We start from the raw sequence: 144,179 nt of genomic DNA on the forward strand, positions 1-144,179 counted from the left end.
CGTCTTTCGATTCGCGGTCACCTTTCTTGACAGGTAAGCAGTAGCATCGGGCAGGGCAGAAGGCACGGCACCTTTCGTCAATCGTGGGTGAGAACGTGGGAGGCTAACAACGTTGCCTTCTATCATATATTTATGATCCCGTTCGATACACTCTTGGTAAAAATGCCGCTCACACACAAAGGAGTGTGGCTGCAACCTCTTGTCGGCACGATGAAGAGCAAGCTCCCACCTTTTGAACAGTTCGGGATCCCGCGGTGCCGAAAACAGCGAGACTTTCAGTCCTTTTCTCGATAACTTGTAGCCGGATTTGCAGAAGGGTGCGAAACAAGTTGTGTCCTTTTTGGTCTGCATTCCGATCACAAAAAGCGCAGTGCCTGCTCCGCTACGGCGCTTGCATGTGGACGATGACAGACAGCAAACAGACGAGAAAACAGGTAGCTAGTGTCGTCTGTTTGTTGTTTCAATGCCAGACCACAAAAGCCTCAGTTTCAGCTACTATTTTGACTGATAACGCAAGTAATAAGTAATGTTTTTAAGCAAAAATGAGGTTAACAAAACGCGCGATGCGATTGCGACAAGTAGCAGACGTTCCGCCGGTGAGCACCGGGCGGAGAACAGCAGCTCCAGTTTCATCGTCATGAAGCGGAGGAACGCTTAACTACGCTTTGTGCCCTGTTGGTCGGCACACCTACCCATCTAACCACCGTACGTGGAGCGTAGCTACGGCGCGCCGAAGAGCCGACATGCTACCCCGTCTCTCGCTCTCGTACGACATGACCGACCACCGACCGTGAAGGGCAGGCTCTGGGGCCCGGCTACCTCAAGCTCCCTCCGAATGAAGTTTTTACACACACACACACACACACACACACACACACACACACACACACACACACACACACACACACACACACACACACACACACACACACACACACACACACACACACACACACACACACACACACACACACACACACACACACACACACACACACACACACACACACACACACACACACACACACACACACACACACACACGTGTGCTGTGCGATGTCAGTGCACGTTAAAGAACCCCAGGTGGTCGAAATTTCCGGAGTCCTCTACTACGGCGTCTCTCATAGCCTGAGTTGCTTTGGGACGTTAAACCCCACAAACCAACCAACCAACCAACACACACACACACACACACACACACACACACACACACACACACACACACACACACACACACACACACACACACACACACACACACACACACACACACACACACACACACGGCGAAAAGGCGAAACCTGGCGCAGTATTGCTTTCGCAATAAAACGAAATTCCGAGGGCACTGCAGAATCTGCTTGCAGAAATCACACTGGTTTGCTGCTGCACATGGTGCAATGCGCACCACTTGTCGAACACAACCAGGATTCTGTTGAATGCATCGATTTTCACTGCTGTTCTATAATTGGTAGCGCGAAATGAAAGGCCCAATATCGGTCACCCTAATATCACCCTCACGATAGACAAGGAGAATTATCATAATTAAAAATAATAATTGGTTCACAGGAAAAGAAAGGCGCTGAATCTGTCACACCTGTTTTTGTGGACACCTGTACCGCGCCTCAAGCGACGGAAGGAAGGTTGATAGTGTAAGTGGATAGAGAGAAAAAGGAGCCGTAGTGAAGGGCTACGGAGATTTATTGAATGCCCTTTATTGAATGGGAAGGCTCATAGCCATGGATGGGGATAAATGGGAGTAGACAATCTTCATTGTATAGGTCATCACTCAAATCACATTGCTCTAATCAGGCCACTAAGCGAGCCATACTTCGCAAATATATCTGTGTTAGCAAGAGTTTCTACAAGGGAACGGTAGTTCAGGCGGTAGGGTTTGATCTCGGAGCGTCCAGCAGAAAATCAGGGCAATCCCAGAGTAGATGAGACATGCCGCCGTGAGTTAGAATCGTACAGTGGGGGCACGTAATCATTTTCTCTGTATACTGACGCCAGCGGGCCATAATACACGGCGTGTAAGCCGCATGGGCAATGAGCTTGTTCAAAAAGACTTCTTGACTTCGGCTGAGGTGGGTTTTTCTCGAAAACGGTGGGTCTGGTGTGGCAACCTGCGCGCGATGCTGACTGAGGCTACGAAGACTGGTCCGAGTATAGTGCATAAGGGCAAGAGAAGGGGTGAGTTGCCCGCCCAAGGTCGAGTAAGGATCAATCAAGGAGGGTGGGGAAGTAAACGTGGATATCCCACATGCCAAGGCAGTCCCGGCGTGTGCCGTCGCATTGCCCCTTATTCGTCCGAGTGACCTGGGTTCCAGTGAATAGCGACAGTTCTGGTCGCGAGTTGGTGGCGTTTAAGGAGACGCTGTATGGCCGTAGCTGTTGCATCTTGCGAACCCGGAGTAGCGACTTCCTTGTAAGCTTCATAAGGATCAGTAAGAATACGCATTGAAGCTGTTCCGGCGCAAGGCACTCCTGACAAGGCTCCCCAAATTGCGAGAAATTCAGCATGAAGAGGGGTACCTTGAGGTAGGTGGCAGGCATAAGCGCCTGAAAGGGAAGGGTTGTCAACACATATCCAGCCCACAGATGCAAATTCGCATCTAATCGATGCGTCAGTGTATATGTCAGTCATATCAGGGATTCACTCTTGTCGGTGATGGGCAGCGAGGAGCTCCCTGGGAATGACAAAATCGCTGTTTATAGGTCGGCGATGGAGGTGTATGACTACTGGCATCTCCCAAGGGGGAAGAGATGCATATAGGGCTGGTGTTTGTCGTTACGCTGTTCATCTCAGCCCAGCAGGCGACGCCTTTAGACAGTGTTCTCTAGGCGTATTCGATGACGCGTCTGTGACTCGGTAACGATGGTAGTGAGCGGTGGAAGAGCGGCCATTGGAGTTTGCTTAGGTAGACCGGTAATAGTGCGTAGTGTTGCGCGATGAAGGCGTTCGACCTTAGAGAAGTCAGTGTTCCACAGTTGGAGGACGGGTGTGCCATAGCGGATTTTTCCGACCGCCGCTGCTCGGGCCATCGCACGGCAGGCATGTTGTCGTGCCGGTTGGACAGGAGACGAATAGTGTGCAGCAGTGCTGGCCAAAGGCATTGTAGCTGATGCACCAATTACTGGGGAGTGTTGCAGCTTGAGATGGGCAGGCCAAGAATGCGGATTTGCCCATTTGAGGAGGTGATGGTGTTGCCTCCGATGTGAAGATGGATCTGCATACTGGGGTTGGTTTTATGTTTTCTGTCGATACTAATCAATTCTGTTTTATGTGGTGCGAGTTCGAGGCCAATTTTGATTAGTGTATTAGTGTATGTTCAGTCTGCATGGAATATTTGTCTTGTAGTGTCACACCAACGCTTGGTAATTGTCGACGATGACAAAGACGACGAGTGTATGTCGGAAGGCGCGTGCTAGAAAAAGAAGACGGCAGACAAAAGACGAAGACGCAAGAGACTGACGCGCTAGTTAGACGGTCGACCTGAACACCGACCTGAGCTTCAACGCACCCTTACATTTGGTGGAGGCTGCTCTTCGTTCCCTCCTCTCACGCTGGAGCTTCGCAGCCGCACCCTCGCTCCGCCATCCGCCATGCCTGAGGCAACAAGCCAGACCGCCACTCCACACTCGACTGATCCCACCGCTTCCCCTACCATCCTGTGCTCTGGTGGGCTTCGCCAGCGTGACCCCAGCTTTTTCAATGGCGCCGACGACCAAGATGTAGACGATTGGCTATCCTCCTACGAACGCGTAAGCGCCTACAACAAGTGGGACGACACCACGAAGTTAGCCAACGTCCTCTTTTACCTGACCGATGTAGCAAATTTATGGTTCCGCAACCACGAACCCGACCTACCCACCTGGTCGGCCTTCAAAACGAGCTTTTCCGAGGTGTTCGGCCGCCCCGCTGTGCGCAAACTGCGCGCCGAACAACGCCTCGAAGCCCGCGCTCAGAATCCCGATGAAACGTTCACCAGCTACATAGAGGACATTGTGGATCTTTGTAGGCGTGTTGATCCTTGCATGTCCGAAGCTGACAAGATCACCAAAATCGTGAAGGGAATCTCCGACGATGCATTTCACATGTTGACGGCCAGAAACCCCCAAACCGTCGTCGAAGTGGTTCAGCTCTGTCAGAGTTACGACGTCCTCAAAAGGCAACGAGCTTCTACCCGGCGTTCTCTCGTGAACGATCGGTTATTCGTACCTCCGACAGCATGCGGCCTCACTTCTGAACCACCTTCCCTCCTTCCCGAGATCAAGGCCTTTATACGGGAGGAAGTGGCTCGCCAACTATCGCTCCTCCCTGCTTCTGCCGCAACCACCACATCGATAGATTCTGCACTTCGACGCACCATCCAGGAGCAGGTTGCAGAAGTTTTACCGCCAAGCCCTCAGATTACACCTGTGACAGCCCCGTTAACGTACGCCGCTGTCACCGCCAGACCACCACCCGGCCCTGTCGCGTATGCTGCGCCGTTACCACCGCCACCACCTCCGCCCCGCCCTTATCTCCCTCCTCGACGTCCGGTCGACAATCCATGGCGGACCTCCGACAACCGCCCGATCTGTTATTCATGTGGCGTTCCTGGCCATGTCGCCCGGCTTTGTCGCCAGCGCACGCAGTCATACCGCAATGGCCCCCGCCTGTACAGTTATAACTACAGTTCAAACTTGGAACCTTCCCCTCCCCCTGTCCCTGCTGGCACTTCCACGGACTCATTTTATCCTGACCGCTCCTCCCACTCCTCCCGTCGATCGCCGTCTCCCCGCCGTCGTTCCCTCTCGCCGCTGCGCCGTCGCTCTCCTGCTGGCCCGGAGGAAAACTAACAGCCGCAGTTCCGGAGGCAAGAACTGCGTTTTCCTCTACTTGTGCAAGTCCTCCGTCTTCTCCTACCAACGTTCTCGAAGTGTTTGTTGATGGCGTCGCAGTTCTCGCTCTTGTGGACACTGGCGCCGCTGTGTCTGTTATAAGTGCCAACCTTTGCCGCCGACTTCGTAAAGTTACGACGCCTGTTTCGAAATTTTTTCTCCGAACTGCCAGCTCCCATCGCATTCAACCGCTTGCGGCGTGCACAGCTCGAATTGTCATTCAGGGTGTTTTGTACGTCGCCGAATTTCTTGTGCTGCCTCACTGCTCTCACGAACTGATTCTGGGTTGCGACTTTCTCACCAGTCATCATGCGATTATTGATTGTGCCCGAGCCAGCATCGAATTGTCTCCGCTTCCACCGGCCGCCTCGTCTGACACACCGCTCCACGTCGATAAGATAACTGTGGCCGAAGATACTGAAATCCCCGCCTGCTCTACCGTCCTCGTGCCCGTTTCCTGCGCCGGCTTTCCTGAATCGACAGTTCTGTTCACTCCGACTCACGCCGCTAATCGTCGCCATTGCTTAGTCCTGCCTTTCGCCCTTCTGACTTTCTGTGGTGGCCACAGCGCCATATACGTCTCTAACCCGTCGCCTTGTCCGTCAACGCTTCTTCATGGAGAACGTCTTGGTCATGTCGAGTCCTTTGATGACGCTATGACATCTGCCGTCTCAGAAGACCCAACCCCACTGCAACTCGATACTATTGACTTGCCCGCTTCTGTACAGAACGACGACTCCACTGCAGCTTTTTCTGGCTGTCTGGATGCCAGCCTTTCAGCAGATCAACGCGACCAGCTCGTCAGCTTGCTGCAGCGCTTCCGTTCCTCTTTCGACCTTCCTCGGACATCTTTGGGGCGCACATCCGTAGTCACTCACTGCATCGACACCGGTACGCACGCCCCGGTACGCCAGCGCCCTTATCGGGTATCGGCTGCTGAACGTCAAGTCATCACCGAGCACGTTAATGACATGCTTCAGCGTGGCGTCATCCAGCCTTCGCACAGCCCTTGGGCTTCTCCAGTTGTTCTCGTGAGGAAAAAGGATGGCTCTATACGGTTTTGTGTTGATTACAGGCGTTTGAATAAGATAACACGAAAAGACGTATACCCCCTTCCACGTATTGATGACGCTCTCGATTGCCTTCAAGGTGCCGAATTCTTTTCATCTCTGGATCTTCGCTCGGGCTACTGGCAGGTACCCATGGCAGCTGACGATCGACCAAAAACCGCCTTTGTGACACCTGATGGTCTTTATGAATTTAACGTCATGCCGTTTGGATTGTGCAACGCGCCGGCCACCTTCGAGCGCATGATGGACACCATTCTGTGCGGACTCAAGTGGCATGACTGTCTTTGTTACCTGGACGATGTTGTCGTGTTTTCAAAAGATTTTACGTCACATTTGGACCGTCTCGAACGTGTGCTAAAGTGTTTGACTGATGCCGGTCTGCAACTAAATTTGAAAAAGTGCTGCTTCGGGGCTCGCCAGCTTCCTATATTGGGACACGTTGTTTCGAAAGACGGTGTTCGTCCAGATCCTGCGAAACTCCGTGCAGTAGCTGAGTTTCCACGCCCAACTTCTCTAAAGGAGCTGCGTAGTTTTATCGGGCTGTGCTCGTATTTTCGTCGCTTCGTCCGCAATTTCGCTTCGGTCATCTCGCCGCTGACTGATCTCCTTGCCGGTGACGCCATTCTTTCGCCTTGGACATCCGACTGTGATGAGGCCTTTTCGACACTTCGGCGCCTTCTAGTGTCGCCTCCGATTCTCCGCCATTTTGACCCTACGGTGCCTACCGAAATTCACACTGATGCCAGCGGTGTAGGTCTCGGCGCTGTCCTAGCACAACGAAAGCCCGGCAACCCAGAGTACGTTGTTGCTTATGCCAGCCGTACCTTAACAAAGGCCGAAAAGAATTATTCTGTAACCGAAAAGGAGTGCTTGGCCATCATTTGGGCCATTGGGAAGTTCCGCCCATATATCTACGGTCGTCCCTTTTCTGTTGTTACGGACCATCACGCACTCTGCTGGTTGTCCACCCTTAAAGACCCATCCGGCCGTCTTGCTCGTTGGGCCCTCCGCTTACAAGAGTACGACATTCAGGTCACCTACTGGTCTGGCCGTAAGCATTCTGATGCCGACGCCCTGTCTAGGTCACCTCTTCAATGTGGCTCTGACTCGACAGCTATCACCATAAGTGACTCATTTTCGCTAGAAATTGCCGACATGCCCAATGAACAAAGGCAAGACCCTTGGATCGCTTCTCTTCTCACGCTTTTATCTACACCTTCTCTGCGCCCAGCTTCACGAACGCTTCACCGCCAAGCTCGTCATTTTTCCATCCGCGACGGCATGCTTTACCGCCGAAATTACCTCTCCGACGGACGCAAGTGGCTCCTTGTCATTCCTCGGCATCTCCGTTCGGAAATATGCGCCGCTTTTCACGCCGATCCTCAGTGTGCCCACGCCGGAGTGTTGAAAACTTACACTCGTCTTCGCCTCCGCTATTACTGGCAGGGTATGTACCGCTTCGTGCGTCATTACGTTCGCGCATGCCAGGAATGCCAACGCCGCAAAAACCCTCCACACCACTCCACCGTTCCGATGCAGCCCTTGCCCTGCCCCAGCCGACCATTCGATCGTGTTGGTATTGATATTTACGGGCCACTACCAGTCACTCCAGCTGGTAACCGCTGGGTCATCGTGGCTGTTGACCACCTTACCCGCTACGCAGAAACATCTTCCTTACCTTCGGCGTCGGCGCCAGACGTTGCGTCTTTCGTCCTGCACCATCTCGTTCTGCGCCACGGTTCACCTAAAGAATTGCTCAGTGACCGTGGCCGGGTTTTTCTTTCCGAGACCATTGAAGCCCTTCTTCAGCAGTGCCGCATTGTCCACCGTTCTACCTCGGCCTACCATCCGCAGACAAATGGCATGACGGAACGTTTTAACCGCACCTTAAGTGACATGCTGGCCATGTATGTCGCGTCCGACCACTCAAACTGGGACCGGCTTCTCCCATTCGTCACGTACGCCTATAATACTGCCATACAAAGCACGACCGGCTTCTCCCCCTTTTTCCTTCTATATGGCCGTGAACCCACCTCAACTATGGACACGATACTTCCTTATCGCCCTGACACCTCCGAAGCGACCACTGTCTCTCAAGCAGCAGCATATGCAGAAGAATGTCGCCAGTTGGCCCGCTCATTTACAACCCAGAACCAAGGTCACCAGCAGTTCCTTCGCGCACCGTCTTGTCCAGCTCCTTCATACAGCACAGACTCCCTCGTGTGGCTTTGGGTTCCTGCCACCCCTTCCGGCCTCTCTACCAAACTTGCTTCCAGATACCATGGCCCATATCGGGTTATTTGCCAGACCTCTCCGGTGAACTACGTTATAGAACCGCTTGTACCGACACCGGATATGCGTCGCCGCGGGCGTGAAACAGTGCACGTTGACCGCCTCAAGCCCTGTTACGACCCGCCTGTTGTGTCCACACCATGAGTCGGCAGGATGCCTCCTTTTTCTCCCGGGGATAATTGTAGTGTCACACCAACGCTTGGTAATTGTCGACGATGACAAAGACGACGAGTGTATGTCGGAAGGCGCGTGCTAGAAAAAGAAGACGGAAGACAAAAGACGAAGACGCAAGAGACTGACGCGCTAGTTAGACGGTCGACCTGAACACCGACCTGAGCTTCAACGCACCCTTACAGTCTGCGTAATCCGCTGCCTCAGTCCAGACGGTAATATCATCGGCACATATAGCGAATCTTGCGCTTGTGCTGATTTCCAGATTCTTGGCGACGCGTGTCATGGCCAAGTTGAACAATATGGGTCCGAGAATGGATCCCTGAGGTACACCTCCATCCAAGTATTAGGTTTTCGGCACCCATTCCGGAGCTTTGCCATGTAGTTGAATGGGCCTAGATGACAAAAGACTGCGGATCCAGATTTGGGCACGAGTAATAGAAAAGCGTTTGGCGAGTTCCTCCAGGATGACCTCATGGCGAACATTGTCAAAGGCTTTGTATATATCGACAGCCAGGAGATAATCAGCTGGCGCTTTACGATGAGCTCTATTCAGAACTCTTCGCAAAAGCTAAAGGCAGTCATGCGTTCCGAGGTTAGGGCGGAAACCGGATTGAGCTGGATGAAATCCAGGACTGACGTATTCAATGTAGTGACTAATTCGGGTATGCAGCAGACGTTCGATGAGTTTACAGAGATGGGAAGTCAGGGCGATTGGACGCAAATTACTAGGAAGTCGAGGGTTTTTGCCAGGTTTAGAGATAGGAAGAATAAGAGAAAGCTTGAAATTATCCGGTACCGTTCCGGTCTCCCAGGAAAAATTGATGATGTCGAGAAGGGCATCCTGGGCTGTCGAGTCGAGATTGCGAAGCTCCTGCGAACAGTCTCCGCACTAGGGCGCACCAAGTCCATATTGGTTACCTTCATCGACACTACGGAGGTTCCAAAACAGCTTGTCTTGTACGGCACCCTCTACGCATGTTACCCTTTCAAGGCGAAAGTTGAAGCGTGCACCAACTGCCGCAAGCCACCGTGCTGATGTGTGTCCCAAGGAACGCGCCGGCCTTTGTTTATGCTGTGGTGCGTCTCACCCCATAAAAGAAACGCCGGATTGCACTCCCATGTGTATCATCTGCAACGGAGCGCACTTCACAGGAACGCGCAAGTGCAAGCGCTCCGGCAACAAGACGCCTGCCTCCAAAACTGAGACAATGCCTCCAACAGGTCTACCACCCAAAAGTCTCAGGGAGTCGCGAAGCCGCCGACGCTCTTCCTCACGCTCAAGAACTGACCGCAGTCGGAGCCGTTCCGTGTCCTTCCCACCACTTCCAGGCCAAAAGGTCCAGGATTTGTCTAAAAACCAGGTGAGCTGGAGGCTGCAGCCTTCCTCGCTCGAGAAAGAAAACGCGGTGCAGAGAGCCAAATTATCCCAAGGTCGCGAAATCGCTGCTCTTAAAAGAGCAGCTCCAAATCCTCCTAAGGCGTGAACGCTCCCCAGCGCCATTGCCCCCTGTGGTGCAACCCCCGACAAATCCAAACATGCCCCATTCCTCCTCTGTCTCTACCCCCTCCACCTTCTCCTCACGCGCCACGTCACCAGCACGTGGGCTCCCCGCTAAGCGGAAGCCCGCTGATGATGCTAATTCCCTTTCCCAGCCAGTCACTGGCAACCTTGTACATCAGGTCATGTCATTCATGCAAGATTTTGAGAAACGCATGATGGCGACACTTAACACATTCCGCTCTGAAACTCACACGTGGATGAAGAACATTTCTGATCACGTGGCGGCGCTCAAAACACGCCAGAACAATCAAGGGGCGTCTGTCGCGCAAATACAAACGCAATTTCTCGAGCCTCCCCCCAGAGGTCATCGTCACCCGTTACATCTTCCGCGCTCTCCGTCATTGTCCAAAATGGCTGCGACACCCCAACCATTAAGACATGGCAGTGGAACTGCAGGGGGTTTCGTTCAAAACGAGACAACCTGCAGTCTCACTTGCAGACCCTTTGCAGCTGCGACACCCCCAGTGTCATTGCGCTTCAGGAAACGCTAACGTCAGTCAAGCTCCGTAATTACACTACATACGAACCAGCTACTCCACCACAGACCAGGGTCGCCACACTAGTCCATCGCAATCTAACTGCGATAGAGCACCCGTTAGAGATAGACGACGTGGACGGTCTCTTGCTGGAGCTCTTCCCCCGCACATGCAAATCACTCAGTCTTTTCATCCTAAATCTCTACAGCCCTCCCAAATGTCCTCCTGCCCCTCTTCTTACTGCTCTCCGCAAAGCGATATCGATAAGCTCGAACAACTCGCTGCTTATATGGGTGACTTCAACACCAACCACATCAGCTGTGGGTACCGCAAAAACTGTCGTAAAGGCACCTCCCTATGGTCATTCATTCAGGACGAAGGCCTCTCCCTGCTTAATGACACCATGTTCCCCATGCGAATCGGGTCAAGTGTTCAACACAACACCAGCCCAGACCTCACACTTAGCAAACACATCCATGACAGCCGATGGGTCAACACAAACCATTCACTTGGAAGTGACCATTATATAATTTCCACAAAGATCAATATTTCTTCAATTACCCCGCTAAAACGACGAGGAGTTCAAGTGGTGAACTGGGACAAGTTCCGCCAGATACGGAGGCTGGCCCCGGACACCATCACAGACCTCTCTGAATGGACCGGCACCCTCACCCGCGATGTCGCCCGCGCTACTTCCACCATTCCCGAGCCTGAGGACACGTCGAGTGCTGATAGCCGCCTTCTCCATATGTAGGAAGCACACGCCAGCCTTCAGCGGCGCTGGCTATGTCAAGAGCACAATAGACCTCTTAAACGACGTATCTCCAACCTTGCGTGCGAGATTGAAGCGCATGCACGCGACCTAGCCCACCAACAAAGGGGACAACTCTGCGACCGCATGAGTGGCAATTTAGGCCTCAAAAACACTTGGTCCCTACTGAGGCATCTCCTCGACCCGGGTCACTCCAAGGCTACCCAACACAGGAATATCACACGCATCTTGCATCAACTCCCCCTCTCAGACGACGCGCTTATCCAAGCCCTTAAAGATCAATATCTAACCACAACCCCTCCCACGCCTCTTCCCCGGTATTCGGGGAGCCCCAACCCGGAGCTCGACGCGGATATCTCCCCAGCAGAAGTTCGCGCGGCCATGCACAAACTCCGAACCACCTCAGCCCCGGGCGCTGACAAAGTCACTAATAAGATGCTCCGAAATCTGGACGGCTCGTCTGTAGAGGCTGTTGCGGACCTGTTCAATCAGTGCTGGCGAACGGGAACCCTCCCCTCACAGTGGACTCATGCCTGCATAACTTTCAACCCAAGCCAGGAGAGCCTCTTGATATAAAAAATCTGCGCCCTATTTCCCTTACGTCTTGCATCGGGAAACTCTTCGAGAACGTAATCCTTGCTCGTCTCCAGGAACACATGGATGATAAACTCCTCTTTCCCCCCACAATGATAGGATTCCGACCCCACCTCCCCACTCAAGATATCATGCTGCAGATCTCAGAAGACATCATTCACCCCCGCAACAGGAAACGCACGCTCGCGGTGCGTGCCCTCGACCTGGAAAACGCATTCGACAATGTACACCATTCGATCATTTTGGACGCTTTGTCATCTCTACTTGTCGGCCATCGTACTCATCAATATATCTCAGCCTTTCTTCGCCAGCGCACAGCTGAAATCACATTTGGCTCCCTCTGCTCCCCTGTCTTTGCCCTTGGTAACCGAGGCACGCCTCAGGGATCGGTGCTCTCTCCGCTTCTGTTTATTATTACTCTCATCCCAATGAGAAAGGCTATGTCAGCCATTCCCGGCCTGTCGCACTCTCTATATGCTGACGACATCACCCTGTGGACCTCCACAGGTAATGTGGGAACCATTGAAGAGACACTGCAGATTGGCGCAGATGCGGGGACCTTTCATGCTCAGAGGGTCGGTCTTGCATGCTCACCCAGAAAATCTGAACTTTTGGTCCTTCACCCGCCTAGAGCGAGAATCGACAAAGCTACCCCACCTAGAATCGAGGTCACTATTCGCGCCGTCCGAATCCCGGAGGTGGAGAGAGTTCGCATCCTGGGGATGATTCTTCAGAACAATGGCAAGAACACTGCCACGATCACCAAGCTCAGTGTTACCGTTCAACAAACAGTCCGCCTGATTAGACGAATCGCTAATAAGCACAGTGGCATGCGGGAACACGACCTCCGTCACCTGATCCAGGATTTCGTTCTTAGTCGGGTAGTCTATTCATTACCATACCTCTTCCTCTCTCGAGTAAAGGAGAACAAGGACAACTGCCTTATCCGCCAGGTGTACAAGACGGCCCTCAACCTTCCCCACCACACGTCGAATGAACGTCTTCTTAAGATGGGCGTACACAATACCCTCGCCGAACTCATCGAGGCTCATCGGTCTGCCCAACTTGATCAGCTCTCCTCCACCTTAGCCGGCCGTCACATTCTTGATGCTATCAGTCTACGTCCCCCTGGATATTACGCCCACTTCTTCTCCCTCCCACGCCACACACGAGAACTCCTTACCATTCACCCCCTACCCAAGAACATGCACCCCGAACATCACGTGGCTTGTCGTGCTGCTCGGGCTGCCGCCCTACACAAACACTATGGCACAGAGCCGGAGACCGTCTATGTCGATGCTGCCTCTTACACATCTCCCTCCTTTGCCCTAGCTGTAGTGTCAAACTCCTGCACCCTTCTTACCGCAGGTACTGTCATCGCTTCCACTTCCGCGGAAGCGGAGGAGGCGGCAGTAGCCTTAGCAAGCTCTACTACATCAGCGACCCTCATTTTTACTGATTCGAAGACAGCCATCCGAAACTTTGCGAAAGGACGTGTTTCCGAACCCGCGTTCCGGCTTCTCAGCCAATCTCCCGTTCCTGTCCGACCTATTCAGCTTCTCTGGGTCCCAGCCCATGCCGGCCACCCAGGTAACGAGGCGGCTCATTCTTTTGCTCGAGGTTTCGTCAGCCGAGCAGGAGCCGCCGACGCCTGGGGTGACGCTCGAGATCGTATGGTCACATACCACGAGATCACTGTGCACTACCGCGAACAACGTCTTGCCTATCCATCTCCACACAAGTCTCTCACTAAATTGAAGCATGTGACGTGGCGCCAACTACAATCCCGCACTTTCCTCTCCCCTGCCTACCTCGCCCTTGTTCACCCGAGACTGTTCATGCCACAATGCACCCTCTGTGGTGCTCCAACAGCGGATTTTGCTCACATTCTTTATTCTTGCCCTGAGCATCTTCCACCTGCCGAATGGCAACTCACAAACCTCGAGCGATGGGAGGCTGCGGTGTCCAGTTCTTAGCCGGTTGCCTAACGGCAGCTGGTGGACTGGGCTTTGGAAGTCGCCGGGAAACGTCACCTTCCGGCCACGACACGCACCCAAGAGCCACTCCATCCCTAGGATGTCACAGCTAAGGCTCATCTTAATAAAGTTTGTCACCACCACGAAAAGGCATCCGTGTACTGTGCGATGTCAGCGCAAGTTAAAGATCCCCAGGTGGTCGAAATTACTCTATCCCTCCACTGCGGCTACTCTTTCTCTCTTTCCAGTTTATTTCCCACCTACCTACCATCCTTCCTTCCTTCCCTTACGGCGCGGTTAAGGTGTCCACAGAAAGCAAACAGACAGTTACCGCGCCTTTCCCTTCCTCTAAATCAATCATCTCACCTCCCTTTCCTTACCGCCCGATTAAGGTGTCCACAGAAACGTGACAGATACTGCGCCTTTCCATTCCTGTAAACAAATTATGAAAGACACTCTTCAGAGAGCTCAAGTACGCTGACTCCCACCTTCCTTCCTTTTCCGAATAGGGGCAGGGTCGATGGTCTTGGCCCTGATGGGGCTGGGACAGGTAGGTCACCGCTGTCTGCGGCGGGGGCTAGCTATACCACCGAATTCTTGTCTGTTGTAGGCCGTCATTGCAACTGCACGAAGAGGAGTCCGTGTGCTGTCCGGCCCTCCGTCGCTTGGGATGGATGGCGGGTGCCCCGCCTCAGACGCAGGCTGGCAGACGTTGTTGGCCGGCGGCGTCCCAGGCCAGCTGGATGGCGGCTAGCTGGAGCCCAGGGTCCGAGCAGCGCAGCATGGTCTTCCAGAGTTGCGGCGTCAGATTATACCCCTCCCGGGAGAAAAGGGGCAGCCCCAGACGATGTGTTCGAGGGTCCCTCTCGAGTAACAGTTTGCACAGAATTCTGATCTTTCTCCTGGGAACATATGGCTCACCAGGAGCGGGTGTGGGAATGTCCCAGTCTGAAGGCGACGCCAGGCGACGGCCTGCCTCCAATTTAGGGCAGGGGCTCGCGCAGCAGCCACCTGTCTACTGAGTCTATAATGCTGCAGAATTTATGTGTAAGATTTGGCACACTATGCTTCCCGCTCCAAGCCCCCCCTCTCTGCCGCCGGCTCAGTGGTAGAGCCCTAGAGCCATGGCATGGGCGTATTCCTTGCCGGGAACGCCAGTGTGCGCTGGAGTCCAAATTAGCTGTATAGTTCGCGAGCTGGGTGATTGATGTAATATCCGAATTGCCTGGGGAGCAATCAACCCACGAGTGTAATTTCGTATGAAAGTTTTGCTGTCGCAGATCACGAAACGCGCCTTTGTCTGGGCGCAGGCTAGAGCTACTGCCACTTCCTCAGCTGTGTCAGGAGATCTAGTTTTCAGAATGACCGCGGTGATCGGTCTACCTGACCTATTCGTTACCGCTGCAACCACAAAGGGGCTTGCCCCTCCGGCAGCATCTACAAAGGCTACTTCCTCCGGCTGCAAGCGGCTAAATTTCTTACTGAGCATTTGAGCTCTTTTTTCCCGACGCTCCGTATAGTGTTCGGGATGCATGTTTTTTAGCAGCGGAGGTATCCATACCCTGTCCCGTACATCCGTGTCTAGTTCAGATTTTGTCTGAGCGCCTCCCCAAGTGTCGATGCCCAGTTTTTCTAGAATGGGTCTGCCTGCGGCAGTTAGGCGGAGCCGTTCTACCTGTGAAGGGCGCACCGCTTCCGCGATATCATCCCATGTGTTATGGATGCCCAGTTGCAGGAGGCTAGCGGTGGAAGTACAGCGCGGGGAGTCCAAGGGCTCTTCTATACTTGTGCGGATGAGGCTCTCTAATTTCTGTCGTTCTGCTGCTTTAAGGGGTAAGTATGGCATAGAATAGCTGATTCGACTAATGATAAATGCCAGGATTATGCGCAGAAGATTCTTTTCCTTTAGTCATCTGCCTTTACTCGAAACTCGGCGGATGAGGATAACTGTTTGAGATACATGCCGCTCAATCCACTTAATAGTTTCTCCGTTGTAGCTATTATCTTGGAGAAGGAGACCTAGTATACTGATCTGCGATACCTGGGGAACTTGATGTCCTTGGACCGAAATCTGTATATCCACTTTACGCTCGTTCCGCAGGCACAAAGAGTTCTGATTTTTCCTGCGAGCATATAACTCCACGTTTTACAAACCGCACGATCATGTGCACCGCCTCTTGTAGCGTGTGTTCAATTCCGGCATCTCTACCCCGGCTAGTCCATAGCGTAATGTCGTCAGCATAAATACTAAAATTTAAATGCGGGTAACGTCGTAGTTCTTGGAATTTTGCCATTGCTACGTTGAAGAGAAGAGGCGAGAGTACCAAGCCCTGACGAGTACCCCTACTGCCCAGAGGGAAAAGTGATAATGTTCTATCACGGAATTTAAAGCGGGCAGTACGTCCACTGAAAACGTTTTTGATATAGTTATACGTTTTTGTCCCTACATTCAATGCTGATAGGCAGTTCATGACTCCCTGGTGCGAGATATCAAATGCCTCCTTTAGATCGAGACCAAGGATGGCCTTAGCATCTTTACTCCTGAACCGGATAATGTCATGTTCCAACTGGACCATGAGGTCCTGAGTCGAGAGATAAGAGCGGCAGCCTATCATTTCCTGCGGGAAAAGGTAGTCTATCGATATATTTGGTGAGCCTGGTTAGGATAACATGCTATAATAGCTTTCCTAAACATGATGTTAGGGATATTGGCCGTACATTGTCTATCCGAAGAGGTTTACCACGCTTGGGTATGATTTGAAGATCCCCGGGTGGTCGATATTACTCCGTAGCCCTCAACTACGGCTTCTCTTTCTCTCTTTCTACTTTCTCTCCCACCTTCCTCCCTTCCCTCACGGCGTGGTTGAGGTGTCCACAGAAAACAAGTGAGACATTTACCGCGCCTTTCCCTTCCTAGACATCGATCAGTTTTTTTTGCACCTGCACCGCTTCGGCGGTGGTCTGGTTTGATTTGTTGGTTTTAACGTCCAAACGCGACTCAGGTTGTGGGAGACGGCCTAAAGGAGAACTACGAAAATTTCGGCTGCCTGGGGTTCTGTAACGTGCACTGATATCACACGCGCGCCTTGCTTATCGGCTGTTGCGGTGCGCGTCTTTCTCTTCTTTTGAAGCGAAAAGCTTCACCAGGCTAGGCAACAGCCCCGCCGGGGTGGTGCAGTGGTAAGACGCCCGACTACTGTACCGGAGGTCCCGGGTTCGAACCCGAGCTCGGTGGCTGCGTTTCGATGGAGGCGGAACGGAGAGGCGTCCGTGTGTTGTGCGATGTCAGCGCACGTTAAAGATCCCCAGGTGGTCGAAATTACTCCGTAGCCCTACGCTATGGCTCCTCTTTCTCTCTCTTCACTTTCACTCCTACCTTCCTCCCTTCTCTTACGGCGCGGTTAAGGTGTCGGCAGAAAACAAGGGAGACAGTTACGGTGCCTTTCCCTTCCTATAGATCAATCAAGGCTAGTCAACCCCGGGTCTGGCGTGCGTGTGATCACTTTTAGCCACAGCTGCGCATGTGCGAACTCGCGTCTTAGGATAGGCGCAAGTGTTTGAAGCGAAAAGGTTCACTACGAGGATCAGAGCCGAGCTTTCAGTTTGCGGTATGCCAGGTGCCTTATGCCGTTACGACGCAGCCAAGGTCAAATGCGCAGCCCCCTCACCAAGCTCTGCTGGCGTTATCTAGAAACGCTGAAGTGGTGTTCAACTCCTAATCATTAAAAAAGAACTTAATATCCATCCAGGAACCGAACTGCCAGTATCGCTATGTCTATCGACAGTACCCACTACCCGGCCAGACCCTCTACCTCGACTGTACCACCCCCTCCGACTGTACCCACACGACAGCGCGACCCGCCGCTGTTCGCTGGTCGATGACTGGCTTGACACCTATGAACGCTGCAGTGCCTACAACCGGTGGGACGATGCTCTGAAATTTCTCAACGTTTCTTTCTACCTTATTGAGGTTGCCAGGAATTGGTTCATCAACCGCGAGCCCTATCTTCAAACAGCAATTCCCACAGTACTTCGCCGACCCGGCAGTTCGGACTGAGATCGCGAAGACCAAGCTCGCTTCCCGCCTTCAAGGTCCTGATGAGTCATATGCGTCTTAATAGCGGGCATACTTGCACTCTGCCGGCGTATTAGTCCCATCATTGCGGAACTGGAACGCGTACACCACGTCTTGAAAGGAATCAATTCTATGCCTTATAACACCTTAGTTGCCGAGAATCCTTCAACTATTGATTCCATTATTTCAACCTGCCAACGCATCGACCAGCTGCAGTCCTCCCGATTGCAGCCCGCCAACGCTACTGGCCTGACCTATGCTGATCTCGATCTGCGGGCACTTATTCGAGCCATCATCCGCGAGGAGCTCCAGGCCCTCAAGCCTGTCTGTCGACACGAGAGCGATCATTCGTCCGTAACTTCTAATGACGCCGGTTTCCGCAGCATCATCAAAGAAGAGCTGGCAGCAATCACCCAACCTATGGCATCCGACCCTCCTGCACCCCGCCCAGTACCGACTTACGCGCACGTCGCAGCATCCCCCCTCCTTTAGTTCCCCCGCCTCGACCGGCACCAACCTACAATCACGTCAATGCAATAGCGACGGCTCAACCTGCACCACCCTATTACGCACCTTGGCGCCCCTCCCGACCAGTTTGCTATTACTGTGGTTTTAAAGGACATATATGCCGCTTTTGTCGTCACCGCCTCCAGAACGAGCGCCGTGGTTACGACACCTTCGAAAGTGACATGCCTTCAACGTCATATTATCAACGCGGGTTTATTCCAGGCCCACGTCGAAGATCACCCCACCCCCAGAATCCTCGTCTGAGCCTCGTGGAACCCATGCATCCCGACGCCGGTCCCAATCCCCATACTGCCGCCCAGTTTCACCTCTCCGACCCGCAACAACTCTCCCTGTCCACCATCCAGAAAACTAAGCATTGCAGTTTCCGGAGGTCAACCTGCACTCTGCGAACTTACTAAAAGTCCTCCTGATCTCCAGTATAATGTGATTTCTGTTACAGGTGCTGCTACAGGTGCTGCAATTGATACAGGTGCTGCAATTTCTGTCATTCACACTGATTTGTGCTACCGTTTGCGAAAAGTGACGACACCATATGATGGGCCTCAACTTCGTGGAGCCAATGACGTCCCTTTGCGTCCTTTAGCGAAGTGCACTGTCCGAGTTGTTATTGAAGGCGTCCGCCATCATGTGCAGTTTGCTTTGCTCTCACCTTGTGTGCATGTAATGATTTTTGGATATGATTTTTTGTCAATCGCTTCGGCGTTAATTTCTTGTGGCCACCGTGTTATCCAGACAGCGATTTTTCATCTGAAGTCTCTGAACGACATTACCCCTCGCTGCCGCCGCTGATACTGTTTTGTCTCCTCAGTGCGAAAACAGCTTACCATTGTTTCTGACCACATCACTGACGGGGACGTACTCATCGCACCATCTTATCGTCATCTTGCACGCAGTATCGCCTTCCCGTCTAGTCTTGTGAGGTTCTGCAACGGCTCAGCGACAGTAGCGGTCACTAACACTTCACGTGAATCCCTAGTGCTCCCAAAAGGAACTTCTCTCCCCTGCAAGATAGATGTTCAACCGTTGCGCTTGATGGTGCTCACAGCCCCTCTGCCTCGGCAGCATGTTTCGCCAGACGTCTCTCTTTGTTCTCACAAAGACTATTATTCCTACCCTACGCCGAACCAACGCCAAGAACTGCTGACATTGCTTCGACACCACCAAGCCATTTTAATGCCACTACCCCACCACTGGGGCGGACTGGTGTTGCGCACCATCGCATCATTCCTGAAGGTAACTATCGTTCGCCGACGGCCTTATCGGGCTTCCCTCTCTGAACGAAAAGTAATTGAAGAAAATGTAAATGACATGCTCCATCGCAATATTATTCGTCCCTCGACAAGCCCATGGTCCTCCCAAGTAGTGTTAGTTAAAAAAAAGGACGGCTCGGTACACTTTTGTGCTGATTACTGCGCACTCAACAAAATTACCCGCAAAGATGTATACCCAATGCGCCAAGAATTGATTGCGCCCTTGACTCTTTCCACGGCGTCGAATATTTCTCGACTTTGGACCTCCGCTCAGATTATTGGCAAATACCTATGCACGAGGACGACAAAGAAAAGACCGCTTTCGAAACTCCCGATGGCCTTTACAAATTTAATGTGATGCCTTTCGGATTTTGTAACGCACCAGCGACATTCGAAAGAATGATCGATACTGTGCTTCGTGGCCTAAAATGGAGAACCTGTTTATGTTACTTGGATGGCATTGTCATCTTTTCGTCAACCTTTAACGACTATCTCACGCGCCTGAATGAGGTCCTCACGTGTCTCGCTTCAGCGGGCCTTCAGCGCAACACCAAGAAGTGCCCCTTTGCACAGAAGGAAAATAAAGTACTGGGACATCTAGTCAGCCATGACGGCATTCCTCCAGACCCTGAAAAAATCACCGCGGTCTTGAACTTTGCTCGTCCACAACGGACTACAGAATGGCGCAGTTTTCTCGGCCGGCGTCTTATTTCCGGCGTTTTATAATGCATTCTGCGACTATTGCTGCTCCACTTCATGAACTACTTAAAGCACGCAGCCCTTTACTGTGGACTGAAAAGTGCGAAACTGCTTTTAACAACCTGAAGCACGCCCTCACATCAGACCCTGTTCTTGGCCACTTCAGTGACAGCGCTCCAACCATCCTGCATACTGATGCCAGTGGTCTCGGTCTTGGTGCTGTACTTCTGCAGCGCGATGTAACTTCACGTGAGAAAGTGATTGTCTTCGCCAGCCGGACTATGACACCAGATGAGAAAAACTACACCATTACCGAGCAGGAGTGTCTTACCGTGGTCTGGGCTGTCCGAAAATTTCGCCCTTACCTATACAGTCGGCACTTCGCAGTTGTGACCGATCACCATGCTCTTTGCTGGTTGTCTTCGCTCAAAAATTTTACAGGCCGACATGGACGTTGGATTCTGCGCCTACAAGAATACCATTTCGACGTCACTCATAAATCATGTCGCCAACACCAAGACGCTCTTTCTCGCTGTCCACTTTCGGAATCGGCTTGCTGTTTTTCTTCTCAATGCATTTCCACCTATGACCACAGCCGACCATCTCTTTCTCCGACGTATATCACAACCGTTTCATTTGACGACTCTGAGAACAAAGACGTTCTATCCGCTCACTGCAATTAGCCGATGCCTACTGCCGTCCCATCATCGACCGCCTTATTGGCACTTCGGACCCACCCGATGCTCAGCTTCGCCGACCGCTTCGCAATTTCAAGATCGAATATGGCATCCTACTCCGCGTCGCTGATGGAACTCGCTGGATCTGTCGTGCCGCGTGCGCTTCACCAACGTATACTGGTGGCTCTCCACGATGATGATACTGCAGGCCGTTTTCGCGTAGCAGTGCCGGACAGGAGACAGTTATCCGGTACGCTAGCCATTCCCCGTTGAAAGCTGAAGCTAACTATTTGATGACGAAGAATGTCTTGCAGTTATTCGGGCCATATCGAAATTTCGCCCCTACTGATTTTTAGCTACTAATATTCGCAGCTGCTGCTGCATTAAGCAACAGCTATTTTTTGTCATAAGGTGCATCGTTTTTATTATTACTAATGGTGGCAAAGATGAGGTATTGGCGCCAAAAGGGAACGATTTACCATCCGAAGCAGTTATACAGATTATGAGCTTCAACGACAAACAGGTACGTTGCCAAAATTATTCCCTTTGAAATATTCACATAAGACGACTTTTTATACGTACTCATGATGTATTTTAAGCACACATCCCGTTTTATTGGCAGCAGGGTACGCGCCTCTCAAATCCGAACCTTACTCCTCACCTAATCATGTTCGCGAACATTTATTTCACTTTTGTCACCCTACCAGACCGTTTACGTTAACTATATATCTTCTTACTTCGAGGCGCCGCTCTCAGGCCAAGCTATTGTCTAGAAGGCCACTAATAAAATTTAGTACTTATGCTTTCGCGTGCTATCAAATCAATTAAACGTATCAGTATCGTTTTTCGGAACTCCGGGTTCGGAAACAAACTTCAGCCAAATTTATGCTTTGTAATGAAGCTCTAAGCAGGCCCTTCGAAGATTTTTTTTGTGCTTTATTATTGCAAGCCGCAAATAAACTACTACGGTTAATGTTAAGTTTGTTTATATGGCTACGACGCGGCAAGCTGATGAAGAATGGAAACAGGACGTGACATTTAATGGACGTTGGTAGGCCTGCTGCGATCACGCCTGACCATGCCAGTGCCCGCTACTTCTCCCTTGTGCGGAACACTACACGAGGCCAGAGAGTGATCGTCTCAATCGGTGGACGAAGAAGGTGAAGGTCATCAGAATAATGACATGACGATCGGGAGCGGATCGGCGTCTCGAATTGGTCGGATCTTCTAGTCAGGCCTTTGATTAGCTGCGTCATGTGAGGTGTCCTCACGTGTTGATGGCGGCTATGGTCAGTGGGGTCTTCATGTCGTTAATTATGTCTTGCGGTCAGGGCAGTGGATCAGGCAGGGAGAAGAACTGGGAGGACAGGTCGAGTCTTTTAGGTTGGGGAATAGGTAGCAGATGCTTCCCAGGAGCTCGTTGCCGCCAGGAGAAGCAGTGGGCGCCGAAGCTCCGGGCCAGGGTGAGCTGAGATGAATCTACCATGCACGCTCCGCCTAAGAGTTATGATGCGGCAAGCCGATGAAGAAAGGAAACACTACGTGACTGATGGCAATATTAGATGATGTTCAAGAATTTGGGCGGGCCTGGCGCCAGCGCCCCTGCCCAAGCCAATGCCCATTTCTTCCTCGTCCGTAACACTATGTCAATTGTACATGAACCCAGGCAAATAAGGTCACGATTCCTGTTTATTTTTTGTAACATTTATTGCCTCAGGGCATCAGTAAGGTATCAGATGAATAATGAGCTAATGAATAAATGAATGGAAAAAGGTTGGCTGATTTTATGAAGGCCAAGAGTGAGTGATGATGTGGTCCCCGAGTCAGAGCGAGATTGTTGGCAGGATTGTTGGCTGAAAGACCAGCCATCGTCAAGTGCCGGATACGTGTTGGTTTCAAAGGTGGGCAGACCCACAGCAAATGGTGAATGCCGGATTCAACATTTCCGTCTTTACATATCGGACACCCTGGGCGGGGATGCAAGTATCGAAAATGAGACCACGTCCGAGTGACAGCCTCCTAAACGCAACCTACTCTGCACGGGTAAGACTGCGGGGGAGAGATACCGCACACGGAGGGATAAGAGCACGAGTGCGACGCCGGAGGTGTTCCTTTCTTGATAAAAGGAGGGTAGCGTCGTCCACATCAAGAAGCCGTGGTAATGATGACTCTTGGGTCACGAGGCGCGACTCTAAATCAGATTAACTTTGTGAAGGCAGAAGGACTGCGGGATGCGCGCCCCAAGCTGGTGAATGTCTGGACATGTTTTAGGGCAAAGGCTGACACGTCGGAGTAAACGTACCGTTTGAAGTGCGTCAGTGCGGATGACAACTTGGGCCTTGGGGAGCATAGTAATGGCGGCCACGGAGCAGAGCGCCTGTTGAACTGCCACGAGCTCAGGGCAGAAAGATGTAGGTTGTTCCGAAAGTTTAAACGCGGATGTCTGATTCAGTCTAGGTCTCAACGGACAGTAGATTGCTGTTTTTGCTTCACAGCCTTGTATGCTTGCATCCACGTACATTACAATGGATCCTCGAGGCAGGTGGGCATCTTGCTCTTGAAATCTCTGGCGAAGGGACGATGCCCAGTTGCCAGACGTTGATCTGTGGTTATCTGTTGGCTTATTGTCGCCGAACTGTACAAACTTCCAGGGAGGGAGAACAGGCGCAGGTGCCTGCTGAATAATATGTGAAGTTGCATACACCCTCAGTGCTTGCATGGAATATGATAAGGAGGCTTTAAGTCTGCGCGGATCACGGCGCTGCTGCACTAGCTCATTGATGGTGTTGAGCTGCGCATTCTCCTGTAATGCTACGACCGGAGTAATTCGTGGAAGACATGTAATGGTCATCATTGCTTCGTGGTTTACGGCTTCAAGGCAATCCCATTGTGGTCTTGTAAGATGCTTGAGCAGCTCTTGCTAAACAATACGTGGCTGCAGCACCGCCCTCACCAACTGGCGTGCAAAAGACGAGCCAGCGCCACCCGTTTTAGGTATCCGACAATCATGCAGGTTTTAGGGCAGTAACACATGTAGGTAGATTGTTCTTTAGGCAAGATCTGAAGTTAAAATGGCCGTTCCACATTGAAGTACATCGCTATCACAAGCGATTCAACAATTTCGTTACTAATATATTGTATGTATCGTCCTGTGGGTATAAACTGGCTGGTGGTAGAAATCGAGACTCTGCAACTACGCTGTATTTGTCGACCTTACGTGCCGGATACGAATACCAAATCAGGATACGGGCATTAGTGTGTTTTGGAAAGGGAAAGCATGTTCAATATTGACGAAATCAAATTATGGGAGCTTAAAGGCTAGGATTATGATGTTCAGGTGCAAATGCGGCTATTGAAACAAAAATGAATGATGGAATTCGATTTACCGTGGCATTCGCACAAAATACACAAGGAAACTGAGTTGAAATTAAGAATGCAGTTGACAGGCCCATATGTTAGACACAAATAGACATCAATTGTTAGCAGACAAAAGCCTGTGGTACTCTTCATCACAGCCACTGTGCGAGGCGGTCTAGAAAAAAATCTTGTCACCAGGTTCTTCTAAATCGAGTGATAAAAAATAGATGTATCACAATAGGCTAAATTTGCTGTCATTGCGGTGCGAAGGCCGTCGTTCTGTATGTCACACGGGTATGCAAGCATACGCCGCGAAGCGTTCTTTGTACCAAGCGGCCAAAAAAAAGGCATATTTTGAACACGTTCTACTGTGTACGACTTAATGACGTTTGTTTGCAATGTTTGTTGATGCTACAGTAACAATTTCAAGGCATGCAATTAAGCAAGAAAGTAACAAATATCCGCGAAACCAAACCCTACCTTTAATGCGAAGGAAGGACGTCCTCATAATGTTAGCCCCTGTAAAGATTATGCGAGCATGCCAGATAAATGTTACTGTGAGGAATAAGATCGGTAGCTGCGTGTGAACACAGTGCTTCTGCTATGTAAGTAAATGTGCGCAAAAGAGTCACCTGACCGCAGCTCAGGTGTGAAATATTAGCAAAGGCATAATCTGAAAAAGAGCTTTGACAGAAACTGTTAAGGTTAGTGAGTAATGAATTCCTGGAATATATATTTTTGTAATGGTTGATTTGGTTTGCGGGCTTTAACGTCCCAAACCTACGCAGGCTATTGGAGAGGCATCGTAGTTGATGGCTCCGAATTATTTCGACCACCTGAGACTCTCTACAGCGCCTTGATATATCTTATGCTTATGTTAGAAGAGCAGAGTTCATAATAACGCAGGTGCAAGCTGGGAAAATTCCTTCGGCGAATGCAGGGTATCCGCAGCTAATGCGTCTTAGATAAAAGATACCTCAATGACTATGTGGGTGCTTTGGTCATGCCCATGGGTAGCCATATCCACACTCTTGCTATAACGCCTTCGGGAAATGAGGGCAATATTCGAATCTATAAAGTGCGCTTGTAAAGCCTGTGAGAGACGGACTGCTCCTCTCAGAGCCACCTCTGTAAACATGAGCGCCTGTAAGAATCGCCGGGCCGGCCGCAAGCAAATAATTATGTGGCAGAATTGTTCAAATGTCGGAATACATGCCGCCATACGAGCCGGTTTTGGTAAATCCTGTTGGACCAATAATGCCGACGTAAAACACCCGAGCTGCAAAAGAGCTACAGCACTTACTGGTGCAAGTTTAGGGATTTTTGTGTGCAGTATTAGGACGCCCGTCTATTCTGCCGGAATACCCGGGTCGACCCCGACCGCAGCGGCTGCGTTTCGGTGGAGGTGAAACGAAGAGGCGTCCGTGTGCTGTGCGATGTCAGCGCAGATTTGAGGTCTCCATGGGATCTAAATTACTCCGTAGCCATCCAATACGGCTCCTCTTTCTTTCTTTTGGAATTCACTCCCACTTTTCTACTTCCCCTTAGAGCGGTTCTGGTGTCTTAGAACAAGTGTGACAGATACTGTTCCTTCCCCTTCGCTTGCACCAATTATATTAATAATATTTCGAAAAGATTTAGAAAACAAGTGCAATTATGAAAACCCCTTAGCTCAAGGCTGTTTCAGAAGAACCCTAATAAGTAAACTATCGCACAAACGTCCTCAGCCACCAACAAGGAGTTAATGAGACAGCAGTATCATTAGCGATGTGGCAGACCTTTTGTATTTGGATTCAAGGCACGGGACCTAATCACGGGCAACTAAAGCTAGATTAGAATGTTAAAAGAATGAATCGGCAAAATGTCCTGCAGGCTTTATTACGGCGTGGTAACGAATCTGCGCACACTCTCACTTTTGTGTGTCATGGCGAAGCACGATTGCATATTGAGCCAAGTTCAAAGTTTAAATATTCATCTGTACACTTATCGCAATTTCAAAATATTCGGAGGAATAATGATAACCACCCCTCCTGAAGAGAAAACAAATGCGTCTATTTTTATTTCACAGTATTGGGAGGAGTCATGATAACAGCTCCTACTGAAGAGAGAACGAATGTGTGTATCTCAATAGTAGCATGATAAACAGCTAGTGCCAATTTATCTAAACATCCTGACCTACGCCACTTGCTTTAACTGCTGTACCGTTGTCGGTGTCATCTGTAAATAAAGATGTGTTCTTGGCCAATCTGTAACGCACTTGCTATGATGCCTTCGGGCAATGTTGGGTAAGCATCGAATAAAGAATGAATATTGAGAGAAATATGAAATAGACCATACTAAGGAGAGAACAAACATATCGGGATATGATACTATACATTTCTTATATTTTCCTCAGCTGCTTCATTCGCCATCACTCTAATGCTTTCATACTTCTCCATAACCGCACACGAAAGCCTCCTTTGTATTGGCTCACACTCTATTACGTTCTTCCAACTAGATTTCAGCCACTGCAGCAAAGTAAGCGAAGGAAGGTATATAAACTCATCTCTCCCATATTCACTTGTCTTCTGCCTACATCTAGCTTTGTTTTTATATTGAGGTTAGCAAAATTAATGTTTGGCCCTAGGGTCCGGATAAAGTTATATCTGCCTTTCTTCTGCAATGGTAATGTGGTGTGGGACGGGACGAATTACATCTTCCAATTTAACCTGCATTAATCACAACGTGAACGCAAGAGTGTACTAAGCCACTAAAATTTAATACGCATGCTATGGCCGCGCTAGAATGAACGTTAGACCATATGTTAGACACTGCAGTTTTAAGGCGAAATCTTTTAACGCTCATTGGACGAAATCGCGTGTTCGGGAGTGGTGCGCGGGGTTTTTGTACGAGATTTGTGCGCGAGATCTGCAAATTTCACGAAATTCAGTGAGATGTGTTCTTCTCTAGCGTTCTTTCCATCTGCAATCCCACATTTTTACGCGCGCGAAGGAACGCCACGAGACAAAAGCGAGTGTGTACCTTCAATACCGACACTTGCCGGAGAAAGTGTGACCGATACTGCCCATTTCCTTTTCTGTCAACGAAGTGTAATTATATGTAGCAGCACTACAACGAATGTCGATATGAGGCACACGATGAGAGGCAAATGACAGGAGAAGAACGGTAGGCTTTTGCCACTCTCGTCTTGAGAGACATATAAAAGACCCTCTAATGTTTTGTCAATTCGAAGACGTAGGATTATCTAGAAAACCAACACTTCACGATGGCGGGTTAAATTGAAGATGCGATAAGTTTTGTTCGAGATGCAACACTACAAGTTTGTTCGGTGGCCCTTAACTAGTTGTCGCACGGACGGCAGAATTGCAGATGGTTATGGAAAAATGAGAACTGCTGCAAGGAAGCAATCCGCATCATCCTGAGATGCAAAAACAACTCCATTTATAAGGATTTGCTCTTACAATCAGCGACTTGTTTCAACTTCCCTCATTAAATACGTTTTATTTGTACTTCGGAATAAGGAATTGTAAATAATGCAGGATGCTCATAATGTTTTGAGAGCTGGTGAAGACTTGAATACAAATCATTGCTGCCTCTCACAAAGCAAGCAGGTTTATACTGTCGCCTGCAGAGTGACACTAACCCGAGCCCATAACATCGGCCTTACACACTAGTACAATAAACATTGTCCTGGGCACTCTGTAGTTTTGGTAAGAAGTAATGAGGAGAAAAATGGTCGTCGCTAATCCCATTTTCCTGCGAAAGGCATTCTCGACCTATTACGGTAAAACTAGAGAATATATTTCTCGTGAAGTGAAGAATCTGGTCCTGAAGCGGTTTTAATTTTTGACAAGGCTCCAGCTTACGGTCATGCGGAACAGGCAAGCTCGGCTAATCAGATGCACTTGATACAGCGGCTGCCTCCTTACAGCCCGTTTTTCAACCCTCTAGAGGATGTGTTTTCGAAGTTCAAGTCGGAAGTCAAATCTTTCCTCAGCGAGTGGAGGGGCCTGGTGCTAATCATTCCTCCCGGAATGGCTAAAAAGGACCATCGGCGCAGTTTGTTGCTCGACGCTGCCCGACTGTCTTTGCAGCAAATACAAAGGGTATGGTGTGTGGTCTTCGACCGCCATAACTTTTATACGGGCAGCTTTGCGTAAAGGTGATATGTAAAAAGTGCCGAGTTACACATAGTCCTGCCTAATGTCTCCCAGAAAATAAAATTGCATTTCAAGTCAGCTACTTTTGTGCTTGTACGTGCCTATAGATTGCTGGCAACTTACGCCGCTAGGAGTGCCGCCCAGGCAAGCTAAGTACAGCTGCTAAGGTGACCATATTGAGAGGTCAGTAGCTATTCCTGCCCTCGGTTGTAAGCTCCCGTGTGGCGGCCAAACTAAATGCTGGGGCGCGCTCTCTCTTTCCGTGGTCGTGAAATGAAAAGTTGAAAAAGCGGTGAAATGAGGTTATGTTTCTCTGCCTTTAAGTTTTCACGCCTGAACGAACTGTGCTTTGCACTAATCCTTCTTTTCTGCTAGTGGCGTTAAATCATGATTTGAAACACAAATACATTTCTGCATCGGTTGCAATTTCATAAAAACAGCCGGCTGTAGTTTGAAGGCCGCCCTTACAATCAGCATGCAGATTCAGTGCATATGACAACCCATGAGAAGCAGTACTTTACCAGCCAATTAGAAGTTGACAGTCACATTTATTCACTTGTCATGCGTCTAAGCTAAAAGCTGCAAGATACGTCACAAAGTGCATTTTTTTCAGCTACGTGTGATTCTTGGTTGTTGCAAGATATAAGACCAAAGCGAAATAGTGCAAGCAGATGTGACGCTTACTCGTCGCATGGTCTGCAATGTGATCTCAATTTTGATCTATTGCTGGAATATGTGTTTCCTGATTTGGAGCCCTCTACCGCATTATTTTTCCAAATTTGGATGAAATTGGTTGGCACCTGAATTAAATTCGCTGGCGCTTGTATTAATTGCACTGGCACTCGGATTAAATTAGTTGGCACTGACATTATTCGAGTTGGCGCTTGGATTAAATATGTTGGCTCTATGATTAAATGCTTAGCAATAGAATAAATTACATGTTGCTTAGGTTATATTTCCGCTGGCACTAGGATTAAATTCAGAGAGAAAACCTGCAGTCCTACTACAAGAATAACATGAATAAGAAGAGCCGCAATACCGCACCCGAAACAATCCATGCATACAAACCTGAAGGCGATGTGTTTAACTGCCATCCGCTTTGTAACTGACAATGCTGTAGTCAATAGCTACTGTTCTTTTGCTAGTTAAAGTTCCAGGTCCTCGATCTCAATCGGGAAGTTCATCTGTAGGAATTTTCCACCTCAGTCCTGATTCTACTGTTCAGACAGGCGGTGATGGCTGATAACACCCATCGAATACAAGGCATCCTACCTTAGTCAGTACTCACTGCAATAACGAAGTAAGCAGAAAATATTAGTCTGAAACTTAAACGTTGTAGTCACCAATGTCCCTGAACCCCAAACGTGCTGCCCCACATGGAAATATAAAAGCATCCGCATTATCCAACGTTGTCAGTACAGCTGCTTAAGCGACTCGTAGTTCCTAAGTTTTGCTTTCAGTCAAAAAGTATTTTTTGAATCCAATACAAAGAAAAAATTCTCTATTAAGGAATTATGAGGCGAGTTCTATTTGGATACGATGCTGAGCCTTTTTGGAACTACTGTTTACAAATATAAGGCCGAAGCTGTAATCACGACACAAAATACTAAGTGGAAATTAGCAACTTAACCATCATCATTTCTTGAAGTATCTTTCGAAGGTTATGTAACGTCCAGAAAAATAAAAAAAATATTTTACTGGTTATGAATATTCATGACCAGTGAAATACTTTTTTTTAATTTTTCTGGTTTCCCACAAATATAAAAGAAGAATATTGAGCGGGGTAATAAAGATTAGGAGTGTGTTTCTAAGAACGGCTCAAGAAGTGTCAGCCTCAGCAAATATTAGATTCAAAAACGTTTGAGCGCACTGTCATTTTTGTTAACCACTCTATATGAGCCTACATTGGTAATAATAAAACGGCAGGCTCCGGAAAGCGGGCAGCGTTTCACGGTTTCTGAACATTCGCATACTGTTACGTGCTCGCAACTTGACGTTACAAGAAACTATCACCGCGAGAAAAACTTCGATCACATACAATGAGAGAGAGAGAGAGAGAATATGTGGTATTACCTGCTACCGCATAATTTTCGTGGTTGTTATTACTGTCTGCGGGGAAGTACCTGCATGAAAATGAAAAGTAAAATTGCTTCAGATGATTTTACATACAACTAAAACTCTGTCAGCTTAATTACGACAAGAACATCGAAATCATAAGGGCACCACACAGAACTCAATGGCATCTAATGATTGCCACAGAGGCAACTAGCTTAATTAACATACACTAAACAGGTTCAAATCAACGGCAAAAAAGCAAGTCGAATGCGTTACGTATAAACCTGAGTCACGCCTCAATGCTCGTTGTGTCCAACTTACCTTGAGTAAACAGTATCGCAACCTGATGACAAAGACTCCAAAGCAGAGGAGCAGTAGCAGAAGTAGGACTAGGCAGCACAAGTTGTAATACGCTGTCCTGTTCCTGCATAAAAATATGGCACAGATCGCTAGAAAGTCGCGGCGTGGTATTATCATGCACCTATACTGAACTGGAACGGGTGCCTTTTGTCGCTTAACTGCCATCAGTCTGGTCGGTAGGAATCAATGCCATAACATTGCAGATGTACAAAAAGACTGAACGTACTTTTATCAAGTAAATTTTAAACTTCATACTCAGACCTGTCGTCATTAAGGGAGCTCCACATGACCACCAATTAAATATTTATTTCGCTTCGGCCCATATCTTGTCTTCCTCCTGCTACGATCAACCTCTAACTGTACACATTGATCACAACACGCGTATTATACAGAACCAGTGTAGTATCATGCTCAAGGAAGATATTGCGGGGCCTTTGGAGATAAAGCTTTTTTGAACTCATAAGGTTCTTGGCTCAGACATCGCAAGAGTCCCGCTTCTAACAACATGCGCTGCAATCACATAGCCTAGAAGTGCCTTGCAATGATATTCGAGCGAAAATGAGTTGGCGCGGCTGCGAGTGCATCCGCGTCCGCCAGGAAATCGGACGGTTTCCCTAACTATTAGCTACCAGGTCAGTTTTTGAAAGGATAGCCGCTAATGCTTTCCTGTATACGGGCTGGTATCAATTGTCACAACTTGTTTCGTGATGGATTATTTTAATTTACTCTATATTGTTACGACCATGCATCCGCAATTGCGCGCTCTATTGTTCGCCTGTGGGCATGGATAAGTGCTGTGGATATGTGGTGATGGTCCAATGGCTCTAAGTGAGCCTGTTTCCATAAATCCTTTTTGTAAGCCTGTTTTGCTTTGTGGACACCCTGCAAATGCCAAATTGACCCTGTCAAGAGAACGTCTGGAAAAACACAAAGAAACGTCCCCCTGCGGGAAATAGCAGGAAGTGCTTTCTTTCTTTTGTTCACCCTTCCAGTCGAGAAGTGCTATCCTCCAGTGATGAATGCCTCCTATCCAAAGGAGACGACAGAGTGACATGTCCGCTGACGTGCAGGACAAGAAAGGAGCATGACGCATACGGCCATTAGATGATTTCCCGGGAATGCAGGAAAGATTTGCAATTGTCGAAAACGGGCAATGCTGGGAGCGTATGCGGCGCCCACGTGCACTTGGGTTTCTGTGAAGTAAATCCACTTGCCGGAACCAGCTGCCTATCGATTCTTGGCTGAAGAATAGAAATGTACCTCCTCGCCGTTCCCAAGCTTTTCCCGCCAACAAGTGACCAGGCTCAACGAAACAATGCCGGGCCAGTCAGTGCTTCAGACCATCAGTGCAGTGATGTGTTCGATTGGATGCCGATATCTGAGGGGCGTGCCCTGGATTTGGTTGGTCAGCATATTCAGAGAGGGGCTGGACATAGGGGGTTTTAAGGACGCTGCAGAGCACGAAATGTCGCTCTGGCCCCTGGGTAAACGGCTCATCCAGTCGCTTCTCGCTATGAACTCTTAACGCTTGCCATTTTGCTGATGTACCCTTCTTTTTCGTGTAAATAATCTTGTAAATAAGTTTCTCAAAGTGCCATTAAACCTGCTTGTACATATTTCACCAACTTCGAAGATTCAATCCTACTTCAACCCCGAGTCTCTGCACGCTACCAAGTGAAGGCCGGGTCGACGTAGCCCCAGCGTCACGACAACTGGTGACCAGCGTTGGGATCTGAATCTACAAGCCACAACATCTGATGACTGGAGGTGGGATCTGAATCTACAAGCTACAACATCTGGTGATTCGAGGTGGATCAGAATCTACAAGCCACAACATCTGGTGATCGGAGGTGGCATCTCAAGCAACAAGCAGGAGCAACAATCGGCCAACAAGAGGGCAGCTCGGAACATCGATCGCATGTGTGGGTGAGTGCTTGGCTTTTCTTCTGATGTGGACCAGGTTCTAGAACAGGGTTAGATTTTAGAACTGGTAAAGAGAGTGTGGAAACGCCTTTAGGTTTGGTAGTTTGCACAGTTGTTTTGGAAGTAGCCGACACTCGGAGCGATCATGGACCTACAAAAGCTGCAGAAACCGGACCTGTTGCTATTGTGTGAGGAATTGGGAATTGATACAAGTGGTTTGGCACGAAAACCCTTGATTTTAAAGGCAATCACTGATTTGGGAGCCGATGATGAGGAGCTCAGTGAAGCATGGAACCTCATCGAACAAAAAAGGAGGAACAGCTCAGACAGCAGAAAGAGCGAGAAATTGAAATTGAAAGAGAAGCAGAAGGGCTGGAGCTAGAAATTGAGCTCCGGAAATTAGAAGTAGAGTTGAGCAAGAGGTCGGGCAATTGTCCCCAGCTAGCGGTACCTCTTCTCAACAAGGAGGCAGATTTCAAGATGTCAAAGTACATGCAGCCATATGTGATATCAGGGGATATCGGTCTGTATCTGGCTAACTTTGAGCGAACCTGCGAAAAACTGTCCTTCCAGCGAGACACTTGGTCTCAGAGATTATTGACGGTTCTGCCCTGCGAGGCAGCGGAGGTTGTCGCGCGGCTAAGCAAGGAGGACGCGGACAACTACGAGAAGGTCAAAGCTTGCCTTCTGAGAAAGTATAGGCTTAGCGCCGAGGCGTTCAGACAACGTTTTCGGAACGCTACTAAGTCCAGGGACGAGAGTTACCCTGAATTCCTGTACAATTTAAGAGTTAATTTGGGCGAGTGGCTAAAGAGCACTGATTCCTACAGTGATAGGGACGCTGTAGTCGAGCGAATTCTTTTGGAGCAGTTTTATAACTGCCTCCCAGAAAAAGAAAGAAATTGGTTACAGGACCGAGGCGAAATTAAGTCGGCAACTGAAGCTGCCGAACTTATTGAGGAGTATGCTTCGCGCCGACAATTCAGCAACACAGCAGTGGATAGACGCCGCAATCCCAAGTTGAGGGTGAATAACCGTCAGAAAAGGCACTTTGCTAGATTTGCAAACGAAGAAAGGAAGGCTTCTTCAGGCAAACGCCCTAGAAAGGACGGCAGTGAGAAAAGTGGGGAAGTGACCAACGCGCAGAACACAAAGAAAAAGTTTGAGGCTAGGAAGCCGCTCACATGCTTTAGGTGTAATGAGCAGGGTCACATTGCCGTCAACTGCCGGAAAGAAAAGATTGTTTTCTCGTATGTCAGTGACTGCGATAAAAATATGCAGCTTTTAGAACCCTACCTGCATGACCTAGTAGTCAACGGGAAGCCTTGCAAGGTACTGCGCGATTCGGCCGCAACGATGGATGTTGTCCATCCGGCGTATGTGTCGCCTTCCGACTATACAGGACAGTGTGCGTGGATCCGCCAGGTAGTGGAGGAACAGAGTGTGTGCTTGCCAATCGCGAACGTGGTCATCGAGGGCCCTTTCGGCAAGTTGACAACCGAGGCTGCCGTTTCAGGAAAGCTTCCTAAGTGCTATCCGTATTTGTTCTCCAACAAATCGGACATGCTACTGCGAAAGAGGGGCATCCTTTTCGGAGACAGAGTTGTGCAAGCCTTAACACGTTCAAAGGCGCGAGAACTAGCTACACTGCTCATTCCAGAAAAATCCACAGCGGAGGAAACGGCAGTTAAAACAGTGGTAAATGCGGAAGATAGCAGGTCAGAAAACTTTGAGAGCGAGGTATCTCAGATATGTCAACTTGAAAGTGAGCTTGATGAGACGCGGAATGAGGACGTTCTTGAGAGTAACCTCTTGCCGCCAGTGTCTAGTAATCTCACGAGACTTTTAAGTGGAACCCGAGAGGACTTAGCTATAGAGCAAGCCAATGATCCCAAGATACAGGAGATAAGGGAGCGCCACCGCGCCACTAAGACAGCAAGCAATATTTCTTTCGAGATGAGAAAGGGAGTGCTGTATCGCTTATTCAAGGATAAGCGCGGAGTAGAGCGGGACCAATTAGTCGTTCCCCAAAAGTACCGCGGAGACTTACTGCGTCTTTCCCATGGCAGCTCGTGGTCATGTCACCTTGGAATAAAGAAAACAAAGCAGAGGCTGTTGCAAGAATACTATTGGCCTGGATGTTTTAAGGACACGGAAAATTTTGTACGGTCATGCGACACGTGCCAGCGGGTTGGAAAGGCGCAAGATAAGTGGAAAGCTCCGATGGTGTTAGTACCAATCATTACCGAGCCGTTTCACCGGTTAGTAATAGATGTAGTTGGGCCACTTCCTGTGACAGAGTCAGGGTACCGTTATATCCTCACTATGTTATGCCCAGCCACAAAGTTTCCAGAGGCTGTTCCGCTGCGCGAGGTGACGTCCGAGAGTGTAGTGGATTCGCTGCTGTCAGTGTTTGCACGAGTTGGATTCCCTTCCGAGGTCCAAAGTGATCAGGGTAGCGTTTTCACGAGTGTCCTCACCACCTCATTTCTCGAGTGATGCGGCATTAAGGTAGTGCATAGCTCGATCCATCATCCGCAGAGCAACAGCGTAGAAAGATGGCACTCTGTTCTCAAACGAGTCCTGAGGGGACTGTGCTATGAAAACAAGCGCGAATGGGATACCTGCCTGCCTGCAGCGCTTTTCGCTTTGCGGTCAGTGCCGCACGAATCCACTGGATTTAGCCCAGCCGAGTTGGTGTACGGAAGGTCACTGCGCTCACCTTTGCGAATGGTGCGCGAAGCCTGGGAGGGGCGCGGAGAAGACCCAACAGTAGTAGAATTCATTCTGAACCTCTTGAATCGCTTACATAACACTAAGGAACTCGTTGAGGCCAGCATGAAGTCAGCCCAGGCTCGTTCCAAGGTGTACTATGATAAGACAGCCCGTCAAAGGACGTTTTGTATCGGGGACCAGGTGATGTTGCTGAGAAGTTCAAGGCAGAATAAGCTCGAAGTACAGTGGGAAGGACCGGCTGAAGTCGTTGCAAAGCTTTCTAACACTAACTACGCAGTGAAAATTCCCGGTAGGCGTAAAGAAGTGCGCATTTATCATTGCAATCTTATGAAGCCTTATGTGCAGAGGGAAGCCGTGGTAAATCTAACGTTAAACCTTCCCGAGGAGATGGGGGACAACTTGATTTGCCTCAGCGGAAAAGGAAGCAACGCTCAGGAGCTTCTCAAAAAGACGGAGCAGAGAGGAGAACTAAAGAAATCCCAGCTGTCCGATCTGGGCGAAATAATAACAGAGTTTGAGGCCTGCTTCGTGGACAGGCCAGGCAGGACTGATTTGACTGAGCACGATATTGAGCTGACTTCAAACGTGCCAGTGCGATCAAGGTGCTACCGATTTTCTCCAAGGCAAAGAGAAATTCTGGATAGGGAAGTAACTCGCATGCTGGAATTGGGAGTAATAAAACCCTCGGAAAGCGATTATGCTTCGCCTATGATCTTAGTAGAAGCTCCAGGTAAAGACCCTAGGCCTGTGGTAGACTACCGAAAGCTAAATTCTCTCACCAGGGATCAAGTGTATCCTATTCCGAATATTGAGGAGAGAGTAGAACAGTTCAGTAGAGCGGCATATGTGACTACGCTGGACCTTACTCGAGGATACTGGCAAGTACCGCTCACTGAACGCGCCAGCAGATACGCGGCTTTCGTCACTCCGACGGGCAGCTACCAGCCAACAATGATGAGTTTCGGGCTCAAAAATGCTCCATTTTGTTTTTCCCGACTCATGGATAGGGTTTTAAAGGGGTGTGAAACATTCGCAGTGCCTTATTTAGATGACATTGCGGTTTTTTCCGACTCATGGGCGGACCATATGGTACATCTAAGAGCTGTACTGAGCCTTTTGCGTCAAGCTGGACTAACCGTAAAGGCCGAGAAATGTTGCCTGGCAAGGGCGACGGTGGACTACTTGGGTCACAATGTAGGTCAAGGTTTCAGGAAACCCAGCGAGATTAAGATTTCTGCGGTAGCAGACTACCCGCAGCCGAGCACGAAGACGGAAATTCGAGCATTCCTGGGTCTGACTGGGTACTACAATCACTACATCCTTAACTATTCAGCTTTGGCTAGCCCTCTGACCGACGCTCTCCGCAAGACAGAACCGACAAATGTAGTCTGGGACGAACAAAAGGAAGCCTCCTTCGTAAACCCGAAGGCTGTGCTGATTAGCCGTCCGGTATTGCGAGCTCCAGACTATGACCGAGAATTCACGGTCCAGTGTGATGCCAGTGATCGAGGGCTAGGTGCTGTTCTCTGCCAGAGAGATGACGACGGTAATGAGCACCCCGTGCTCTACTTGAGCAGAAAACTGAGTTCTAGAGAGAGGGCTTATTGCGCGTCAGAGAAAGAGTGCGCTTGCATTGTATGGGCCATTCAAAAATTGAAGTGCTATCTTGGAGGGGCCAAATTCACCGTAGAGACGGACCATTGTCCCCTGGCTTGGCTGCAAACTGCGACATCGAAGAACAGTCGCCTTCTTAGGTGGAGCTTGATTTTACAGCAGTACAATTTTGAAATAAGATACAAAAAGGGGAAGTTAAATGGGAATGCGGACGCGCTTAGCCGCTGTTTCTAAGCAGTCCGAGGTGTTCCTCACCATGTATCCAAATTGATAATCAGGTTTTTATTTTTTTTTTCTCGTGCGCTTGTATATGTGTGACTATGTAAAGCAGCACGTTTGGTTTTCTAGGAATACGTGGGTCCTGAACGTCTTGAGAGTGGGCTTTTCTCGAACAACAATGGCAGTTTTCTTTTGACCTGGTCTCTTCAGACGGGAGCCGAGTGCTTGCTTCGACATGTGGTTGAGTTTCAGACAGCTCGAGCAATTTGGCCTACGACAATCAAGACAACGCGACAAGCAACAGCGAGCTTCAAGCGTTCACGTGCAGGCCATTAAGTCGTCTCTTCATGCAGCAGCTGCGACTGCTGCCCTCCGAGACTCTTCTGGCGGGGGAGGAGGCTGTTACGACCATGCATCCGCATTTGCGCGCTCTATTGTTCGCCTGTGGGCATGGATAAGTGCTGTGGATATGTGGTGATGGTCCAATGGCTCTAAGTGAGCCTGTTTCCATAAATCCTTTTTGTAAGCCTGTTTTGCTTTGTGGACACCCTGCAAATGCCAAATTGACCCTGTCAAGAGAACGTCTGGAAAAACACAAAGAAACGTCCCCCTGCGGGAAATAGCAGGAAGTGCTTTCTTTCTTTTGTTCACCCTTCCAGTCGAGAAGTGCTATCCTCCAGTGATGAATGCCTCCTATCCAAAGGAGACGACAGAGTGACATGTCCGCTGACGTGCAGGACAAGAAAGGAGCATGACGCATACGGCCATTAGATGATTTCCCGGGAAAGCAGGAAAGATTTGCAATTGTCGAAAACGGACAATGCTGGGAGCGTATGCGGCGCCCACGTGCACTTGGGTTTCTGTGAAGTAAATCCACTTGCCGGAACCAGCTGCCTATCGATTCTTGGCTGAAGAATAGAAATGTACCTCCTCGCCGTTCCCAAGCTTTTCCCGCCAACAAGTTACCAGGCTCAACGAAACAATGCCGGGCCAGTCAGTGCTTCAGACCATCAGTGCAGTGATGTGTTCGATTGGATGCCGATATCTGAGGGGCGTGCCCTGGATTTGGTTGGTCAGCATCTTCAGAGAGGGGCTGGACATAGGGGGTTTTAAGGACGCTGCAGAGCACGAAATGTCGCTCTGGGCCCTGGGTAAACGGCTCATCCAGTCGCTTCTCGCTATGAACTCTTAACGCTTGCCATTTTGCTGATGTACCCTTCTTTTTCGTGTAAATAATCTTGTAAATAAGTTTCTCAAAGTGCCATTAAACCTGCTTGTACATATTTCACCAACTTCGAAGATTCAATCCTACTTCAACCCCGAGTCTCTGCACGCTACCAAGTGAAGGCCGGGTCGACGTAGCCCCAGCGTCACGACAATATCCTGTCATTACTTATATTTTTTTCTTACCCCTATCAGCTTTCCAGTTAGCATATAAACTTTAATGCGTATTATATGGACGTGCACCAAAGCACTTTATTGGTTCCTGTAGTGTCGTGACAGTGATTAGTTGCATTCGATCTTTATTGCGAAAGCAATACTGCGTCAGGTCTAACCGCTCGTCACGTGGGCCGTGGGCCGTGGATCCCCTTGCTCGTCGACCTCCTCGATCAGCCTGCCATGACATTTGAATTCACGTTACCTCTATGTCACGGGCAGGAGCTGCCAACTCGGGTCGCTCCTTTGATTAGGGAGGGTTCATATCGGAATCAGCTTGCGGAACCGTTTGCGTTCTCGTTACCCCTACGAGAAGCAGGCACGCCTATAGGGCTAGGTTGAAGCGTGACTTGGACTGGTAGCTTACGCTCTCGGGGCATACCCTAAAAGGATGAGCCCGCATTCACAAACGCGCCTCGACTCGACGCTCCACCTCCACTCGTCGGAGCGGAGAATACAGCCGCTACTCCACTCCAGGACCGATTCGGATTCATGAACGCCCCTCGGCGTTTCCTCCGACAAGTTCTCCTCGAGAATACCTCCTCCACTCGGAGCAGCGCAAGTGGCATATGGGGACGAGATTAAGATGAACTTTTGGCCCGAAAACTGCGTGCTGAACTATGTAACATGCTCAGTTTTTTATGTCAAGTCTTCTAAACAACTTTCGCAACCGACCTCGACGTTAACAGCATAGTGTAACTTGTTTTGTGGGCTGGATGAAAAGGGCGGCTGTGAAAAATGGCCGAAAATGTTTTCGCATCTGGCAACAGTCGCTGCTGGTGACGTCAGCTTCGAGAAATGGTGTGAATACTTCGGTTTATTTTTTGGTGTGAGATCTACGCTCGGCCTTTGCCGCTTTGCCTTTTTTTTTATTGCCAGGCTTTGACAGACGTTTTTTTATTTTTTTTTTGACAGGCTTGACCGACTTTTTTTGCCATGCTTTTTTTATTGCCGGGCGTCAAAGTACATTGCAGGAAAAAAAATGTACAAGCCGCGAACTCCTACCCTCCTACCAGCATGGCTCGGCCTGCTCGGAGGCGAGCTAAACATGCGTGCTGCTTTGCAGCACATTGCAGCTCATGCACGCTGAATTCGACCCTCCAGAAGAAAATGCCGCGTGCGTTTTCCAAACAAGTTGGGAGCCCTAATTGAAAACGTGCTTGAAAAGCCATGCTCTTCGTCGGTCGCGAATATCCCTCCGTAGGAGTAGCACACAAACGCGCTCCCTCAACAGCGCCGCGCCGGCCGCGCGTCCGCAGACGTACTACGTACCCCTTGGGCGACGGGCAAGCCATTTATGTCCGCACAGTCCCACCGCGCCTCCGGTGCTCGCCAGCTTACTGGATACAACACGCTGTTCCCCCACAAGTTCGGCGCCGTCTGCGGAAGCGCGCGGGGCGAGCCACGGAAAGTGCGCCGCCGCAGCTCGACTCCGGCCGCGGGCGAGCTCACCATTTGGCCAAATCGCGCCTCAACTCTGCACTCGGTGGGCTCCGAAAAGGTTATCCATTTATCCAGTGACGACTTATTTAAATGTGCCCGCGCCACACACGCGCAATGCGACGATGCGACGATCAAACAACACAGACGTCGGTGGCTGATCACGGTTATCCATGTTCGGCGTGAGCGGCAGGGACGGCCGGAGGCTAGCCATGACCACATTAGCAAAACGATAGCGTGCCAGAAGTCCCGTGTCACTGTCACTCTCAGCTGATGCTTTAGCGAAAGGTTCGGTGCATCCTTGTCGTATCTTCTTTCGTGAAACTTTTTGGTATACCGGTAGAACGAATCCCACACAGCGAGCGAGCGATGCGATGTCGGCCATGTTTACAAGCGGAATGGCGGTCGAGGAGCGGCCAAGGTAGCGTCGTCGCAGACTCGAGATTCTCGAGAAAACTCAAGTTTTCTCCGCCACTGGAGGAGCGATTCGAGTGGAGATTGCTTTGTGAAACGAAAAACAGGCCTCGAGGGCCGCTTGGAGTAGAAGTTCGAGTGAAGGCGTGTTTGTGAATACGGCGGTAAGTGTCCTCAATAATGTAGCGCCTTTAAACTGATAGGGCGTGAGAGGGGAATAATGTAGCAGGCTTTCGTTGATTTCGCAGTTCAACTAGGGTTAGCCAGAGCTAAACAGCCACTAATCGTTTCCTATATTTACTCCAGTAATCCATACATCACCGACCATATCATGCAAGAAGGCACTGCGTTTACCTTCCTGTCTGTGCCGCGGCAGCGACGGAGGACACACACGCGGCACCTACGGGCTGAAGATCACGTGGACAACTTCTTTACTCCCTTCTCTTGTCTACTCCGGTGGTGGCGCGCACTGGGTGTGTCAGTGTGTGAGTGAGTGAACGCGCGCAGTGTGGAGGCGACAATAGACTGGGCTCCACCGAGGGTACCAACAGGACAAGTGGAGTGAGAAGACGCGCCACCGGCTCGACAGAAAGGTGAATCCCGCACATGAACCCGGCATCTTGCATGATCGCGCTGCCAAGAAATCCGATGGCACACCCACTCAAATTAACAGGTATATTCTTTGGCCCTCGGCGTTCGTTTTGTTCACTGGGGCCACCAGTTTGGTCTGAGGTAGCGTAGCGGCATCCAGCTCTTAGAGAAGAGCCGCCACCAAGTGGACGCGGCACATTTTGGCGCACTAAAGTGCGTCGCTACTGGAGTTCAGCGGTGAAGGCTAGCTCTTCGTGAAGCACATGACCAGCCCTAGCTACGTTGCTGTCTTACCTAATAGTATTGTTCGACGGCTGCGGCCAAGCTCGGAAGATATCGAGCATTACCTCTGAGGCTACATTTTAATCAAACCGCATCTGCAGTGCTGAGATATCCATCAGATGTGTTGCATGAAGCGGCACGCGAGGCTACAATCCAAAACATCGAATTCGAGCAGCTTTTGGTGCTATACTGGTTACGAGGCTCATCAGTCGTTTGCATAAGCGTTTTTCCGTGTCTATCCAGAGAAGACGAACATATTCAATGCATATATGCATATACACTACCTATGTTTGTCGAAAACAAATAATGAAGGAATGAATGAACGTCCCGCCGGGATTTTCCGTTAAACACTTCGAGCCAGAACTGTTAGAAGGATGAGAGCAAAGAAGTTTCGTTCTTTTAAACACGTCCGCTAGCACACCAGTGGATGGGGATCGCGCTTTATCTTTACGCCGGTATGTATTGCCAGGCACCGAAAGCTCGAGCGGAGTAGCAACGGTTTTGAGGTTCTGTGGATCGCCATGTTTTAGATGGGACCGCCCATGCGGTTCGCCAGACTGATCCTAAAACAAAAAAACATGAATTACGCGCAGGGTTATCGCCATTCGGCGGCAGCTACTCCTCGCTCTTTTCACCCGCTGCGCTCGCAGATTGGTGAGATGGCCACATTGTGTATATTCCTGCAATTGTTCCCAGAGCGCCCCACGCTTTGAGGGAGAGGCATGTAGCGCATCCTGAATCGGGAAGACCCGAGCTGCTTGGACCGCTTGTTGGCGAAGCCTTTATTTTCCTCAAACGTCAGTCAGGATGACCCATCAGCCCCTTTGTCACAGCGCCCGCATTGCGGTACACTGAACTGGTCAGGTGGCTGATGCCAGTGCAGCATGTGCGACGAAGGGAGATACCACCGAGAATGTCCTCGCATACGGCTTACAATTGTTGCAGTTGGCTCGTTTGTCTGGCCCTGATACCTAAATGCAGAGTACTGATACCAAAATGCAGTTAGTAACACCGGCAAATAAAGATCCAATTACTTCACTCTGGCCTTGCACAAGTATTATCTAGCAAGTGACCTGAGTGAGATTCTTAGGCGCGTTTTTCCAGTCGCACACATCGATCAATCCGCCCGGTGGACCCAGCCGAATGGCCACTAAGCGAGCATCATGCCTGATTTCCGACGCTTGTTCATGGAGGAGTTCCTTTCATATGATTACAAGCAGTAAATGCGGCGTGAACTGAAGGTTCGAACAGAGGCACCGGATATATCGTCTGTCGCGTTCGTGCCTAGTGATGCAAGAATTATAGGTATACGTCGACCGAGAAGCTTCGCATTCGGAGCGATTGGAACGACTCTTCCCCCAATGCCACTCACATTTCCCTCTACGTGGGTACCTGCCTATTGAGACACCTGAACGAGCGCGGCACGGATGTTTGCAGAGTCCAGACTCAGAATTCAGCGACTCCTAAATACCAGCCCGCGCAGCCGGCTCTAGATTCCCTAGGGCAGGCGTATGCCTGGGCCAGCGTCCCAACGATAAGGGACGAGCCCATTCCTCCTACGGAAAGTTCACGAGCGAGCCATTGCCGTTAGATGAATCGGATCGCGTTCTCGATCCCTGTGGGCACGGGCTGCACTGGCAATCCCTGTGAAATCGGTGTGGTGAAGCAGAAAAACTCCACGCCTACTCAGAACGCCTTCCCCGAGCTACGCTTGGGAGCAGACCATCTGGGCGCCTCTGAAAATTACAGAGTGTCGTAGCAGCAAACATCACGTAGCAGTGCCTGTACAGGCTGCCAGCAATCGAAAGCGCATAGCCGTCACGACCGCATTCAAGGTAAGAGAACGAACAAACACGCTAGCGCCTTTTGGTTATCATGCCGTGGTAGGGCTACATGTAATGCGTTGCCGGACACGTGTGCAAGCATTTTGTTGATAGCAGACGAGGTGTCGTTCCTCAGCTACGATGGAGGTCCTTTCGCATGCCACAGCGAAGAACACCACTCCCTCTTACTAGCGGGGAGGCGCGCTCCTGTGGTGACGTTCGCCTCGTAGTAAGCAGAAGCAGAATGTATTTTGTTCACCTGCCTGTCCTTACGCTACCAATTATCTTAGGCCGAGATTTCTCAGCGAAAACCATATTGGTGGTTGCGTTCACCAATGCGGGTTTTGGGAAGGCCCCGTATGCCCCCTCGGACAGCCAGTCGCCCGCCGGCTACAACCAGCTCTTTGGTAACGCCTGCAGCCGACCCGCTAGCGGGAGGGTGGCATTCGATCTTTCAGCACTGCTTTTCAAGCCAACCAAGCTCGGGTACGGCGGTCAATCTCAGTGCTCCCTCTCTGAAGTCGGCGAAAATGCGTACAAATCCGGCCACGCCGGGGCAGGAACAGGCAGTAGGTTTCTGTGTCTGCTGGCGAGATCTAAGATTTTTCATCGAAGAGCACTTTTCATCCAAGATTGAAAAAGAAAATCCAGAGTTACTTTGCATATACCGGTGCGCTGATATAGTGCAAACGTGACCGACAGTTGTCGCTGTTAAACAACTTTCAAGCGATGTTCTCAGACCAGCTAGGATGTACCAGTTTGGTGCAGCATAGCACCAAAACGGGCGACGCATTGCCCTAAAAATGGCCGTCAGTGCATTAAGGCAGACGATTGATGAGGCGCTCCTGAAAAGTCATTATGCGCTCTGAAACTCCGTGTAGGTTTACTGTTGTGCTTGTGCCAAAGTGCGCGAATTCTGGGCACCTGAATGAGGTCACAAAACAGGAGCATACGTTTCTCGAGAATAGACGAGATCGTCTCCAACCTCGGGGCGCTAAGTTTTCAATCCTTCACGCAATCACATGTGTAGCTGCAGGTCGAAATGCGACTGGGCGAGGCGAAAAAAGGGCAGTTTCACGTCAAGGAGGACTGTTCCACTTCACAAGAATGCCCATTTGTGCTGGCGTAGCTCCGAGCCCATTCTGAACTGATGGACTGTGTACTCGGCAGACGCCAGATGGCATCATAAACATTCCCAGCTGGACGAAGAGATCGTCTATTCCCACGTGCTTGGAAAGCTCAGGGCTGAATCCTCAGGCTGAATCCCTAAAATGCACATATATGCCAAGCTCTGGAGACCTTACTTTTATCTCGAGTCTGCTGTTCCAGAGAAACTTCGGGCAGTCCTGGGGTTTCTTATGCCAAAAATGTCAGCGCTGATCCCCGGTATCTCGGGATGGTGGGATACTACTGCCAGTTCACTGCTAACTGTATGTGACTGCAAGTATACTTGGAAGAAGTCTTGGGAGTGGATAGTTGAGCAGGAAAGAAGTTTTCGCCGGCGCTCGAACCCCATAGCGGAGATAGCAGCTCTGAAGCTGGCTAACCTAAAAAATCCATTCGTTATCCAGAGACATGCTTGTGATAGTATAGTGGGCGCTATAATCCTCCAGATGTAAAAGGCTCAACTGCGACAAGTGGCATGTTTAAGTTGTGCGCTCTCGTCAGTAGGCATAACGCAATTATTCTGTGACAGAAAAGAAATGCTTGACCATCATCTATGCAGTGCAACAGTCAGAGATTTAGGTAGGCGCGAGATTCATTGTGGGACTAAAGACATTGCCGTAATATGGCTTAAACGCCTTTGCGAGCGAAGCAGTCGGCTTGCACAGTGGGTCCAGATAGTGCAACGCTTTGATTTCAAAATGCGCTACCAAAAAGGGACGGCTGATGCAGTCACGGATACGCTGTGACAGGCGCTGGTCGCTTACATCCAAAATATAGGCGAACACATGCAGGAGAGACAGGGACAGCTGTTTCCTACTCTGCTGAAGGAGCTCGAGGAGGGGATTGCCCCGTCTGCAAAAATCCAAGACCACTTGCGGTTTGTTGGGCCTTCTGAGCACTCAAGGAGGAAAGCAGTACTGTAAGCAGTCTTAGTATCAGTTAGGTGCTTCGATAACTCAGCTAAACTGTGCTATGTATCTGCCGGTATTGTGGTTAGCGCTAACTCTAGCATTGCTCTGAGTGAGCAGAACTTTCTGCTGAACCACGATGAAGCTTTGCTAAAATACCTGGCAGGAAAAGACGCCTGCAGTAAGTTCTTAAAGGGTGTTGTACCACACAAGCTACCCTTCGCCACTGTCGGCACAATCAAGACGCTGAAGGTCAGGAAGGCACACTGAGGAGATGGCAGAAGCTTTGCAATTTCGCTATGTGGCCCGCACTGAAGTCTGACATGTCGACACGTGCGAACATGCCAAATCTGCCATGAGAGAAAGCCTCGAGTTGAAAAGCCAGAAGACTTACTCCAGCCCATTAAAAGCATGTAACCCTGGAAAGTCGTGGATTGTGATTTCATGCTGTCGCTGCCTCGCAGCATAAAGACCTACAAAATATGATCGTCGATACGTGCTATTTCACTGCTTAAACTGAACTGTACCCGCTACGGCATGTGACTTCTCGAAATATCCCGGCGAAGCTGTCTTAGATGTTTTGCCCTTTCGAGTTCCCAAATGATTGGATAATGCCACGTATCTGGTATCGAAAGTTTGTGGGGACACGTGCGCTACAATGGGTGTATGGCAGCAGAAACTTACGTACTAGGATTTTGAGCACTAGGTGCGCAAGCGCCGAAATCTAGATATCAAGCGGTTCCTGTCTGCATATGCGAGACCGCATAATGATTGGGATAAGCTCTAGGGTGTCATATGGTTGTTCTGTGAATGAGTAAAATCCATTGACCAGCGTGACTCCGGCGTTTCTCATTTTTTGGCGAAGAGCAGAACAGATCAATATACTCGCTCTTGACCGCGATGGCGGACAATGCCAAGCAAGGCGATTGGGATAGCGTTTGGCCAGTGGCATTAAGGTGAGCCGCAGCACAAGCCAGAACGCAAGCTTTGAACAAGCCCATAGGAACCTTGCGTTCCAGTTGGGAGATAAAGCTCGGAAGCGAAATCACGTTCTCAGCAATGCATCTGTTGGATTCGCGTCCGGCCTTGCACTCCGATGGTTCGGGCTATTTGCGAATGAAGAGACACTTTTGTGCCTGATTTACCGACTGAAAGACCCAAAGTCGGGCCAAATTCACGTGAGAGCTGAAGCAGCAATTTGCAGAATGTAGCCGATGCTGTAGAATCCAAAACACCACTTATTCAGGAGATCTCATAGGAAGGCAAAGACGGAGAGCAGTCTCTACCAGCCTGCCCTCGTGGACATTACTCGAGGGTTTAGCGCTGCGCGAAGGAAGCGAAGCACTATTATTCTAGCCTTCGAACTACGCGCCCTCGCCCCGCAGCAACGGCAGCAATATCAAAAGGTGGACCCGAGCGGACGTGATGGCCAACTGGCTCCGCCGGTGTCTCCCTGACCTTGGTCCCAGACACAGAACCTAGCGATCCGGAATACAGCATCCTGCTCAGCGGCACGGATCTTCTGAAGAGCCATTCCAACCGCACCAAACGGTCCAATCGTCGCAAAGTGACACCGAGGCGGAAGACTCCATTAGGAAGTTAGACTGTGGAAAACCATACATAACCGACCCTTTCCAGCACGTTTCTGGTGCCCTTCCCCTCATGGATACACCGCAACCGGGGTTGAGACGAAATGTGCGACGTCTCCCGACTGAAGATCATGAGAGCAGCCTCATTCTCCCCTCTGTTGTCTACTTCAGCAGCGGCTCGTGCTCGGTATCGCGCAAAGCGAGCGTGTGTTTCATCTGTTGCTCCATTTTAGTACTGTTATTCCAAATGTCTCTGGAACAAGGTGCCTTACCTTCTGACGGGAAAAATGGAAATGTAATTTCAGTTCTAAATGCGGCGATACGACAAAAAATGCAACTACAGGCCTATCTCATTAGAAATTGTTACGTAAATAGCTTGAGCATAGCATTAGCACTAACTTTACAAAATATACTACAGAGTATTAATTCTTTGCTCCAACACAGCATGGAGATAAGGTTTTCATCTGATACTGAATTGAATTTATTCACAACATGTCAACTTCGGTTAACATGCACTAAGACTGACTGCATAGTTTAAGACTTCCAAAAGGCGTTTGATTCCGTTTCATTATACCAGCAAACCTCAGACATGGCGAAAATCATACCTGTCAGAAATAAAGCAATGTGTGGTTCTGAACGGTGAGATCTAGTCAAGCGTTTTAGTTTTGTCTGTCGTCCCGCAGGGGATTTGTTGGCCGGCCTACTTTTCCTCAAATATGTAAGATTGTGTGCTTACGACTGCTGTATTTACCTTGAGATCACTAAAACCGTGGATAGCTAACACAGAATGACCTGAACTCTGTTTTATTGTTGCGTCACTCCTGGAAAATGAATATTAATCGGTCCAAATGTAACCTCATAATGTTTACGATGAATAACCAGGCAATGCTCACTAATTACCTCATACACGGCACTTGCCTATCCGCTGAAACAAACTCTAAATACTTGGCTTTATTTCCTCAGCGAACTTGTCAAAAAAATGCTTATTTTCATCACTTCACATTAAAACCTAGTTGAATAGTAAAATTTCTCAGAAGAAATTTCAAGCAGGCACCGGTTAAAAGCGAAGAATATACTTCTCGAACGTATGTCGCATTCTTCAGTACGCATGTAGTGCATGGATCCGTCGACTCAGAAAAACATAGCAAAGTTTGAACGCATACAATGACGTGCTCCAGCTTCGCCTCAGACGACTGCGAGTTCTGTAAGAAATCTTGCGTTATTACAAAGCAGATGAGCTGGTCGCTGCTCCAAATAAAGAAATACTTGTGCCAATCGCTATTTTACAGTATCTTGCACAAGAACTGGCATTGATAAGGATATATACCTGAAAAAACCGACGAATATCTTCGTGATGCATACCCTCAAAATACAGGAATACGGCTGCAGTGTGAACACATTCAAGCACTTCTTTCCAAAGTGAAAACGTGAATGAGATGATCTGCCGGAGAGAATTTTCACGAAGACCCCAGCATCTTTCACCCGGATTTGAACATTCTCTTGTTTCTGTAATTGTGACCCTTTCTGTTATTTTTGCTCACGTCATTATATGTATTTTTTATAGCCCATTTTTCTTATTTTAGCCCTTTCGATGTGGTGTACGATCATAGTGTAAATGAAACTTGCAATTATCGTGCACAACACTTGTGTATTTCCTTCTTCGACGTCGATACGCAAGTCGCTATATAACCATCTGTTCTATCATAGTGTTTCATTGCATCCCCTCCACATTATTGTTCATTGTTCGTAAGTGCTTTGTAGGTATTAAGAATAAATAAGCATAATACCGCTAAATAAGACCCTCAATTCTGTTAGATACGTTTCACCATACACACTAAACCATATCTTTGCGCAAAACTGGCAGCGTTAGAATAATTAGGCTGCTTCTATTATTGGGCTATTATTGGTCGAGAGTTTTTACTGATACATAATGTATACATTAAATCCACAACGGCAGAGCTTTGCTTGCTACCACAAAATGATTTTGTCAACACAGGGTTCTCCGTTAACATGTTAATTACTTCCCGAGCTTTGCCCTACAGCTTCGAATCTATGCTAGTATCGATAGAAAGAGCGACGAGGCATGCTGATTTCACTCATAAGAGAAGGGCATCAATTATATTACTTCATCTTGCGCGAAAGTTGAAGGGGTCACCGTTCCTAGCTGAAAGCTGTATTGGGATATATGATATTTTTAAAGGGGCAGATAGTTTACAGTTTGTTTAAATTTATTGGGCCAAATTGCTTTCAAAATCTCCGAGATTAGCAGGTGCGCTCTGGGGCAACATGGGCATCAGATGCGTTATATCTGGTTGCAAGATACATACTGAGATGTAGTTAATGAAGTTATCTTTTATTTACAGACATATACAAGCTTAGCAATGCTTTAATCTTTATTCTTACGACTTTGAAGATCAATCTCGTTCCCGTTTTTTTAAGCTGCAATGTGGTTGTAAATGTGGAACGGTAAGAAAACGTTTTTCAGTTGGCTTTCAGGTGTTGCATGTTTAGGCGGCGTGTTGTATGGTCGCCAAACAGCTATACCACTTTTTTCAGTTTACGCATTCAAATACAAAAAAAGTTGTACATGCAAGGCATAAAAATGAAGCCATTTCCAAAGTATAAAACGCATGTTGAGTGGGCGCGGCGAAGCGATTGGCATCATGTCGCTTACCACGAAATTCTTTTTCACAACACAGGTTCTCCTGTGTGTGATCGCCGATTCATCAACTGTCAACGGCATGTGTACACGGCCAAAGGTTTCAAGCTGCGCTGTGGACACTGCCTTTTCTGCGCATCCTCCGTTCCTGGCCAGCAAACCGGATACTTTTCTACCCGACATTCGCACATCCGTTACGTCGACACTGAACCCAGCTATAAAAGAGCCTCCACAGCAGTTCTTCGGCAGTGGGCGCGGCGAAGCGATTGGCATCATGTCGCTTACCACGAAATTCTTTTTCACAACACAGGTTCTCCTGTGTGTGATCGCCGATTCATCAACTGTCAACGGCATGTGTACACGGCCAAAGGTTTCAAGCTGCGCTGTGGACACTGCCTTTTCTGCGCATCCTCCGTTCCTGGCCAGCAAACCGGATACTTTTCTACCCGACATTCGCACATCCGTTACGTCGACACTGAACCCAGCTATAAAAGAGCCTCCACAGCAGTTCTTCGGCAGTGGGCGCGGCGAAGCGATTGGCATCATGTCGCTTACCACGAAATTCTTTTTCACAACACAGGTTAGTTGTTCCTTTTCAAAAGTTCGTTCTGGCAACGAAATTTTTCTTGTTGTTGTTCCGTGCCCACGCACTTATATGAACCTGGTGTATGCATTTTACTTCATGTGCAAAATGCTACTCTGCGGCGATGTTGAGCAAAACCCTGGACCTTCAGTCGAAGATATGTTTCAGTGTATTTTGGAAGGTCAGACTCGAATCTTTAAAGAGCTTGAATCCATTAAAATCTGTGTGTCAGAAAACGAGCAACTGTTGCGTGATGTCGATTCTCGGTTGCGTTCTTTAGATGGACAGCTGAAACAAATGCATGTAAAGTCCCCTGAGATTGTCACTTTAGAAAATTCTACCGCTTCCCTTCAGAGCATTATTACTTGGCAAAAGGACAAATTAACGGATCTTGAGGACCGCAGTCGTCGCTCTAACGTTGTTGTGTATGGCATTGATGAATCCCCGGATGAAAGTGAAGAAACACTAAGAACTAAGGTGATTTCGGATGTATTTGGTGTAAAACTGGGCGTCCAGTGCCCGTCCGTCGCTCGCATTCACCGTCTTGGGTTCAGCGGAACTCGCAGACCAGTCATTGCGTACTTCCAAGATTTTAATGAAAAACAAGCCGTCTGGCGGAACGTAAGCAAGCTCAAAGGTAGCAACATATACCTACAAAACGATTACAGCCAGCACACGCTGCGCAAACGCAAACTGCTTTGGGAAAGCTCGAAGGCAGAAAGAGATAATAAACAAAAGGTGTATCTTGTTTATGATAAGTTGAAAATTGACGGTAACCTGTTCGTTTGGGACGAAGTTAATAACACACGCGTCGCGCTTCCTTCTCGGAACGCCGTAGAGACATGACGGAATGCATCCACTGCGCCCAAAGAATTACGTGTAGTGAACTTGAATGCACAGAGTATTGCCAATAAAGTTGACCAGCTTGAGTTTCTCATTTTGGCCCATGATCCCCACATAATGATAATTACCGAAACTTGGTTGCATGACGGCATTACTGACAGTGTTATTGTCCCCGCGTCACATAAAATGTTCCGAAGAGACCGACCTACCCGTGGTGGGGGCGTAGCCGTCATAATAAAAAACTGTTTGAATGGCACTGTTCTTAACCAGATAGATGATCATGAGAGTTTATTTGTTAGGGTAAACTGCTGGGGTAGTTTGTTCACAGTCTGCGCAGTGTACAGACCACCATCTGCCTCCCCCGATTTCTTGGTTGAGCTGTATGATCATATGTCTTTGTTCAAAGATGACCGCCTTATTCTCGCTGGTGATTTCAACCTTCCTTTACTTGATTGGGCTAACCCTGATTGTGTTTTTAATGATTCAACCAACCCTCTTTTGAATATTATGCTGATGTGTGATTTGGTGCAGACTGTCTCTGATTTCACTAGAGAAGTGGGTAACGCTCGTTCAATTCTTGATTTGGTATTTGTCAGCGCTAGTTTATCTGAATACAGTGTGTATGTTGACACGGCTATCTCTGATCACAAAAGCGTTCATTTGTCTTTGCTGCTTGATGCCCAGAAAAACCATAAGATAGCGAACAATAACACTGTAAAAAATTTTTCACGTGCCGATGATCTTGCGATCCTAGACAAACTCTGGGATTTATGTGATAACCTGCCTAGCGACGTCACAGCATTATGGACTACACTTAAGGACACTATTCACTTTTGCATTGAAAATTTCGTTCCCAACCAGCGTGTACGTACAAATAAGCCTAATCCGTGGATTACTAGAGAAATCATTCATTTGCATCGCAAAATTAAACGCACTAAACGAAGCGGTCATAAAACTACCTGTTTTCGCACGCTGAAAACTCAGCTAGCTTCTAAGCTTTCCGAAGCAAAAAAACACTACTTTTCGCAGGCACTGCCCAAATTCTTAAGAGAGAGCCCTGAGAAGTTTTGGCGTTACCTACGTGATTCTAAAGATGAGGTAAAACAGCTATCTATTGACGGCATGGTCTCGGAGATTCCTGTGGATATTGCAAATCACTTCAATAGTTTCTTTCACTCTGTCTTTACCTCGAGTGATCAAGATTTGGAACTGCAGGTATCTGGATCTGATATATCAGGTGACTTTATAAGCTATGAAGGCGTACTAAACATGCTGCTAAACTTAAAAACGAAATCGGCAGTGGGGCCTGATGATATCCCTAATGAGTTTCTGCGCCGTTATTCCGAACCATTAGCCCACATTTTAACTCGCCTCTTCGAACTTTCATTAAAAGATTCTGTTGTCCCTGATGACTGGCGCTTAGCTCGCGTTGTTCCAATTTTTAAGAAAGGTGATCGTTTGAACGTTAACAATTACCGTCCCATATCGCTAACTTCAGGTACCTGCAAGCTTATGGAGCATGTTATATCTAAATATCCTATGTCATTTCTGGAAAAAAATAACATCCTGTCTCCCTTTCAACATGGTTTTAGAAGAGGCTTATCTACGGTTACTCAGCTCGTCACTACAGTGCATGAATTCGCTTCATCGATTGACAATGCTGGACAGGTTGACGTCATTTTTTTAGATTTCAGCAAGGCGTTTGATCGCGTCATGCACAATAAGCTCATCTTTAAACTTCAACATCTTGGTCTTCCAACAGCACTTGTCAGGTGGATTAAAACCTATCTTTTCAACAGAAAACAGTTCGTCGACGTTAAAAAATCTCATTCAGGTATTTTACCCGTTACCTCTGGTGTGCCTCAGGGCAGCGTACTTGGGCCTCTTTTATTCCTTATTTATATCAATGATTTGGTTAACTCCGTAAATACGTCCGAAGTCAGTATTAGACTATTCGCAGAGCATTCTGTTTAAGAAAATTAGCAGCACTACCGACCAAAAATGCTTGCAGTCAAATCTTAATAATGTCCTAGAGTGGTGCACCATTTGGTCCATGAAAATAAATAGCGACAAATCGGTTCTTCTTCAGGTTACTAACAAGAAAGCGCCATACAGTTTTAATTACGCAATAAACAATCTTCCACTGCTACAGGTGAGCGAATACAAATATCTTGGAGTCACCATTACAAATCGCCTTTCATGGTCCAGCCACATTAATAGCATTTGCTCGTCTGCTTCAAGGAACCTCGGCCTTCTAAGACACAAATTAAAACACGCTCCCTCTGAACTTAAACAACTTGCCTTCAACACACTAATTCGTCCGAAACTTGAGTATGCTTCCGTCGTATGGGATCCGCACTTAAAAAAGGATATAAGGAAACTTGAAATGATCCAAAGAAAAGCAGTCCGTTTCATTTTTAACGCTTACCATAGCTCTATCTCGCCATCCGTCCTGATGTCTACGAAGAACATATCCACTCTAGAAAGAAGGAGAGCACTTGCAAGGCTTAAATTTCTGTACTCATTTTACTCTAGTCAATTTAATATTAATGCTGCTCCCTATATATCCCCCCGTTCTACACGACAGACACGCAATAGCCACAACCATAACCTTACCCCGTACTTTGCACGCACAAATACGTTCAAAAACTCATTTTTTCCCCGAACAATCACAACATGGAACTCACTGCCAGCAAATGTCTTTTCGGCTCAGGATGCCGCTGCTTTTGAAAAGAGTGTCTTATTGTATGTGTAAACTTAACAATATCATTGCCCTCTGTTTGGTTTTCTTCTTTTATTGTTGCCGGAACGCTGGATTTGCGTTGTGTTTGATTTTATTTTTGCTTTTTGAATGTTGCCCCCCTGCTTGGTCTCTATGACTGCAGTATGTGTAAATAAAATAAATAAAATAAATGTAAACCAACTTAATGAACGTTCTTGTGCGTTCTTTTATGTCGTAATTTTTCAGATGTGACCTGATTGCAAAAATCAAAACTGCCGAGTCATCTGCAGTGCTGGCAAACAGCTATTTCGCAATGCAAATTCTCATTTAAATGTCAATATAGAGAAAGTTTTAGTGAAGCTCAGTTCAATGTCTAATCATTGCATTTTATAGTGTACATCTGCCCTTGATTTGCAGGACCCCAGCACAATTAGCACATAAGCATGACGTAGTGGTTTCTAGGAGAAAGCGTTACCGGTTAGTTTGAAACATCCCTATCAAACGCAACAGAGAACCTGCTGTACGTTGCTTGTACTGAAAGATATCCAAACATGCATACAATTCATTCTTCTCTGCGCCTACCACAGCTGTCATTTTAGCGGCACAAGCTACTCGATATTCAGGAGAAGAGCAATAGAGTACTTTTAGTTCATGGCGACTTTTGCTGGGCAACATGCCTCCCGACAGATGCCAGCCAATTTTCTCTGTTCAAAAGAGAGGCATTAGTACGCTACAGAAGTAGCTTTGCTTTCCTTAGGGAAAACAAAATGCGAAGTTCTGCACAGTCATTTTTCTTTCAAGAGTAGGGCAAATATTTGTACGTACTGGAACTGCTTTGTTCGGATGCAGGCTTTGCTTGTGCGTCTGTTGAAAGAAAAATCAGAATGCATGAAATTTTTAAACAGTGATTAAGTAAACAAAAATAGGCGGCATTTCGCATAATGACATAAATACCAGGCCATACTAAATTCATTACACAGGAGGGAACCTTGCTTTACCTGAAATCCGTTATTTCATTGCAGGCGAGTATGATTGCCTAAACTATTGATATTTGAAGCGAAATGTTGAATCCTTAATTTTCTTACAATGCCTTTTGTTTGTGGATTGTGTTTACTGTTGTTACTTTATTCGTGAAGCCAGAATAAGCCATTCCTTCACATCAACTGTGCATTTTATGTTAAGATGAATTTAATGGTTAAAATTTATTGCAAATGCAGCGAACATTTACCCATATCGGCTCCCCGTGTCTTTTTTGGAGGAGCGCAGATCCTCCAAAGTGAGTTCCTCTTGAGTTCCTCCAAGTGAAGTGGAACTCAAGAGACTTCTGATGCGCGTACAAGAAGAGAGTGAGAAGTTTGGGCTTAAACAGAACATTAAAAAGACAAAGATCATGGCGTCTTGCCCTATCAAGTCCTAGAGCATCAATGGACAAGAAGTGGAAGCTGTGACAGACTTTCTCTTCTTGGGCTCCAAGATTACCTCGGAAGGAGACTGCAGCCATGAAATTAGGAGACGCCTGCTTCTGGGAAAGAGAGCAATGGTTAGCCTTGACCGCCTAGTTAAGAGCAGAGACATCAGACTGCTAACCAAGATCCGTATAACTCGTGCTATGGTCTTTCCAGTTGTGATGTATGGATGCGAGAGCTGGACTGTGAAAAAGGCTGACCGCCGAAGAATTGACGCATTTGAATTGTGGTGCTGGCGGATACTCTTGAAAGTTCCTAGGACTGCCAAAAGATCAAATTAGTCGATATTGTCGACCATAAACCCTGACTGCTCATTGGAGAGTCAAATTCTAAAGTTAAAGCTCAGCTACTTTGGTCATCTGATGAGAAGAGAGGAGTCGCTGGAGAAAGATTTGATGTTGGGAAAGGTTGAGGGTCGCCGGAGAAGCGGTAGGCAGCGAACGCGATGGTTAGATGGCATCCTCGAGGCACTGCAGATGAAGTTATGTGATGTTCGGAAGATGGTGAGAGACCGGAAAGCGTGGCGTGACATGGTCCATAGGGTCACGAAGAGTCGGACACGACTGAACGACTGAACTGAACTGAGAATAATCTGTAACTGTTACTACGTGCAAAAAGTAAAGTGTGATAAAGCTCAAATCTATAGGTTTTTCAGTATAACAGGACATCACAGAAAATAAATCGCTAATAATAGTGGCGACAACACTTTCCGAACAATATAAGTTGAACAACTTGCTCTCGGAAAGCGCAAAGAAGGTGTAATGGCTAATATTATTCGTATGCGCCAAGGGTGAAGGGTTTACTATGATTTTTGTACATAGACTCCGATTTATTTCATTAAAAACCACCAAAGTAATTCAAGCATAGCATCGCTGCAGTTAACCAGAGCACAGTAATATCCTATGCGGTTGTGTTCATTGTCTTCTGTGGTACTGGCACAACGTCATCTGATAAGAAAGAGAGAGCAATTTGAAAAACCAAATGTTACGGAATTTGTTGGATTTCATTTGCACTTGTGTTAGGTGATGCAAATGGAGCAGCCAATAACGCGGACTTAGCGACAAAAAGAACTGCCTAATAAAATGATGCGTTGATGAGTAAATACCTAGACTTTCTGTCACAAATATATGAGCACAAGCCTAAGGGCGCAATGGCTATCCGACACGATTGCTTTGCATTGTCTCAGCTACATGAAATAATGGACAAGTAAAATTATGATTTGTAAGCGGCAATCGCATTGGTAGGACAGAAAATTGATAAGAGTGAGCGGCACCATACACCACACCGCTATAATCCGAGACATCTGTAAAGCGCTCAGGAGCTAAGGTGCCGCAACGTTCCGAAGCAGTCAATATATACAGGCGCCTTAGCATGCAACGGAACAAGCGTGACGTTTAGCACCGCTGTGTTATATATACCACACGATTTTCTTGGTGTGCAAGAAGCCGCAGGATCTTAAGAGCAAGTAGTAAGAGATAACATAAACTAGTATAGGCATTTTCGGAAAAAAAGTATCTGCATTTAATTAACTAATACCCCTTCTAATTTCTAATTTACTATTACTACGCATCAGCCACAGTCACTACATTTGACTGCTTTATGAGAAAGCATACAACTGCACCAAAAAAAAATTTTACTCGTCCGTTGTACTGTTCAAAATGCAAGAAAAACAGCCGTATGCGATTACAAGGAAGAAATGCGTAAACATTCCAGCACTATTGATACCGCAGTGTTCAGTGTTAGCGAGGTTTGGGGAATATCGATTGCTAATATACTTTCGCTGCAATCTTTAACCCTTAGTTACGCGGAAAAGGACACAAACGTCTGCTAATAGATGGATTGATGAGGTAATGGAATCAGGCAGGTCATCAATGAATGTTAAAAAGAATAAGCGTCCAACCACGGTACCTTGCTGAACACCGGAAAGGACGGTGTTAGCTTGAGTTAGTGCCATTAGCTGCTATAAACTGCTGACGTTCTGTTAAAAACCATTCAAGCCATTTCAGTATATTATTATTAAGTGCTATAATACGCGATAATGCAGTTGCGGTACTATACAGGAGGAACAGCACTGAATCACTATGCGAGGCGAAGAGATAGGGGACCCAAGCATTGCAAAGAGGTGCTGCGGGCGCCAGTAAGCCGCACCCTCTCCGGGCAACGACATATAATTGTTCGAGCACAGCAAATAGCTCGCCTGTCGACTCGTGCCTTTGCGCTGTCTGCACGCAGAGCCTTCTCGCGTTGCGCGCTCTCGCGTTTGTTGAAAGCTGATTACGCGCGCGCGCCCTGACCGCAGAGCTAACTTGCTTTGTGCGCACTTTTGGTGCTCGCGTTTGGGTTTCCGCGGTGAAAAAAAGCTGCCTTGTACGCGCATTACAGCTTCTCGCTCGAGCTTCACAGCTTGTAGAGGAAAATCTCGCTCTTGGACGAAGTCGTGCTTGAAGTGAGTGTGCAACGGTGTATACACACTTCGATGTGGTGTCAAGAAAATAGCCGACAGCTGTGGCTCTTTTCTCAGCACAAATGTAGAGAAGGCGAGCTGTTGGTCAGCCATGTGCGTAGGGGACACTTTTTTCCGTGGACAGTGAGGCCGCTGTGAAAAATTTGATGCGCGCTCCAGTAGTTCAGCGATTTTTTATTTTGCGCTCATCTTTTCATCCATTGTTGTTTTCGTGAAGGAATAAGGGCGTATACAAAGCGAAAGTTAAAAGGTTACGCTAAATGAATCTGCGGCACGAATGCGTTTTTATTTTCCGCGTCTTCATGATGTACCAGCTCGGCTTTCCGTGATTGCTTCCGCACAGGTCTGTTCTGAATGCATTGATCTGTTACTTTCGGTTTTGTTTCTTCGTGGAGCTGTATTCGTTTTGGCTTCACGCTGCTGACCCGAACGCCCCTGATTTACACTTGGCGCTTTTTGATCTAGCAAAATAAGAAAAACATTTAGAAGGCACTTTGGGCAACTAAATGCGATAAGGCGAAAGCCTTTATAGCGCGATGGACTGTAGCCCTCCACAACGACACCTCTATCTCCCTCCCTTCTTTCAATCTAATCTTCCTTCGTCATTTACGGCGTGGTATGTGTCCGCGGAGAATTGTGACAAATACTGCGTCTTTTCAATCTTGTATATCAATTTCAAACGCCACTGATGCCTGCTGTACTAAAGCCTCCTAGACATCTGGGTCTGCTTCTGTTTGCTGAGTGGCGGTGCGTTCGAGGAAGCGGCAAAGGAAAGGCGCCGCTTCGCGCCGCGGCGAACACAACCAGCTTTAATTGAACGCATCGAAGTTCACCGATGTTCTTTCATTCGTTTACAGGAAAAGGAAGGCGCAGTATCTGTCACTCGCAGAATCCCGGTATCATCTCACGGTAGACAAGGGGATTACGAATAGAGTTTCACAATCCGTGGCGTGGCGAAATTGTTAAAGAGCTGGGCCGCGGATCCAATTGATGGGCGTTGCATTCCCGGTGGAGACACGGTTTATTAATGTAACTCTCGCTCTCGTAAGCGCTAAACATCTGCTGACAGCCTTCTGCTGACAAGCTTCTATTGAGAAGCGTCTGTTGACAATGACGAACTTTAAAGGCTTTTGCTTTAAAACGCGTTTTGTGGTGCCGCTGCATGTGACTGAAAACAGGTGGCTGAAATTTCGGAGTGACGTACTTTTCTACAGCGTTGCTGAGGTGGACGCGTCCCTTGGCCTGGAAAAATGCAACTCGACCGCCTGCGTGCGTTTCGTATGAACAACGCATGACGTGGCGTCGCATCGCGATGGCATCAACAAAAAGCTTTCCGTTTGTTCTCAGGGAAAGGCTTGTTCGATCGCCAGTGAATTCGCGCTACGTGTCCCAAACAGGACTCGGCGGCATGGTGCTGCGTGTTCTCGTTCAAGTCGATGCGCGTGAGTAACAGTGGCCCTATTTTTGTTTTCGGGAAATCAGCTGGGCACAGCTGTGTCTCTCAAACCACACGCAATGACATCAGCATGCTCGCGCCTTTAAAAGTGCGCCTCGTGTCCTCTTCGGCATTCTTGCGCAATGACTAAATTGCGTGGGTGATGCGGCATATGACCTGTCTTCAACAATAACCGCACTTATTTACGAGGGCGTGGTCACTATTCCCAGGTCGACATTTTGCCATATTGTTAAAGCCGGCTTTTGTTAAAGCCGCGCATGTCAAGAAACCGAGGGGATTACTGACTAAGCAATAAAATGTATATTGTCACCTCAGGGACAGGTGCACAGGAAAGTAAAAAATACCCACGATTATGTTACTTCCTAATGCGAAATTTCAGCGCAGCTCATCAGCTGTTTCATCTTTTCGATAAATTGAGGCAAAACGAAGAGGCGTCCGTGTGCTGTGCGATGTCAGGGCACGTTAAAGATCCCCAGGGGGTCGAAATTACTCCGTAGCCCTCCACTACGGCTCCCCTTTCTGTCTTTCCACTTTCACTCCCACCTTCCTCCCTTCCCTTACTGCGCGGTTCAGGTGTCCTCAGAGCAAATGTGACAAATACTGCGCCTTTCCTTTCCCGTGAACCAATAGAGAAAAAAAAGAGGCAAGGATTTCGAGCAAGGCACATAAGCACAATTACATACTTTTTTTTTTAATTTTTCACACGTATTCCTTCAAGAAACACTCCACTAACAGTTCTTGGCTGTCATGAAAGAAGCTTTGTGGTCCGAGAAATCAAGAGAGCAATTGAGTTATCGGGAGGTTGCGGGAGGCAGCGCGTGGGTCCATAGGAACGCTGCGCAACGAACAGATAGCAGCGACTCGCTGACGCCGCTAGCGAGTGAGGCGAGCCTGGAAGCGAGTGAGAACGGGATGCACGCACCGTGATCCGCCGCTGTACGGTTGCTTTCTGCGGATGAAGGATGCGAGCGCTATTGTATCCCCCTCCGGACCGGTCGTCTCGGTGCGCCCGCATACTTGCAGAGCGGGTCGGCGTTTCCGCAACCGGAGAGCACCCTCGCCTCCACTCAGGAAGAGGGGGGGGGGGGGGGGGTCTCCTCTTTCTGCATGGCGGCGACGGTGTTCTACGCAGCACGTTGTGTTGACTAGCTAGCAACATCAGTCAGTCGCTGCTAGCGCTGCCTCCGGCGACCCCCCTTTTTTTTTCCACGTGTGCTCCGGTAGCTGCGCGCGCTCCTGCCCCCATCATTCGCCGCTCAGTGTACCCCCCCCCCCCCCTCCTCCTGCGAGGCTCCGGTGGCCAAAGCGCCGGCTCGAACGGGGGGGCTGGAAGTGGGGCGGAACTGGTTGCGAGGCTGACGCCGACGCTGCCGCGAAACCCAGGAACGGCCGCCAAAGAGCTGCGCTCTAAAAGATAGCCAAAAGTTATCCGCTTCAGTGCTCATCATAAAAATAAACATGTTCTGTTTAATATTGGGCCCCTTTCTATGACACTCATCTATGACAGAGTGCATGAAGCCGGTACTCACTCAGCACCTAGCTGCCTTGTAATCTTAACCGCTGCTTTCTTTATTCATGGTCATGGTTAGCTTATTTACGTACGGGCGTCTATATCAAATGCCTACTGATCCGGAGCCCTCCAAGTTACGACCGCCGCTGCACTCCTTCTTGAGTCGTTCATCTCAAAAAATACTACCATGACACTGTTTTCGTATACGCTTAATGCAGCCCCGCTTTTACGCGGTCACGCAGAAGTCTAAAAATTACAAGGGTTACGAACTGCAGAGCTGCGCTACTTGTTACTCCAAGTGTATGACAGAACTTTGGATATGTCATAAAATGACTGGCATTTTCGTATTCGAAATTGTACGCACTGCAGGATTACAGGAGCCGAATAAGTGAATGATTGAATGAAGCCTTTATATGAATTACGGGATGGCTCTCGGCCGTTGTTAGGATAATTAGGGAGTTAGGAATGATGGGAGTGTAGCTTCGTCTTCACGGTTCTTCAAGCTGTTGCTCGTTGCTTGCCATGCTGCCGATCTGCGTGCTGCAGGTACACCTCTCTCGCACTACTCAAAGCAGGCCGCTCTCACTGCTGTATGTAGCAAAAAGAATGTTGTATTGTTCCCGCCGGGGTGGCGAAGTGGTTACCGCGCTCAACTGCTGTTCTCAAAAATGCGGGATCAAATCCCAGCCTCGGCGGCCGCTTTTCATTGCAGGCGAAACGCAAGGTGCCCGTTTAACTTTGGGAAGTTAAACCCCCAAAACCAAATCGAATGTTGTATTGCGGTGCTCGATAAAATATGAGCTGCTAATATGCGTAATTTTGTTTCTTCCTCTTGAAACCGATGTGCATTCCCATATAATATGTTTTAAGTCTGCTGTACACTGTTTCTGAGAGAGTGCATATGTTGTGTTTGAGTGTTTCGTGCGTGGTGTGCAGGCTGCGTTTGGTATTTCTTAGTTGAGAAATTTCTATTGTGGTCGAGTGAGCCCTTTCGTGTTGTCAAACACTGATATTTGTGTGGCTTAGAATAATAAGTGAAAACTATAGTGAAGGACCGCTGGTGTGCTAGTTGTTGCCGGTTATGTATTATTCCGATTACATCCCAGTTACAACGGCAAAGTCATGGTCGATTTGTTTGGATACTTCGCTCATAAGCAATTCCTGCCACCTGCCTATAGTTTCAGTGGATAACTCACAAGACAGTAGACGAATGCGTCATATGGGGAAGCAAAATGCATACACGCTTTTAGGCAGCCGTGACGCCGCTTCAAAAATAAAAACAACTGCTCACCGACCAACGTAATCAATGCGCGACATTGCCTCCGGGCATCTGCTTGCAACTTCCGTGGTCTAGAGACGAGTGCCAGGGGCGCGAGGAGCACGCGCAGAGAGAAAACGTGAGAAACAGCATGCAGCATCGGTTTCACGGTGAGTCAAGGCGCCGCGGGAGCGTTGCACCCGGCCAACGCTTCTTAATTTCGCCGCTTTGGGAGGGGCGCACGCTGCAGTCACGCAGGTAAACGTGAGGTTGAGCTTCCTATACATTTCGTTTTTTTTTTTTTGGCAGAGCACGATTTTTGTTCCTTGGGCTACATTGACTGCTGTGTATGAAGCGTACTAGCGATGGTCGAAATTACTCCATCTCCCTCCCTACGCACTTCTTTCCCCTTTTATTTCCCCCTTCCTTCCCTACAGCGCGTTAAGGTGTACACTTAGGATTGTGGCAGCTGCTGCGCCCCAAAATCAGTTAACTATTATCCTGGTGTTGCCATTCAATCTGCTTATTAATATGGAGATCGTCTAAATTAGTCCGTAGCGCTCTACTGCGGGAACTGTGTTTTCACTTTTGCTCTCAGCTTCCCCATTTCCTTTACGGCGCGAGCCAGCTGCCCACTTGCCCTATTATGCGATGTATTGTGAGATGGAGATTTGGGGATAACACAGCCTTGAATAATGCTAGGTTGAAAAGGTCACGTTCTAAAAACCTGGAGAGGCAGTATTAATGTCACATCATTTTTATAATACGAAAGCATTACTTCACTACGTTCAGATTTCTGTCCGCAGAATATGTCCGCAAAATCGTGTCCGCAGCGGTTCCGAGTAATTGAGAAGAGGTAGAGGTTAACGAGTTGTATCAGTTGATAGAGGGTGATGTATTGTTGTGTCCGAAAAACATAATTAGGCCAATAGGTTAATTAGGTAATAATTGGAATAATTGATTCACAGGACAGGAAAGGAGCAGTGTCTGTTACACTTGTTCTGTGGACACATGAATGGCGCCGTAAGGGAAGGAAGGAAGGTGAGATTGAAAGCGTAGAGAGAGAAATGGGTGCCGTAGTTGATGTGACGTCAAGGGTGTGACGTCACGCAAGTGAAAGTAGAGACGAAAAAGGGCATATGAAGGGATTGGCGCGAAATTTTAACGTACCAAACACTAAAATGGGTAAACAAGGAGGGAAATAATGTGATGTAAAGGGGCCCAGGTAGAACAGAATGTGGGGCCCCAGTGGGTCCTATGTAGGCAAGTAGGGCTGAGGCAACCATCATAAAACCTGCATCTGTCCCCGATGGGACAAAAGTGGGCAGCCTCATGCTTACCCCTGTTCTTGCTGCATGGGTCCGATAGCGGCTTTGCGCGGGCTAATGTAGAGCACATTCCTCCATCCAGGCCGTAAGGGTCCCTTGCCGGATATTTAAGGGCAATGGAACCTAAATGTGGGCTCTTCATCGGAAAGTTCTCATAGATCCAAAATGAGGCCGCCCACCTTAAAGGGGCCCAAAACAGCCTTAGCGATACAGTTTCCCTATGCCTAGTATGTGAAAGAATGTCGATCTAAGGTAACCTTCCCGCAAAAATTTTTTAATTGCGGCATTTGGAAGCAGAGTTATTTGCAATCAAATTTTGAATATCTGCGCCTTCGCGGCTTTCCTCCTCTTTTCAACTTTTTAGCGCGCGCAAAGGCTGGCCCTCCTCCAAGGCCTCGCCCACTGACACGTCACAACTGACGCATCTGCACTTTGGCTTTTTTTGCTTAGCGCCGCACGCCGCAACTTCCGTTTTGTCGCGCTTGCTTGCCGACGCACGGCCGGGGGCCTCTTGTCGTCTGCTTCATCGTCATCGCCCTTAGGCCCAACTCGCAAGTTTTGTTGCCACTCTATACATTCCTGGCGTTGGCCTCACCTTCGATTTTGTGTTACGTTGTGTGCGCGACGGGTGCAGAACAGTTCTGGGCTAGACTGGTCACTCTCTTGAGTTCGCGAAGGCAGTTATCGAAGCGCTGAATTGTTGTTGTTGACGGGATATGAGCGGGAGGTTGTTACAGTGTGCAGTCCCTGGCTGCGAAGGTATTGCTAGTGACGGCAGGAAAAACATTCTGCATCAAGTGCTTCAAAACGCCAACCTCCGGAAACAGTGGCTGCACCTCATCGGATAGCCAGCATCGGTGAAGAAAGCGTTTATCTACGTTTGCTTTACCCGGATATGTGGTTCGCAATTTGGGGATCCCAACAAGACTGAGTCTGCGTGAAGGAGCGGTACCAGTTTTTTCTTCCAACCTTGCCGGTAAGTGTAAAATGAAACGATTGTGATAATATTAGCTTTAGACGCGTTATCACCGTACAGTTTGGATTGTTTTTTTTAACTCAGTCGATCTTGCTCGGCGTTGTGACATGCATATAGCAAGATTTATCATGATCACTGTGAACTACACTGCTCAAAATAAACCAGTGGCGAGCTTACGATGGGATTTTATTATTTTGTAATGTTATGCTAGTCGACCCCACGCACCAATGCACCCGTATAAGCCGTATCATCGTCGGGGTTTAGCAACGGATTCTTCAACGGCGTGTACTTATGGGGGTCGAGTCCCATCTCGGTACTCATTCGCCGAAGTCGCTTTTGGAGCTCGGGGTCCATAATATCCGTACCACAGCAAGGGCATGAGATGTTAGCGAAAGACTAGAAATTCAGAATCGAGATCGCAGAGAGCGGTCTTCCGGGCGTTGCGAAAGGAAACTCACTCGTGCACCTTGCCCGAACCTTGAAACCTTCGTGTTTAGGCTCCTCTTGATGCCCCTTCGTGAAAGATAACGATCGATTGTAAAGAACAAAAAAAGGAAGGGGGTGAGAAGAAGGGGACTGCGTAGTTGTGCGCTGTGGTGTAGCTTGTCAGCCGCGGTTCGGCATCAGCTGACTGCAACGGCGAACGTGCGCGCCGACAGGAAGTAAACAAACTCTGTTCGGTGCCCGATTATTATCGAAGCATGACTCCAGCCCTGTAGCTTTTTTTTCTTTTTTTTTACGCCGTGTGGTGTTTGTACAGAGCGCACCCTGAAATGTCGCGCGGATGGAGCCGCGTCCAAGTTCACCAACCGAGGCGGCCAGGAATTAGAAACACGTGAAAACCGAAATGGGCGTTGATAAGACGAAAGGAGGGACACTGTCAGGAATGAAGAGATGGAAACAGAAAAAACAAGTGCCAAGAGGCTTTACCCTTCAGCAGGAGGGGGAAGGGGGGGGGAGGTCGCGAATGAAACGTTATCACTCGCGTGAACTGGCTTAGTAGCTCAAAGTTGCGCCTCTTTATCCCTAAGCGATCAGCTGCCGATCGGAAGTGTAAGAATTGGTTTTGACAGGAGCATAGACAGGAGTTATACATAACTAGATTTTTCCTGCAGAAAGGGGGGGGGGAGATAAACCGCAACAAGGGAAGAGGACTTCTCCAAATGGCTCACCGACAGCAATAAGAGCAGGAGCCTTCTCCCGTTCCTAACCTAAAATAATTTGCACGGGTTCTTATAATATGCCTTATGGTAAACTTGCGTAATAAAAAAAGAAAAAACGGCGCTCGCATGCAGTAGTGCAACGATCGAGTGACACAGTTCGGCACAATGTTACAAGTGGCTCACAAATGCACATTTAGTTTTGTCCCAGCTTTTCCAGGAACAGCGGGTGCAGACCATCAGCCAGCTGGATGGAATGGAAGTGGACCTCGCAGGAGATGGGCGTTGCGACTCTCCGGGCTACAGCGCCAAGTACTGCATGTACAAGGATGTTATCATTCAGACTGACCATATTCTACAATGGGAACAGGTAAGAATAGGAGAGGTAAGGCAATGCTGCGATACGAAAATTGACAAGCTGCAATTCATATTAACTGTGTGAAGTCAGCTGCAGTGCCTAATAGTGCGAGCATGGGGCCTGGCCCCAACTTAACGAGTCTCAGTGCAGTCTTTAACAAAAGGCGACAATTTCTGCAAATTATTAGGAGAAATTATTTTCAGCCTGACCAAAAGTGCCCTTAGCAATGCTGCGTGCATGTCTATACATAAAAAGAATCAAATTATACATATAATACAAACAATTGAATTACAAAATGTTTCATCGTTGCAAACTATTGGGGAAGAGATACATTTGCTGACATATATTATTATGCAATGAGTCTTTCACTACTAATTTCATCTATCTACAGACCGCCACCCAGCTATCCAGACATATTGCAAGAGCATCAAATCGCCCATACAGCATTACTTTGATGTTTGGCGTATTAGTAAAGATGCATGCAGTTGTTTGCTTTAATAATTAGGGCGAATACATGGTAATAACATTATTCTATACTGTATTTAGGAAATTGGAAGCTGTGAGCAGGTCAAAGGGCTGTGAAGCAATAGAACCATGGATCCAGACAATCACAAGTCTATGTTGCTGCCCTGGGCCAGGGTAATGGTGACCTGATCATCAGCATGTAGCGTAGCCTGTTGAACCACACATGCAATAAGCGTGATAGCCATGATAGACCATACAGCAAATGCATGCATTAGCTCCTTGCAAACAGGCAATGAATGAGCAGAGGTAATCTGTTTTGTATAGGTTTTTTTTTTGTAAAGTTTTCACTTCGATGTTGTTTCGAAGGTGCACGGCTTACACTTGTGGCATTTGCCAACCAATGATAAATTTAAGAGATAGGTAATACAAATAAACCCTCACGGAAAAAACTTTGTACACATCTGCACATAACAGCAAGTTCACATATGACATAGCCGAGAAAGAAACCCCTAGTGAAGTGAAGAAACAAAATAATGTAAATGTGAGTGCTGAGACTGCAAGATATTTTAATACTGAGGCAGCTTGGTTATACATGCTAGCATGGAACACAAATACAATGAGATTTTCCATACTGTCCTATACCGACAATTTTAAAGAAGACAAAGTGTAGCATGTTTGCTCGGCAACATCTCTTAGATTTCTTTTCACAGTAATATAGTAGTACAAGACCTGGGGTCTTTTTAGGAATATGATGCTAAAACTCTTTTCGGCTGCAATGCAGCAGCTGTAAGCAGGTTCAGCATCTACGATTGACTAGAACACACACCAACACTGCAACTCATCAGCCAAATATTTATATATATTTCTTATGTATATATTTTTAACAGATTTATGTGCTTTCAAGAAGCTGAATTCCATTCTGAAAAACTCCCGGTTTTTGATTGACACTCGACAATTGTCTCCCAAAGCCCAAACATCTTCCCTTGAATCTTTTCACAACTCTGTCATCACGTGTGCTCCCAAATCAATTGCATACTCGGATGGTTGGATGCAAGTAAGGTTTGTTTAATGAAAGAGAAGACTAAGACATTATTTTTGACTCCAGTTTGACTATGTAGTCCAACTTTTCTGCATGGCATGTGCAAACTGTGCAATGGCATTTGCAAAGCCTCTTCAGATAACCAGTTTGCTTTTTTGCATTTCTTTTGCTTTGGAACTACCTTAGTAGCAACTTCTTGTATTATATCACGAACATCAGTCCACATCTCTTCGGGCTCTTTGTCTTATAGATCTAGCGATCATGAAGTCCTTGCATGAAGCTTTTAATGTATGTACATAATATTTTCATTATAAAAGGAACAGAGACCATAGGAAATAGAACACAGTGCGAAAAAGAAAAACAGAAGTTCATATCATTTGCTCCATTTCCCTTTGCTCCTTTTGATCCTTCAACGTCCTAAGCAGCCCATTGGAACTTGCAACTAAGCAGATCGCTTTTAGTTTGTGCTATGGAATAACCCTGGAGGGCTGAAAAATTGCTTTGTGACCAATTTAAAGCACCTAAAAACAGTCTTTCTCATGGTCTAGTGCTGAGGTTTAGAGAAAAAGAGTTCAAAGGTTTTTCGTTTTTTTTTTAATGTGAGGAGGGGGAAGCTGCTTTGTTACTGGACGCATTTGGCGCCTGCATTTTATGGAAGTTGTGCTTGACTTCAGTCTCCTTAGTGCAGTGCTTGATCTGGAGCTCTCATGTTGTCAGGCCAGGTAAAATGAAACCCTACAATTGCGATTCACAGGAGTCGACCCTGACATCTGCTAAAAAAAAGTGCCCACCAAGTAACTCAATCCCAACTTTTGCATAAAGTAGGCACTCAATGCACCTTATGAGCCAGCTGCCACAATCCTTCCATCCTGATTGTAAATACACTGCTGTAAAATTAGCTGAACTTATCTTGTGTCTTTCTTTTCGAAACTTGTAACACTTCCATGTCAAAGGTAGTTATCATACATTTGGAGGAGACAGCAGTGCACACTTCTGGATGCTTCAAGGATGCTTCATATAATACGGTAAAAACATATTTGGTAGAATGGTAGCACTAGCCATTCTGTAATCCCCTTCCATGGAAAAAGTGAGACAGGAGGCTACAGATGTACTGCATATGCCACCAAGGGTCCTCATTGAAAGTCATTGCTGTTATATTAGAATCGGCAGATGGGATGAGATAAAGAACAGTGCACCAGGAATACATACAGACAGAAATGACATGAGCTGAAACACTGCAATGACACAAAGTTGAGGGCAAGCATGGAGGGCTGGCTGGAAAAACACCTCGTCTCTCTTTTGTGCTCCTCATCTTAGTGCAGTCCCAAGACAAAGGTAGTTTTAAAGAACGGGAAGTTATCAGCGCAAGTTTCCGACCCCTCTAGAACCATCTCGAATGTCCCGAAGCTAATGTATTGAAACTGAAAGAATGCTCAAGGTTCACTTGATCACTTGGACTAATGATTATCGCTAGATCTAGAAGACAAAGATCCCGAAGAGATGTGGACTGATGTTCGTGATATAATACAAGAAGTTGCTACTAAGGTAGTTCCAAAGCAAAAGAAATGCAAAAAAGCAAACTGGTTATCTGAAGAGGCTTTGCAAATAGCTGAGGAAAGGAGGATGGCAAAAGGTATGGGGGAAAGAGAAAGATACAAGGTTCTCAACGCGGATTTTCAGAAAATAGCAAGGATAGATAAGAATGCCTTCTTGAACATACAGTGTCAAGCAGTTGAGGACAACAGCCAATTAAGGAACACAAGAGCTCTGTATGAGACAATCAAAGATATCAAATGAAGCTTCTGTGCTAAGCTGGGCGTGATAAAGGACAAACGAGGCAAGGACCTCACTGAAGCCTCAGAGATAAAGAAGAGGTGGCAGGAATACACAGAACTGTACAAGAAGGACCCGGATGTGCAAACTCAACATAGGACGGTTGTGATTACTGATCTCGAGCCGGGCATCCTGAAGAGTGAAGTTGAATGGGCCTTAGCCAGCCTTGCTAAGAACAAAGCTAGCGGAATTGATGGTATTCCAGCTGAGTTGCTTCAAAACCTCAACCACGACGCTGTTAACACACTGCATACATTATGTCAAAAGATTTGGACAACCCTGCAGTGGTCACAGGATTGGAGGAGGTTAGTTTACATCCCCATTCCAAAGAAAGGCAGTGCCAAAGATTGTTCCAACTGCCGCACGATCGCGCTTATTTCGCATGCTAGCAAGGTGATGTTAAATATCCTGCAAGGTAGGCTGCAGCAGTATGTGGATCGGGAGCTTCCGGACGTGCAAGCTGGGTTTCGCAAGGGCAGAGGAACTAGAGACCAAATTGCCAACCTTCGCTGGATCATGGAAAAAGCGAGAGTTCCAGAAACCCATTCACTTCTGCTTTATTGATTATGCGAAAGCGTTTGACTGCGTAGATCACAACAGATTGCGGCAAGCTCTCCAAGAGATGGGAGTTCCAATTCACCTCATCTGTCTCCTCAGGAACCTTTATGAAGGGCAAGAGGCCACAGTCAGAACTGGGCATGGTCTTACTGATTGGTTTCCGATTGAGAAAGGGGTGAGGCAAGGCTGCTATATGCAGAGTGCATCATGAGGAAGGCCGGTCTGGACGAGTCTTCAGCTGGAGTGAAGATTGCTGGAAAACGTATCAACAACCTTAGATATGCGGATGATGCCACTTTAATGGCAGAAAGTGAAGTGGAACTCAAGAGACTTCTGATGCGCGTACAAGAAGAGAGTGAGAAGTTTGGGCTTAAACTGAACATTAAAAAGACGAAGATCATGGCGTCTTGCCCTATCAAGTCCTGCAATGGACAAGAAGTGGAAGCTGTGACAGATTTTCTGTTCTTGGGCGCCAAGATTACCTCGGAAGGAGACTGCAGCCATGAAATTAGGAGACGCCTGCTTCTGGGAAAGAGAGCAATGGTTAGCCTTGACCGCCTAGTAAAGAGCAGAGACATTAGTCTGCCAACCAAGATCCGTATAACCCGTGCTATGGTCTTTCCAGTTGTGATGTATGGATGCGATAGTTGGACTGTGAAAAAGGCTGACCGCCGAAGAATTGACGCGTTTGAATTGTGGTGCTGGCGAAGACTTAAGAGTTCCTTGGACTGCCAGAAGATCAAATCAGTCGATATTGTCGACCATAAACCCTGACTGCTCATTGGAGAGTCAAATTCTAAAGTTAAAGCTCAGCTACTTTGGTCATCTGATGAGAAGAGAGGAGTCGCTGGAGAAAGATTTGATGTTGGGAAAGGTTGAGGGTCGCCGGAGAAGGGGTAGGCAGCGAACGCGATGGTTAGATGGCATTCTCGAGGCATTGCAGATGAAGCTATGTGATGTTAAGAAGATAGTGAGAGACCGGAAAGCGTGGCGTGACATGGTCCATAGGGTCACGAAGAGTCGGACACGACTGAACGCCTGAACTGAACTGAACTGAGAATACAACGGCAGAGAGAACACGGGTGATCCACGATATGAAGTTGTATAGCCCGTGTCATACATTCATTTTGCTGCTTGAAGATCATTGCATCACATCCTTAATTTGATATAAAGGCGCTGGATATAGAAGCTAAAACAGAAGCAATCTCTGCTGCAGTGATGTGAATATAATGCATAATGGTTTCTTATAGTAGCCTCTACTTGGCATAATTTTGCTAGTAGGCAAAAAGAAACACATTTTTTTCCAAAGTATGAGAAATTCATGCATATTTACCTTCTGTTCAGGTCACATCTGGCTATTATTCACTTCAATGAAAATTTTTCGAAGCTCAAGGAACAGAAAAAGAAAGGAGAGGACGGCTGGAAAGTGAAAATGGCAAAATCAAGAAAAGGACATTTCAGTGCCGCTCCAGTGAAAATGGAGCATACTTTTTGTAAGTTAAAACTTTGTTTTACTTATATTATTACACAAAAAACTATGTGAACTGTTGTAATCACGATGACTATTTCACGCAGCGTACGTCCAGATGGTCCTCCAGGATGCGGAGAAACGGTCTCAGGGCTCTTCACACAGAGACACAGCTACAAGCATAGCTTCAGAGCGCCACCTTATGACTGATGCCTATGAAAGACCGTCAAAAGAAGAACTAATTATTGCACACAGGCACAGACTTGTGCTTCATCATGTCTATTCAATTGTACAGCACAACTGTCAGTATACTTAACCCAAATGCTCAACAGACTGGCATCAGCGAGGCACAGCATTGGCCGCTGGAGCCAAAACAATTGTTTCAATATGTTTGCTGCGACTAACAATAGCTGGAGCGCAGTTTCATGACTTTTTTTTTCGTATTGAGTGCAGTCTTGTACACATGTCTCTGTGTTTTGCTTCTGGCTGCGGCCAAGCAAATGGGCACACAAAACATGTTGCTGTTTGCTTATCGCGGCAACTCGACATGGTGTGCGACCGCTCGCAGGCCCTTCAAGTATTGCATCAAAGTTGCCGCTTGAAACAAAAAGTAAGAAAGACAGAGCAACTGTGGGTTCAGGGTGTGTGTAAAGCTAGATAGCGAATAATTATACCGATCAGAGTTGTTCAGCTTCGTGAGGTCAAGCTGGAAGTAAAGGGGAGTAATTAAAATGAGCTGACTTCACAAGTGACCATGTCACATCTCTCTTTTCACAGGCTCGCTGTTCCACATCCGTTAAGGTCCGCAGTTTACAAGACAAGAGTGTAATTGCGCTTATTATTATTATGTGCGCGATATAATACTGTGTTCTTAGCGGTAATTTATACTGCTGAGCGACTAAGAAAGCACAACGCTTCGCTGCGGAAATATATTTTTTTCAATAACGTCAATTGTTTACTGCCACAGGACATAATGGAATATGCTCTAGGACTTATCTAGAGAAATGCTGTAGGCCTTCTCTCAGAATAAAGTTGTTTTCTTTGTTTCTTCGGTGCTTCCTCATCACTGCACGTCATGTGAAACCTTGCAAGGGGTAGATACAGCATGCGAATCCTAATACGTGTTCACCGCGGCGTCTTGTATCTCTCCGGCCTAACCACTCAGTAGTTTGTGGTGAAACTGCACACGGAGTTTTGATATTGCAATAACTTTTATTTGCTCGCAGTAAGTTAGGTAAGGATGCTTAATTCGTTGCTGCTGCGTACAATGCGAACCCGCAATCTGAGCCAGTATCTGCAAACGCTGGCACATGATACCACGGGTTCTCGCATCGCACACGGCCGAGCCAGGTAGGTACAGTTGTCTTAGCTAATTTACTATAAGACAAAAGTTCATACGCTACAAACTTACTACGTGACAAAACAAGTTTGACGCAATCAAGTCAACAGTTGAAGCGGTAGGATTTTAAAAGCCGCCATAGTATTGATACATCCCAACAATGACTAACTCATTGCACCCGTGAAACCATCGTGTATCTGTGCGCTATATTCAGGCTAGCAAACACATTACTTACCAGCGTATGTTGTCGCCTTGACTCGATCCGAGGTGCGTATTTTGGTTTGGTGGACACGGGAACGGAGCGGTTGCCTCCGAAATTTTGCTGCACTACGTACGGTGCGGTGCACTGGGGCACGGCATTTAAGGCACCGACCCAATGCTGGAGACCGGTAAGCCAATTTCGAAGTCCATTTCGCATAGGAGGCACAAGAAACGAGAACATACACAGGTGGAAAGCGCCCCGCAGCGAACTGAAACGAGGTCGCCGCGCGCAGCCGCACCGTGGTTACCGTGGTTACCGCGGTGCCCGCGTGGCACCGGAACTGCAAGGAAAAAAGCTTTCAAAAAATGTTTCTGTCTACAAAACATTCTAATTTTCTTTCCTGATAACTAAAAGTTGAGTGTATTACAATTATTTTGGCACGAGTGGTAGTTTCATGTATGCGTGACGTCGCAACGAATCGGACCAATAGTCATTCGAAAACGCGTGTACGTACACGCGTTGCACGGAGGGGGCGAGGGACCGCAAAAGTAGAAGGAAAGAGAGCGCCAACTTTCTAATAGGATTGCGGGACCTGTGCTGCGCGTAGACGTGGTTTATTACGTTCGGATGTGTATCGCAGCATAACCTAGCGACAGAGATAGTTTGCGAGCAATGCTCGGGAGGTGTTTGTGGGCGCCTTTAAGGCTTGTCGTCCTGGCTTGGCCCCCAGGTAGGGGCGACGCTCTGGGCCTACGAGACAAGCGCCAGCTGCATCTTCTTGTCTGAGCACGTAAGAAGTTGGTCCCAGCTCTCCTCGGAGGGAGCTGGCAGTAAAGAACGAGGGGAGGGGGCTCTTCTTTTACATCCCCAAAGGGTGTGTGCCAATGTGGCCGTTACTGCAATGTCGCAATTGGGGCAAATAGGGCCATATTCCCCGTCCGTAATCAGTTCCAACCTCGAATAGCTGAGAATAGAATTTGTTTGAAGTGTACGCAGCATGGTGGCATTCGCTCTGTCAAGGCCAGAATGGGGAGGCGGGAATCGTTTCGTCACTCTGTGTAGGTTTGTGATTTCGGCAAAAGTCAAGGGGGCCTCGGCGAAGGCCTCTGGATCCGTGGAGCTGCTCGCCCGGTTGGTTAGACCTCGTGATAGTCGGTCTACCCCTTCGTTTCCGGAGTTTCCCGCGTTGGCGGGTACCCAGATTAAGTGGATTTTATGATCAGGAGTGCGGCCGCTGAGTAGGCGTGCGGCGGCTGGGCAGATAAGGCATTTCGAATAATTTTGAATCGGAAGTTTAGAGTCACTAAGGACCTGGTACGTACGTGGGTCGGCGATGGCCAACGCGATCGCAGTTTTCTCCGCCGCGTTGGGAGAGGGAGCGCTAACCGAGGCAGCAGTAACAAATGTGGAGTGTGGCGTGGCTACGCATGCGATATACATATGGTCCCTTTGTCTCGCTACATCCATGTAGAATGCGTGGTCGTCTGTAAGGTAAGTGGTGTCGAGTGTATTGGCCTTGATTCGACGGCGTGCGTCGTGGCGCCCAGCCAGCATATTCTTGGGAATGGGTTTAACCGTGAGGCGGCTGTAGACTCCTATAAGAAGCGGAGCTGCGTGATATGTACCCCCATAGGAGTTACGTGTAGGCGGTGAAATATAAGGCGACAATACCTGGTGCGTGAGAGGCGGTGAATTTGGGCGATTTTAAGTGCTTCGATGTGTTCTGCAAGAGTGTTATAGACACCCAGGTGCAGCGGTCGCTGTGTACTAGCACAGTGGGGCAGTCCTATCGCTGCCTTTTACGCGGAACGAATTACGCTGTTCACTGCTTCCATATCCTTCTGGCGTAGGTGGTAGTAAGGGAAGGAATAAACAATGCGGCTAATTAGAAAAGCCTGGGTTATCCTACAAATTTCCTCCTCTTTCATGCCTCGGCGGCGAGTGGCAATGCGCCGAATGCCGTTAATTTGATGGGCTGTAGCCCGGAGACGTTTGATAGCCTCCGGATGTTATTCTGCACCATCATACCGAGGACACAGATGGTCGCGCCTGGATAAGATTCCCATACCTTCAGAAGTAAAAAGAAAATGCAAGGGCCTGCTACTGACCATGTAGCTGAGCCACCTCCGCTGCCTCGTCTACCTGATGGGGCTGGGACAGGTTGATCACCGCCGCTTGCGGCGGGGGCTTGCCTGCCACCGACTTTTTATCTGTTGTAGGCCGTCGTTGCACCCGCCGCCGTTTAGGTGGTGTACGACGGCTGTTGTTGCGGCGCGCGTCTTTCTCTCCTTTCTTTCCTTCCTCCTCTATTTTTCCTTCTGTCAGCACGAGGCAGCGGAGGTGGCTCAGCTACAGAGCCAGTAGCAGGCCCGTGCATTTTCTTTTCCTTCTTCCTACAGCCACAACAACAACAACAGAAGAGAGAAAGTAGAGAAGAAAGAAAAAGAAGAGGAATAGAAAGAGAGCACCGCACCAGCCGTCGTCCACCACCTAAGTGGTAGCGTGTGCACTGACGGCCTACAAAAGATAAAAATTCGGTGGCTGGCCGGTCCCGGCCGCAAGCGGCGTTGACCTACCGTCCCAGCCCCTTAGGGCCAGGAACTGCCACCCTTCACCCCCTCCTCCGGCCTATGCGCCGTAGTGGCCTTTTGAAGGCACCGGAGAAACGCGCAAACCTAGCGCAGTGAATCTCAGCTTCTACATACGCTAAGCTTTCGCTACAAAAGCTTTCGCTACAAAGCTACTTAGGTATCGGTAAGTGTTGATAACAACACGCACAGGGCCTGAATGATGCAAGCAGAGGCGGGGATTTCTGCGAACGTACGCGCATTACAATAAATCCGAATTCCCTTTCCCGGTGAGCGGCAGGGAACGCCTGTGTTCGTAAGAGCCTCACCGCGTGCTTACGAAAGCAGTGCTAAAGTTCTTAATCCAGCCTCTTCCAGTAATTACCCGCCGTCGCGGTGCAGTGGTTAGGGCATTCATCGAAATTCTCAAGAATGTGTGATCAAATCTAGGCCGCTTGGGCTGCTTTCGCTCGAGGCAAAAAACAACGCGCCTGTGTTCTGTGCGATGGCAGCGCACCGTAATGAAGCATGCCGTCGAAAGTTTGGCACCCTTGCACTACGGCACCTCTCAAAGACTCAGTCGCTTTACGATGTTAAACCCTATAAAGCAAACCAAACGACAGTACTGTTTTTAGCGATATTTATTGCCTCAGGGCATCAGTAGGTATCTCTTCCGGTTTTCTGTTTTACTCCAACCTTTGTCTCTATTTTATTGCGTTTGAGGTCAACACATAAATGTGGCCAGACACTGTACTTTATTTTTCTCGAAACCTCAAGGGAAGACAGTTTGGCTTGTTTGTGGCGGTGATCTTAACAGCTCACAGGACTGGAGAAGGAAGAAGACAGTGTGCTGACTATGAACTTACGTGTTATTCTAACGCTATAAATATACAGGCTTGAATGTGTGATATGGCACAAGAAAAATACACTTCTAGCGGATAAACGAAGCTGAGTGGGACGGCACGTATTCCGCTCGGCTGCTAAAAGCGGGGGGTGGGCGAGAGGAGATTGCGTTGTGAAAAAAAAAAACAGCAAATAGGTTATAACAAAGCGGGTCAACAAAAAGGGTTTATAAATAGGTATGACGGCTGCGTCTCAATGGAGGCGAAATGGAGAGGCGTTCATGTCCTGTGCGATGTCAGTGTTGTTGTGGCAGTAGAAAGAAGGAAAAGAAAATGCACGGGCCTGCTACTGGCTCTGTAGCTGATTGATTGATATATTTATGGGAAGGGAAAGGCGCGGTAACTGTCTCACTAGTTTTCGGTGGACGCCTCAACCGCGCGGTAAGGCAAGTGAGGAAGGTGGGAGTGAAAGTGGAAAGAGAGAAAGAGGAGCCTTAGTGAAGGGCTATGGAGTAACTTCGACCACCTGGGGATCTTTAACGAGCGCTGACATCGCACAGCACACGACGCCTCTTTGTTTCGCCTCCATCGGAACGCAGCCGTCGAGGTCGGGTTCGAAACCGGGTACTCCGGCACAGTAGTCGAGCGTCTTACCACTGCACCATTCCGGCAGGGCGTGTAACTGAGCCACCTCCGATGTCTCGTGCGGACAGATCGAGAAAATAGAGCAGAAAAGAAAAAGAAAAGGGAGAGAAATACGCGCGCCTCAACAACAACCGTCGCCCACCACCGAAGCAGTGGCGGGTTCAATGACGGCCTACGACAAATAAAATTCGGTGGCTGGCTAGCCCCCGCCGCAAGCTGCGTTGGCCTACCGTCTCAGCCCCGTAGGACAGGAACTGCCACCCATCACCACCACCCGCCCGATGTCAGTGCCCATGAAAGATCCCCAGATGGTCGAAATTACTCCGTAGCGCTCCATTAGGTTCCCCTTCCTCTCTTTCCACTTTCACTTCCACCTTCCTTCCAGTTCTTACGGCAAGAGTCAAGTGTCCACAGAACAAGTGTGACAGATACTGCGCATTTCCTTTCCTGTGCCCAATTAAAAAAAAGGGCATGACGAGAAATCTGACCTGCGCCGCCGTAGTACGTGTCAAGGAAGTAGTGATGAGATGGGATTTCCTCTGGAAGCAGGGTGAGATATGGTGTGCTGACAAGGCTTTGCCTTCTACGTGAAAGATGAATATTTCCCATATTTCGCGAGCACTGGTTATGATATTTCTTTATGATGCATGTTTAATCCAATAAGAGACAATTTTCAGATGTGACGAAATGAATGGGAAAGTGACAACCTTTGATCTTTGATTAACCGTTCTGTTTGTCCAACGTAGAAGTTTCCCCATGACAGTGGTATTTCATATACAACATGGACTTTACATTGAATGAATTTTTGCATGGGGTTTACGATTTACGCTACAAGCGAAGCGAAATCTGAGTTAACCCGTTTCAGTGCATCGTGAGCTTGGGCGCCGAAAATGACATATGCTTCCCTCCCCCCCCCCCTCTCTGGTGTCTCATCCCTTAGCGCGAAAGCATGAAAATATGGTATGACAGCTGTTCGTGGCCGCTTCGCTTTAGGCTAGGGCTTTGTTGTAGTGTTGGTGGCAGTAGTTTAATACTTTTTCACAAAGATTCTGCAGGAAGACGTCAAGAAATAATAATGATGTAAGTCGGCGTATTTACGACAGAAAGCGTGCAGACAGCTGATGCGGACAAGATCGGTAAAGTGCATTCGTTATGTTAAAGAGGCTAAGGGTTCGTTTTACAAGCTGAGAGTACACACACGAAAATAGGCTAAAAGGTTTTCGTTAGAGAGCATGTAGCGCCAAAAAGTAAAATTTTGCGATATTAGCATTCGACCCAAGAATCGAATTTCGTTGTCTTCGTGGAGCTCCTTAGTTAATAAGAGACCTTGAAGGCAGAAACCAACAATTGCGGTTATGTCCTGTATCTGTTTTGCGGCGCTGCTTCATGCACCCTTGAAGATAACGATGTAGCCATGGGCCAATAGACATACCTGAAGATAAGGCATGCTGCTGTGAATCACAAGAGAGCCTTTACGCTCCTCTTTCAGATGGCTAGGAGCAGGTCGCTCTGCACTGTGGACAGATAAGATCTAACACATATGCCTTACTTCTTTGTATACACTCGCCCACTGAAGCTGGGTATGCCGTCGGAAAGGTTAAAGGACAGTAGCTTCGGAAACTTGATCACGCTAGTTTAAATCGCGCACTGAAATCGGACACTGCCGTAGTAGTATATGTACTTCATGTCAAAGGAAACGCCAATTCTTGATGACGATACTCCACAACCGCTTCATAGTTTTTCAGGTAGGGTCCTCTATGTGGAGCCCACCGAGTGACTTATGAAAGTATGTGCGAATAGTTTTTGCCAGATTGAGTCGCTAACAATGCCGCGGAAAGGCACGCGTCTTTGCGAGAATACTTCGACATTAAAGAATACTTCGAGGTGAAGCCCTTTTCTTTTCTTAACCAAAGCTGCCAGCCTTGCCATGCTTGCCTCTATTCATTCTTGTTTTACCTTCTGCCTTCAGCTTTCTGGGGCGAGTTGCAATCTGGCGAAAGTGGCTTATAATGGCTTCCTCTGCTTGCATTCATACGTCTCCGAGGCGAGAATTGCGAACTCTATTTTTGTGGGTCTGTGCAAGTCTCTGTAAATGTCACTGTCCTGGAGATATATGTGCGGGACCCTTTGCTGGAGACAAAAAGTAGACATTGGCAGCCTTCCCTGATGCAACTGCATATGTCTTCCTTTTAATTTTACTTCGAGGAGATGTGCCAAATCAAAACAAGCACTTCCGCTTTAAAAGGGGTTTTGATTGGGTTAGTTGGTGATTCAAATGGCCAAACAGTAATGCACATTCCAAAAACTTGGCCCCAGAACAAAACACCACACGAAACACTGCAGTCGGGCATATGTGGGAGAAACAGGCATTTGCCTCAACGAAAGGCTTAGAGAACATAGGTGCAGCTGTGGCCAGACTACTTCAACTGGATATCTGCTGCCACACTGCGCTAGATGCAATGATTGGATATCTCATTTCCATGAGACTGCTGTTATGCTAAAATCAAGGACAGGCTAACGAGAGGGCTGTGGGAGGCTTGCTGTAAAGAATCTGGAAAAGAATGGCCGTGTGCTAGCGACCAAACAGTGACGCTATACAAACAAGGGCAATAATTCTTGGAAAAGAAAAATAGCGAACAATCAACTCCGCTCCCCTATGTATGAATTGGAACAGATAGCTCCCATAGATATGATAACACCATTTCCGAGAGGTTTTGGGGACGAAGTTTTGACGTTCGAAGCTCATATATGCGTGTATACTGCAATAAAATGTCGGTTGATCGCTTGCCCACCACTGTTTCGTTTCGTGTTTTGTTCTGTGACCAAGTTTTTCAAAAGTGGAACGATGTTTTATTATACAAAATCCGGCTTGTGGGCACGAAATCCGCACAAATGCTTGTTAAGTCCGCGCGGCGTGAAGGAACGCGCGTGGCGCACGTAGAGGGTTCTAGAAGATTGGGGTAATGTCTTCTTGCCCGTAGATCTCGCATCATTGCGTGCATCGGCTTCACCCCCTCCTCATCACTCGGCGGCGGCGATGACAAACCCTGCCCGAGAAGCAGCTGGATGTCTGCAGTACGTTCGGCTGAACTTGACCAATGACGATGCGCATCTCGGTAGAAGGAAGGGAGAGAACGGTTGTACAGTGAAAGTTACGTGTATTTACGTGCCGGCCTTGGAGCGTTTTAACAGACAGACACGGCGTTCCCTATTTTTTAATGAGGCGCCACTTCGGCAAGCAGCCAGTGTTAGAACCAGTGTTGCATCAAGTGTTGTAGTGGTACTGCTTGCCTCCCGGTGTCAACCCGCGGCTCGCAAGCCCGCTGATATGCGAGGGGACTGGTGCCCGTCCACAGGGCGGCCACATCGTGACTCTTCAGACGTCACTCTGTGACAGTGCCCAGTGAACAGTGTTCAGATCAGTTGTTCTGACTCTTTCATGTGTTGCGTATTGTTTTAAAGCCCCTGTGTTTGTTGAGAGCCTCTTTAGTTGCAAGCTTTGGATTGCCTTTCTGTGAACTTGTTTGTGTATTCTTATTAGTGTGCTTTCCTCTGTATTGTCTCTTGCAGATATAATTTGCTTGTCCTTACTTTTGCTTGAACCGGCGAATGCTGGACACCAAGCGGCCGCCCGCTTCTGTCACAACAGGTAGCTGACGTACGACTGGCCACGTTAGTCGAGGGCACCTCCTTTGAGATCCAAACAGCGACCCCCAGACACTCTAAGGGTGTCTGGGAGTGTGAGCTCCAATAGTTGCGCGTAGTTTTATAAATTATAATTATTACCTTTTGAAATGTCTTCAGTTTTGTTTTCGAGCACAATTTCGTACTATATTTAAACCCACACTTCACATCTTAAGGTAGTATGACGTCGCCTATTTGTTTGATGCTGACTACTATCCTGTATCTGTTGAAGATTAAAGTTTTACCACCACCACCACCTCCTCCAGAAGCTTGTTGACAGGGCGGCGTCATCTTGAATCTGTGATTGGCTAGCTGCGCCATGTAAGCACAGGGGCTTGTTTTGCGTGTTTGCGTTTTAGGCGAAACTCACTGTTGTTTTATTAATTGCAGTTCTTGTGATTCTTAGCTGATGCAAAACTTTTCACAACACCACATTTACTGGCGCTACATACCCCACTCACAGAAAGGCTGGCTACAATTTTCATCTGCGCACTCTAATCTGATAAAATGACCCATAGCTATCCCTGTCATGCAACATGCACGGTGTGCATCGCGGCCGCATAAGACCTCTGCAAGCTTTCTCTCGCAAATAAGCCGACTTGCATCCGCTAGGTTTCCTGAGAACTCGGCGGAATCTCTGAAAAACTAATAAAAGTCTGTCACGAGCACTGGAGCAAGGATCGTCTTAAAGTGAACCGATCACGAAAAGCTGCATTTCATATATGCATAGTTTCGCATTCAGACTTAACAAAAACGCAGAAGCGATATGCTTTCATCTGCTATTCTCTGCACCCAACAAGTTCGCGTGCATTGCAGACAGGTGATAAGATCAGGTTGTTGTAGTAGCGTGCAGAGTAAACCACTGACAAATATTTAATCAGTCGAAAAATTCTGTAGAAAAATTGTGTATAAAATACTATTGTCATGCGGAAAATTATATGTCGGAGAAACATTCAGAGGCAGTAATGAAAGACGGTGCCAGCCCCGCAATTTGCTTGAATCCACATCAGGTTGTAAGCTGGCCGTTCACTGCGGCAAATTTAAGTATTGTAATCGTCTTCTCAACCAAAGCCTTATATTAAAAACTTTCCATGAGCAGCACGAGCGCGCATGCAAAATCTGGGAATTTCATCATTCACATAAAATTAGAAGCCTGTGTGGGCACACCATTCTTCAAATTGTTCTCATCGGAAATAACACTTCTTAACCATTTCTCTGACATGCGCTAGGCCACAGGTTGGCATTTTGTTATAGTCTTTTGCAAACTTTTTTGCCCAACTGTCTTGTTACTGAACGCCATTACCTTGACAAACGCTGAGCCGGATGTCAGGTTTTTTCTTCTAGCCTTTTACAAATCGTGTTTGTTGAAGTGTCTTGTTATGAAAGTGTTTGCTGTGTTTTTCTTACCACGCACCCCCTTCTAACTCCCGGCCTGCTGATAGCGGTGGAGTGGAGCGCGTTCCCCTTCGCGGAACTTCGTTCGAAGTGTATTTTTCTTTTGTGTTATCAAACCTGCAAAACCAATATATTTCTACCATCTGATATCAGCACGTCCATTGATAATCATTGCTTGTCCTGATGTCTTTTTTGTCCCATCCTCAGGGCTGCTTGTTAAGACGATACCGAAGCAAGTCTTCATTTTTCTTTATTCTGGTTACAGTTGGTCCCAAAATTTAGACCAAATATACTCTAGTGGTCTACCTAGGTGATGCCCAAGTTCGAGCTTCGTTCTCACCCGTAGCTTGTGCTGCCCTAGAAAAGAATAGGTCAGTTTGGCAGTGGTACGAGAAGTATAGAATACCATGGGGTACACTTGAACAGAGCAAAGTATTACAAGTTGTCTTTCCGTCAGTGCTTAAAAAAATCTCCATTTTAACGTTTATTCAAATGGCACTTCTGCCACGACAATTACATGGAATACGTTACTGGCGATAGACAAATAGCAGAAGACTTCAAGCGTGCCGAGAGAGCATTAGTATGTAGCTACTATCATATAAAGCGATTTCACAGTTTCCGAAATAGTTGCATTTATAACGAGCTGCTCAATGAAAAGATGCGGTTGTCCACCATTTCTCTGTGTGCGCCTCATAAAAATGCCTTATGCATGATCGATATTGAAGCTGGAGCAAGTGGCCAGATTGGCAAAATTAAAATTACAGGTGGAGGAGCCCCGCTGCAACTCAGTCTGCTGCGAAAGTCAATCGGTTTATTATTATATTACGAAGAATATTCTTTCCCATATGGCAATAACTTACGTAAGATACCTAACTCATCATCGAATGCACCTCTTCCGTCACCATACTAGTAAGGCTGCACTTTCCCATCCGTGTACATCAGGACACCCCGTACCGCTAACCGACAGCGTGGCCCAGTCCCATAGGGTTCCCGCCGGAATCCGCCAGTCCTTGGATTTCACCGCCATCATTGAGACTCACTGCCGCGTCGAACACATCTCACGCGCCGCGATAAACATCGGAGATAAACAATTGCGCTAGCTCTGTGCGTACCAAAGCGCAGGGAAGCGAGTGGCCGTTGTTTAAAAGAAGCTTTTCGTACAAGCCACACAAACCACACGATGTTTTGGGCAAAGACCGCGCAATGCACTTTTCTCTATAATTTTTCGCCCTTGGTCTGATGCACGTGGTGTTGGTGCCGGAAAGTACAGCTTCTTGGACGCTATGATGTCATCTGCGTCCCTGCCCTAGCGACGGGCCCACGCACCAACCTCTCTTCTGGCTATGGCGCGTGTATTGTTCACCTGCGTGGCCGCCGTATGTTATGCAAAGGCATAGCCTCCTTTATACTTTCTAGATTATAAAGGAGTTAAGGCAGATGATACACTAAGAGTAGAAGTACTTTCTGTAAGGCTAATTGGTTCACACAGACCAATGAAAACTGCACAAGGACACGATCACAGGAAAAGAAGAGAGGTAGAAAGAGCGTCTGAGAGGCTTTTCGCATTACATTCGTTGCGGCTTCAGCCTTTCAAGCTCAAATCTGACCCACTTACCTGCCGGTCTGGCGGAGGTCGGAAGTGGGGCATGTGGGGAACAAAACAAAGAAAACCTACTGTTGTAGTCAAAATAACATTATCTTAACGTAGAGGTCGGTTGACGAATCACTAGGTCAGTGTAAATCTTTTTAACATTGGTGGGTTCCGGAGAAAAGAGGTCAGCTCGTACGGTTGGCTGGATGTTAAGCACCGAATAACATTTTCTGCGCGTTACAGACTTAGAGAAACGTCTTTAAGTCGAAAGCCTTTAATTGCTCGTGCAGTCGTGGACAAAATGTGTCCCGTTTTTGTGGCGTTCCGATTGGATGAGGCGGGATGGCGTCATAGAGGTCTCAACCAATCACGACAGAGCACCACCACAGTATGCGCGAATGCGTGCCTTATATGGCCATATTTAAATCAATGATCAGTTACTAAAAATTAATAAATAATTACCAATTCATGACCAATAAGAGAATTCCTATATAAATAAATAATAATTATATTTTGCTGAAGTAATTAATTACTTAAAGAATTGATAATACCCTAATTATACATAATTTTAAAATTAATAAATAACCAGTTACTGCTTAGTAACAGTTGCGTAGCAGAATGCGCACTCAGGCTTTTGCCTTTCACTACTTTAGTTGCTAAATTCCCTCGTAATTCTCTTATCTTTACCGTTTGGTCGAGGCAGAAACTAGAATTCAAACATCGCTTTGTTGTCAATCCTCAAGATGCGACTTACGCCAGCTGAAACCTCACTCTAGGCTGTGCATTCTCAACTGAAAGCACGAGAAGCACCACAGTCACATCTTAATGGACAGGGGATATGCAATACATGAACATTAAAGAATACGTAAGGAGGGGACAGGTGGCTTTGCAGAAAACATGCTCGCAATGTAGCAAATGTTCGATGCTTCTTTTTACATCACCTCGGAGGCGACAATGTCTGGAACTCAATTGCGCGTTGACTGTTCTTCCTTATTGCAAATTTACTGTACAATAATCAAAATATAGGCAGCTTATGTCCGCCCTTGAAGGGGTAGGTGAATAAATGCATCGCTTACCAGGTTTTCATTCCAGCATGCTTATATATAACGCAGACTGAGTGTAGCTTCTTCACTCGGGGAATGATCAACCTTAACAATGGCGGAGCAATTTGCAGGGCAACGATGGCAGTTTCAGGACGAGGTCAATGCTACCAGAAGTGCGCGCTAATTCTGTTCGTGGAATCATGCATGAACGTATGATAGGGTTGGAACCATCATTCAATGAACATTCGCTGTATAGCTCCTGTCACTGATACGGAACTCCTGTTATTCATATTTCGAGCAGTCACTCTGGTGTTGTCACTGCCTAAATGACATAAAACGTCCTTAGATATACGTATCCCGTTGAAACTTCGCTACCCTTTCGGTGGGACGAAGATATGAAGATGGTGCTTTAATAAGACGATATGTTCATAATTTTTCATGCAACCCTGATCGGGCAAACGAAGTTAGATTATAACATGTGCAGTTATTATATTCCTGGGAACGCATGCCTCGCCCAAGTGTTGGGCCCTTCCTGCTCATTTTACTCTTCATCGCTTGATGTATAGATCCGCCTAATTGTCTCGGTATCGTAATATTCTGCATTCACTATGCGACAGCTATATTTTAACACTCGATTTGTTGCGTCTTTTTATGATGCTGTCTCTGAACCCAAAGTGGCCACAACCGAACCGATCTCAACAGAGTAAGACGACAGAAGGTCTGTGCGAGAAATGTCGCGTCACAAAGGCGTCTCGCCGGCATAGGTAGTGTTTGCGCCGCGTGTACAGCGCCGCAAAAATAGGCTTACCAGAACAAAAGTATTTACATTACTCATCTTTACATATTTGCACTGACAAAATGAAATTTCAGCGATTTCACTAACGCCGCGATTTCTCTGCAATGTAAAAATCTTCGCATTTCCTTTTCTTTTCATTTATAACCTGCGGCGAACACTTTGTATAAGCAGGTGCGTGGGGTTTGATATGGTGATGTCATCAACCTATTTTTTTTCGCGAACGTGCACATCTTAGTGCAGTATGTGCCTCACGCCCTGTGAAAAGCATGAAGATCACTCGAAAGAATCTCTACAGCCTAAATTTCATTCCCGTATCCAAATGTATCCAAAGTAGAAAAAGAAAACAATTAACAAAGTCACTGTGATGAACAATCACACATGCCATGTAAGGTGCCACCCCTGCTAAAAATAACCCTGTTGCAAGGTCTGTTCCTGAGTCGTATCGAATACAATGCATTCAGCGGCCTTTGAAGCTACAAATTTGTCATGCAAAGACTGGTGTTTGTACATTCCTTGCGGAGCGCTTTAGTATGCCGGGAATTCTTCTGAGCCTTATAACGCAAAAGAAAAGAAAACATGACTCCTAGTTACCTTTGGCATGCATCGACTGTACCTACAGGAGGATGTAGTTTGTATTACACCATGAGAATTTTGTTGTGTGGTACTAAATGCGGTGATCTGGGATTACTGTAGCATTAGCGTTTCGGCATTGACCACCGAGTGTTGATGAATCGTGCACTTAACCCTTGCACACGTATTGCATAAATGCAGGTTACCAGATCCGTATGGAGGGCGTGAAGAAAGATGAGGAGCAGCAAATGTCAGTCCGTGCACGGAGGAGCCAGGGAGTTGTCATCAAGCAGCTGGAGATCAACCGAACGCGCCGGCGTCCGGGGAAAAAACAGAAAGAACCGTACGAATGTCACCGGTGCCACGCTAAGCTGCCTTATAAGTCCCATCTGGAACGACACGTGGCTCAGCATACGGGCGCACCAATGCTTGACTGCGAGTTCTGTTCATTGAAGTTTCCCACGAGCCGCATGCTCTCCTCACATCGCGTCAGGGAGCACGGCTGCTTACCGCTAGTGACGAAGAAGCGCAGGCCTGCCCCACTAAAGTGCGCCGGTTGCCTGTGTTCGCGAAAATGCATTAATGCAACACGCGCAGCACGGCAGTGTGGGAAGAATAAAGGCAATGCGCCATAACAGCACAAAAGCGCTATATAATTCGGAGAGTTGAACGCTCTCTTGCTCAGTTAATAAATGCGTATTTTGCAAAAAAATCTGCCGACTGGGTGTACTTTTTGAATTCCCTAATAGGCAGAATGAGGGGCCACCTATTCTCCACCTTTAGGGGAACCGCTAAAAAATAAAGGTGATTTTAATCAGCAGTTGCGTTAAATAATAGCGCAATTTTTGGAGCGTATTATTCACACACAAGGTTTGTAACTGATAGTGGTGAAAAGTTGAAAGTAATTAGGGCAACACTCCTTGCGCACCCTCTTCCTGTTGACGTTAAACCGGCTTTCTCGCTGCGCCCACTCACTGGCGCTTTATGTCGCCATCTCGGCTTTGTGTTAGTTATTTAGAAGGGTCATTTTCAATCGTCACCATATGCTCGGTGTTATTGAACCTAAAGCTAAACTTTGAACCCCTCCTTACCTGAGTGAGAACACCTTAAGAGCTGTTCATCTTCCTTCACTCAAAGTTTTAACATGGCTTACTGAGGAGCCCGTAGTAAGGCCTTCCGTTGTAACGACCTTCCCGTTAGTTAGGCACCGAGTTATCTTCATGCTCCCTTTTTTCGCTCCTTCACCAGAACATAAGCTTCCCTGCACAACTCGCTTTGCGCTGGGGCATTTGGGCGTCTCCGGTGGCTCGGGCGACGCTCACTGGTAGTGAGAAAGTGCGCAGAGCGGACATTCGCCGCTGCTCCTGCACCTCGTTGTAACAATTTCATTTTGCAATGCCAACGACGTTTCTTTGTCAAGCCAAATACAGCTGTGAAACAAAACATGTCAGGTAAAAAAACGAGAGAACATAGGAGTGCGCCTACAATGAAGCAAAATAATAATAATAACAATAATAATAATAATAATAATAATAATAATACTTGATTTTTTCTTTACTACAAGGAAAGGAAAGGAGCAGCCGCTAAAAAGCTGCTTCGAAGAGCAGCTTGACGGGGCGGCTGCCCCTGCATATGACAGCATTTCACAGCAGAGAAAGTCACGCTCACACAGTGAATACACAGTCAATGGAGAAATAATTAGACTACAAAAAAGCACTAGGTAAATCAGGAAAAATACATGAAATAAAACAGAAACGCCGCAAGACAGAACACCTAACTTAAATATATGTATTTATAGAATCATTTCGCGGATTAATTTAATGAAAGTGAGAAATCTTGACCACTATTAGCAAAATATTGATTTAATACGGTAGGAAGCCTGAAGCGAAGCATCTGCCTGCCATAGTTCGTCCGGCACGCTGTAACGTGGGTTACGGGTGTCGTACGTGGTTATGTTGTCTTGAAGCACTGCTATGAGTGTTAGTGTGTTGTCCTTTTTACTGATGCCTTGTTTATGTAATCGCAAAAGCCTGTAGTTATACAAAGATGTTACTTTAACTATTTTTAGCTGCTTAAATATATGGTCCTGTACGTTCGAGGTAAGAAGCTTTAGTGATATTTCTTATTGCACGTTTTTGAAGGAGTAGTAACTTTGTAATGTTTTCTGCTGTTGTTGTTGCCCATACTAGCAAGGAGTAGTTCACAATAAACGAAAACAGTGAATTTTAAGCATAATGTTAATAGTAAGTGGAAATACACGGAAATGTCGGCGTAGAGAACCTATTGTGCGTGATAATTTGTTGACTAAATATTCAATGTGAACGTCCCATGTCATGTGCTCTGAGAAGTACACGCCCAACGTTTTCACGGAGTGAGCAATTTCTATTTTCGTGCCACTAAGTACAAGAGAAGGCAGCTCGAATGCTTTATTTCTGAGATGGAAGAGAACGGCTTTTGTTTTACTGACATTGAGTTTTAAACTGTTTTGACACGCCCAGTTTTCAATTTTTTCCAAGGTTATGTTAGCCCGAGTGACCAGAGAAAAACAGACTTGTATCATCAGCGTAAACAATGTGTTTTGCTGATAAAACTATGGAAACAAGATCATCGATGTAGAGAATAAAAAGAAGGGGGCCTAAAAAACTGCCTTGTGGACCTCCCGAGATGACTGGCTTGATTGTAGAGGAGAAACCGTTTATTTCAACATATTGTGTCCTATTGGCTATGTAGGAAGATATTAAAGAGTAGGCTGTGCCACGTATCCCATACCTGTCTAGTTTATTGAGTAAAGTTTTGCGGTTGATGTTGTCGAAAGCTTTCGAGAAATCTAAAAATATGCCCAAGACGAGTTTCTTTTCTTCAAAATTAGTTTATATATACTCTTTTTGAGCGAGAAGCGCAAGCTCAGTAGATCTGTTTTCCCGAAACCCGAATTGAGCGCGGTTTAAAATATTGTGATGATTAATAAAGGACTTAAGACGAGCAAGAATTAACTTTTCAAATCCTTTTGAAAAGGTAGGCAGGATAGATATTGGGCGATAGTTGGAAAGGTCGTTTTTATCGCCTTTTTCGTATAATACTGTGACCCTCGCCGACTGCATGTTACGTGGGAACACGCCTTTTGATAAACATAAGTTGAAAATATGTGCAGGCAGTTTGATATATCAAGAATAACAAATTTTACTGGCATTATCTGAACACCCGCGCTATCCTCAGATTTGCTATTGTTAAGACTGTTGAAAGCCGCCACCACCTCTCCTTCTGAAACTGGATTCAAAAATATTGTTGAGTTATTGCGAGAATAGTTGAGCGGTACCTCTTCGCAAGATGACGAAGTTTGGACAACAGAAGTGAAAAAAATCATTAAAAGCGTTAGCGAGTTCATGTCGCTGAACCTCTATACCATCAAGAATAAGTTTGGTAATTGGTTCTGTTATATGCCCTATGATAGAGTTCAATTTCTTCCAAGTCACCTCCGGGGTATTCCTCGAAAAAACAAATTCTCATAATACAGTTTTTTTGCAGCTCGAAGATCTTTTGTCACTATGTTTCTGAAAGATTTGAAAGCTCTCAACGCATCAGGACATTTCGTTTTTAGAAATTGGCTGTACAATTTGTCACGTTCCTTTATTCGGGTAAGTAGCGTACTGCTGATCTGAGGCTTACGAGCTCGCCGTGGACGACTATGTATTTTGCGGGGAAAACAAGTAAAATATATGTGATAAATTTATCGTGCGCTACTTCAGTATTGGTTTCGTTGAAAACGTCGCTCCAGTCTGCACCGACTATCTGCTCACGAAAGTTATAAAGCGTAAACGAATTGATGTCCCTATAAGCGTATTGTTTCAAGCTCCTTTTGAGATTAGGTACGTGGTTGACACACAGAAATACAGAGAGGTGATCGCTAATCGGCATACGGACTACTGCGGATGTTAAGTGATTTTGGTTATTTGTAATGAAAACATCTAATAATGTTTCTGTTTCTTCTGTTACTCTGGTTGGGGCATTTATAGTATTCATACAGCAGTGAACATTTAACAGTGTATCTAATTCCCGCGTCGCAGTACTATCTGACAAGAGATTTATATTCAGGTCGCCTCCAAGGACAATATTCAACTTGTGCTGATTCGCAAATTCAAGAACAGAATCTAAAAAAGAAAAGAAAACACTCGTATTGCCGGAAGGATGGCGGTAACACACAGCAAACAGGTATGAGCGGACTTTGAGCGTAAGTATCTCGTAATGGGCGCTAACTACACAAATTTCGTCAAGAAGTTCACATTCTATGACATTTTAACCAACATGGATACGACACCACCTCGTTTAACCTGCCGATTCAAGCAGTAGCTCTTAAACGTTGGTATGCTGAACGCATCGTCTTTCGTTACAAAACCAAGTTTCCGAAAACATAAGAACATGAATTGGCAACTTCACTCCAGCAAGAAAAATTTCAATGTCATCTTGCTTCCCTCTTCCTGAGAGAAGATTAAAATGAACAATATTTAAACATTGCTGGAAATTTGCGCAGAAAGAAGTGAGGTCCGATGTACAGACTGGGCTTGACAGAAAAACAGACATTGAAAAGAAAAACAGACAATAACTAGACAAATGTCAAAACGACGATTGCATCATGCATTTTGCAGTTTGAAGATATCATCTGGGCTACGGATGACAACTGCGCTCTCCCCTTCTGCTTTTGTGACAAATACACGACCGCCAGCATGCCACGTGAAACGATAACCATTTGCTGCTGCCCAGTCTCGACTTAGCTGCAAAAGGTTTCTGTTGTACCTGGTCAGGTTTTCGGATATGGAAGCAGATGCCTCCGCAGCTCTCAAAGCTTTTCGTCCTTCGAGCCATTTTTCACGAAGCGCTTGTTTAGAGAACCGCACTAGAATTGTGGGAATTTTGCCCACCTTAGCAGGAAGTCTGTGGACATTGTCGATATCGCTCGGTTGCATATCCGGCAATTTGATTGCTTTAGCGATGCTGTTGAGTTCGGTTAGAAAGTCTTCATTTGGGGAAACGGGAACACCGTGAACCTCAATGTTGTGCTTCCTACTGTATAGCTCTACCTCATTTAATGACATTTTCAGTTGTTCAATGGTATTTTTGTCATAGCTTGTCTACTCCAGCTTCTGGACACGTTGTTTAAGGCTGCCTATCTATTTGTTCTGCTGTTCCTGCTTTTCTAGGATGGCATCGTATTTAGCTGACGTCATTTCGATAGATGCCTTTACCTCGTCGACTTGGGACGGCAAACCTGAAAGCGCGTCCAGCTTTTGACCGATATCTGCAAGACTTGCAGCGAGTTCTACATCAACAGACCTTTTTCGCCCGGTATTTGCCTTCAAACTGCGGCAAGGCACGCATCGCCACGTTTTGCGACCGGCTTCACCTTTAGATTTGAAGCTTGCCTCCGACCACCCTGAGCAATTACCAATATGATAGCTGCACTTACATTCGGCACACAGCAGGACTCGGTCAACAGGCGGTACAGCTTCTTCACAAGATGGGCATATCTCAGACATGTTGAGACACAGTGCACGAATAAGCACAGAAAACAAAGCACTGTGGCAGCAGCGGCGGCGATACAGAGATTTAATTAAGCAAATAAGAAACTCCGTATAGCACCTACCTGGAAAACGAAGTAGGTGCGAATCAGGTGGGCGTCCTTGCTCTGCCGCCGCTGCCGCCAAAATGCCTCGTTTGCGATAACTGCCACCAAGACCAAAGCACGACCAGCGCGTCGGTAATGTGACGTCAGCCGCCAATCCAGTCCACGTAGGCCTGATGCAGGTATTGTTGAAAAGGCTTGGTTCCTGCCTCGGAAGGAGAAATATAGCAACAATGATGAGTGGAACACGCCTCGCTTGGTCGTATGGAACACAGGTAAGCCAACAACAGGGTTAGTGGGCCGACCTGGAAAACGAAGTAGGTGCGAATTAGGTGGGCGTCCTTGCTCTGCCGCCGCTTCCGCCAAAATGCCTCGTTTGCGATAACTGCCACTAAGAGCAAAGCACGACCAGCGCGTCGGTAATGTGACGTTAGCCGCCAATCCAGTCCACGTAAGCCTGATGCAGGTATTGTTGAAAAGGCTTGGCTCCTGCCTGGAAAACGTAGAAGGTGCGAATTAGGTGGGCGTACTTTCCCTGCCGCCGCTGCCGTCAAAAAAAATCGGAAATATGTACTTAATGTTTTACAATCTCAACCAATATACCTCAAAACCTATAGGCACATATTCTCGACACCAGACGGATACAAACGGCTCCCCGTCGCTCCGAGTGCGTCCTTAGCCAAGGAGCCGCTAAGGATGGCTCTAAACTTAGACACCTATCTCAAATGTATCACTGAGTTAAGAAACCATGGAAGGCTCCTTGTGGAAGGTAATAAAATAGCGTAAGCCAAGGAGCGTTCTAAAATTCGTCCCTTAGCTTCAAGATTCTTCATTTGCTCGTGTGCGTTTTGTAGTTTTAGTAAACAGCTTTACACGCTGATTTCCTTCCGGGTCCTCGTGCGCTTACACACATTTTCTATTCGTTTAATTATGAATCGTTCCCTAATGTGTGCCTCTATGCTGTCGCACATACTCAGAATTATGCATTTAAAGATGCTGCATTTTGTGAAAAAGACCACTCGACAACTCATACTGCCCTTCTTGAAACATGTCGTACAAACATGCCTCAGTAGCTTAAAACCCTAGCGGACTTATCTCATAGTTCAATGCTCCCGGCGGATCCTATTATCCAATCTCAAGTATTATTCAATCACAAGTCAACGAAAGTAGTTTTCACATTATGCCAAAGTGGTCATGTCTTTTGAGTGCCTAACGTCACCGAACCCAATGATAAAGTGGCGAGCCATGTAACCTGCCTACTACCACCTGCAATAGACGGCGAAGACACTGACGACGCATTTTCTGGAGAAGTATTTTACCACTATCGCGTTAAAATATAAGTAAACCTATAGTTATGCATAGAGAAAGTAACAAAATTCCCATAAAGAAAGGTGTTAGGCAAGGAGACACAATCTCCCCAGCACTATTCACAGCTTGCTTAGAGGAAGTATTCAGAGACTTGGAATGGGAGCAGTTAGGGATAAGGATAGATGGAGAATACCTCTGTAATCTGCGATTTGCTGATGGCATTGCTTTGCTAAGAAACTTGGGGGATGAACTGCAAATAATGATTGGTGACCTAGACAGGAAAAATAGAAAGGTAGGCTTGAAAATTAATATGCAGAAGACTAAGGTAATGTTTAACAGCCTCGGAAAGAAACAGCAGTTTACATTAGGTAGCGAAGTACTGGAAGTAGTAGGCGAATATGTCTACTTAGGACAGGCAGTAACCGCAGATCCGGACCATGAAAAGGAAATAACAAGAATATGATGCTGGCGAAGACTCTTGAGAGTTCGTTGGACTGCCAGAAGATCAAATCAGTCGATATTGTCGACCATAAACCCTGACTGCTCATTGGAGGGTCAAATTCTAAAGTTAAAGCTCAGCTACTTTGGTCATCTGATGAGAAGAGAGGAGTCGCTGGAGAAAGATGTGATGTTGGGAAAGGTTGAGGGTCGCCGGAGAAGGGGTAGACAGCGAACGCGATGGTTAGATGGCATCCTCGAGGCATTGCAGATGAAGCTATGTGATGTTAAGAAGATAGTGAGAGACCGGAAAGTGTGGCGTGACATGGTCCATAGGGTCACGAAGGGTCGGACACGACTGAACGCCTGAACTGAACTGAACTGAACTGGAGCGCATTTGGCAAGCACTCACAGATTATGACCAGCAGCTTACTGGTATCGCTAAAGAGGAAAGTATATAACAGTTGCATTTTACTTCTACTCACCTATGGGGTTGAAACGTGGAGGCTAACCAAGAGAGTTCTACTTAAGTTGAGGACAACCCAGAGGGCTATAGAACGAAAAATGGTAGGGGTAACATTAAGAGATAGGAAGCGTGCAGAGTGGGTAAAAAAAATAACTCAGGTTACCGACATTCTAGTGGAAATTAAGAAGAAGAAACGGGCATGGGCAGGACATGTAGTGCGAAGAGAGGATAACCGATGGTTGCTTGAGGTAACAAACTGGATTCCAAGGGAAGGAAAGCGTAGCAGGGGGTGGCAGAAAGTTAGGTGGGCGGTGAGGTTAAGAAGTTCGCAGGGGTCAAGTGGATGCAGCTAGCACAGAACCGGCCGGTTAAATGGAGAAATATGGGAGAGGCCTTCGCCCTGCAGTGGGTATAGTCAGGCTGATGATGATGATGATGATAGTTATGACCAGCCTTGCTTGTCCCAGCCTACACATATAGGAATATGGTACAGAGGTACCAGACAGACCTTTGTCCAAAACTCTATTTCAGCAGGCCCACTCAACCGGGTGGAAACTAGTCTGCACCACACTATAGTTCCATCATGCAAAAGTCTGAAACCGCTCTGCTCGCACATCGCGCGTGAGCTGGCACTTGTCGTTATTATCGTATGCTGGACCATTACCGTAGTACTTGGTAGGGAGATATACAGCCCCCGTCTAGCGAATGAAGCCATGAGTACGATGATAGATTAGTTGGTTTGCAGGTTTTTAAGGGCCCAAGGTGACTCAGGCTATAAGAGTTGCCGTAAGGGAGGGCTCTGGAAATTTCGACCACCTGGGGTTTTTCAACATGCACTGACATTGTACATCGTACAGCACAAGAATGTTACTCCGTTTTGCCTCCATCGAAAGGTAGCTGCGTGCGGCAAGGATCGAACCTGGGTACCCCGGCACAGTAATTGGGCATCTCAACTACTGCACCACGGTGGCCTGATTGCGATGAATAGCGAATCGCGGGTGGTGTTTCTGCAAAGCTAGACGGCGAGGTGGATCGGGCCTGTCGCTAGGGGGGGGGGGGGGGGGAGTTAGCAGCACAGTCTTGAGAGTCGAAGATAGGCGGTATCCAGACGACCGACGGAGACAGTAACCTCTCGGGCGATGAGTAGTAGCTGGAAGTACTTGAGTGCCCACTTAAGGATTTTGAATAGACCTTCATAAGGGAGCGAAAGGGAGAAAGGAGCACGTAAGTTCGTAAGAAACGTTCATGTATGTTTAGCTTCGGGTTGACATACCCACACCGAGAAGAGTGTGGTGAACGGTCCAAAATGAAGACGGCAGGCGGGGTGAGAAACATTATTACGGGAAGGTTAGCGACGAGTCAAAGAGCTCGCCCGGTGCTCGAAGAGTGGTGCCAAAGGTAAGTTCGGCGGCAATGGAAGAGACGAAGGTAATGGTGATGCGGATGCCAGCCATGACTAAATGAAGGCGCTAAATTAATTTTTAAGGAATGGTCAAAGCCATGAGTGAGGCCTTCAGTTGCTGGCGAGACGTTCGATTGCATCATTTGATATTAGATGGTAAAATGTCTTGGTATAATTCACACCGAGAGACGAAGAAAGGGTAATGAAAATGCGGTGTCACACTGACGCCTACAGTCATATTGCAGGATGGGACACCATAGAGGTTGATCCAGATTAAGTTGTGCTTGAGCTGTCGACTACGCCTTGAGCTCCTGTGGCGGCATCGATTCAGGCGTCAGTGCAGTTGAGCAGCTAGTGGTTTCCACAGGGAGCAATTTGACTGTTAGTATCGACATTGAGAAGGCAGAAGTTGGAGTCCGGGGACAACGATGCGCCCATAGGACTGGGAGTGTGGCGATACATCAAAGAGTGCTGACAGCTAGGGCAGGGGCGTGGTCAGCGGCGAACGTCTATGTTGATGCTTGGCGAGATCAAATGAGACGTGAAGAGCCGCAGGGTGGCGCGAATTCCAGGATGAACTTAGGAAACCGCTGTAATGAAAAGCAATTTCGGGTATGCTATTGAACGAGTAAAATGATCTTGATTTATAAAGGGAAAGAAAGGTTAAAAGTTAAATCCTACAGACCGATTACGATCACATCTGTTGTATATTAGGTGGCAAAGAAAACGGGCAATTAAAATGCAGTCATGGTATAAAATAATACTGTACTTGGAGAACTTCAGAAAGGGTGTATAAATGGCCGCCGATTAGATGATAGCTTGCTCGTGCTTAAAAAATTCATAGCTAAAGCGAAATCCTAATCTTTATATTAGCCTTCCTAGATATAAACAGCTCATGCGATAACGTAAACATGGAAGTCTTGTGTAAAATACGGAAGGATTAAGGTATAGGTAGTGCAATAAGATTTCCTGCACGAAATTTACCGGGGTAATAAAAACAATTACATGGCAAGGGATAAGATGTAGGAAAACTGACGAGATATGCAAATGATAATGTTTTTCTGTATCATCGCTACTGTTCATACTTTAAATCGGGTACATCTAAAGTACAGTTTTTATGTAGTAAATATTGATCGAAGGCTAGAACAGAATAATCTGGGGTTTAATCTGTAGTATAGATTGCGCGGAAATGTCGTAGAGCAGCGTATCATCAATTTTATATGTACGGGCTATATTGTATTACTAACTAATAGCCGGGAAAACCTGCAAAGTCTAGTTAATTCTTATGGGAAAACGGGTATACTCTCGCCTTCTGTGTCAGCTGATGATTTTGAATGGTTCAATCAGTGCGGTACTTAAACTACAAGCCCATTCAATGCACAAAGTGGCAGAGTATAAATATTTCACAGGACGCATCAACGACGGTCATGCACACATGAGAAAGAACGAACCATATTTTATTCCAAAAGGGCGAAGAGATGCCGGAATAATAAAACAAAACCTATTGGGGGGGGGGGGGGGGGAAGGAAAGACGTTGATTAATGAAATTTCAGTCAGACAGCTCTAGGAGGGCCCCTTAATTTAGGTGCTTTCGGGCCATTCTCTCTAGCTAGGCCCGCTCTACCAGTCGTAGCTGATCGGAGGGCTGCGTGGCTAGAAGAACGGGCACACAGGAGGACGGGGTGGGCTATCTTATGGGAGGAAGGCGGACGGTATGTGAGCATTTCGATAGGTAATGGTAGTTAGGGGGTGTGGTGGCGTTGCAAATGGTGCAGTACGGTGGGAAGGCCGTAGGGTGAAAGATGTGGCCTAATTGAGTAGATGGGAACTAATGTGCCTGGAATTGTCGCAAGTACGTAGTTTCGATGTGATTAAGCGTGTGATGTGGTGGCCGGTACGTGACACGGCACGAAGGTAGCGGTGAAAAATCGTATTGATTGTAGTCAAGAGGTTCAATGATGGTATATACTCAAGGTTTGGGGAGGCCATCCGTCGGCGCCTAGAAGCTCAGTTCTTGGGAAAAGACATGAGCGCGCTCATTTCCGGGAATGTCTTCGTGCCTATAGGTAACCATGTAATGGTGATGGGATCGGGAGAGGCAGATAGGGTAGATAGTATTCGAGCGGACGGGCGTGGGAGGGTCCTTCGAAGGAGATATCTGTACGCTGTTTGGGAGTCTGCATATTGCGGTATGCTGAGTCTGTAGCAGGCTGGTGTGTCTGATAGCGAGCGTGATGGCCAGGCATTCGGCCTCGGCGATAGAGACCGTATTGAATGTTGAGCAGCGAATGTTTGTGAACAAGGCAGTCCTGAGGTGAGGATGGTCTGCATTATGTCAAGAATCCTTGTAGATTTGAGGGGCATTGACGTGAGGTGTATTTGGAAATTAGTTACGGGGCCAGGCAAAATGTAACGCAAAAGCTACCAAATCCCGACGCGAATAATACCCTTACACTTTGCGACGAAGACAATAACCCTATCGTAGAACAAGACGTAGCGGAAGTTCTGAACTTAACCTTCAGTTCTGTCTTCATCCACGAACATGACGGTGATCTCCCCAATTTCCCTTTCATTGACAATTTCCCTTTCATTGATTTCCCGCCAATGCCTGCTATCAGTTTTGAACGAAATGGTATTCTAAAACTTATAGACTCATTAAAACTAACGTCGTTAGCAGGTTCTGACGGCATCAATGCAAAGGTATTGAAAAACACGAAGCATACTACTAGTGTCATACTGTCTCATATATTCCAACAATATCTTTCATAAGGTGTTGTAACACATGACTGGAAAGTGGGCAAAGTCATTCCAGTTCCAAAAAAGGGTTCTTCATCTTCACGTCATAATTACCCACCCATATCTATTACTAGCATTCCTTCAAAGTTGATGGAACATGTCCTCTTTTCTCATATGATGAATTTCCTGGTATTGGTCAACATGTTTCACCCCAGTCAACACGTTTTTCTCAAAGGTTTATCCTGCGGCACTCAATTAGCATTGTTCATTAACGATCTAAGCTCTAACATTGATCTTAACATTCCTGTTGACGCCCTGTTTGAAAAGGCATTCGACAAAGTTCCTCATAAACGGCTGTTTTTAAAACTTTCCCGCCTGAACCTTAATTCCTTTGTTTAGATTGGATTCGCCGCTTCCTCACTAAACGGCAGGAATTTCTTCTAGCTAATAAATATTCATCTTCACGTACATCTGTGAAGATGAATATTTATTAGCTAGCACCGTCCTGGGGTCGCTGCTTTTTCTTATATATATAAATGACTTATTACCTAACATACATTCTAATATCCGGATGTTTGCAGATGAATGCGTTATTTAGCGTCCTTTAAATAGAAGCACTAACCCCCAAACTCTTCAACTGGACATCAAAAGCGTTGGAACCTGGTGCAATAAATAGTTAATGTCATTAAACACGAACAAAACATCATCACTATCTTTCCATCGTCGTCGCTCCCTGCCATCATCAAAATACTTTATCTCCTACACCGAAATCGTCGCTGTATCAACTTATAAATACCTAGGCATTTATTACCCGCGATCTAAATTGGTCCCATCATATAACGCAGGTAACAAATGAAGCTAATCGCATACTCGGCGTTTTTTGGCGAACACTGCGCGCAACTCCCTCATCAATTAAGTTATTAGCTTATCTAACATTTATTCGTCCCAAACTGGAGTATGCATGCGCTGTCTGGGATCCTTACCAAAATAACATTTCCAGCACACTAGAAGCAACACAAAATCGCGCGGCAAGATTTATATACTCGACTTGTTCCTATCATATAAGTGTCACTGAACTAAAACAGAATGCTCACCTTCCCAGGCAGCACATTTCATCGGCCCAATAATGGGGATTGATTGGGGATTACTGGCCCACAAGTGGCCCAATGGTGCCATTGAGCTACCAATAATGTGCAGCCACGCTATACCATAATCATTATTGGCCCAGTGAACTTCACCCATATCCGTTATTGGCATTCAACCGGCTAAGAGCGGTCAATAATGCCCATTCATATTGAACAGTTTGCCATTATTGTATACACAATGAGGCAGCCTGGTCATTATTGGCCAACCAGCTGCAATTCTTTGCCAATATCTTCCACACCATGGTATACCCTGGTAAATATTGTCCGATCAATAACAACGGCTTCTCAATATTGAATATATCTAGGCATACAGTGGTCAATATTGTCCAACCAACTTTGGCGGCTTCCTAACATTGTAATGTCTTGGTTTCTAGTGGTCGATATTGTCTAATGAGCCTTGATGGCTGACCAGCATTGCACATATCATGGCATAGCTTGGCTAATATTGTCCGGCCATTATGGTTGCCTCGTCAACATTGAATATATCTTGGCATACATTGGTCAATATTGCCCCACCAGCTTTGGTGGCATCCTAACATTGTATATATCTTGGATTATAGCGGTCAATATTGCCTAATGAGGTCTGATGGCTGGCCAGCATTGCACATATAATGGCATAAATAGGTTAATATTGTCCGGCCATTATGGTTGTCTTCTCAGCAATAAATAAATCATGGCATATATTGGTCAATAGTGACCCGCCTGTCATGGCGGCCTGCCAACAATGTATACATATGCATTATATTGTTCAATATTGTTCGATGGACTGTGATGGCTAGCCAGCATTGCACCCTAATGGCATAGGTTGGGCAATAATGTTCTGCCAATATGATTGGCTTGTCAACATTGCATATATCTTGACATAGATTGGTCAATATTGTCCCATCAGCTTTGATGGCATCCCAACATTGTATATTTCATGGTTTCTAGTGGTCGATATTGTCTAACGAGCTTTGATGGCTGGCCACCTTTGCACATTTCAGGCTGCGGCGGCGCTAAAAAAAAAACAGTAGAAGCAGCTCTGACCGACAGAGACATTTCTAATGCTTGCATCTCAATATGACAGTGTGTTGGGGCTAATTTCGTCGCAACTAAATTTTTCGCTGGCCCGGACATCAGTTTACGTTCAACTGTAGAAGATATTCATATGCCATACGTAATTTGGGCCACCATATATATAATGTTTATTGCGATTAATGTATAGATTGTCCTAAAATTGTTTGACTGAGCTGACCAGACAAAATGAACAGAAGTGCCCATCACGGAAAATGTAGAATATATTTTTCTGAATACATTTTTGTGATTCGCTAATTGTTGTGGATGACCTGCGATTATACTTGACAATTTTGGTAGAGAACTCTTTTATTTACGACTTTAGGCACGATTAATTGTTATGTAAAATTCTGCATATAATATCTTCGAGACGATTCCTGCAGACTAGAGGCCCGGATGTCGATCACGCGTGGACGTAGCTAACACAGATAGTGTTCCAAACTTTAGCCAAGTGTTGAAAAAATTCTGACAGCACGTGGAATCTACACTGCAGAAATTAGCGAAGGCGAGATTAATGCTACTGCATACGGTGCATTACGTATCATTACCGCTTTCAACTAAACGCAGCGTCATTACCATTGATTCTGTCATCATTGTCATTATCACTAATTGCAGCGTCATTATCGTCGCTATCCTCACGGTAGACAATGAGAATTACGTATGGTGCTAGTTTCGCGATCCAGGGTTTAGCGCAGTTAGTTAAAGCGTTAACTAGGCTAGGAATTCGATTCCCGGTGGAGACGATTTGTTTTTCTGATCTCGTCAAATCAGGATGATTGAAAGTGATTGACACATCAATGCACAGATCCGATGCACAGATATATCCATGCACAGATCTCGAACACATCTCGCGCACAACTCTCGCGCACGGGATTTCGTTCCATGGGCCTATTTATACGCATACGAGTACAAGCATACGCGCACGCTCGAGCACACATCTTATCTGACAAGCAAATGTTTAATAGATGCGTGTCCGCGAAAAAAATCCTGCGCAGTCAAGAAACGCAAGGTACTCAAATGCAAAGAACGCAACAGAACGTGTGAGTCGCTTGAACAAACACGTTTGGATTGTAAACGCAGAAACGATCGAATATATCCGGTGAATCCACATCCTGTAAACGTTTGTCCATGATTGGAAACACGCACGCGTAGCATCATTATTTCCGCCTTTTTTTACGTGATGGAAAGAAACCCAACATGTTCAAGCTAAGCAGAGGTGGGAGAGATCGATCGCGCTAGCCAATCAAACACACACTGCATGATTCGCCATTACCCTAGCTGTTTCCGGCATTCAGCATCAGCACCGACTATACCACGCCTCAGTACTAGATGTTCTTATAGACAGATATGTTGGGCTGCTTTCAGAGCCTTCGAGTTCTAATATCTACTAAACACAAATTTGTACTGTACTCTTTTGCGCTCTGCTGTGGGCTTCAGCAACAGACAAAGACTGAACGACTTTGGCCATCGGTGCAGCAGCGCATAAAATATTTCAGCTCAAAGAAAAAATACAAGCAACATATATTCTACGTTATGTCTAGCTAATTCACTTGACAAAAAAACAAATCTGAACTGTCCTGGAATGGTTCGTATTCTAATGCGACGTAAATCGCACACTGCCAAAAAGTAGTGTACATGTAAAAGATAATAAAAAAAAATCAACAGCACTGCATGGGGCAAGGCAAACGAAAACAAAAATAAAAATTTAAAACAATTACCTACAGTGTAATGAATGCGCGCACATGTGTCGCCAGCATATATGGTTACAAAATTGAAATTGCATAATAACGATGTTCTTTACGGCAGTTATTTTTGTTCGAAAGCTGTAATATATGGCTCATAATGATGCATTTGACCACAGCGTTTGACAGCGCTCTCCTAAACATTCTCCAGAAACTATTCTTCAAACATTCATTGCCTTATTATCCAACCATATAATTACCGCACCGAAGGCGTTTCCCTTCAGAGAACTAAATAATTCTATCCCATCATGTCAACCAGGCAGCTAATTGCAATTCATATATATTAAAAGAAATGCGAGTGCGTTACTTCAGCAGTTTTGAGGCATTTTTAGAGAACATCACTCTCGAAGAATTTAACACATGATTGAGAATTAGGGTTCCTTTGTGAAATATTCTGCCGCTTTCACAAGCGCTGCTTCCGCGGGCTGAAAGATGATTCTACCGCGCTTCTTTCTGAGCACAACCTTGTCCCAAGTTCGTAGATATAGTTTCAATGGTGACCCTTGCTTTCTTTCTATTTTTTCTTTACTGCAAATTTAGTTCTTCAGATCTTAGCTCGTCGAGTATTTTGTATTTTTCTATATGCCCACGCTTAGTTCTACGCGGATTTTTTCTTGCTCTAAATGTCCACTTGATTTGAAAAAAAAAGAAATAAAAAGAATAACATGGAAATTTTTAACCTTGAAGTACTCGTAGTTATGGTCGTTTTCGCTTTTCGTCTCCTTAATAGGAATACAGCAAGTATACGGGCTGTTGCATCGCTCAGTTGCGCGTGATGACGTTTCAAGAGCCCTCCGTCATGAACAGCGACCTGTGTGCCATCTTTAATAAAAAAAAATATGTCCATTTGTTCGAACCGAGGACGATTCCGTGAAAACTGAAGATTGTTTTACGTATGTGATTGTTATTTGAAACTATGAGGTGAAAAGTATTTTGCATTAACAAAAAAAATATAGCGAAATTATCATTCCACTCAAAATGTTACCGAGCCAACAGTCGAGGCGACCAAAGAGCTCCGAGCGCACTCCTCGTTGTTTTAGAAGGGCGAAACTCTGCGCATTCCTCCTCACAAGCTTGGCGCAAAGAGCATATGGTTTCCATTCTCTCGTCCTTTTGTCGCCTCTCCGCCCGAGGGCCTTGACTAAAGCAATTCTCCAAACCGCTTTCAACTTCCCGTCTTGTAGTCTTTTCTCCCCGTAAAGCAGTCATCGCGGAAGGGCAGCGACCTTCGCTGCCCTCTCTTTCCTCCCGGCTAGGCAGGCGTTGCTCACAATGCCCCCCACTCTACTCCCCCTCACTCTTCCCTTCCTTCCCGCCAACTTTCCTGGCCGGTAGCCTTCTGGGCTCACGTGGTCCTGCGGGACCTCTTTCATTTCTCTCACCCCCTTCCGAGCTTTATGCCTACTCTTTCGACAGATCTCAAGCAAAAAAAAAAAAAAAAGAGGGAGAGAAAACACAACCATCCTTCTGCCCCCTCCTAACCGTGCCTCACAACTCGACACAAGCCGCTGATTCAGAGGCGTCTGGTCGGCCACACAATCCCCACCGGCTCGAGCTGCTCGCGCTCCCGCAGCTTTGGACAGCAGAACCGAAAAACCAAGCCTTCTGAAAGTTCGGATTCGTTTTAATGGCCATGCCTGAAAGAGGATATTTGTGAGTACCACCAGCATTTTAAGTTGTTTGTTCATAACTGAGCTCTCTGAGATTATTTCTTGCTTTGTCTCCTTGTAAGATCCCTACTTTTTCTTACCAGGTGTATAAAGCATCAGATCCCTGGGATGTACTTTGCGTGGCAGCATTCATTTTGGATTGTTGCAACTGAGGTCTGCAAATCTGCGCTAGCCGTATGGTAAGATACGATTTTTTTTGCATTATTTGGTGCAGTATGTTGTCAGCCTTGATCATCATGTCAATAACCGATATGCTTGCGAGAACGGAAAGTCATTTATTTCGACCGCACCACGCCAGTCAGTTCTGAACTGTATTTTCAGCGCACTATTTTGTATGCATAAACTGTGGTCATAATGACAAAATTTACGGCGCAGAGGTGGCCAATTTGTATTGCAAAAGAAAAACGTGGTCCTGTAAAACATGACGCGTGTTTTGTGTGATTTTCAGGTTACAACTTCATCGCGCGTGTGTTGTGTGTCTGAAGTGGTCAGTTTCTCTTACAAACTATATTCAAAACTCAGAGTTAAGTCTAGCTTTCTGGGACATGATTTTTAGTTGCGAGCGAATATTTAATATTGTAATTTGCCGTTATGCATGCGCTATTGGAATGGTCTAAACGACGCGTAGCTTATTCACGTGTTTGATCTTTCTCTTGCGCTAATTCCGAGTAGTAGAAGTGTCATAAAATAGCCGCTTAAAATAGGTTATTTACAGTTGCTACCATAGTTCTTATACTTTACCACACGTACAAACTTGTTCCCACAACAAACGTGATGCTAAGTTACGGATTTCTTTATTTTTTCAGTTCGAGTGTATCATACAAACCCCAAAGCATCTGTGTCATACGTTGTTTTGGCTGCAGCTTTGACTTCTAAAACGTTCTGTTTGCAGTAATGATGCGGTGCACACTAAATTTAGCAGCCGCGGTCGGAGTGCGACTACCATTTTTTGTGCCTGTTTTTTTCCTTTGTAGTTTCTTTTTAGTTCTTGCGGCAATCTATTCAAAGGAAAGCTATTGATTTGAAGCTTCCAGTTATGACGACGTCTTTCATCTACAGGTGTTCGATCACAAAGGCACTACAAGTATAAGGGGGCAAGCACTGACTACCGTTTAACGAATAGATAACGGCAAATATCATTTTGTTTTATGTTTCCAGCGTCAACAACGCATCCACATGGGAAGCCGTGCACTGCCAGATGTCGCAACCAATGTAACCAAGTTAATATGGCCGGCCTCACTGAGCATGCAGCTTATTTCAACCTGAGTAAATCAGACAAGAAAGTTGCCTGAGGGCCAACAGGTAGTGCTTTATTTTGCATTTTTACTCCACGGTCTAGCTGCACTTCCACTTTCCAAAAGTTTTCTGTCTTAATGGGATTTATGAATGTTGCTTTTATTTCCAGGTGCCATCTGCGAAAGGAAATACATTGTTATGCACGCTGCTCAAGTCCATATCTTTAAAGGCTGCATGGAGCTGCTGCCCGTACAACCGACCACAAAAGAAGCTGCGATGAACGCAGCGCCTTCCTCCAACTTGGGACCTGAGAGCACCTTGCCAAGGGACGCAAAGACAGGAGGAGCACTGAAGTCTAAGAGTTCTGCCTAAATGTTTCCATGCCCTGTAACACGCGCACACCTAATAAATCACCATGCAGTGAACCTTTCAGCTGTATTATTTTCTGTGCATGGATATCCTCAGCATGCTTTATTTAAATAAAAAGCTGCATGAAAAATATCTGCACTGCATACGTATGGGATGGCTTTGTAGTTGCCTATTAGCCATAGCACGAAATAGCAACTAGCCGTAGTACTAATTATTGAACCATTCAGCACTATAATGTGCCGGATTTCCAGTTGCTCTGGCTGGATGCCAATAATGTAAAACCACTGGGCAAGATTGGATTGGAAATATTGGGTAGCCGATAAATCTGGCTGGATGCCAGTTGTGAATATCCAGTGAATAAGCATGGATACAAGATATTGGATGGCCAGTGAGCTTGGAGGGATGGCCGTGATATAACAACCAGTGAGTGAGCTTGGGTGGAAGATATTGAGTAGCCATTGAGTGCCGTTGAATGCCAGTAAACAAGGTAGTATGCCAATACTGGTTTTGATAGGAGAGCCGATCAAATTGGTTGGCATATATCTTGGCTCTTTGTGCGCCCCAATCAGACGCCAATATTGACCAATATTGGGACCAATATATCCCAATATTGGACCATTGGCGGTCCATTGACGGCCTGCTGCTTGGGTTACTTACTTAGCACACAGTGCAAAATTGCTAGACTGCCTTTTTCACAAGTTTTACCATCACCCCCTACTCAAATCTGTCATAAGCCCCGCCCACTATACATCCAGCCACACGCACCGTGACAAGACCGTACACCCTCCACCTGCTCGGACATCTGCGTATCTGTCTTTTTTTTTTGTTCGCACCTCACGGGACTGATATCACTTGCCAGACACCGCGGTGCCTCATTCCGACCCATCAACCTTCAGATCATCCATCGAATAATTCATGTACTCGTCAACCACTCCCTCATGTAATACCCCTTAAATCGGGCCTTTGAGGCACCAATAAATAAATAATAAATAAATAAATCACAGATCACAGCTGAACGTAGTTTCGGACACAGAAAGACACATCTGCGGTCATTTGAAGGCAGCATTCATAACACAAGAGTAAAATAATGAGAATACAGAATCTGAAGGAAAGGAACTGAAACGAAACGCAAATATGTAAAGAAGCAGCGAAAGTTTCAGCAGCGTGATTCTGCTTTCCAAACATTCTCACGCATTCAGTACAGAAAATATGAAAGTTTGTTAGTTTCATGCTCATATGCACCATCGGTTCAGGTAACAAATGCATGAAGTGCTTCCTAATTTTTCTTTCGGCGAGTTCTAACAGCTGTTTGACAGCTATAGAGCGTGCCCCAATATTATGCCAAAGCCTGTGGATTTGCATTTGAGAGCAAATACGCAATACCTAAAACCCAAACAAAATAAGCCGTCAAGTAAAAGTGAAACGACTGGGCGAGTCTCCAGCTGGAGTGAAGATTGCTGCAAAACGTATCAACAACCTTAGATATGCGGATGATACCACTTTAATGCAGCGAGTGAAGTGGAACTCAAGAGACTTCTTATGCGCGTACAAGAAGAGAGTGAGAAGTTTGGGCTTAAACTGAAAATTAAAAAGTGAAAGATCATGGCGTCTTGCCCTATCTGGTCCTGGAGCATCAAGTCTGCCAACCAAGATCCGTGTAACTCGTGCTATGGTCTTTCCAGTTGTGATGTATGGATTCGAGAGTTGGACTGTGAAGAAGGCTGACCGCCGAAGAATTGACGCGTTTGAATTGTGGTGCTGGCGAAGAGTCTTGACAGTTCCTTGGACTGCCAGAAGACCAAATCAGTCAATATTGTCGACCATAAACCCTGACTACTCATTGGAGGGTGAAATTCTAAAGTTAAAGCTCAGCTACTTTGGCCATCTGATGAGAAGAGAGGAGTCGCTGGAAAAGATTTGATGTTGGGAAAGGTTGAGGGTCACCGGAGAAGGGGTCAGCAGCGAACGCGATGGTTAGATGGCATCCTCGTGGCGCTGCAGATGAAGTTATGTGATGCTAGGAAGATAGTGAGAGATCGGAAAGCGTGGCGTGATATGGTCCAGAGGTTACGAAGAGTCGGACGCGACTGAACGACTTAATTGAACTGAAAAGTGAAACACGTGAAAAAGGGACAAGGCTAAACATGTCACTTTGTTTGACAGAAAACGGAGACATTCATCATTTTCACTCAAGACAATGAAGTGTAATTGACAATCAAATATCGCCACAGTAAACAGTCAGCTTCAAATACGGGGAAAGAAAAGCTAATTGAATTTTTGATCCCTTGTGCGCATGACTGTTTTTGCTTGAATGTCACAACAACACGCATCAGAAACATGCGGTAAGACAAAAAGCATCGAGGCAACGCGCTCGGGGGAATTTTTTTCCCGCGACCTGCAGCCTTCTAAAAAAGCGATCACTTAAATTCAATAAGTTCACGTAAGTGCGTGCACCCAGTCAGGCAATCGGGCAAACAGATGGCCAATGGCTGTAGAAGTTTCAGATATGCACGAAAAAAAATGAAATTGCTTCTAAGACGAATTATTTGAATAAAAATTCCGAAAGGCTATCTCCACTGACAGCACCAAAATGCAGCAAACAGAGCGCTGGATCCCTGGTCGGCGACATTTAACGCAGGTTCTTCACTGGCAATGCACTAACGATGTGTTTTTCGAACGCAGGCGTATGATCATACAAATCAGAAGTGTAAAGTGTCCTTAAAGAGCCGATGGCAAGGTCGTTCGATGTATTCCGTTTTATACTTCTCGGAATAATATGCAGGTCTGTGACTCCACTCGCAAAGGTTTATTACCTAGCGCGTGGTGCATATTACACAAAACGCGATAGAAATCAGAATCCAGAAGCTCCTCCCAAAGATATAGCGACCACCATTTTGAAATGCTTGTGCGACGTCACAAGACAATACACGGCGAAGCGTCGTCTGCAATGCAGGCTGCAATTTAAAATGAGACACCTCTTTTTCTTTTAAGGAAGATTGACACATCGGTCGTCCCTCATGCAGTAGTGCTGGATCAAGATTGTTGCCGCATGAAAGCGATAAAGAGTAAGTCATATTTTCTTCAGCATTCGGCACAGTCACAGAAAGTGGGCTGCAGGTTAGGTTTCTGAGCTTATCGACGGACTGATCTACACCTGCGATGACGCCAGCACGACCAACGGTCGCCTATCACTGTAGTGCGAGGGTTTCGGTCCACGAAACCAATAGAACTTATCAGCGGACGTACAGCCTCGTCCACTTCTAGCTATAACACGGTCACTGCTTTCAAAGCGTCACTGCGTTCAACTCGGCCACGCAATTTAGCTTAGTGGCAGGCCATGTGAAGCAACACGCCCGGGTCCTTCTGTGCTCGCATCGCTTAGCATCGATATATGCCTACGTCGGGCGCAATGTTGCTTTGAAAGCAGTGACCGTGTTATAGCTAGAAGTGGACGATCCTGTACCTACATACGTCCGTTTTTTTTTTTTTTTGGTCGGATTGGAGGCCGAGCGAGAACTCACCCGATGAGGTAACGGCTTGAACAGCTTCGCTTGTCTGTAGCTTAACCGTGTCAGAAAAAGGAAAGCAAACAGCTACACTTTATATGCTCCCCCTTCTCATCAGCAGTGATCTTGGCCAGAAAGCTCATTGGGCGCTGAACCCGAACTGCCGACCTGTTCCGCAACTAGTAGCCCTAGCGCTAGTACGCGGTGTTCGGGTGCACACTTTCTACGGAGCATGCATTCACAAACTTTAGCGGTTGTATTGAATGTAGTTCAGGCAGTAGTTACCCCAAATCGACGAGTGCTTATATCACAAAGCGAGTACAATTACGCGGGAAGCTTTGTTACCCTATCTAGCGAGCGCAGCCGCCAGCTGTCGGCGCCGCTTGTACCCGGCGAAGGCAGGGGACGTAGCATCCGCGGCGCTTTTTTCAGCGCAGTTGCAGTTTATGAACAAATAAAGCAGCATCCGCGGTGCGAAAAGAAGTGTATAGCTTTGGTAGTACTAGGCCAGCTTGTATTTTATGCCGTGCGACCGAGCAGCATACATCCAGTCAGTACAAAAACTGTTTAAACAAACACGTTGGGGTCGCAGTCATAGTCCGCGAATCGGCGCATTTCAGCGGGAGAGTAGTGCTCACACACTAAATACTAAATGGCGTGTGTTTACATCGAAGTACTGACGAGTCATTTGCTGGACAAGCACTAAAAAACGCAAGGTGAGGCTCGGTCGCAGTCGCACGCGCGGTTGCGGTGGATGCGGGACGGAGACGGAGGCGGATTATAGGCACTTCTGATTCGGTGCGGGCAGTGAGGCGCACTGGAATCGCGTTGGGTTTTGCGATGACGGAACTGAAGCGGCGGCGGTGGCGCATAGATTTGCGAAATGATTTCCCAGCCGAACATATTTAAGTTTGACTAACACGCGCTTATAACAGCAAGTAAAGAGATAGCGCTTCATTCAAAAGTTTTGTCTGCTCCTACAATGTCGAAAGGTATGCTCTCACGTTAACGTATGCATGTTGAAGATTTCCTCTTAGTTTTTGGAGCGAAAAAGTGACGGTCAATAGCTCAGCAATCAGCAACAGAACACTAGTCCCTTCCGCCTTTCGCAGCGCATAGAGTGGAAGGAAACATTGTACATGTGCCTTTTTGTATGCCGGAGCGCTTCTTGCTAAACAAGCTAACTCTCATAACGTAAGAGAATAGCATGAACTCATTGATTTCGACCTCCTCTACAATCTCTAGGGGAAGCCCAAAACAAGTCTGGGGCGTCACTAATGTCGCATAATATATTGAAGGCTTGTCGAAATAAAACGAATATGCGCATAAATTAATTTTGCTGAAGAAACAAAAAAGCTCTCGGTAACCACCGTCCACGGCGTGCATGCAAGAGTGCAGCCAACACCGTGAATAGCAGACGAAATGGGGATGATATCTCCTTGTGACGTCAGCGGCAAATGGCTGCCAAACCAGGAAGCTACTTTTAATATTAATAGTAAAAAATCATTTATACTATCTACTGCCAAGAATGAGCTCAAATTTCAAGGATTAATATTTTAACCTATAGGAGTGAAATGCAATAATCATTTTATGCTTAAATGGTAGCGTTCATTACCCCTTTAAACACTTTGCTCTGCACCGCGCGAAAGCATTCTTGACTGCCGGCATGACGCTAATAATATGTAAGTGGAACAATACAATGATATTTTCAGCCCACACCGATACAAGTCTTAGTTTAAAGCATATCCTTGAGAGGTGCCATGTCAAGGTGGAAATATTGGGGAGATCGGGGCCACCACAAACCAAGCACAAAGGTTATATCATGCGCACACTACGGCGTGGAGTCAAAGCGAAGCAAAAGCCAACACACCGTTCACGATGGCCACTCAAGGGAACAACTCGTGGAGGCGTCTTTTCTTCCTCAGTCGCACTTGAAAACTGTAGGACGCCACGCCAAGGTGCCGCTCACGTGTCCATTTCCACAAATGCCATAGGAAGTTGTACGATTAGCCTAGCTCGATATGGGGGTGCATTTTGAGAACCTTGTGCGTAACCTTCACTAAACAAAGTGGACGTGGCAGAGCGGCAACGCTCTAACTGTGTCGTGTCATATCACGCAGGTTTTTGCACGAGAACCCTCCATCGTAACCAAAGTAGCCCACGTGCCGCTGCATCATCGAATGCGGTGCGCATACACCAGCGCCTACCTTCCTGAACCTCTCGACCAGTATCGGCGACATCATCGTCGACATCGAGGGCCACAGAAACCACACCGCCTGACCTATTTAAAGCCTCGACGCCGTCTGAAAGCCTTCACTAGGCAGCAGTGGACGTGGCAGAGCGTCAACGCTCTAACTCTGTCCTGTAATTTCATGCAGGAGTGTTACAGTGCATTTTTAAAACTACGTTATTCTTTTTGGTGCCGTGCCATTCGCTGCGTATTGTGCATTGTAACAAAAAATGCCGACAAACGCGGAACTTGCTAATGAGGTAGATGAACTACGTAAGGAAGTGGGGGCATTGCTTGGAAGTCTCACCCTTTTCAATGACCGGTATGAAACTATGAAGCAATAATGAGGCTCTGGTAAAAGAAAACAAAGATTTGGCTCACAAAAACGAGCAGCTCACGCAACGAGTTACTAAGCTTGAGCAGCACTCTCAGCAGAACAACGTCGAAATGGAAGGAGTACCTGTCACATAGGGTGAGAGCCGCACCGCGATTCTTCAGCGCATAGGTGATGAGGTTGGATGCCCTGTTGCAGAGACTGACATTGATGTTGCACACCGTGTCCCAACAAATAATAATGATGAGCCCAACACAATTTTTAAGTTTTGGCCACGAGAGAAAAAGGTTGTGTTTACCATGAAAGCAAAGAAGGCACGCTTGACGGCAGAATTTCTTGGCTTCAGCGCTGACCTGAGCAATCCTCTCTTCATCAACGACCACCTGACCACTCACAACAAACGACTGTTGACAAAAGCACTTGAACTGAAAAAAGAGAGGAAGACTGGAAGCTTGTTTGAGTGGACAACTGCCGCATCAAGGCCCGAAATACAACAGATAGCCACATTTTCAGTATTTCCAGCCACAGTGACCTTTCTATTTTCACCTAATCCACCTAGCTTTTTCATCTCTAAACCACGGCATCTTATACTCTTGAACAGTTTAAATCACTTCTTCGTGGTGCCGCTCCTTATTCGCAATCGGTTATCCATCTGAACATACGCAGCCTGCCATGTCATTAAGATGATATTTAGTAAATTTCTTAACGCTTACTGATAATGCATTTTCTCTAATGTCTTTCTGAAACCTGGCTTTCGCCCGCTACTGATAAACTCTTTCGTATTCCAAATTATCAAGTAGAATACGCACATCGTCGCGACAGCCGATTTGGCGGGTCTGCCATTTTCAATTCCAGTTTTCTAACATATAATTGCCGGTATGGCATTATATTTTGCACTGATAGTTGCGAATCTGTTTGAGTAGAAATTCACAAACCATTCCTTTCCAACAGGAACACAGTAATCTGAACCATATATCGCTCTTTTTCCTCATCCTATTCTGATTTCTGCACTGAGCTTGACCGAATATTGACCATGCTGAACCGCTAAAGCAAAAACATCATTATTTTGGGAGACATAAACATTATTGACGAAAATGGCGTCTAAAGCATTAATTATAACAACTGTTTCCTTGGTCATAATCTACAATTCCTCATAATTTCCGCTACGCGAAGTACTCCTGGTGGCGCTACCAAACTTCTCGACTACACTTTAAGTAGCATATGTTCTTCTCATATTGCTGGAGTGGTTAATATTCATTTAACTGATAATTTCTTTATTTAGTGGATAGTGTTAGGAACCGTACAAAGACATTTATTATGAAACAATCACGATCACTGCAAATTTGCTCGTAATATAGCTCTTGTAGAGTGGAGCAACGTCCTGAATGAAAGTTGCCCTGATACAGCGTTTGACACGTTTATTAGTATAATAATTGAAAGCCTTAACTCTTCTACAACGACGTTTAGTCAGGAGAAAAATTTACCGGGCCTAGAAACCCATGGATTACGGGAGGGTTAATGCGCTCCATTCGCAAAAACGATAATCTCCAAAAAAAAAAGCTTAAAAAGCAGCCGGTTCACGTCACACTTCTTAACCGCTTCAAAAAGTACTGCCACACTAACAGCTGTGCTTAAGACTGCCAAATAGAGTTATTACCAAAACAAAATTAGATATATTGGAAAATATAAACGTTAAAACTGGGAAAAAAATGAAACAGTTCTTAAATCTGCCTGGCCGTGTACCTACCGTGACTAACCTTAGCCATGGCACCGGCACATTCTCAAATGCTACAGATATTGCCAACGCTTTTAATTGTATTTTCAGCGGTAATCTTTAACTCACAGTCAGCAGTGTACACGCACCCTTCATTCCTTTTTTCTATACCCAACTTCTGCTGACGAAAGTCTTCAAAGCATTAAGCAATTAAAAAATTACTGGTCCCTGGCTGGATGGAATTGCTCCAGCTAAAATGAAATTTACTGCAGAGGACATTTCACCTATCCTGGCTCACATAATTAACGCTATGTTTAAAATTGACAGTTTTCCTAATAAGTTGAAACGTGGAAAAGTAGTGCTGGTTTTCAAACAAGGCGACCCCAGTATAATATCCAACTACCGTCCCATTACTATACTGCCTTTTTTCAGTAAATTGATTGAAAAATTATTGTCATTCGTGTAACAAACTATCTTCTTAAATTAGATCTCTTAGCTCCCCACCACTTTATATTCAGGCCGCACTACTCGACCGAACTTGCATTAATAGACTTCACTGACGATATAAAGCGATCCTTTGATCGCGGTTTCTTTGTTGGTGCCCTCTTTATTGATTTAACGAAAGAGTTTGACATAATTACCCATAACATTATCTTCAAAAAATTACAATGCCTTGGCGTTTGTGGTCCTGCACGTAGCCTAATCCGTAGTTATCTCACTGAGAGACTTCAAGTTGTTGAATTTGGTGGCATATGTTCTGACCCAAAGCTAATAAACTTCAGTGTCTCACAGTGATCAATTTTAGGCCCTCTCATCCTTCTTATCTATAATAATGACTTGCCAAAATTCCTCAACTACTCCTGTTCAGTTCTTTAGCTGACGATACTACCATTTTTCCCCGCGCTAGTGATACTTCTATACTAACCGCCAATTTGAACAGTGGCATTGTGAGTATTCATACCTGGTGCCTAAATAATCCTCTAGGCATTAATCCAAAAAAGACCACCTTTATGGTTTTTCATTCATGCAACAAGGATGTAGTTGCATTCTTCAGATGGATTTAGGCATGGACATAATTTACCCGTCAGAATAAAAACATTTCTTGGTGCCGTTTTAGATAATCAACAAAAGTTTCCTTAGCATACCACATTCATTAAATCTGAAGAAGCCTTTGGTATTCGTGTGATAATTAAAGCCCGGCATTACTTCGACCTACTACACTTCGCATTTTATATTTCTCCTTCGTACATAAAAACCTCTCTTATTGCATATTATCTTGGGGTAACACATAGAACACACCTTTCATGTGTTCGCCACCTTCAAAATCAAGCACTCCGAATGATTACTTTCAGCCCTAACCGTGCATCCGCTGTCACTTTTTATCGTACACTTAACAACTGAAATATTCGCTACAGCTTAATTTTAAGCTGGCATCAATTATCTTTTAAACGGGTAATAATGATGTTCTTAGTGGTTTTCAATGCTCCAAGCTTTTTACCAATAATAACACCCAATTTGCTGAACATCATATTCTGCTATTATTCAAAAATTATTGTTGCCCGCGATGCGCACGGACAAGACGCCGCGGCAAGGAAAAGAGGGAGCAAGAAGAATTATGTTTCCGATGGCCGGGCAGAGATGACCGCCCGCTGGGCTGCGCGTTCTCCGCGGTCCCTTTGAAGCCTTCGGTGGAATCGCTCTGTTTCCCGTGAACTGCTGGATGCCTGTGTAGGCGTTACGGTGACAGTTTGCCGAAAGACAAACGGCGACTATGTCGGACCTTTGGAAGCAGCCGTGCCTATGTGTTTTGTACTTTTTTGTTACTATATATTGCACTCTCTCTCTAAACGGGCTACGCGCCCTCATTATTGTACAGTTGGTTAGAGCAGTCGCTGATGGTCGAGCATTGAGTTTCTTCCTCGAGGCCCTGGGCAGCGCACGGAAGGCCCAGCTCCTTGCAGCTTCGATACCGAACCACAGCTCGGGCACAACAACCTGGCTGGCAGCGAAGGGATCCACATGAATCGAAGCCCCATGATTACAGCTTGGTGAGTATCTGACTTTTTCCCTTTGAGATTTACCAGGCTCTCAAAGTACGTATCGGAGCTGGCAGGTGTATTCATTATCGGAGACAGAGCGTGGTGTTTGTGACCTGTCTCGATAAGGAACCATTGCAGAAAGTCTAGTGTCAGCTCATCATAGACAGTCTTTACTGCAGCCTCAATTGCTATTGATGTGTAAAGAGTTGGGGGTGGAAACGTGAAAGGCAGTGCGCTTATCAATGCCAATCTCGCTCTGAAAGCAGACGACGATGAACTCATTGATAGTTGGGAGCTAATTAAGGAACGGGGAAAGAAAGAGTAAGAAGAGAAACGTCATGCCGACAAAGAGAAACGTCGCGCAGACGAAGTCAAGCGCCGCGAACAGGACCTTGAGATGAAGCAGTTAGAACTTGAAATGAAGAAGGTTGAAGCTCGTCTTGCCGCTCCTCAGGCAATCAGCGTTGGAGACAGGGGCACTATTAAGATCAAAGATCTGATGCAATTTTTTCAGCTTGGTGAGGATATTGGTCTGTTTCTCGTGAACTTTGAGCGGACATGCAAAAAATGAAATTAACAAAAGACTCTTGGCCGCAGCACCCGTTGCCTTTGTTGCCGTGTCAGGTCGCTGATGTAATTGCCAGAATGAATTATGATCAAATAAAAGTGAGCCTTCTAAACAGATATCGTTTGTCACCCGAAGCGTTTCGTCAAAGGTTCCGTAAAGAACAAAATCGAAAGGAGAGACGTACCAGGAATTTGGCTACAATCTAAAGATTTACTTGAAAGAGTGGCTGAAGAGTGCAGACGTCCATGGTGATCAGATTAGTTTCCTATAATGCATGTACTAGGAGCAATTTTTCCGCACCATACCAGAACCGATGCGGCTCTTTATATTGGATCGGTCAGAGGTGAAGACAGTGCAAATGGCCCCTGAACTAGCAGACGAGTACGCTTCTCGTCGCGGTGTCCAAGAAGACAACCGTGCGTGAGAGTATCGCCAAGAGGGCGAGCGACGGGGTGAGTCTGGGCCAAGCCAGGAGAAGCCCGGCGCTAAGCCTTTCTTGCTAGAAAATACGGCTGCAAATAGAGATGAGCCTGAGAATGGCATCTCATGGGAGCCAGCGAAAATCGTTGATGAAACGAAAGCGAAGGAAAAAAAAGAAAGCTTTTGAAGCCCAAAAGCCTAATATTTGTTACAAGTTCCAGCAGCCAGGGAATGTTGCGTCAGGTTGCAGGGGACCGCGCGTAGTGTACTCCTACGTTAACGGAAGTGATGAAAATTTGGCGCTACTTAAACCTTACATGAGGGAATTCACAGTCAACGGAAAGAGTTGTAAGGTTCTTCGAGATTCTACCGCAACAATGGATGTTGTTGATCCTTTGTATGTCAGCGCCGCCGATTTCAAGGGCAAATGTGCTTGGATCCGTCAGGTTGTGCAAGAAGACAGCGTCTGTTTGCCTCTGGTGTGCGTCCTTATCGAGGGTCCTTTCGGGTCGCTGGTAACAGAGGCTGCTGTTTCGGCTAGCCTGCCTAAGGAGTACCCTTACTTGTTTTCTAAAACGTCTGAAATGCTCTTGAAGGCGCAAGGGAGGAGTTTCGAACAGGGGGACGTCAATGCACTGACGCGGTTGAAAGCAAGCGCGTTAACAAGTCAGCTAAGTTATGAAGAGACCGTTGAGGGAAGCAGTCGTCGTGAGAACGGCAGGGACACTCAGTCAGACAAGGGCACAGCTCTAGCTGCAAACGTTGAGGAAGTGGTGACGGCAACAGAATCAAGTGAGCGAGAACAGAACGTCACTTCAATTCTCCCACCATCTTGCAGTAGATTCGAGCGTTTGCTGTGGGTAGATAAAGCTGGTTTTGTAAAAACACAGGAAGAGGATGACTCTATCCACAAAATTTACGATTCTGAAAAAGAAGGAATCTTTAGGAGAAATGTAACACTGCGAAAGAAAGATGGCCTTCTATTCCGCCACTATGAGGACAAAAGAGGCGTTATGTTTGATCAGCTGATTGTTCCAAAAGGTATCGAGAGGACTTGCTTCATCTGGGACATGGAAGCGGATGGGCAGGTCACTTAAGGCTGGAAAAAAGTAAGGCACGCCTCTTGCAGGAATTTAAGAGCCTCTGTGTTTCAGGGATATGGATATGTTTGTGAGGTCTTGTGACAACTGTCAACGCGTAGGGAAACCGCATGACAAACGAAAGGCGCCTATGCAGCTGGTTGCGATAATCACAGAAACTGTCAACTGCTTGGTGATCGACATTGCCCGACCGCTTCCAGCCACGAAGCAAGGTTATAAGTACCTGCTCATACTGCTTTTCACTGCAACGAAATTTCCGAAAGCAGTGCCACTTAAAGAGCTGAGTTCTACAGAGGTCATGGACTGGCTACTTTCTGTATTTTCACAGAAATGCAGAGTGACAACGGTAGTGTGTTTACCAGTGCTCTAACCACAACATTTCCAGAAAGGTCTGGAGTTAAACTGATCCACAGTTCCATATCGCACCCGTAATCTAACAGTGTTGAGTGATGTCATTCTACTTCGAAAAGAGTGCTTGGAGCGCTGTGCTACAAGCACAGGAAGGATTGGGACGCTTGCCCACCGGTCACGATATTCGCTCTCAGGACTGTGGGCCACGAGCCGACGGGGTTTGCACCTGCTGAACTAGTGTACGGGAGGATTCTCCAATCTCCTTTGCTCATGTTGAGAGAGATTTGGGACTACCGAGGAGAAGATTCGACAGTCGTGGAGTACGTCTTGAGGCTTTTGGAAAGGCTAGACAGGGCAGGCAAATTAGCCGAAGCGCAAATGAAGGAGAACAGAGACATGTCTACGGTCTATTAGGACTTCAGTGCTAAAGAACGGTCATTCAATCTGAATGATAAGGTGATAGTCCTGCGACCATCGAAGGCCAACAAACTCGAGATTCAGTGGGACGGTCCTGCTGTTGTTTCGGAGAAGCTGTCGGTGACAAATTATGTGGTGCGAATACCGGGCAAACGATATATTTGCAAAATCGATCACGTCAATTATTTGAAGCCCTATTCTGAAAGGCAGTCAATTGTAAACCTCACGTTAAACATGCCAGAGGAGGTCAGCTTGGAAATTCCAAGCTTTGAAAATGACAGTAGTGATTACACGGCAGCTGAGAGTGAGAAACTCGCCGTCCATCCCATTTTTTTTACCCAGAACAGGCAGATAGTCTCCGCAAACTGATCGATGAGTTTAGGGATTTGTTCTCAAGGCGACCAGGAAGAACAAATCTGGTCACCCACGACATCGAGCTAACTGACACGGCACCGGTAAACTCAAAGCCTTAAAGAATGTCTCCACACCACTGGAATATCCTCCAACGAGAGGTGGAAAAGATGTTAGAGCTAGGCGTGATTAAGGAAGCTGAGAGCGATTATAGCTCGCCCATGATCATTGTCGAAGCGCCAGGGAAAGATCTGCGACCCGGTGTCAATTACAGAAAACTTAACGCGGTCACCAAGGATCAGATTTTCCTAATCCCAAATATTGAAGAGCGAATCGAACAGGCTAGCTTTGCAAAGTGCATCTCAACTCTAGACCTTGTTAGAGGGTACTGGCAGGTGCCTCTGACTAAGAGAGCTCAGCGGTTCGCGGCCATCGTTACGCCTTTTGGCATGATTGCCCCCACTGCTCTGAGCTTTGGACTGAAAAACGCACCATTCTGTTTTTCAAGCTTGATGAGAAAGGTGTTACGCGGCATTGATAGTTTTGCAGTTCTCGACCTCGACGACGCGGCAATATTTTCGGACAGTTGGGAAGAATACCCGCACCACTTGAGAGAAGTTTTTTTGCAGGTCAAACGAGGCCGGACTCACAGTAAAGCCTGACAAATGTCAAATCGCTCGTCGGAAAGTAAGCTATTTGGGTCATGTGGTAGGAAATAGTCTTCGCCCGTCTTCCGAGATTAAATTGCTGGCCATATCGTCCTATCCACGGCCAGCCACAAATACAGCGATCAGGACCTTCTTAGGGCTTGTCGGATATTACCGCCAGTACATAGATTATTACTCGCAACTCGCGAGTCTTCTGACCGACGCTCTGCGTAAGGGCAAGCCAGAGCGCATCGTATGGGACAGCGCTAAAGAGAATGCGTTTCCATCGCTAAAGCAAGCGCTTGTTAGTGTTCCCATTCTAAGGTCCGCCGACTACTCTAAAGAATTTATCGTATACAGTGCGACGCAAGCAACCAAGGCAAGGGCGCTGTATTGTGTCAGAAAGATGACGATGGGCATGAACACCCAGTCCTCTATGTCAGCCGAAAGCTAACTACCAGAGAGGAGGCATACAGCGCTTCTCAAAAGGAATGCGCCTGTCTGGTGTGGGCGATCCAAAAACTTGCTGTGTGTCAGGATCGAGGTTCATAGTAGAGACAGACCATTCTCCATTAACGTGGTTGAAAAATGTTTTGGGCTAAAACGAGCGTCTCCTGCGCTGGAGCCTGGCGTTGCAGCAATTATCCTGCGAGATGCGATACAAAAAAGGCAGCAAGAACACAAACGCTGATGGCTTAAGACGCTGTTTTTGAGCAGAGGGGTGTGTTTAGAGAGGCTTGCGTGAACGTTCCGGGGCAAAAGACGGGAAGGGGAACCCAGGACACATGCTATGCATGCTATGAGCAAGGTATTACGCGTTAGTAGGGTGTTAGTAGGGGGAAATGTCACGCCACTGACGACGAGGAAGGATTTTGCCGGTCTGGGGAAAGAAGAGGAGAAAGCGTTGGTGCCTGGGGGCTAGTAGGCTTATATATATATTGTTACGAAGCGGCAAACCGATGAAGACAGGAGACAGAACATGACCGATGCGATGGTAGATGACGTTTAATGAATGTTCGCGGTCCTAGCGGGTCTATATATTCTTACGGTGAAATAGCAAAGGGGTGTTTATTTACAGTGATATGGAAGTGGGACACGGTGAAGCCTACTAGCCCCCAGGCCCCAACGCTTTCTCCTCTTTTTCTCCCAGACCGGCACAATCCTTCCTCGTCGTCAGTGGCGTTACATTTCCCCCCTACTCAGGCTAAGCCCTCTGGGCGTGTTCGTGAGTCGTGCGAGGCTGACACGGCTTCAAGCGGGCAACATGACATAGTTCGGTTTTGGCAGACCGACGACCCGATGCTGTCAGGCGGGCTATTGCATAAGTTAAATCACTAATGGGTCTGACAACCACATATGGGCCGTCATAGTGTTTTGATGTTTTGATAGTGTTTTGGGCCGCCAAGAGTTTTTGATGTAGGCCACAGCGCCGAATCGGACGCCATAGCCAGACTAAATCTCCTACAGAGTATGTAACCCGCCGATGACTGGAATCGTATCGCACTTTAGAACGTTCTTGTGAAGACCAAACCGTAATCGGGCGATTCTCCGAGTTTCCTCGGTGAGACAAAGGGTCTCAGCCAGGCAGGGGTCTTCATGGCTTGTGAAGGGCAGGAGAGTACCCAGGGAGCAGCGTGGCGGTCTGGCATAGAGTAGGGAAAATGGACTGTACCCAGTCGTCTCATGCGTGGCGGTAATAAACACGTACGTGATGAAGGGTAGTACGGTGTCCCAGTTATTAGGCCCTGCGTCCACATACATGGCAGCAATGTTGATAAGCGTTCTGTTGACGCGCTCAGTCAAGCCATTTGTCTGGGGATGGTATGGCGTCGAGTGTCGGAAAGTTACGGCGCATAAACGCATGAGCTCTTCAACAACATCAGCAGTGAATTGTCGGCCCCGATCACTGATGACAATTCGTGGCGGCCCGTGCCGTAAGGTGACTGAGTGCAGCAAGAAAAGCGACACCTGACACACCGTAGCAAATGTAAGAGCGGCAGTTTCACAGTAACGTGTGAGATAGTCCACGCAGATCACAATCCAGCGATTTCCATCCATGGACTTCAGAAACGGACCTACTAGGTCAATGCCTACGTGATCAAACGGAGCTGTCGGGGTATTCACAGGGTGCAGCGAGCCAGATGGAGTTGCAGTTGGACGTTTGTGGCGTTGACATTGCTTGCAAATGGCAACGTATTGTTCAATCGTCGAGCGCATTCTGGGCCAGTAAAATATTTCTTGAGCACGGTGGAGTGTTCGAACCGATTCCAAACGCCCAGAAGTTGGATCATCATGCATAACACGCAATATGTCCGTGCACAACCTCTTGAGAACTACGAGTAGGTATCGCTGGCCGACAGGCGAATAACTGTTTTTCCATAGGAGGCCATCACGCACACGAAAACGGCTTGTAGGTACGCTGGCTTGGGCGGCGGCAAAGAGACCGCAGACTGCTATCATTTTGCTGCTCCGTTTTGAAGACATTCGTGTTGGGGAACGCTGGCTCGAGGGTCGCTAGAGGCGGGCCCAGCGTGCGAGGCGGCCGCATGGGTCTCGAAGGTTCCGCAGCCAACAGAGTGAATGATGGTCAGTTACGATAGTAAGCGACCGTCCGTACAAATATGAACGGAAACTTGCACAGCGAAAACTACAGCTAGGCATTCCTGTTCGGCGACTGTGTAGTTTCGCTCCGGCTTGCTCAGGGTACGGATTGCGCACTCGATAACATGCTCTCGGTCATCGTTTCGTTGAACAAGTACTGCACTGAGACCAATTCCGCTAGCGTCCGTGTGAACTTCTGTCACTGCAGCAGGATCAAAATGACGTAGTATGGGTTTCGATATTATCAGAAACTTCAGTTGACGCAATGACGCGTCGCAGTCTGGTGTCCACTCAAAAGTGGGGTTTTTGTTGAGAAGGCACGCCAATGGTTAAGCAACATAAGCAAAGCGATGTATAAAGCGTCTAAAATGCGAACACAACCATAGAAAACTGCGCAACTCCTTCACTGTCTCTTGGGGTTTAAGAGACTCTATAGAGGCAGTTTTCCGGGGATCCGTCATTACACCATCACCATTGACAAGGTGTCCTAGCACCAGCGCTTGGCGCTCTCCAAAGCGGCACATTTTCTTTTTAGAATTAGGGCGGCGTTGTGCAGACAATTCAAGACGGGTACTAGACGGTCATTGTGTTCTTGGAAGGACTTCTTAAATATGACGACATCGTCCAGGTAGCAAAGACAAATGCGCCATTTTAAGCCGCGCAAAACTGTGTCCATAAAGCGTTCAAATGTGGCTGGCGCATTACACAGCCAGAATGGCATAACATTAAAGTCATAAAGGCCATCTGGCGTTACGAAGGCTGCTTTTTTCTCATCCGCAGGGTCCATTGGAATTTGCCAGTAGCCAGGTCTGAGATCAAAACAAGAAAAATAGGACGCACGAGAGAGGCAGTCGAGGGCATCGTCTATGCGAGGTAGAGGATAGACGTCCTTTTTCGTAACAGAATTTAGACGCCGATAATCGGCGCCGAATCGCCACGAACCGTCTTTCCTGCGTACAAGAACAACAGGGGCAGCCCAGGGGCTAGATGACTCCTGTATCACCTCCTTCCGCAGCATGCCCTCCACTTGATCATGAATGACTTTGCGCTCAGATAGGGACACGCTATATTGCTTTTGACGAAGGGGACGAGCCGAACCAGTGTCGATGGTATGATGGGTCTGATGTGCAGGGCGCGAGGATGGTCCATTTTTGAGAAAAGTCAAACATAGGCGAAAAGGGCAGAAGAATATCGACAAGAGTACGGCGTTGAGGTGAGCTGAGATCGACGCTGATCATGCGGATGATCGAATTTTCATCAGCAGGCAGATCTACGGTGGCACTCGTAGCATCTGTGACCAAAGCAACGACGTGGGGCGCATCGGCCCCACAGGAGGCAAGCTTCAATCTCATTCGTAAAGCTGCAGGCTCGGACAATGAATTGATTGCCCATAACGAGGCACTACCGTGATGCACGGAGATCATACAGTGAGGGATAATAACATTTTTCTTCAGGCATGCTGAGTGGACGGGGTGCACCACGGCCTGAAATGAAACCTGGTCAAGAAGTGGAGCGGACACGGGGACGAACATGGCAGACAAAGGTGGAACTACTTTGTCTTCGGTAATACTAAGAACTGTTTCTTCATTACGGCCACTTTCAAAAAGAGTCGGCAGATTCGAGTCATCAAAATGAACCTCTTGACTTCGGCAGTCCACGGTAGCGCCACAAAACTTCAAGAAGTCCATTCCTAAAATGATGTCATGCGTAGAGTGGGGTAAGGCTAGGAATTCGGCTTGAAAAATTTCACCACCCACAGACACTTGCGCACTACACACACCCAGTGGCCGCAACGCCTTTCCACTCACACCACAAACTGTTGAAGCACGGTCATATTCAAACATCACTTTACGTCCCAACAAGCGCCAAACTGATTACTCATCCCAGACACTGTCCACCCGTATCCACCAAAGTAATGTACACACACCATCAATGAACACACGAATCTTGTTCTTGAGCATTATAGTTGGAGGGATGTTGGCACACAGCACATTTCCAGCGGCCTCACCCCCATTGGTCGCGCTGGTTAGGTTTCCTGCCGAGGCGACAAGGAACGCCGCCGCGGTGATGGAGAACGACGCGCACGGAAGGCGGGTGGAAGAGTAACACTTCTGTCAGATGCAGGGGAATAGCCGCGGAGATTCTCGTTATGAATGTTGCGGTAATACCCACGCGGAGTATTTGATTGCTGAAACACAGGATTGTATTGCCGATTGTTGGGGGCTGTTGGAGGCACCGGATGGTTACAGCGGGGCGGGAACCTACTGCGGCAGTACCTGGTGATGTGACCTTCGACGCCGAAGCGGTAGCATATCGGTGGGGAAGGTAGCAAATGCTGTTGTGGATAAGAACTAGCTACAGCACGGGTCCGGCTGAATGCTCATAATGCTCAGGAATCCTGGCAGATCGAATTGAAAATCTAGGTGCACTTGAGGCGACGTCTTACCTTCGGGCGTCAAGCATCGACGCATTCGGGTTGGCAAAATGCATAGGCGGTAGTTAATAGAAGCTGTAACTTGAGGAGCTTGGCAGAAAGGCTGCACTGCAATCACTTGTGGTGGTGAAGCCGGCCGTCTAGGTACCCTTTGGACAGATAACTCAGCAAATTCGTGCCGGGGAAGGGAGCTGAGCCTTAGAAGTTCTTCCCGCACGATTTGCCGGATAGTCGACAGAATATCTAGTCGGGCATGGCCATCAAGGCTGGCCACAGTAGGCGCGTTAGCAAGCCGCCCGAATTTCGGCGCAATACGACATGTTTTCGGAGCTTAAAAAGCGCGGATGTGTCTAATAACAGCGGAGACAGTGTCAAGGGTGTCTTTGGCGATAAAAAAGTTGTACACGTCAGCCGCGATACCCTTCAAAATGTGGCCGACTCTGTCTCCCTCGGGCATGTTGCAATTGCCGCATCTGCATATTCTGAGGATTTCTTCTGTATACGTGTTACACGTTTCATCGGGCAATTGAGCTCTTTGAGCAAGGGTCAGCTCAGCCCGCTTTTTTCTCGGAACCGAGTCGCCCAAAACACTGTTTTATCTCGGTGGCAAACTGTTCCAAAGTCGTCAAGTTGTCCTCGTTATTCTGAAACCAGGTCATCGCCGTGTGAGTTAAAAAGGAAACGATATTTGTTAGCATGGTGACAGAGTCCAACCGGTTGTTCCGACTTACTCGTTGATAATGAAGTAGCCACTTCTGAACGTCCTTACCTTTTTCTGCAAACGGTCGTGGTTCCCGGTAAGGCTGGGACGGAGTAGGGCTGTAGAAGGCAGGCCTGTCGCCAGCCTGGCTTGCAGCGTCGCGGCTTGAACGGCTAGAGTTGGTGTGGTCCATGATTGTCGGGAGCGGTGGCAGTCCAGAAAGGCTGCGGCTACGTCGAACTCCAGTTGGTCTTGCTGCGCCGTAGGTAGGGATCGAACGAAGCACCTTCCACCAAGTTGTTACGGTAAAATAGGAAAGAGGGTGCTTATTTACAGTGCTGTTGCAGCGGGAGAAGGCGAAGCCTAAAAGCTCCAAAAAACCAACGCTTCTTCCTCTCCTTATGACACCATCACAATCCTTCATCGTCGTCAGTAGCGTGGCAATACATATATATGTATGTATATGTATATTGTGGGGATTCTCAGGGGGTGCGGCTCCCTCTTACGACGGGGATGCGGTACCCTCTTACGACAAAATAAAAAATATGAGCCTTCCTACTAACCCCTGACAGCTCTTAACTGCTGAACGCAAGCTCAAGTGGGTGTCCACACTCTTACGAGATGCACGCGCTTTGAAGGTTTTCGCAATAGGGCGCTCTCCGCTGCGACTTCCTTCCGCAAATTTGGTGTACTACGGCTCCTAGTGACATCGCACAAGCGACTATAATTCACGCTCCCTTTCCTAACGGCATTTGGCTGCTCGTGAACTGACCTGCCGAATGCGAGTGACCTCACCGCATATCCATGCGACGCCGCTCCAGTAAACTTGGCTCTCGACTCTCCTGAGCCGGTGAACTTTGAACCTGTGCTCGGCGCGCTTCGGCAGCGCTCTCACCCGCATTCTCCGCTGTACAGACAGTGCGGTTTTGAGCCAACGGGCAAAACGGACTTACCACATCGGCGGTTCTGGGCGGAGGTCGGCAAATGGGCACTTATCGTGAGCTGGACCAACGGGCCGGCTTTCCCGAGCGGGTGTAAGGGGGGGGGGGGTAGCGTAGGCAACTGGCAGTAGCTTGACGAGTAGCTCAGGATCGCCTTGAGAATGACTCGTTCGGCGGACCACACCTGCGATTTAACTTGAGGCGTATCGCTATAGCGGTTGGAAGCCCCTGCCATTGGGCTAGGCTTCGCATACCGGCCAGGATCGCCCAGCCGACTTCGGACGACTTACTGTGTGGAATTCCACCATTCTTCGTGAGCTAGCCTCCCCAAATGGACTGCCAGTGGGGCCCCACGTTGGGCGTCATTTGTGGGGATTCTCACGGGGATGCGGCTCCGCTAGCTCTGACCACAGCAGTGGCCGTGAAGAATGTCACACCGAGGCAAATATAGCCAGCGGGCCAAGTTGTTTATTGGGAAAGCCCAATGTTCTTCTTCGGTGTCATAGCAGCATCCGCGCGCTACGGCGTCGCGGCATAGTCTCTCTGGTTGAAGTTTCTGTCCGCCGAGATGAGAGGGAAGGAGGAAGGAGGGGCCGTTCTCTCACCCCCCGCCCTCTCCGCCACAGCGCCAGGGGAAGGAGACCAAGAGGGGAAAGATGACGGCTCCCCGAGAGAAAGAGAAGTTGTTCGCCGCGTCGTGCGGGCGAGGGAAATGTCGAATTCCCACACCATATATATATATATATATATATATATATATATATATATATATATATATATATATATATATATAGGATGCGAGAACATTTAACGTACTTGGCCGCTTAAAAAATAATAGAGCGAAGGGTACGCTTCATTTAAAGAAACATTTTATTAGACTCGACGTTTCGATCGGAGACCGATCTTTCTCAAGATCGGTATATATATATGTATGTATGTATGTGAAGGAAAGAAACCAACAGTCGGCGCCGGCCGCCAAGGAAAGCATTGGGGATTGTACTTTGTCTTTTTTTTGTTTTTTTTTTTTTAATTTTTACATCGATAATCACATAAATTAGTAGTGTAATCTGTTCAGGGGAAAGATATATAAACGCAAAGTAGAAGAAAAAAAAATATATATATATATATTTATGTGTGTGCGCGTGTGTTTGTGCGTGTTATCTTTTCCTGGGACTGCTGTAAACGCTTTCGCTTGACTAACGCATTTGTTTTGCTCAAACTAGATGGCTAAAGAGATGTGAGCATGCACAAACGTCATCTCGAAACTAAATGCAATTTGGTGAGTCCGCGCGCGGCTCATAATACCCTGGCGTGAGCTGTAGAGAATTCCGCGTTTCAGAAATATTGAATAAAGGACCGTTTCTTCAACCAGTAAGTGTAGAAATGCATAATCACAGATCTAGAACAGGACATGAAAGAACAGGGCTACATGGTTCTCCATCTGCACGGGCAGTGTTTCCGCGGAATTTGATTAAGAGCCCTGCTCCTGGAGGCTCATTATACTCCAGCCCGAGAAGGGTAGGAGAACACACTATTTGTATTTATCGAAGGGAGGTCATATGAAAAACGCCTCCTTTAATACCTTTCTGCCCAAACCTGCTAATGACGTGGTATCCGTCATGACATTAAACACTGTATCCATACTGCTGCCAGCAAAATGCACCTATTTAAATTACAGAATAGTATTTATCTAAGTAGTCGCGAGTTTAAAAAGCAGTATAATTTTACCAAAATTTTTAAAGATAGGAACATCAATTGAACAATTTTGAATTATATGGCTTGTTGACGTAGAGAATTTTCACTACGCTGCTGCGGAACGCCTTCAATGCCACGTGGTGCAAGAAAAACAGTGTAACGGGAATATGATCGAGCGTCCACTACCTCGATATTTTGTGGTATGTTCTGCATACAGTGATGCTGTCTTTCAGCGAAGTTTTTATTCAAGGCCGACGCGCTGGGTTTGGTCCAATGGACATTCCATTGAAAGGACTTGAAATCAATGGAGGACCGGAGCCATGAGTTCGTTTAAATCTAGGATTGTAGCAGAATCCGCTTGAAGGATCACCTCTTTCTGGGTAGCACAAGCAACCTTTAGGACACAAGGGCCTTGGTCCATATGGGCCACACTAAGAAAGGAATAAAAAAAGTTCAATAAATGCACAAGCAACACCACTTGCTAAAGCTTCAAAAACGTTTCATGCTTTCACAAGGAGAATTAAATGTCTTCGGGCTGGAAAACTCGATTGGCAGCGGAAATACTTTTTCAGGCATCTCACTCTTAGGTAGCTAGTACATAAATAAAAATTGAATGCAGAATGTACTGAAGGGAAAATTTTGGGGCTACAAAAATTTAGATACGTACGGCGTTACGAAAGCAAGGCTGTTTATTATGCGGTATTTTTGATGAGGTTGTGTCGTTCTTTTCCAACAGAGCAGGTTTACTACCGCTTGGAGTACGAGAACTGAGGGCGTTAGGCAGCCGGATCAGATTTTTCCAGATGCATAATATGATATCAACCATGCTTTTAAAGAGACAGTGTACAGCATTCCCGTGAGAAACCTGATAGTTGTTCGGAGTCGAGTTACATAGTCTGCGGCCTTTTTAGTTTCTGAAGCCGAGTAATAATAAACCATTTTGAATTCTCTATTGAGAAACAGCGAGTTTATTCACACGATGTGGCTCAACTCGGAAGTCTTCGTGCAAAAGTACTAATTACGCCATTTTATTGCCTGGAGTTTCCTGTCCGCGCTTATTCCCATCGATAGCTTGCAATCGGTGGTTTCACGATTCGGATTTTCCCGCTTTCGAAGCGCTCCTTGACAAGTGCCACCATTCAATAGTAAATAGAGGAACCCTTCTTTCACTTTTGCTTTTGCTTTAATTTTCCGGCCTGCTGTAACCGTGCAGATTATCTCCGGAATCAGGTGTTCGGCGCTTCTTGTTTACATCATGGCGTCGACGTCGCGCATTTCTGCTGTGCGGAGCGGGCGTTTGAGAGGACGTTGACGCATCGGAAAGCTCCTTTTTGGAAGCGAACAGCAGCAGTGATGACTCGGAAGACGAATTCAGCTCTTTAGACTTTAACACTGACAGCGAAACTCCGTTAAGCGGACCCGGAACGTCAACAGCCAAGCCGCATTTGCTCCCCAAACATTTCCGCTTTTGCTGTGCGTTGATCGGAAGAGATCCCTGTTCTGCAGGTCACAACTATTGGCAACAGGATGGCAACGTCTTTTGGGTAGTATAACTTGCCGCCGGCAGAGCAGGGAGTTGTGTTTTCCAGGTGACGACATCGGCGTAGTCGACTTCGACTACTGTTTTCTTCCCTAATTCAGCGAATACTGTGCACAGAAAGCTAGAATTTTCTGCAATGTTGCACTGGTTCCTTTTGTAAAACACTTATATTTGGAAAAAGTATTGTTTCATTTGTATCAAGAAACTTTGGTGCTCTCATGTGTTAGTTTTTTTACTACAATGTTTTGTTGGTAGTTCTTTTTTCATCACCTATTCTATAAATATGTTGATTGTTACTAATGCCCATTGTGAAGAAGAATTCTTCTAGAATTTGATACTAGATACTCCTGTACCAAGTGTGTATTGGTAAAGACCAATAATATTAATGGCACCACTTAAAAACTATCCCTTTCCCCGGTGTCAGGAAAGTGTTGAAATGCGGCAACAGAATGAGCAGTTGCTCGAGCATATTTCTCACCCTGTGGGCGCGCAAAGCATTAACGGGTCCTGTACTATCTCTTCTAGGACTATGCTGTCAATATTAGCACATTTGTGCTGGCGGAAGATATTGATGCTGGTCAAAGGCTGCTTGCTAGCCTACTACCGCGGATACGGCACTCTCTGTATCCCGGACCCGGGTGCCGAGACGGACAGCATCATCTTTTGTGGTGGAAATAAAAGCTATTAATAGGAAAGTATTACTAGGATATGTCGGCATGGTCGAGTGCACAAAAGGTGTGCACAGGGCCTGTCCGCAGCTGTGTCGTTTTTAGAAGAGATAGAAACAATCTAAGGCTGCTATTAATAGAGGATGTTGCAACAATGCTGCAGAAAAAAATTGCCAGTAGGATGGTTAGGTAAGTAATTAGAGCCAAAAATGTGAAACTAAAAGCGAAAATACATTGAAATAGGCATACGGCTAATGCCGACGTCCAATGGATGTGGAATCGATGTGTTTCTGACTAAATGAGCTAAATAAATGATATAGTGATAGAAGTGTACAATGAGCGATAAAATGTCGTGTCCGGAATATTTGTCAGCGAGAATCCTCGAGTGACGGGTGCTGCGCCTTTCCTTTCCTGTAAACAAATTATAGAAAGCCGGCGGACTTTGACACGTTCAACAGAATGCTGGTTGTCTTCGACAAGGGCCGCGCGATGTCCTGTGCGCAGCAGTCGCGCTCAGGCATCGGCATTTCCCCACCGCAAATTATTCAATGCTCTCGGAACTTTTGTTCAGTCAGGCAGTCATTAGGCAGTCAGTTCGCGAGTACTAACCAGCCAATGCCAACCCGAACGATAACTGTTAATTCACTGCGCAAGGTTCTCTGCTGCAAGCAACGACGGCCAGCAGAGCCGGCCCATTGGCTCTGACTTCTCGTTACACCCGATAAAATCTTGCCTCCCAGTCTCAGGCCTTTCCCCTTGTTCTGTTGAACCCTATCCGCGAATTGAGCATTTGACCAGGCTTTGCGCATTTGAAAGAAGGTTTTCTATCTCGCTAGGCTCATGACCCCATGGCTAACTCGGGTACCGATCCGTAACGAGATTCTTCAACTCAGCGGCTCGAAGTTTACCATTAGTCGTTTTGTGAGTTGATGTCTAGGCACTAACATATGGTATTGAACCTAGTGGACGATGGTCGCACGGTCGCACAATGAAGTCTCTGACCAGTCGCTATCATGGGAGTAGAGAATTTGAGTATTTGCCATGAAGGAAATTTTAGGCAATATTTCTGACTTGGATTCTGTTCGAAGCTTGCTATAGGACATGTATTGTTCCTTACTGCTGGTGAAGGTGTTTATTTGTAAAAAAGAGGCCTGCACGAATTCATAATTCGTGGTGCATGTCTTTCCGCTGCATCAGGATAGATTTTTGAGGACATCCAAGAAGCCACTGTTGGCATCCTCTCCGTTCGCCCCTATTGCAGAGAGATCGGTGATTTTTCTATTCCAACCAAATCACTTAAGGTAACTTTTGTAGGACGTGCATGAGCCTGTCAGGTCAATTTCTAACTTATATTATATTGCGTTTGCTCAGTACGCCCTCGACTGTATCATATAGAAAACGCCGGTGGCTTGTGGCAGAGGTATATATTGTAACGAGTAGAAGGCGGCCGCAACTGAATTGATCAGTTTCATGCACTGCACTCAGCTTCATCATCTTTTCCCTCTGTTTCGAGAGACAGGCGGCATCCCCCCACCCCCTTCGAAAGCGGCCACTCGACGGTAGCAGTGTCCTCAAACTAGATGCACGCAGGAGAAGCAGGGATAATAAAGCTGCACACGCGCAGCAGATCACTGCTTCTTATAATAGGGTTTCATACGCACTACGTGAACAGTTTCAGCACTTCAGCGCTGCCGCATTGATGGTCGTTGACCCTGAGGAACAACTTCGTAGCTCGTACGTTACTAAGACTCCGAATGACCTCGTATGACTCAAAGTAACGGCGAAGTAGCTTCTCAGAGAGCCCTTGACGACGCACTGGTGTCCGCACTCATACAAGATCACCAGGAGGGTAGTGAACGTCTCGGTGTCGGAGGTTGTACCGACTGGCATCGCGGTGTTGTTGATGTTGAATACGGCACCTTGCGAGCTGGCGCGCATCTTCGGCCCGCTGCAGAAATATGTCGACGTCCGCATAGGCGTTGGTGGCATCGTCGCCGTGACTTATGGGTAGCATAGCGTCGAACATTGTGGTGATAGGACGACCGCAGACTAGCTGGAATGGCGCTATACGCATCGTCTCCTGTTATTGTATGCAAAAATTGCATACGTAAGACTTTCATCCCACGTGCGATGTTCAATGTCGACGTACATGGAAATCATGTCTGCAAATGTTCTATTAAGGTATTCGGTCGGTCCGTTTGTTTGCGGATGGATAGTCCTACGATGACTTGTGGGGTAAGACTGAAGAGAGCCTGCATTAGTTCGCCGTAAAGGCTGTACCGCGGTCAGTAATAATAACCCATGGGACACCGTGGTGCAGTACGATGATCTGGAGAAAAAACTGGGCTACCTCAGCAGCAGTTGCATAAGAAAGCGGCTGTGTCTCGGCATATCGCATTAAGTAGTCCGTCGCCACTACTATCCATCTGTTCCCTGATGCGGACGTTGGGAAAGGGTCCAGCAGATCCATGCCCAATTGCTGGAAAGGGGCTGTTGGCGGAGGTATCGGCTGAACAAGCCCTGCAGGCTTAAGCGGATGTTCTTTCGCCGCTGGCAATCTCGGCATGTTCTTGACGTAGTGCTGGACTGAATGCAGCAACTTAGGGCAATAGTACTTTTGCCGAATACGTGCTAATGTTCGCGCGACTCCTAAATGACCAGCCGAAGGCTCATCGTGGTATGCGTGCAAGCTTTCTGGCCGGAGGTCAGACGGCACGCAGAAATTTCTCTTATATAGGACGTGATTGCGAATGCTGTAGGCGGATAAACCCCGTGCGACAGCACGCGGGGCCACAACATCAAGGTCTTCGAGATGCTCAATAACCGGGCGTAAACTGTGGTCAGCCCGTTGACGCTGGGCCATGTTGGTGGTCGTGACTACAGTAAGAAACGGGAAGTCGTCGTCTTCACTGTCGGGAGGGTCATCATCGACTGGTGCACGCGAGAAGCAATCGGCGTCGTTGTGCTTACGGCCGCACTTGTATACAACCTTAATGTCGTACTCTTAGAGACAGAGGAGCCAGCTCGCAAGCCGTCCAGAGGGGACTTTGAGGTTGGCTAGCCAGCATAAAGAATGGTGGTCGCTCACAGCCCTAAAAGGGAGGCCGTAAAGATAGAGCCGGAACATAGTTGTCGCCCAAACTACCGCGAGACATTGCTTTTCCGCGGTTGAGTAGATTGCCTCTGCTTTTCAAAAACAGCAACTCGCTAAGCTATAACTTTCTCAGTACCAATTGGCCACTAAATCAGATAGGCACAGAGTCCAAAATTACTGGAATCGGTTTGAATATCCGTAGCGGAGTTTTCATCAAAATGAGTAAGTATAGGGGCGGCCTGCAATCACCGGTGCAACTCGTTAAAGGCATCATCGATCATCTTGCCACGCAAAAGAAAAATTGTCTCGGTTAAGAAGCGTAAGAGGCTCGGTGATCGCTGAAAACGTTTCGACGAAACCCCTGTAATAGGCACAAAACCCCAAAAATCTTCTAACGAACGTTTTGTCGGTTGGGCGCGGGAAATTCTTCACAGCAGCTGTCTTGTAGGAATCTGGTTTCACGCCCTAAGCACAAATAACATGGCCAAGAGAGCGGAGCTCCTGGAATCCGAAATGGCATTTCTGGGTTTTATCTTCAGTTTGGCTGAACGCAGCGCCTGTAGTACCTTTCGCAGCCGGTCTAGGTGCTCTTCAAAACTAGCCACGAAAATGACGACATCGTCGATACACACTAGACACGCTTGCCACTTCGGTCCAGAGAGAACGGTGTCCATCATTCGCTGAAAGGTTGCTGGCGCAGTACACAGCACTTTGAATTCTTAAAGGCCGTCGGGGGTGACGAACGCTGTTTTCTATCTGTTCCTTTCGTCCAATTCTATCTGCCAGTAGCCATTCTTGAGTTCAAGCGACGAGAAATATTTGGCATTGCGTAACCGGTCCAATGCTTCATCGATACGTGGGAGCGGGTATACGTCCTGTTTCGTTGCCTGATTTAACGTACGATAATCGACGCAGATAATTAGCGGTTAGGGGCAGGGCAGAAGAGTTCAGGATATCGCTCCAGAATAGATATTCAGCTCTAAACGAGGATGGCCACATTACCCTAGAAGCAATGAACAATAATTTCAGAGATATCATTACTGAATGTGCAGTAGAAGTAGGCGGTAGGATAGCTGGAGAGGATACCGGTAAGCTGTCTAAGGAGACGAAAGATTTGATTAAGAAACGAAAGAGTATGAAAGCTTCCAATCCAACAGACCAGGTTGAATTGGCCGAGATATCAAAGTTAATCAATAAGCGCAAGATGGCCGATATAAAGAAGTATAACATGGAGAAAATTGAGCATGCTGTAAAGAACGGGGAAAGCCTTCAAGCGGTAAAGAAAAAATGGGGCATAGGCAAAAACCAGATGTATGCGATAAGGGACAAGGAGGGCAACGTCATCACTGATATGAACAAGATAGTCAAAGTAGCCGAGGAGTTCTATACAGATCTCTACAGTAGGCAAAGTAGTCAGGACCATAAGGGGATTGGCGGTAGGGAGAAACAGTCGGACGTTCCACCAGTTACGAAGGACGAGGTCAAGAAAGCATTACAAACTATGAAAAGGGGGAAATCAGCTGGAGAGGATGAGATAACTACAGATCTGCTGAAGGACGGGGGGGATATCGTGTTAGAAAAGCTGGCCACCCTAGATACACAGTGCCTGGTGTCATCGACGGTACCGGAACCATGGAAGAATGCAAACATTATCCTCATCCATAAGAAAGGGGACTCTAAGGAACTTCAAAAATTACAGATCAACCAGCTTGCTGTCTGTTACGTATAAAGTATTTACTAAGGTAATCGCTAATAGAATCAGGACAACCTTAGACTGCAATCATGCAAAAGATCAAGCAGGTTTTCGCAAACGGTACTCTACTATCGATCATATCCATACCATCAATTAGGTAATAGAAAAATGCTCGGAATATAATCAGCCTTTATACATAGCATTCATTGATTACGAAAAAGCATTTGACTCAGTTGAAACATCGGCGGTGATGCAGGCATTGCGAAATCAGGGGGTAGACGAGCCATACGTGAAAGCGACGGAAGGTATATATAGTGGCTGCACAGCAACCATAGTTCTGCATAAAGAAGTAACAAAATTCCCATAAAAAAAGGTGTTAAGCAAGGAGACACAATCTCTCCAGTACTATTCACAGCTTGCTTAGAGGAGGTATTCAGAGACTTGGAATGGGAGTAGTTAGGGATAAGGATAGATGGAGAATACCTCAGTAATCTGCGATTTGCTGATGACATTGCCTTGCTAAGCAACTCGGGGGATGAAATGCAAATAATGATTGATGACCTAGACAGGAAACGTAGAAAGGTAGGCTTGAAAATCAATATGCAGAAGACTAAGGTAATGTTCAACAGCCTCGGGAAGGAACAGCAGTTTAGATTAGGTAGCGAAGTACTGGAAGTGGTAGGCGAATATGTCTACTTAGGACAGGTAGTAACGGCAGATCCGGACGATAAAAAAGAAATAACAATAAGAATAAGATTCAGATGGAGCGCATTTGGCAAGCACTCACAGATTACGACTAGCAGTTACCGGTATCGCTAAAGAGGAAAGTATATAACAGTTGCATCTTACCTGTACTCATCTATGGGGCTGAAACGTGGAGGCTAACCAAGAGAGTTCTACTTAAGTTGAAAACAACCCAGAGGACTATGGAACGAAAAATGGTCGGGGTAACATTAAGAGATAGGAAGCGTGCAGAGTGGGTCAGAGAAATAACTCAGGTTACCGACATTCTAGTGGAAATTAAGAAGAAGAAATGGGCATGGGCAGGACATGTAGTGCGAAGAGAGGATAACCGATAGTCGCTTAGGGTAACAAACTGGATTCCAAGGGAAGGAAAGCGTAGCAGAGGGCGGCAGAAAGTTAGGTGGGCGGATGAGGTTAAAAAGTTCGCAGGGGTCAAGTGGATGCAGCTAGCACAGAACCGGGCTAAGTGGAGAAATATGGGAGTGGCCTTCGCCCTGCAGTGGGTATAGTCAGGCTGATGATGATGATGATGATAAATCGACGCAGCAACGCAAGGTGTTGTCTTTTTTATTCACCAACACTACAGGCGAAGCCCAGGGGCTGGTAGACGGCTGCCCCACGTCGTCGGTAAGCATTTCCTGCACCTGGCTTCGAATGCCCTCTCGTTCAGTCGACGACATTCGGTACGGGTGTTAAGAAATCGGCTTGGTCTCCGCGTCACCCATAATGCGGTGTTTGGCTACTGGGATGCGCCCAACTTTCGAAGGCGAGGCAAAGCAGCCAGCAAAATCCTGAAGGAGCTCTAGGAGTCGCCGCCGCTCCACCACCGACAGATTGGGATTAATGTCCACAGTTGATAGAATGTCGGGTGCATCACATCTGGCTGGAGACGGTGGTGCCAGAGTTGTTCGCTAGCTCAATAAAGTCGACAGCATACGCGATGGCCGTTCCTTTGGCAATGTGCTGAAACTCGGTCCCGAAATTCGTAATCCAGAGCTTCGCACAACCGTCTCGCAAGCGAACAAGTCTTCTTGCAGCGCAGATCTTTTTCTCAAGAAGCAGGCCCACGTTCCTCTCTGCTAGTACATCGCGGTCGCATGGTGAGTCGCTTTTTACCAATACCATAATGCTGCACCGTGGCGAGACCGTAACGTCAGCAGCTGTAATACTTAAGGCGGGCGTTGATGAACCGTGGGCAGTGGTGGTGAAAATCTCTCTTGGTCGAGCCATAAATTATTACAAATGTGGGACTGCTCCTGCTGACTGTTGGTGACTGGCAGGCCATCCTTGATTGCAGTTGAAATTCTGGGTATATTACATACTATGTTCGAATGTGACTTGTAAGGGGGCAGGAATGGCCTAAGTGGTAATACATGCTGGAAGAACTGCTCACCATTAATGCGAGGACAGTGAAAGAAAAGGCGGCACAACGCTGAATGTGTGAATGCATGGCCGAAGGTGGCCTTCGAGGCCTTACAGGGGAATATTCGGGTTAAAGACCAGACGGGAAGAAGAGTGGTAGCAGTTGTGAGAAGGAAAGGTGTGGGCTTGAATGTGTCTCTGTTATTATTTTTGGTTTAGTTAGGAAGGAGCGTGGTGAAGGGCAGGGACGTGTTTACAAGCTCTAGTGTTCTGTAATGTCATTGTATCTGGCCAGCCAATCTCTGGCACTGTCTGGGTCCACGGAATCTCTCGCTTTGTGGACGTGTGCTCAAGCAGGAGGATTGGCCATTTCCTTACCACAGTTGCTACCAGAAGAGTTCTACAAGTCGGGGAGATTGGTGTGGTATTTCGGGTGGTTAGTAGAGTTGGTAGTTTGGAATTTGTGAAAGGCAATATGTAGCTGGCCTCGGTGAAGTTTCGTATGGCAGTATTAGAATCGCTGATGATGAGGTTGATACCGCAAGAAGCTATCGCAATTGCTACAGCGGATACTTCCGCCTATGCGGCAGTTTTCTTTAATGATGTGATGGGCTGCTTGTGGCTTGTATAGAGCCCATACTCTTACAAACATGCCCTCTCTACATTTCCTACTTGTATCACGCTATTTCATTCTCACAGGTGCCGTCTTTCCCATATTTGCTACAACGTATACCTTGCAGTAAAACTAGCAGTCAAAATCTAGGAACAACGTTGCCTAAACGTGAGTTACACTTGGTTGGTGGTAAGAATCAACGATAAATTCGGTATGCGTCGTGACACTAGTCTTATTCAATTTAAATAAGAACTATATTTGCCCAATCCTAGAATTCGATTGCACACTTCTTCGCCTGCGCAAGGCTCATGTTTGAAGCCTTGTTTTCGCTTCGAGAGACACGCTCTGCCTCCTTGCATAGGTTCGCCTTAAACTATCGTCAATATTTAGCTGCACATGGAGGCGCAAATTATGAAAACCAACGTCAGCGGGACAATACCCACTGCATGGCGAAAGCCGCGCCCATATTTCTCCAATTATCCCATTCCTCCGCTAGCTACATCCACATGACTCCTGCGAACTTCTTAAACTCCTTCGTACACCTTACGTTCTGTGCACACTGCTACGCTTTCCTTCCTTTAGAATTAATTTTGTTACCCTAAGCGACCACAGGTTGTCATCCCTTCGCACTACAGACCCTATCCATGTCCATTTCCCAGGCGCAGATAGCTGATCTAATTTCGCCTGCTCCCCTTCACACTCATCAAACGGTTTAGTGCCTTTGGGGCTTGTACCAGGAATTGTTATCCCATACTTCCACTCTTGGTGCAGTATGTCATGCGCGGTCTAGAACGGCTATGGTAGACCGCCCCATGGCGATGTCAGCGACGAGGGTAGCAGTCAAGGCAAGAGGATCTGCTCGCCAGACCTTGAGCTCTTTCAGGAGATACCGCGCGAACGCTTGCCGTTCCCAGTTTGATTACAAGGACGACATTACAAGGGACTCTAGCCACACCAACACACGCTACACACCCTCAATTATTAAAGTAATCATTGTATCGATGTTTGTGGCGAGCAATGTGATTTTACCGCAATAAAATGATGATAGACCGGTTTTCTCGCTCATAATAAAGCTTTAGGTAGACCTCACGTACAACTTCTCTCGGAGAAGAAAGTCCAGAACACTGAAATTCATCCAAAATGACATGTTGGTTTCGGTCGTCCAATGGCTCGTTGCGTTTGAAATTAGCGGTTCAAGCGTTTCTCGCTAACTGTCATCACGGAAATAGAAACCAGACCCACACATGGTGGGCAGGTGCATAAAGTACGCCATGCCGCTGGGAATAGTAACGGTTGGCATTGTAGAGCTGTTGGCGATACATTCAAGCCCTTGTCAGTTGGCGAGCCCTATCTGTGCTGTCTAGGCAGTCTTGATGGCACTCCTGTGCCTTTAACGTGCCTTCTCGTCCATACACGAGGTGGAATGAAGATATGTACGGATGTAGAATGAACACATCGTACATCCGTATTATAGGCGAAAGAGGCCAGAACGCCACTTCTTCTAACGCTTTGTATTCAAGACTGGCGTATATCGCAATCATTCGAGAAAGTTTTGCGTTTAGTATTTGCGTCAAGCCTTTCCTATGAGGGCGGTACGAGTTTCCGCGGTACTGGTCTGTATATCAATGAATCCAGATATTGTGAAGCAGCTTAGCCTTAAATGCAGGGCATGAATGGGTGAGTGCTTCGAATTTTGTGTGCACCATGACAGAGTACGATTATGAAAAAGAGCTTCGCGGCTGCAGTTTTCGCGTAGAGCAATAAACAACCGTGGGACCATCACTTATTTCTTTCCAGAGATCTACCGCGGGAACGCACCACATATGCTCATTCCTTTTCATTAGAGGACCTTGAGAATGGTTTATTGGGTATCAAAAACGCGGCTTCTTCCACTAACTGCACGTTATCGACACTGACAGACTCGTCGAGGTCGCGTTGATTCGCCGTGCTGCAGTGGCTTCGAGAAGCGTTGACACAAGTTTTAACCATCTTAGCACCAGGCGGCCGCCTCTCTGCTTATGACAGGCGTGTACATTGTGATGATAAGCACCTTCTCATCCATTCGTTTCTGCGTCTAGTTTTTTCCGAAAAAAGCTTGGGGACGTTCCTCTCTGAGTGTCACTCTATGATTACTAAGATGAGGAAAGATTTGGAGATTTCGTTCCTGCGGGCACGTGTTCAGATTAGGCCATGTACCCGGCACTTTCTGCGGTTGCTGCTAATGCCGCAGACGTATTATCTTGGCACAGAGTCCTTACAGGTCCTTTTATGTCCATCCAGCGATATAGGCATTTGCGAAACACGGGTCCCGTATTGCCGCACTGATAGCAAAGATGTCGATGGTTGGCAGTCACGCAATGTTACTTTGATAGGCGGATACTTGAGGTGGGCTGCAAAGAGCGTTTGAGGAGAAGCCGGGGTATATTGCGACTCACAGCCCGACATATGGTGAGGTGGTGGCACTCTGTGCGCTTATTTCTAGATGGATTGTCACTGAGGACGGTGCTTGATGATAAACTCGGGATTTAACGTTCGAAGAAAACTCCACAGGCTGAAGCCAAGGTATCGGAGTATGTGAATTCTGTGGTGGACAAGCATGATTAGATGGCAGATCACACGCTGACTCAAGCCACAGCTTGTTGGAGGAGTCCGAGGCATAAAGCACATTGGCCCTCACCTTCACCAGATGCAACGTATATTTTAGTACGTCAGGCGTGATTAGGAGGAGAGGAGCACAAGGCCACCGAAGAGCATCCGCCTCGCATTCGGGAGGTACCGAGTTCTATCCCTGTGGCCGCCGGTTACCCACCGGTTTTTCAATGAGTACAAGCTTTCCCCCGGCTAGGTGCTGGGCTCTTCTGAGGTGAAATGCTTGGGAAAAGGGGTCACGGCCCGAATAGTTGCGCCAATGTGGCAGTGATCCGTTCCGCCATCGGAGAACAATAAGTCCGGCTCGCGCAGCAAAAGCTCATTATGTGGCTCTTTTTTTTAGACTGCTACCGCTGAGGCTCACAGGGAGCACTTTAGGTGAGGCTCAAAGGAAGTACCTTTGCAAGACAAACTGAACCACCTTTGCAGGCTGCGACGTTCGATACTGCCCTCCGCGGAGGAGGGGCGCGCGAGGTTTGCGGAGCTTCTCCTAAGCGCTCAGCTACTTTGGTCATCTGGTGAGAATAGAGGAGTCGCTGGAGAAAGATTTGGTTTTGGGAAAAGGTTGAGGGTCACCGCAGAAGAGGTAGGGAGCGAACGCGATGGTTAGATGGCATCCTCGAGGCGCTGTAGATGAAGTTATGCGATGTTAGGAAGATAGTGAGAGACCGGAAAGCGTGGCGTGATATGGTCCATAGGGTCACAAAGAGTCGGACACGACTGAACGACTGAACTGAACTGAGCACAGCAATGACAGCGCACTTTGGTCTCAGCCATCTTGACAGCATCCTCTCTCTACGTGCTTTAGCGTTTAAAGTTGAGGCCTCTCAAACGACAGCCACTCGCGACTCGAGGAAGAGGATGACAGAACAAATCTACTATGATAGCCTAGGAGGGACCCTGCGGCCAGGGTTCCCCGAAGGCTCTCGAACCGATTGTTCGAGGAATGGTACAGCAACGATGAGAATATATAAGGCCAGACCCCGGCCGGAACATCGGATTGAAGTATATCGATTTTCTACCGTGTGTTATCCTGTTTACGTTTGTACACAAGCACACACACACACACGCACACACACACACACACACACACACACACACACACACACACACACACACACACACACACACACGCACACACACACACACACACACACACACACACACACACACACACACACACATATATATATATATATATATATTATTTGGTCTAGGTACAATCTCCAAAAGGTTGTTGTCACGATTCGCTACTGACGGCAGGTTCTTTACCTATCACAGCTTTATAGCAGGGGGAGAGCTTGGGGCCCCATATAATATTCTTTACCGGCAGCCTTACTGGCGGTGATCAATAATTTCACGGAAATGGATTAATTAGGGAAGAGTGTTCAAGTAACAGAAGTAGGTAGCGTAGACCATCATCATCATCAGCGGCTGCACTATACCCGCTTTACGGAGAAGGCCTCTCCCGTACTCCTCCGATTAACCTTCTCCTGTGCTAGCTGCGTCCAATCACCCCTGGGATTGTCATAACTTCGTCCGCCCACCAAACTTTCTGTCACAATATGCCACACTTCCTTTCCCTGGGATCCAATTTGGTAGCATTAGGGACCATCGGTTATCCTGTCTTCGCACTACATGTCCTGCCCAAGCCCATTTCGCCTTCTTGATTTCCATTAGAATTTTATTCAGTTCAGTTCGGTCGTTCACTCGTGTCCGACTCTTCGTGACCCTATGGACCATGTCACGCCACGCTTTCCGGTCTCTCACTATCTTCTTAACATCACATAACTTCATCTGCAGTGCCTCGAGGATGCCATTTTATTAACTCGAGTTATTTCTCTGATGCACTCTGCGCGCTTCCTAAATTAACGTTAACCCTGCCATTTCCCGTTCCATAGTTTTCTCCGTTGTACTTAACCTAATTAGAACCCTTTCGGTTAGTATCCACCCTTCAGCGCCATAGCTGAATACAGGTAGGATGCAACTATTAGATATTTTCCGCTTGTGCAATTCCGGGAACCTACTAGTTACAACCAGTGAAGGCATGCCAAGTGCGCGCCATCCTTATATTATTCTAGTAGTCAGTAGTAGACCTGTCCAGGTCTGCATCTGTGGGTACTACTTGTCTTAAGTAGACATATTTGCCTACCATTTCTAGTGCTTCGCTTCCTATTAGAAGGTTTTCTCTTATTCTAGGCTGTCAAAAATTACCTGAGTATTCTGCACATAAATGTTTTAATCAACGTTGCTTGTTTTCTCAGCCTACATCATCACTCTTTGCGAAGTATCCAATGAGTACTTAGCAAGGCAATCTCATTATAAAGGGGAGATTGCTACAGTATTCTCCATTAATACTTATTCATATTGCTCCGAATAGAAGTCTCTGAGTGCTTCCTCTAAGCCAGCTGCGAATATTAGTAGAAAAATCGGGTCACTCCAGCGCAGATACGGATAACTACAGAGAAATAACTAAGGAATTGGTTTGGTCTGAGAAGTACAATTGCCAAGAACATTTCAAACAAGAACCATTCAGCAATTTCTATCAGATCTTAAGGGACAGGTTAACATCATCTCTCAAAAAAAACATCTTTAATATCTCTATCATCTGCCTGTTCAGCAATATGGCAAAAATGTGGAGGCTAAAGATAGAGTTGAAATTAGACTGAGGATCACTCGGAAAACTACGAAACAAAATATAGTAGACGTAAGCTTAAAAGACGAGCAGCCGGCTTATAGGGGCTAAGCACAAGCGGAAGGCAATGACATCCTAGTAAAACTCAAGGAATAGAAATGGTCTGGGTAGTTTGCTGAGATTGTGCGACTGGTTTGCAGTGGTAGGCTGGCGTAGGAATGTGCGGCAGGATGTTAGGTTAATGACTCAATGGATTTATATAAGAGCATCTGGATGTGTTTTTTCTTCATGTTGCACTATTATACCCTCCTAACAAAATGAAAATGCAGCTATTGGCACATGATACAGGTCTTGTGATCGGAGGTACTCATCTGGGATCCCTAATTATATGTATTTTTGTCGCTGAGTTTCTTGTGATTGAGTCACCCTTATTATCGTAAATAGTTTTGGCAAAAATCATCAGCTTATACTTTCACGGACTTTTATTCTTGAAAGCTTTTTCAAGCTCGAAGGACATACTTGTCAGACGTGCACTTTAATTTTTCATTCGAAAACATATTACAAAGTATGGTTCCACAGGATCTCAGAGCGTTGCATTTGCCCATGTAAAATGCCGATACTGAGCAGCGCCCTCCGTCCGCCGACATTTCGTCCCATTCAGCACAAATCCCATCTTCTACGATTTGGGACTTTCCGCTTCTAGATTCAGGATCTGGTCTTGTTACTGTGGATTTTGAAGGCGAGGCAACATCCTCGCAGTGTGCGTATTTGTAGTTTAAGGAAATGCGGCGAATCCATGAAACTCTTGCTCTAGAGAATACCAGGACTACAACTTCATTTCTTGCTGTTGAAGGTTTTTATGACAAACCAATCTATATCTCGTGGCAAAAGTGAGTCGATTGATCGCATCTTGCTTTCTCGCCAGCGGTTAGCTTCTCTGCTGACATTTTATGGAGACTCTCCTACAGTCAGCTGGACCTTCCTGTAGCTATTCATGTTCTCTATTTTGGGAAAGTGTTCAAGGATATACATATCAGAAACAAGTGCAGGATTCTATTCATTGCACTGGTAAATTCCTTTGCTACAAATTGTGAATATTTTAGTTATTTGTACAACATGAAGTCCTACGTCATTGGCTAGTTTATGTCGTTTACAATTGCACTCGATTAGCTGTACGCCTTAGTAAAGAAGCATTATTTATATCATCGTGATTACGAATTGCACTTCAGGCTATGAAATTGGGCTATATAATGTTGACAATGTTTAAAAGTAGATATAACTTTATTTTGTCGTGGCTCTCAATGAGTAGAATCTTATACAAAGCTCCAACTACGCAAATACGATCTAATTAGTGGGTAATGCGTGTCTAAGTCGATTCGAAAAGGGGCGGAGCAGAATCGAATCACCAGGCGTAAAGCTCACGCAGTCACAGGAAGTAGAAAGTGCCTTTTGTTGTTTTAGGCTATATTTCATAAATACAAAACTACCTAAGCACTGCTGTTAATTAATGTGTTTTTCTGCAATTGACTCAAGCTCCTCCGCTTCCTTGTGAATGTGTAGTTGCGACTGTGGCAACTACAGTTTGTTCTTTGCTGTTGGTATATACAGCGAGTGATTCTGAGCGAGTGCAGCTCTTGACGTGCGAGTTAATTGTGTGCAGATCCGGTGCAGACCCCAAACCTACTCGCATTCCTCTCCGCAGGTATTTGTACACATTCGGTTCAGTTCAGACGTTCAGTCGTTTCCGACTCTTCGTGACCCTATGAACCATGTCACGCCACGCTTTCCGGTCTCTCACTATCTTCCTAACATCACATAACTTCATCTGCAGTGCCTCGAGGATGCCATCTAACCATCGCGTTCGCTGCCTACCCCTTCTCCGGCGACCCTCAACCTTTCCCAACATCAAATCTTTCTCCAGCGACTCCTCTCTTCTCATCAGATGACCAAAGTAGCTGAGCTTTAACTTTAGAATTTGACCCTCCTATGAGCAGTCAGGGTTTATGGTCCACAATATCGACTGATTTC

Source organism: Amblyomma maculatum, chromosome 9 (assembly GCF_055883805.1).
Source record: "Amblyomma maculatum isolate TAMU_Amacu chromosome 9, ASM5588380v1, whole genome shotgun sequence".
Taxonomy (NCBI): domain Eukaryota; kingdom Metazoa; phylum Arthropoda; class Arachnida; order Ixodida; family Ixodidae; genus Amblyomma; species Amblyomma maculatum.